Consider the following 144,179-nt stretch of genomic DNA (forward strand, 5'->3'; position numbering starts at 1 on the left):
AAGAGCTTGAGAGCTTCATGTGGCAGGTGGCTCCTGGTCTGGACATCTAAACCACGGGAATGCTCCCAGCTTCCAAGACAATCTGCTTCCTTTTCAACTTTATCCCACCAGAAAGGCCCTCAATGTAGCTAAGAGGAAAACATCATTAACTAGCTGACAATAATGTGTGAATAACCAAGAATTCCTTAATCCTTCCCAAGGGTTCTTTCCATGCATTTTAGCATGAAGATGCTTTTTTTCCATTATAGTTTGTTACGAGATATTGAATATAGTTCCCTGTGCTATACAGTAAATCATTGTTGTTTATTTTATATATGGTAGTATTCATATGTTAATCCCATACTCCCAATTTATCCCTCCACCTCCTTCCCCTCGGGTAACCATAAATTTGTTTTCTATGTCTGTAAGTCTGTTTCTGTTTTGTAAATAAGTCCATCTGTAGTATTTTTTAGATTCTACATATAAGTGATATCATATAATATTTGTCTTTCTCATGAAGATGCTTTTTGAGCCAAATCTCTACTTGGTATATGAAGACACCCAGTCTGGGGTAGAGAATTTTCTGGGGATAGATTTGAGGATGGGGAGGGTAACAAGTCCCAGAAACTCTTTTGGTACCTTTCAGCTTCTTTTCTTCAACCTTGAAACTACACAGTCTTCAAAAGCAGGAACAGTGCTCCAGTGGAGCTTACGTATAACAGGGGAAGAGATGAAGTGGGGAAGTGATCAGGTTATCTGTATATTTCTTTAGCAAACACTCACATGGCACTTACTCTTTCTAAGTGATTTACAAATATATACAGGTTACTTGTAGGTCTTCTGTGTTTACCTAAGTAACTGCATATACTTAAACTTCACCCTGTCTCAATATATTCAACTATTAAACGGAGGTAACTTTAATGTAACATGCAAGGCCATTTGCAAGGATTAGGAAAATCGTGAGAGTTATTTTGTTATTTTTTAAAGTAACTACTGTTATTTTAATAAACAAATAATATAGTTCTGAACTAATTAATGCAATTAATGCCGGGGGTAGCTCTCCAGGCCTAAGAGTCTGGGGAGAGGAACTAAGACTTAGAAGACAGTTAACAGAAATCAAATGCTAAAGACCATCTTTACACATGAAAACTCACTGTGAACTCTGCCTAGTGTTGGATGACCCCATACTTAGGAAGGAAAGGGAAAACAGTTCATGCTCCCCTACCTCCCTATTCAACATGGCTCCTGGCTCCCAGAGCCCAGAAATCAGCTACATTAGGATACACAGGCCTTCGAGTTATAGCTTAGGAACTCATCCACAGCTCTTAAAGAATTGTTTCCACATAAAAAAAAATTAATTCCAACTTCCAAACCACCCCACTTTAAAGGAACTTTTAGAGCCTACCACTCACAAGCTGGTCACTGCACGTAGTGAGATGTGAGACTAGAGAGAGAAGAGAAGATTAGAAGAAACTTGGGCACAGAATGTGAAGTAATTCACTTGGAACCTCACCAATGAGCAGGGAGCCATTCCAGGCTCTTGAGCAGAAGAGTCAAAATAGGAAATTTAAGCATGGGAAACTTAATCTGAAAGCTCACGTGGGGCTGATTGTAAGAGGAGAAAACAGAGGTGGGGGAACCAGTTAGCAGCTAACTGATTAGTTAAGACATCCGGCACTGAGTGCTGAAGAGCGGATTCAGCAACACAGGAAGGAAGTATATCAATCAGGAATATTTCAAAGAAAGAACCCGAAGACTTGGAGGCATACTGAATACAGGGGATAAAAGGGAGGAAGAAATTAAGACTCAATTCTGGATTTTCAATCTACGTGACAACAGAATCCCAGAAACATTAATAAGGCTGAGAAAATCAATACTACTTTGGGTGAGTTTAAAATAAATGCAATGTATCCAAGTAACTATATCCCAAAGACTCTCACAAAGGTGGGCCCCAACTGCTGGTTATTATGAGGCCAGGGATAAAACAAATACTCAAATGCAAGTTTCTGCTTACTAAGGGGCTTAGAATTTATTAGTTAAAATTGACTATGCCAATGTATCTCTAAAAGGCTCAACTCAGTGTTGAAAAACCTCACTCAGATGTTTTACTTTACCTAACTTAGATCAATGGAAAAGAAGTAAAATCAGAATGCTGAGATTACAATGAGAGACTATTTCCAAAACTGCTTTGGAAAACTTCATTTTTCCCCTGCAATATAAGTAATGTATTTTTTAAGAGTTCATGTTTCCGTAATAAATTAAGATCAAACCCCATGCAAAAATGAATTTGCAAAGTTGCATAAAAACTTTAACAATCAAGCCACTCTATCTTCAGCTAAAATTTGAGTTTATAACTACCTTATTCAATGCAATGTTCTCACATGGGAAAATGAGGGCTACTCCAACAACAAGGAACGACTGCTTCACATTTTCTACTGATATCTAAGAATTCTTCCCTTGTGTCCTGGTTTCATATCTATGCCTTCTGCAATAAGAAAGGCAAATTTTCTTCAGAATAGTATCTATGTTCTTCTGAAAAGCTTTAGTAGACAAATCTGATGGTAAGGGAAACTGATTAATACTCACCAAATTTATTAAAAAGAAAGTTAGTCCTTTAAAGCTCCTTAAACAATCCACCCACGGTGAGTCTCTGCTGAGGCTATATGTCCCATTCCCAAAGGACACAATTTAACACGATGTAGCACTCCTTTAAAAAAAAGAAAAAACCCTCCCACTTCTAATTATGATTAGGTTGGTACTAACCTGCTCTCTCAGGTAACAGACATCTGCTTAAATGACAACCAAAAACAAAATCACTTTTCCTCCAGAGGTCAAGAGAGATATAATTACTAAGCAAATTGCAAAATGCTTTAGTATACAATTTCATTTCCAAAAGCAGCAGATTTTGTTTAGAAGATACAGACAGAAGCAGATGACAAATACATTAAACAAGTGTTTTCATTTAAAATATTTTTGCTAAGGAGTCTGGAGGTGAAACCTCACCTGAAGGGCAAGTACTGAAAACATTCATTATGAAAAGATTTGTACAAAAGCGAGACAGAGGCATGGACATATATACACTACCAAACGTAAGGTAGATAGCTAGTGGGAAGCTGCCGCATAGCACAGGGATATCAGCTTGGTGCTTTGTGACCGCCTGGAGGGGTGGGATAGGGAGGGTGGGAGGGAGGGAGACGCAAGAGGGAAGAGATATGGGAACATATGTATGTGTATAACTGATTCACTTTGTTATAAAGCAGAAACTAACATACCATTGTAAAGCAATTATACTCCAATAAAGATGTTAAAAAAAAAAAAGAAAGAAATGCAAAATTGGAAATTAAAAAAAAAAAAAGATTTGTACAGACTGGAAATGCACCCTCATATTTTAATTTCCTAGATTGGACATTGAAAAATAAAACCAATAATAATAACTAACATCCTTGTTTAACCCTTCAAATTCCCAAAAAAACACCACATGCATACACACACACATGCACACACCTGTTCAACTACACTGTACTTCAAAGTCCATTTGTGTTTTACTATATAAATGAGGAAAGCAAAGGCGGGATTATATTTATGTCTAGAGACACTAAAGAAAACATAATATGTCTGCAATAAGCAGAGATGTGAGACCTCTGGGAAAAGAAAGCAGCGAGCCATCAGACCCCGCAAGCCAGCTGTCACCTGAGATGAATAAAGTTATCACCAAATTCTCAACTAAGACCCCTTCCCAGTGGCTTTTCACTGTGCCTTCTTGCTAAGAGAAAGCATACTCATTACTCACTGTTTATCATACATAGTCATAACCCAATGCTTAGCTTACTCGGCAATAGTGTGCTAGGAAAATGATTAAGATCAGAAAAATCCCTCCTATTCGACCTACCAATAAATGATTTCAGGGCATTCAACAGAGAGCCTGCAGTGACTGAAGTTGCCCCTCACTTCCTCTTTCCAGGTGGAAAAGTATCAGAAAAATGTAATTTTCCCTCCAGCCTGCTGCCCTTTAGGAAAAGGCTCTTCTCCCCACAATTTTCTCAAATGATATGTTATGATCCACAACATAATAATAGCCCACCTGTAAATTTTAAAAGGGATGGACACAGATAGAAAGAATTTTAAGTTTCAAAAGTTGTTAATTTTAAAGACTGAGTCCAACAAAGCTTTCAAGCTGTTGATTAGCTTGAATCATAATTGACTGAATATGCAGCCAGACAAATATGAGAAAATAATTAAGATTTGGTTTAACTCTTCTGAATTCTTTAAACGTGATAAGGCTTTCAATTCAATTACTTAATTAAACTTTTCTTTTGCAAATGTGAATAGATAATTCACAAAAGGAAAAATTTAAATCACTAATAATTATATGTTAAAAATTAAATCAAAACTTAGATATAATTTTCTATGCACCAAAATATCAACTCTGAAAAATAACAGTACTCAGAAGTGAAGGTGCAGTGAGACAGAAACTCATGCTGCTGACAGGATGGTTTTGCAAAGCTCGCTGGGCATGCCCTTGGAGAATAAAAGGCATCTAGACCAAAACTGAAGGCAGTGGAGGACAAGTGAGTCCTCAAAAGAAGCAAGTCAGTTGTTACTAGAAGAAGAGGAAATGAATGCTGGACAAACATAAAGGAAAAAGAAAAAATGGCAGACCGTTATACACGTAATTAGAGAAGAATTTAGGATAGAGAGTGTGGGAAGAATCAAGACAACATCTTTATCTCAACAGTCAAGGAGAGAATGGAATGGGCCCTCACTGGCATTGGCATAGATACCAATTTTTAAAAAATTGATCTACACTCTTAAAATGCTATTAAATTAAGAACAGCAAAACCATTTCAAGAATCATTTTTAAACATTATGCCAGATATGGAAATCAAAATTTCGTATATTTTCAATACCTGTTTAAAATTCCAACATATTTTTCAGTAAATACACATGAAGTTCCATGATCTGTCCAAGGATTGATAAAAAGAAACAAAAAACTCTTTTATATCGAGCATTCTTGGTGGTTTCCTTGCCTAGCAACAAATAGTGATGGTTTGTACATGAGAAGTAGAATCGATTCATTTTAGAGTAATCTCTTTTCAAAGATATTCAACTTTTACTCCCTGTACAGCCTTAGGGGAAAAGATGTCTTTTTTCTCTTGTGTGGAACACATCCCAAGACATTAACTTCCGCTAAAGCTGAAGATAATTACCAATTGTTGGTAAATGGAACTCGGACATTTAAGAACTCTGCATTACTTTGAGGTGGTTGGAGCACATTTGTGTGGAAAAGTCTTTCTTGCAAAGCAAACTGCATAAGCTTCTAGCTGTGGATTGTCAAAAGCTGCTAAAAAAGATGACTAACTGTATTTATATACAATTGCTTATTCCATAAAACACCAGAGGTTATAACTACAAACACTATTAATTGTGGCATGTACTCTATACCCCACAGAACACTCCCCTCTTTTCCATTCCCGTTGCCACAACGGCACTAAGTCAAATCCACGTCATATCGTATCTAGGCCATCACTTCTTTATTATTTATTTATTTATTTGGCTGCACCGGGTCTTAGCTGTGGCACACGGGATCTTTGTTGCGGACTGAGGGATCTTTAGTTGCAGCGTGCAGGATCTTTTTTTTTTTTTTTTTTAAGTTGCAGCATGCAGGATCTTTTAGTTGCAGCATGCGGGATCTAGTTCCCTGACCAGGGATCGAACCCGGACCCTGTGCACTGGGAGCGTGGAGTCTTAACCACTGGACCACCAGGGAAGTCCCAGGCCATCACTTCTTAAAAGGCCTCTCTGATCCTTGTGTTTTCCCCCAGACAACCCATCTACTCTCTTCCTATAGCACTGTTTCAATGACAACGCTCCCAATCAAGTAAAATACATAATTAAAGGGCCACGATGGTAGTGAACAAAGGGGCAGGGGTGGGACCTGGTTTAGGCAGGGTGAGTAGGCAGGCCTCTCACAGGTAGCGACATATAAATTGATTAAGTTGAGACCTGAAGTTAGCAGGCAGTTGCATAGTCCAGGTGAAAGGTGAAGATGGCCTGGATTTGCATGGTGGTTCCGGGGGTCAGGGTGGTTTTTTAGTGTATTTCTTTATACTTCCTTAAACAAACCCAAAGTTCTACACAAACTTTCTCAATAGAAGGCTATCTATCTGCTCCCCATGAAAATGCTTAGCGCGCCCAGCATTGCTCATGCCATCCTCTCTACTTCCTGCACCCACTCCACCTTCAAGGTCTAACGACCACTCTCTTCTTGAAGAACAGCCAGCCAGAGGCAACATTCCCATGACTGAATTCCAGTGGCCTTTTTGATATCATTCATATCACGTGTAATTCACAACGTTTTATAGTCTAATTATAAAGATTCGTGTCTTCTCTTGCCAGAGTATAAACTCTTTGAGAAAATTACTGTTTCTCTTATATGTTATATTCTCCATAAAATAGTACGTTTTCAGTAAATATTTTTCAAATAAATGAATGGATGGGGTTGACTCCTACTAATCAGAAAATAAGAATGTAAAAGGACTAAATCAACAGTATGAATACATGTTTCATTTTCTTTAGAATTAGCCACATTAGCCATCCAAAAAGATTTACTGAGTAAAGTACCTACTTTGTGCTGAAAAGCACAAGTCCCTTGTTATAGTATAGAAAGAAATATAAATCAACCTGCAAGAAAGAAATAGAGAACAATTGCCTTCTATACTATAAGGTGTAAGTGCAAAAGTCACTTACACCTTAAGTGCAAAGAGCTCACTGCCAGGAATGATCAGCAGGGGCTGGAGTGTTTAAGAAAAGCCTAATGAGGGGCTTCCCTGTTGGCGCAATGGTTGAGAGTCCGCCTGCCGATGCAGGAGACACGGGTTCGTGCCCCGGTCCGGGAGGATCCCACATGCCGCGGAGCGGCTGGGCCCATGAGCCATGGCCACTGGGCCTGCGCATCCGGAACCTCTGCTCCGCAACGGGAGAGGCCACAACAGTCAGAGGCCCGCGTACCACAAAAAAAAAAAAAAAAAAAAAAAAAAGCCTAATGAGAAAAACTGAGCTGGACCTTGAAAGATATGAGGAGGCCTTTGAAATACGGCATGAATTTTAGGCCAAAGAAAGAATGTAATTAAAAAGTAAGGAAAATAGAGAGAAAAAAAAGTAAGGAAAGATAGCAACTAGCTTCCACTACCTTCACTCTGGTCCAAGCCACTGTCATATGTCATCTGAATAAATAATCACCTACATCCCTGCTTCCATCCTTGATTTCTTACTGTCTATTCTCAGCATAGCAACCAGAGTGATTCTCTTCAAATGTAAGTCAGAACATGTTGCTCTCTACCCCAAACCCTACAGTGGCCCCCGTTTCAGTCAGAGTGAAAGCCAAAACCCTTACACTAGTCTGTAAGGCCCCACACAATCTGGTCTCCGGTGCTCTCTGACCTCATCTACCACTACAGCCACCCATGCTCATGTGACCCTAGTGCCACTGCTGCTCCTTGAGGGCACCAGCCACACTAGCACAGGAGCCTTTGCATCTGCTGTTTCTTCTGCCAAGGAAGCTCTTCAGGCAGAAGACCTGAACAGACATTTTCCAAATAAGACATACAGAGGCACATGAAAAGATGCTCAATACTGCTAATCATCAGGGAAACACAAATCAAAACCACAATGAGATATCACCTCACACCTGTCAGAACAGCTATCACCAAAAGCACCACAAATGACAAATGTTGGCAAAAGTGTGAAGAAAACAGAACCCTTGTACACTGTTGGTGGGAATGCAAATCGGTGCACCCACTATGGAAAATAGTATGGAGGTTCCTCAAAACACTAAAAACAGAACTACCATATGATCCAGCAATTCCACTGCTGAGTATATATCCAAAGAAAAAGAAAACACTAATTCAAAAAGATACATGCACCCCAATGTTCACACCAACATTACTTACAGTAGCCAAGATATGGAAGTAATCTAAGTGTCCAACAACAGATGAATGGATAAAGGAAACGTGATATATATACATAAATATATGTGTGTGTGTGTGTGTATATATATATATATATATATATGTATGTATGTGTGTGTGTGTATGGAATATTACTCAGCCATAAAAAAAGAATGAAATTTTGCCATTTGCAACAACATGGATGAACCTTGATGGTATTATGCTTAGTGAAATAAGTCAGACAGAAAAAGACAAATACTGTATGATATCACTTATAGGTGAAATCTAAAAAATGAGACAAATGAAAGATTATAACAAAACAGAAACAGACTCACAGATATAGAGAACAAACTAGTTGTTATCAGTGGAGTGAGGGAGAGGGAAGGGGCAATACAGGGGTAGGGGGTTCAGAGATACAAACTACTATGTATAAAATAAATAAGCTACAAGGATATACTGTACAGCATAGGGAAATATAGCCATTATATTGTAATAACTCTAAATGGAGTATAATCTATAAAGTATTGAAGCACCATGTTACACACCTGCAACTAATATTGTAAGTCATCTATACTTCAATTAAAAAATAAAATAATAATTAATAAATCACCAATACCCGAGGTTTCCATGGTATATAGAATGATCTGGAAGAACCAAAAAGTTAAATGAATATCAATATGCAGCATGTGGATAAGCAAACAGTTCTGTTCAGTATCATGACCCTGCTTATTGATACCAGGTTTAATCTTGATTCAAGTATTAGGATAAAAAACGTTTTGAAACCTTTCCCAAACAGACTGCCTGCATTTTCATAGCACACATAGTTTTCAAAATTTTCTGACAAAGAAAAAAATCCTTTTAACCTAGGTATTCTTTATCCAGCTGCTCTCTATTAAGGAACTGAAGAAAGCAAAACATACACAAAACAATGAACTGAAGATTTTTTATATGAGTCCTCATTCAACCATTCTTCCCATGCAATGACAGAGCTGATCCCTACCACACACATCTCTGTCTTTTAGTCAGTCACTCACTAACTTTCAGATGTTCCAACAATAAACTGATGCAAAGAGAAAATGTGTGAACTAATAAAAGACTCAGGATTTCATAAAAGTCAATGAAAGTGATTTTGAAAAACTACTTTGAACCACATGCTAAACCAATGATTAATAAGGGTCTGGCAAAGTTAGAATAGTTGACAACTGAAGGAGGAAAAATATTAAGTGCAATGTGAATGTCACAGGATTAAAAAGAATGTCACACGGGAAGGCTGACAGTGGCCTGGCACAGCTTTTGTAATACGACTTTCAAGGCTGGGGTAGAAAGACAAATACCATATTACGCTATTATACAATTTTTTGAAAAGATTAACTCCCCAACCCTCTAAAAATGTCAACTCTTCATTTGTTCTTTTTTTACTCTAATAATTAGGCCGTATTTGTGATTACAAACAAGATTAGACTGATTTCCATAATTTGAACTTTTGTTTGTCGAGATCCAACTCTTTTTTCCCATAATCACTATGAAATCCGGCTTCCCAGTGTAAATGGATGTGTTTTAAGAAGCTTGCTTTTCTGGCATCTCTTGTCTATGTCCTGCCCTCACACTCACCCCACGGTATCCCACAACCACCTTATGATGAAGCTGTAAATTCGAGATTGCCATTTCCAGATGAGAGCACCACACTAGTGGACGGCACAGCTGAGACCCACACTTAGGTCTTTAAAGCCTACTTCTCTTCCCATTTGTCACTGTTCCTTGTGGCAACTATACCAAGCCCACGTCATGGGGTACCTACAGTTACCCACAAAATTGCGTGGTGTGGGGGGCGGGTGAAATCATCCGTTTACAGGATTTAAAATCAGCGCCTTCCACAGAGGTGCCAAGCAGCTCCTGCTGCCAAAGCCGAGCTCCTGAGCTGACCTTCCATGCTTCCTCCCTGCCTTCTCACTCTCATTTCTGGTCCACCTACTGTAAGCTTTGCAGACATAGAAAGTCATTATTTCTTTATTTGTTATGAGCCACAGATCTATTGTAAGTCAACTTTATAAACCCACAATATTGTTGAGAAGCAGCAAGTTCCCTCTCTCAAAACAGTCTCCACGGACTCTGACAACTTTGTAGTGTGAAGGCACAGTGCAGAGGCCCCGAGGAGCGGCTTTGCCGATGGGGGCCATTCCAGAATAGGACTCATAACAATCACATCCTTTTTGCCCGTCTCCTCTCACCCACCCATTTTTGAAAAGGATGATGAATATGTAGTAGAGGGTTCCTTGAGCAAGCACATGAAAGTTTGTACACAGAACTGCTGCAGTAAGCAGAGAAGTAAAGTTCTGCCTCCCACGTCAATACTGGGGCTGGATTTCATGACATTTGAGTATGTGTTAAAAGGAAGACAGTGTTGGCTTCTTAGCCTAAAGATACTGGGAGGAGGGAGGAAATTTGTGATGTCAACTCTGGGAAGCTTGCCTGTCTAAACTACCAGCTTCTTCCTGCCCCAATGCACTGATGCCTACAACTAATCCTCAGGGACCCTAACAGCTCTCCAGCCGACTTCAGAATGACATGTCATAAGTCCCTAACAAAGCAACATGGTCTTCTCCACCTTCTTCCCTTCCCACTAGACATCACCAAGATGTCTAGTGCAGTAACAGTGACATGGAAACGATTCACTGAAAGTGGAAAAAATATGGAATGAAACAAGGTTGAAGTTGGTGGAATGATTTCTGCAGAATAGACAATTCTTATAAAATTATGTTAGAACCATTTTAATTGGGTTATATATCAGATAAAGTTCTATTTTAGGTAAAATTACCAATTTCTTTCTAAAAACGCTGAAAAAATTCTTTAGTTTCAATGAGTCAAATTATTTTAACTTATTAAATTTATAGAAATTGGAGGGACTTCCCTGGTGGAGCAGTGGTTAAGAATCCACCTGCCAATGCAGGGGACACAGGTTCGAGCCCTGGTCCAGGAAGATCCCACATGCCGCAGAGCAGCAAAGCCCGTGCGCCACAACTACTGAGCCCGCACTCTAGAGCCCACGAGACACAACTACTGAGCCCACACGCCACAACTACTGAAGCCCACGTGCCTAGAGCCTGTGCTCCGCAGCAAGATAAGCCACTGCAATGAGAAGCCCACGCACTGCAACAAAGAGTAGCCCCCGCTCGCTGCAACTAGAGGTAGCCCGTACTCGGCAGAGAAGACCCAAAGCAGCCAAAAATTAATTAGTTAATTAAAAAAAGAAATTGGGTTTCTTCTCCAAATTCAATAGACTACAAGAAGCTGCATTTTAATTAATAGATTAAAATCTATTCAAAGAAGGAAATCCATTCAGTTTATAAATATTTACTTTTGCTTAGAATGCTACACTATTAAATTTAGAAAAATACCACAGCCTTAATAGTTTCAAACAAATTAAAATCTTGTTAAAACCTAAATCAATTATAACTGGTTGTAACTGAGGGAAAAATCTCAAAACACTACGCACTTATCCATTACTTTATTAATCCAATTCTATTTTTAAAAGAAAGATCCCAGTGTAAACCAAAAAACCACTCTGCCATGGTCAGTCCTTCGCATGAGTAACTGGGATAAAGAAGAGATTTTGAATCACAAGTATTGGCACTTCTCCTCTCTCCCTCTCCTCCTCGAAGAGGAAAGTGTTCTCCTGCCTGCCTTCTGGAAGTAAGGAGACCTTGCTGGTCAGCCGGGCTGAGAACCAGAGAGACAGCTGTGTATGGTTCTCGCCTCAATCCAGCGTGTCTGACACAAGGCCCATCTCTAGCCTCGTCTGACACTTTTCTCTTTTTGGTTAGGCAAGTTGGGATGGGTTTCTGTCACAGACTTAAAGAATCCTAGATAATACAATGGACATGTCCCACTGTTTAGTTACAAAACCTAGGTAATGGGGGAAGCAGGGAGGGAAAAAAGGAAAAATCCAAAGAATCTGAGTTGACCTATAAAACACTGTGCTTTGCCAGAGAGAGGCAGGGAAAGAAAGACAAGAAAATGATGTGGTGGTGGGAGGGGCGATGTATATACAAATTTCCAGCTACAACATAAACAAGCATTTCTGGAAATCTAATGTACAGCATAGTGATTATGGTTAGTAACACTGTATTACATACTTGAAACTTGGTAAGAGAGTAGATCTTAAATGTATCACCACAAAAAAGAAATGGTAATTATATCACATGATGGAAGTGTTAGCTAACTATGACAGTAATCATTTTTCAATATATAAATGTACCAAATCGACATGTTGTACACCTTGAGCTTATACAATATTGTATGTCGATTATGTCTCAATAAAGCTGGGGCTGGTGAGGGCGGAACCAAAAGGAGAAGACTGTGGGGATTAAGTATGGGGAGCATTTGTTTCTGGGGTTTTAGTGAGGAAGAAGGAAGATGGGAGAAGTAGCTACCAGGAATATGACAACCACAGGATGTGTTAAACTACCATATTCTAGACCCCAACCCAAATCTACTGATCCTAACCCACCCACGGGACACAGCCCAGGCATCAGATTGTAAACATGTTCCCCAGCTGATGTTGATGAATGCTGAAATTTGAAAGCTTACTGATGTAAGAAATCACCAGCTAATCCCTATAGAGTCCCAAGTTAGACCAAATAATAACTTAGATGCTCTCTCCCCAAGTATATCCAAGTTTATTAAATTTTATTTTATTATTAAATATTTAAATAGTATATATTTTAATATTTATTTTATTAATTTTAAAAGAACCAAAAGTCGACTGAGAGACTTTGGTCTTTCTAAGATTTAATTCTATTTCCCATAAAATTTATAGCAACAATTACTTAAACAATAAAAACTTAACACAAAATCTTATTTATTCATCCCCATTCTTATTCCAAAAAAATTTTTCATGGCATATTGCAGTATGACACGCAACAAGCTGAAAGAAGTCAGTGAAGAAAAGCCAGGGGAAGCAAGCCAGGGGTCAAGTTTATGCTCAGAATTCTTGCCATTCAGCACTGCTCAGATACTAGAAATAGGCTATTGATTTGTCTCTGAACTTCCTAGCATCCCGACCAAAGACTCACAAGGATCACAGGCCTAATCCACATGTCTATAAGATAAACACAAATGGTTTCCTGGTGATAAACCCTGACTGTAAGTACAATTATATGACTTTAAGTAAAATAAGAGATTTCTGCTTATTAGTCTTTATGATATAGGAAGTATTAACCTGTATTCTTATATCTACAACAAGTATGACATTTGTAATTGTATTACCTTTTTTTTTTGACATCTTATTGGCTTAATACAAATAGTGCCAATTCGGGCACATTTGTACATAGCTCTATAGTGGTCTACAATGCGCTGTCCACTACAAGCTATCAGCCACATGTGGCTACTGGGCATCTGAAATGTGGCTGGTCCAAACTGAGATATGCTGTAAGTATAAAATACACCAGATTGTAAAGACTCAGTACCAAAAAAGGGAAATCTCTCGAGTTTTATATTGATTACACATTAAAATGATAAAGTTTTAGCTATATTGGGTTAAATAAAATAGATTATTAAAATTAACCTCACCTGTTCTTTTCACCTTTTTCAATGTGGCTACTGAAAAATGAATGTGTGGCACACATTATATTTCTACTGGTACAGTGCTGGTTTAGCAGCTACACTCCTGCTTAACTCAAGGGTCAAATTTAGACTTAAATCTTAGATCTTAAAGCAATGGATGGACTTCTTATTTTTTAAACAATTCTTTGTGAATATAACTTCTCATAAATAAGTTTCTCTTAAGAATCTGGTAACAGGAAGTTCAAGATAAAGTCCACTAACAGAAATCTGACCTTGAATATTTGACACAAGTGACTAAGGGCAAAACCACTGGGAAGGATCTCATCCTTTTGTGAACATGAAGGAAGCTGACCAGTACGTGTACCTACATAAAAGGCCACTCCTTTCCTGCATGGAGATTTGTTTGTTTGTTTGTTTATTTATTTATTTATGGCTGCATTGGGTCTTCGTTGCTGTGCAAGGGCTTTCTCTAGTTGCGACAAGCGGGGGTTACTCTTCGTTGCAGTGCACAGGCTTCTCATTGAGGTGGCTTCTCTTGTTGCGGAGCTCAGGCTCTAGGGACACAGGCTTCAGTAGTTGCAGCACGCAGGCTCAGTAGTCGTGGCTCGTGGGCTCTAGAGTGCAGGCTCAGTAGTTGTGGTGTATGGACTTAGTTGCTCTGTGGCATGTGGGATCTTCCTGGACCAGGGCTCGAATTCATGTCCCTGCATTGGCAGGTGGATTCTTAACCACTGCATCCCCAGGGAAGTCCTCTCCTGCATGGAGATTGGTGCAGAGATCATTTCTGGGCAAGATCTTCCTCAGAAAACAATTCTTGTCTATGTATGACCAAATGAATGATGACCCCAAAGCTCTAAGGAAAAAACATGGGCTAATAAACACATCCTGGTATATTTTCAGAGCAGGGCTTACCAGTGGGCCACAATCCAATGATGTAATCCTATGATTTCAGTAAATCGATTCCAGGACGGAAAGTATAAAAACAAAACTAAGCCCCATCCACAAAGACCAGTGAGAATCCATGATGAAATTGTGTCATCCAATGAAAACGAGCTTATTTTCTGCTAAATTTGCTTTTAACGGTAATTAGTTTTACTCTAAGCAGCATGCTTAGGGAAGTCAGCAAGACCTTTATACATATTCCCTCTGCCTACAGAAGCCATGTAAACAAATGAATCCACTCACACAAGAGAGGAGAGGGTAGACTCCGTTCTTCTTTAAGAAAAGAGACTCTCATGATTGAAAACACCTAATCACAAAGGGTTTGGGACCCCCTGCAAGAAACTAGTTATGAATTCTTTTTTCTATTACATCATAAAATTGTAGGGTATCCAGCTGGGAGGATGCTAAAATCTCTTGGCCAATGAATTACTTCGAAAGAAGACTTTGAAAGAGTACAGCCAACTAAATTAGTTTTAAGTACCTATACCCAAAGTCTAAGTAAAAAATAAACTTCCCCAAAGCACAGCACTACCAGCCGAGTCCAAACCCAGTGTGGAGTATGCTGTGGAACACAATCTTTGGGATGTTTTTATATCAAAGTAAGATGTAAGAAGAAAAGAACATTCTAATCAGGATCTGCATATACGATCATGAAAGAAAAATTTTGACTGTTTGACAAAAGATTCCTGATTATTAATGACATTTGCTGACTTTAAATGCAGCTTTAAGATATCATCCACTTTAATGTTCAGTGATAGTTTGTATTTAGTGTTTTTTTTTTAATTTTTTGTGGTACGCGGGCCTTTCACTGTTGTGGCCTCTCCTGTTGTGGAGCACAGGCTCCGGACGCGCAGGCTCAGCAGCTATGGCTCACGGGCCTAGCCGCTCCGTGGCATGTGGAATCTTCCCGGACCGGGGCACGAACCCGTGTCCCCTGCATCGGCAGGCGGACTCTCAACCACTGCGCCACCAGGGAAGCCCGTATTTAGTTATTTTAACAGAGTTCTATCTTTGTATAAATTATGTTATGGAAAAGTCAGGTTTAAATCTGGAAGCTCAAGCCAACTAGGTAGGCTCTTCAGTTCAGAGCGCATCCAGAGCTCATTAGCCCCACCTAATGACAGCACATCTAGACCTCTGGAGCAGCTTTAGGGTAAGGAATAAACAACCGTGGAAGTTGAAACTTCAAAAACAAAATTGTATAACAATAAGTGAATCAGCTATATGTATACATATATCTCTATATCCCCTCTCTCTTTACAGCAGAAACGAACACAACATTGTAAAGCAGTTATACTGCAATAAGGATGTTAAAAAAATTTTTTTAAAAAACCTGACATGGAGCTTCATGAAAAGCTCACATAAAATACTGCCTCACATTCAGAAAGCATGACACCAAAGAAAAACCTGCCAACCTAATTTTATCACAAAAAAATAAGAGTTGAGGGAATAAGGGAAAGAAACAGTTTTTAGGACTTTTTTCCAATTATAAAAATACCACATGCCCACTATAAAATTTCAAAAAAGATGACAAAAGATAAATAAGAAAATAAATATCATCCAAAATGCCAGCACCCAGAGATGCCAGCCCACTGCATTTTGGTCTATAAATACATGTATAGCTATTTAAACGTATAGATAAGATGAAATCATACAACAGAGTACAAGCTGTTTTGTAACCTGCTCTTTTCATGCAAACTGTAATGTGGACATGCATATTAATAAACATAGCACTATATCATCCTTTTTAATAGCAATATAACATTCTATCATATGATGTTCCAAAACAACTCCCTCGAGATGGTCGTTTCCATTATTGCTATAAACCATGTTTTAAACACACCCTCTCACATTCATGAATGCCCACGCAACTGATTATTTCCTTAGGATATATTCTTAAAAGTAGAATTTTTGGATCCTAAGGTGTTGAAGAGTGCTACCAGAATGCCTTTTCAAAAGAATGCTCAATAAACGTTCCTCACACCTGCAATGCAGGTGAGATGGCTATTTTCTTCTCAATACCTGCACCAACACTGAACGTTGTTAACCTTTGCAGGCAGTTCAGTGAGTAAGGGAATGGGTTCCAGAAGTAGAATTCTATAGCTGGGTTCAAATCCTAGCTTTGCCACGGACTAGCTCTATGACCTCTGGAAAGTTACTCAATGTTTCTGCAGATTTCTGTGAAACAGAGATTGTATCATTATACCTATATAAAGGGTTATTTTTAAGGATTAAATGAGTTACTACAACACCTGACATACAATAAGGACTCAATATTCACTCATTCTATTAGTAGTGCCCATCTGAAAATAAAAACAAAGCCCATTTTTGTTTAATTTGCATTTATTTGATTCTTGCTGGGATAAAACATAGACACTTTTATTTAACTTTAATAAACTATTTTCACTTTCTTGGCCTCTTTTTTTTAAGTGGTCAATCACATCATTTACAAGTAAGGTGATTTCTGTTATCTTCCTGTTTTATTTTTCTGGAATAATTGCTTTGATTAGAAGTTCTAAAGCAAAGTTAAGTAAGAGTTGTGGTTATATGTGTGTGTGTGTATAAAACCTTACATCATTCATGACTTTATGGTAACAAAAGCATTTTTAAAGTATTCCAAAATTCAAAATTATAAAAAAGTGATGGTACAGACAACTTTTAAAATACAGGATCTTATAAAATATCCTTTAAATACAAATTCTGCATTGTTTCTAAATTGTGGCATTTAATTGTGGCATTTTTGGGGGAAAAAAGTCTTCTTTGATATTTAAAAAATCTTTATTAACTAAGTTTGAATACATCTTTAACAAAGACCATAGTAACATTTAACACTAGAAATATGAAGTATAAAATTTAAAAATGTTATATTACTCAAATTATAGAAGCAAAGGAAATTCAAAAGACAATAATGTAGTTTGCCCAATGACCCCACGTCAATTATTTTTGTGTTAAAGAAATATATTATATAAATAACAGGAAAGTTTTAAACCACCATTTGTAACCAAAAATGTTGAGCCCTTTAACTTTAAACAGCTGCATTTGGACCTAGTATTTTTGACTCCTACTGTTTTTTCATCCTAAAACAGAATATAACTTTCAAAAGAAAGACTCCATTTCTCACAATTCGCACATACTCCCACATTTTGAGAAGGAGCCTGAATTATTTCCAGATATCAAAGTCTTCAGTACAAATTAAGCCCCTAATTGCTAATCCCCAATTTAGGGATACTAAAGTCACAGAACATGTTAGCTTCCTTTTCTTAAGTTAAACAATAGAAGAGCCACTGTACTAAAATTCTACACTAAATCAAATACTCTGGAGAATCCTCCCCAGGTCTTAACAAAATATACAGGCCTGCCTGCTGACTGCCTGAGAGCTACAAACCTAGAAGCACGATTACGAAACAGAATAAAAACATATCTGCTGAGCACTTAACATGTGCCAGACCCTATGCTGTGAGCTTATACTATAGTCATTATCTCCTTTACCCAACAAGGAAAATACTGCCACCCCACTGGCTTCACATTGCCTTTGGCAGAGTCTTTCCAAAGCACCCTGTAACCAGATTGCAAATGGTTCTTTGGGAGTCATGACTGACCAGCTGTCCTGTGAGGAAAGATGAGGAAATATCAGGGCCGCAGGCACTGCAGACATACTTGGAGCTTGGACTGGTGAAAGACTGATTACTCAAGATCATGACAATCAGCAAGTTAAGAGTGATCATATCCCAGGGTACAGGACAAGGTAAAATGACACTTAAGTATGACCAGATGACCTTCCTATTTACCCTCCTGGGACACTACCCTTGAATAAGAGTGAGCATAGCTAAGAAACACTGGATTTACTTTTCCACAGAATGTAAAATAAGTTAAGTTTATCAGGCAAAATACACTAATTCAACAAAGCTAAGCCCATGGATCAGTTACAGTGCTTTTCAATAAAAGATGCTTCAAATTTAAACAACCTAAGTTTTCTTTATTCTTTAACACAACACACCTACCACGTATATGGACTATTCACTTGGAAGAGCCAAAAGATTTCTAAATAATAAGTTTATTGGTTCATTTGTATCTATTCACAGTATTCCTATTCCTGCAACAAGCTCCAAGCAAAAAGAGAGATCAAATTAAGCCTCAGAAATAGGAATCATCTGAAAAGCTTCAATCGTACTGATGAACCTCGTTGCAGGGCAGGAATAAAGAGGCTGACATAGAGAATGGACTTGAGGACCTGGGGTGGGAGGGGGAAGCTGGGGCGAAGTGAGAGTAGCATCGACATATATACACTACCGAATGTAAAATAGTTGGCTGATGGGAAGCAGCAGCACAGCACAGGGAGATCGGCTCAGTGCTTTGCGATGACCTAGAGGGGTGGGATGGGGAGGATGGGAGGGAGGCTCAAGAGGGAGGGGATATGGGGACAGGTGTATGCATACGGCTGATCCGCTTCGCTGATCCGCTTCGCTGTGCAACAGAAACTAACACAGTATTGTGAAGCAATTATACCCAAATAAAGATCTATTTAAAAAAAAAAAAGGAAAGAAAGTCTAACACGTTTGGACTTTTCTGCTGCTGACACCTTTGGTCACACACTAGATATGTCTGTCTCTACTCTCATTTCATAAAGCTTTGATCATGTCAAGTGTTTTTGATCAAGTGTTTTGATCAAGTTCCAAGTGTTTACCATGGCTTCATTTTTACAAAGAATTTTAGAACTAAAAGGGCTCTCAAGAGAACCTCACCTAATTCTTTCATTTTTAAATAACACCAACAGATTTTCTGAGTGCTGTATGATTTTTGTTCCAAGGTCATACAGCTTGTAATTAATAGACCTGGATTAGGACCCAGATTTCTCAACTACATGCCCCCATGCATGGTATTTCCACCTCTCAACTATGTTCTATTTGAGGTCCCTTGCAGAGCAGTTCAATATATTAGCATATGAAAAGATCCTTTGAAACTTTTTTTTTAATTATACTTTTTAAGAATACGTGAGTTTCTCAGATATCTATCTCCAGAATAATACTCTATAAACTGGGTTGGAGAATCAGAAATAATATAAATTGATTATCTCAACCTACTCTGTCCTATGCTGACTTCTACTAACTGTAACCTTATCTAAGTCACTTAATCACACTGGCCCTTGATATTTTTCACCTACAAAAATGAAAGAGGGGGACTATATAATTTACAAGACATCTCCTAACTCTACAAATTTATGTCTGTGACTCATTTATAAATCAGAATAACCATGTCTCCCACTTCTGTTTTCCTTTCCCTCACAACAAACTTTTAATAAGCACTACTACCAAAAAACCTGAAAAGGATACTTAAGAAACATGCCAGAATATGCCAAAGTGTTTGTCAATAAAGCATATGGTATTTGACCCAAAGAATCAAAAGGGATAGTACCCACAATTCTTTAAAGCCTTAGCATACTAGGAACTGTTTCCCTTTTTTATGCCCTCTACCAGTTCTCTTATATGATATACTTGAGTTACCCAATTTCTGCAGTAAAAAAGGTCTTTTAATGCTAGTAATATCTGTTATACTTCACCCCACTACCAATGGATGAAAATCTGTGACTTATATCGCTAGGTACTGAAATAAATAATACAAGACTTTTAAAGCTCCAGAGTGAAAATTATGAAACCAGATGATGAAGAGGACAAGAATGTAAACACGTTGACCTAATAAACATATATCCAGATGACTAAGTACTAGGTGTTCACTGAGCGTTTATTTTATGTCCAGAGCACCATGTTAGGCACTGTAGAATATACAGGAAAAAAAAAAAAAAAAAAGACTTGGTTCATATTCTCTAGAAGCTTACAATCCACCTAGGGAGACAACATCAAATAAACAATAAACAGCACAGGACTACAGAAATTAAATGATAAATTCTGCACATAAGTGATAGAGGAATTATTGATAATTAGAAATGACACGAAAAATAAATTGGCCCAAAGAAAGAACAGAATTAGGAAGACCAGACTTTTTCATAAACTTTGCATTCTACTCAACCCACCATATTTTTCTTCAGTGCAATTTCTATTATATGATTCAAAATGACAGTAACATTTCTGGATCCATTAATAGTGCCTTCCAGATGGCCAATTCCTGGTTATGCTTTAATCAGGTCTTAGCTGAATAGAATCTTAAAACTTAAGATAATCACTACGTCCCAGAAATATACCCAAAATAGGTTCCTTTTTTATAAATTGGTCTTCCTTTAAGGCTATTTATTTATAAAATAAATGGTACTAAATTTTTTATTAAGTGATAAACTTATACATTTCCACCACCACCACACACACACAAAAAAAGGCACTGAACAAAATGAAATGGTCTTTCATCATGCTTAACAATCCTGAGCATTACTGAAAATAAGTCAGGTCAAAACTACTATACTCTTTATCTCAACAGCATTAGAAATGTACAATCTAAGAAGACCCATGCGTGAACGAATGGAAAGACTAGGAAATAAAATGTAAGGGAAAGCCTGAAGGGAGTGGCCCAAGCAGATGAAACAAACGGGTATGAGAGGCAGATGAGGGAAAGCAGCCCTCACCTGCTCTCTATCCCCTGTTCCAGCGAGACTTCCAAACAAGAGAGAGAGGTCCCCCGTTCACACCAGCAGGGAAGAAATTGCAAATTCTCCCACTCTCCACCTGTACTAATGCCAAGGCTTCTGAGTCCTGGTAGAAGTTTAACTTGGAAGTTCTATAGTCACAAAGTAACAATTAGTCATGGGGGTATGTAATAACTCAATTCTGTCTTCCCTGGTGATCACCAGCGATAGCACCAATAGCCCTGTGGGTGCAGAAGGGGTGTCTCACCTCTTTTGTGAGATTGGAACATAAGAAAAGCAGCAGTGATTATTGTAAAAGGTATGTGTTCTATCAATTGTAATTGTTAGCATGGCTTACTGAGTGAGAGATGAGTTCTCTGAAAAATAAGAGCGATGCCTTAGTGCCTGGAATGTTTGGCAATAGACTGAAATGAATCCAAAGTAGATTCGTCATGCAAGTCAGGCAGTACGACCCTCCCCCCACACCAGCCTGCCAAAAAAAAGAAATTGCAACTGCAAAGTAGGAATTTTAATAGAAATGAAAGTTCAAAACTATGAGGCTGGGCTTCTCCAGAATACTAATGTAGACTGGCATCAGTCTACCTTATAACAGTAATCATTGTAGAGAAATAGCTAATATTGTTTGCCATTGTTTTAAACTTGCTTATATAAGGTTCTATTTTATATTATAAAGTGAAACCATTTCCAAGGTGACTTAACTGAACTACCTGATCTCTTTGTTCTTTGAATTCTATTAGACAAAACCGTTCTTTGCAACAGTCCTCCTCACCATGAGACATACATTTTTTTTGGGGGGGGGCGGGGGGTACGCAGGCCTCTCACTGTTGTGGCCTCTCCCGTTGCGGAGCACAGGCTCTGGACACGCAGGCTCAGCGGCCATGGCTCACGGGCCCAGCCGCTCCGCGGCATGTGGGATATTCCCGGACCGGGGCATGAACCCGTGTCCCCTGCATCGGCAGGCGGACTCTCAACCACTGCGCCACCAGGGAAGCCCGAGACGTACATTTTATACTATTACAACCAGGAAGTAGTACTTGTCCAGTGACCCTCCTCCCCTGAAAATCCACAGAGGCAACTGAACCAACTAGCAACATTCATTACCTGCACTTCATTTTGACCCAAGAAATAAAATCAAACTGTGCTGGAAGTTTCATGTAAAGGAACTGAGAGTAAGTACTATTTTAAGCTACTTCCCCAACCTCCCTCCTCTACCTATGAGAAGTCAGGTCCTTTTATTTTATCTTGAAATCTCCTTCCTTCCCTTCCTTCCTTCCTCCCTCCCTTCCTCCCTCCCTCTCTTCCTTCCTCCCTCCCTGGCTTCCTTTTTCTTTTTTTCTTTTATTTTCTTTTCAGAAGCTCTTTTACCAGTACTTCAGAAGAGGGATACATTAAAATTGCCACCCACTTTAGGGGCCCTTATCACCTCTGTTGCTTCCAATTTCATTTTGGATCTTTCAACATGAAACATTAAGAAAATGGCACCCAAGAAAGCATATGCTGCCACGTTATCACCAGCTGTTATTGCCTCATTTTTAACTCTGCTTTTAAACATACTTCAGAACTCCCAACTGAAAACCTGCATACGTTATGTAGGAGGGAAAAAAATTTTAGTGTAGATCCAGGGCAAAATAGTATTGCTGGGAGTTAGAATTACAGCCTAAGTATCATCAGTGTTTTTGGTGTGTTGTGTTTGGTTTAAATAACCATGAAGGCTCCACCAAAACTAAAGCAGACCCTATTTCCTTTCGAGATATCAAATGACAGCTTACTGACAACTAAGCTCAGATGTGCAATCCTCTTTCCATTACAAAACTACCAAACAATAAAGAAAGAAGAAAAGTCAAAGGAAAACCTGAAGTATTATTCCCAAGATTTTGCGAACAAGAGGCAAACAGTCTGTAATAATCTCATTGGCCGTGTTCAAACCCATAACAATTCTAGGAGGGCAAAAGATTAGTGCCATGACAATTGTTTATGTGCAAGTTAGGCAAGAGGATGAGAAACCTCCAAATAAGATTACACACTTCTAAACCTTTGCTTAAAGGAGGGGATGGTAATGCACGTATTTGGGTGTAATCCTAACACCCTCCTGCAGAGGTGGTTCTATATACACCTCAGTGGAGAGTGAAAGAGTTCACAGCTTTAAGGGTGAACATGTTTTACTTCTTACTAACAAATTAAAGTATTTGGCAGTAATTTTTTTCTAAGCAGATGGATTGGAATATTTTGGGAAATGCTAAGGGGCTCATTTTCTATTGCCTTTTAGAATCTCAAGTTGTAAAATAAGATTTTGGCTAATCTAGTCTTCTTCCAAATTCAGCAGTATTTATTAAAGGCAACAAGCTTTAACTTTCTTATCTAGGTTATCTGTGAAGCAGTAATTAGCTTTAATTAGGAATTCAAATTCAAATTCACACAGTCAAAATAATGCTGGATTTGGTGCCTTTATTCTTCCCAAATAAGGAGAGATTAAAAAACAACCATGTGCCCAGGACAACATAAGTCCAACTATACCATGAGTTTTAAGGTGCTCTTAAATTCACTATTTCTTCTTCTGTTTTTAAACCTAATTTTACTTTAGAGAACCTGCCTTATCTTTTACTTTGTCCATGGTAAAGATTAGAACACTTTCTCTAAAAACACCTATACTTAGATTAAAATCAAACAAACTCATGTTTCCTGTGTCAGGCAATCCTTGGTTGACCACTGATCCAAGAGGACATTAAATAAAAATGAAGCTTTGCAATTTCTTGCTTTGTATTATTTTAGCCTTGTGCAATCCCACTGGATATACAAAGGAATTATTCCTCTTTCTTTGGCTCCTTCCTTAGATCAATCATCGGTCCAATATTTATTGAACCTCTGCTACGCACATAGTTCTTCAAAGAATTGCTTTCACAGGCTGTCCAAATAAACAGCTATAAATGTTGCTCAGATCCAATCCCATAACCTCTTAATTGGCTCTCTAACATAGAAGCCTGTAAAAATATTTTTTAGAAACTAGAAAATTAGTCTAAAGGCTAAGAATTCTCTTCACCACACCTACATACTAGAAGAATCCAGTGAACAAGAACAAATGACTCCCCCACCCCATCCATAAGTTGAACAGTGAGAGAAAGCATGTTATTCAAATCTGCTAATATCTGGCTCCTGAAATTTGGATAATGAGTTGGGAAGTCGGGGATTTAAGTTGTGTGCTGGATGGAGCTGGCTCTCGCTGGCTCGGGAGCGGACTGCGTGCATCTCGTCCCAACCTCCAGAGACCTCAAGTTGGCAGCCTGAGATAACCGAGAGGAAAATATTTACACCCCTGTGATTTTCCTCCAAATATTCCCCTCTCCAAAAAGTTACCCAAAACTATTCTGCTCCTGGGTTCAGATGGTAGGAGTTTAGCTAGCAAGGGTTACCTTTTACATTAAGAAACCATCACTTGTAAGAAACAAAGAACTGGTGAAAACAGAAAGTTATAAGATCCTCAGCCCTCAGGGAACCTGAGGATTCAGAAGGACAAGCCACAGGCAATGCAGGGAGAAGCTGGTGCACAAAATACTTTTGAAGCTGGCAAGAGGGATGAACAGGTATCCAAATCGTTTGAAACTGTCAGGAAGAGCTCAGAGAGGAAAGGAAAGTGGGATTTGAAGCAGAACGTAATCGATGGTTATGATTTTGGTCAGCTGGAGGGAGTGGAAACAGTCATCCCTGGTGGGATTACTTAATGGACAGAGGAAGGGAGGTAAAAGAGTAAGGTGAGCCAGAAATGGACTGTGGGGCTGCATACGGAGACCTGGAAAGCTAGAGGCAGGGGGAGCTAGTGAAGTTCTGCGAAGACAGTGATGAAGATGTATTTTAGGAATATTCTTTCCAATTTTGCTCAACTTCTTGTTTTTCTGATCTTTAACTTCTTTCTGATCTCTGATAACCCCAAATCTCTTGGTTTTCAGACTGGTTAGACTAGCACTCATACTGGTACTGAGCATAGCACACTAGTGTGTCAGCTGGTAACCCTGAGCCTCCTGCTGGGACACAACAAATAACAGCTGATGCCCGCTGCCCGCTTGCCCTCATAAAGCTCACATCAGGGGTTCCCAAGGAAATGGTTTAGGATAAATTTCACCTTAGCCTTTGTCTTCAGCTAGTTGCAAATTATTGGAATTTAAATGAAGGTGATTCTCATGTTCAACATTTAGAAAAACTATACGTAAGTATTCTTTAAGCCATTCACTCGGAGCCCCAAATGTCTCTTTCCATCAAAAATCACCTCCTCCTTATTTCTGCACCCTATTACACTCCTACCACAACTATTATCCTTAGTACTAACCTCTATAGACTCTGGAATCAAACTGCCTGGGATGAGATGAAAGGGAACGAGGGATGTGGGATGTGGCGGGGAGAGAAGGGGAAGAGCTACTATTTATTGAGACCTTCCTCTGTGCCTTTTTGCAGATCCCATTAAATCCTCACAGTAATCCTGTGAGACAGGAAGATACTGAGGCTCAGTTCAATACCTGTATTACTGCACTTCCTATGCTTGTTATAATTTTGGTTTCAAAATCTGACTCTCTTCCTAGGTGCTATGGGCTCTAAGCACAGGAATGGCTGCTGTGTGTGTGTAACTCCAGTCTGCTGTATGCCAATAGGGCTTCTCAATAGAAAACTGATGAGTAGAAACAATGTCAGAAATGGTAATTAACCTTCTGGGTTAAACCTGAAAAATTAAAAAAATAATGCTGGGTCCGGGCAATACAAATTATTGCAACATAGAAGCAAGAAGGGGTAAGGTCATTCCCATTTCTGAGCAAAATCCTTGATGCTCCCTTTATCCCACCTCCTATTTCCTCTTCTTACTAAATACACGTCATGCTTCCCTAGACTTCCCCTTACAGTCCCCTCCAATCCAGGCCTAGCCTATCCCCTTCTCTTCTCTTGCTAAAAAACTTCCATTTCCTTATAAAATAGCAGATAGCAACAAAGTCTAATAATTATCAACATTCAAATGACTAATAACCCCTTCACTCTCCTAGTTGTTTCTCTAAAGAAGTATGTTTGGATTAAGTAATGAACTAAAATGAACCTCACTGGTAGGGCCTCAAGTTGTACAGCGTACATATGGCTTTGTCAACACCTATCCACCCCCAGGCTTCAGTTACTCTGAAGAAAGACTGGGGGAGGAGGGGTCCCTTCTGAGACACGTCAACCTTGACCAGGACTCTGTTTTTGCAAGCAAAACTTCTCAAACTTCACTTGTCAAAACGCAGCGTCTGATTCAATAGGACCTGAGTGGAGCCAGAACCTGCATTTCTTTTTTTTTTTTTTACATCTTTATTGGAGTATAATTGCTTTACAATGGTGTGTTAGTTTCTGCCTTATAACAAAGTGAATCAGCCATACATATACATATATCCCCGTATCTCCTCCCTCTTGCATCTCCGTCCCTCCCACCCTCCCTATCCCACCCCTCTAGGTGGTCACAATGCACCGAGCTGATCTCCCTGTGCTATAAGGCTGCTTCCCACTAGCTATCTATTTTACATTTGGTAGTGTATATATGTCCATGCCACTCTCTCACTTTGTCACAGCTTACCCTTCCCCCTCCCCATATCCTCAAGTCCATTCTCTAGTAGGTCTGTGTCTTTCTTCCCATCTTACCCCTAGGTTCTTCATGACATTTTTTTTTTCTTAGATTCCATATATATGTGTTAGCATACGGTATTTGTCTTTCTCTTTCTGACTTACTTCACTCTGTATGACAGACTCTAGGTCCATCCACCTCACTACAAATAACTCAATTTCATTTCTTTTTATGGCTGAGTAATATTCCATTGTATATATGTGCCACATCTTGTTTATCCATTCATCTGTTGATGGACACTTAGGTTGCTTCCATGTCCTGGCTATTGTAAATAGGGCTGCAATGAACATTGTGGTACATGACTCTTTTTTTTTTTTTCTTTTTTTTTTTGTGGTATGCAGGCCTCTCACTGTTGTGGCCTCTCCCGTTGCAGAGCACAGGCTCCGGACGCACAGGCTCAGCAGCCATGGCTCACGGGCCCAGCCGCTCCATGGCATATGGGATCTTCCCGGACCGGGGCACGAACCCATGTCCCCTGCATCAGCAGGCGGACTCTCAACCACTGTGCCACCAGGGAAGCCCAAACTAGACAGTCTTTAGGTTGTCTAAAATGTCTTTTACAAATATCATATGATATCGCTTATATGTGGAATCTAGAAAAAGGGTACAAATGAACTTATCTGCAAAACAGAAATAGAGTCACAGATGTAGAAAACAAACTTACGGTTACCAGGGGGTAAGGGGGAGAGGGATAAATTGGGAGATTGGGATTGACATATACACACTACTATATATAAAATAGATAATTAATAAGGACCTACTGTATAGCACAGGGAACTCTACTCAATACTCTGTAATGGCCTATATGGGAAAAGAATCTACAAAAGAGTGTATATATATATATATATATATATATATATATATAGACTGATTCACTTTGCTGTACACCTGAAACTAACACAACATTGTAAATCAACTATACTCCAACAAAAATCTTTTTAATAAATGAAATAAAATGTCTTTTAGCAAGCTGATGACAGCTTACTTGCACTGTAATGTTACCATATAGAAGCAGCAATGACTTTTTTAAAGGGGAGGGGTCTGATTTGATACCAAACCAGGGCCAGATGTGAGAGGAAAAACAAAGAACTTTTATTTTCTACTGAAGCTCACTGAATGACTCTGTGTGTGTGTGTGTGTGTGTGTGTGTGTGTGTGTGTGTGTGTGTATAAATGTGAGACCAGCAGAGAAAACTCGGTAAGAAAAAAAAGGGAAAACTGGACAAAATGTATGAAGTAAAACAGTTTACAAAAATAAAACCTAAATAGCCAATAAACATATTGTGAAAAGACAAATATTATTTTACATCCATCAAACTGGCAAATTAAACCGTCTAATGATACTAAGTGTTAATAGGGTGAGGAACAAGGGGAATTCCCATACTCTGGTGGGGAGTATCATAAATATGAAGAGGTGCATATCCTGCAACATGGCAATTCCACTCCTAGGTACATCCTAGGAAAATCCTAATAGATTTTCATTTAAAAAATCCCTACCAGGATTACTTGTAATAGGAAAAAAAAAAAGGAAACAAACCTAATGTCATTTATAGAAGAACAGATAAACTGTGGCATTTTCAAACTTTAAAATATTATACAGCCGTGGGAATGAATGAACTGGTTACCCACAATCAACATGTATGGGGGGAGTTGTAGAGAAATACATGTTACATATTGTAAGTATGTACTGCATAAAATTTAAAACATGCAAAACAATAACTCATTGTTTGGAACCCAAACATAGGTCTACAGTTGCATGGGAATAAGAAACAATAAATTCAAAAGAGTGGATCCCTCTGCAGGAAGAAGGTAATGTTTTATTTTTCAAGGTACTCGATAAAAATATGGGCCTTGGTCATATTATATGTTATACTGTTTGTACGTCTTACATATCCTATAATAAAATTTTAAGATCTTGTCTTCATAAACTGGTAACCATATTCCCTTAAAAGAGAATTGACAGCAATCGACTGTAACCAGAAGTTGTATTCAAGTTACACTCATTCTGAAGTTTACTAAAATTCACATCCTTCAAAAATATCCTACTGAGATTAGTACTATGGCTCAAAAGGAGCCATGTGGGTGCACTGGATAATCTTCTGCTTTCTAAATCCGTGGTCTCCAAAGTGGGGGACATTGAGCTCAAGAAGAAAGCATTAGAACTTATATTTTTTTAAAAAAAATCCTTCTGAATTCTAGCTTTCGTCTGTTATATAATATACAAAATAGAAACAAGCATACATTAATTTATATAATATGTGCTTGCACAGTGGTAAGTGTATGCCATTTATAAAATTTTTACTGATCAGGGTACAAAATCAAAACAGTTCAGAAATCACTGTTTAAGATGAACATTGACTTTATTTGGTTGTTTTATTTAAATTAATTTTTATTGGAGTATAGTTGCTTTACTGTAGTATAGTAGTATATACAGTACTATACAGTAGTATAGTTTCTACTGTACAGCAAAGTGAATCACCTATACGTATAAATACATCCCCTCTTTTTTGGATTTCCTTCCCATTTAGGTCACCACAGAGCACTGAGTAGAGTTCCCTGTGCTATGCAGTAGTTTCTCATTAGTTATCTATTTTATACATAGTATCAATAGTGTATATATGTCAATCCCATCTCCCAATTCACCCCACACCCCCCTTTCCCCCCTTGGTGTCCATACATTTGTCCTCTACATCTGTGTCTCTATTTCTGCTTTGCAAATAAGATTATCTATAACACTTTTCTAGATTCCACAAATATGCGTTAATATACGATATTTGTTTTTCTCTTTCTGATTACTTCACTCTGTATCACAGTCTCTAGTTCCATCCACATCCCTACAAATGACCCAATTTTGTTCCTGTTTATGGCTGAGTAATATTCCATTGTATATATATACTACATCTTCTTTATCCATTCCTCTGTTGATGAACATTTAGGTTGCTTCCGTGTCCTGGCTTTTGTAAATAGTGCTTAAGTGAACATTGGGGTGCATGTGTCTTTTTGACCATTGACTTTAAAAACGACCCACCCAAGTAATCTATACCCAAACCCTGAAGTTTAAACATAGAAATTTTGGAAGAGGACTAGATTTTTAACAAAGAATTTATTCGTGAAAAATATCTTGAACCAGATGATTAAAACTGCAGCCTGAGAACTGACCATGTCTGCCAACTTTCTACAGATCAAATTTTATATCAGGCTTCAAGATAAAGGTTGATATCAATGCCAACCAGTACAGCATCGGGTCTGGATATATTAGTGTTGAATATTGTGTTTAAAAAAAAAAAAAAGAAGGGAAAAGAAAAAGAAAGAACAGAAATCATTTGGAAAACCCACACAGGAATAGGACACAATCTAGGAAACTGAGTGCCCCTTGTTAACACAAGAGCTAAATTAACATTCTCCAACTGCTTCCAGCTATTGATATTCATTTTGGAACAGGCAGGACACATTTAGAAAATGGCACATCACCAGAAAGTGTGGGTGAGGGTGTGCAATTTTGCCTACTACAATGCAGCCAGCATCTTTCCAGAACCAACTTCAGGAGCCAGAGAAGAAAATTTGTTGCATAAACCCTTTATATTGGAGTGTATTAATTAAGTTATTTATTTTTGCTGTGTTGGGTCTTCGTTTCTGTGCGAGGGCTTTCTCTAGTTGTGGCAAGCGGGGGCCACTCTTCATCGCGGTGCGCGGGCCTCTCACTATCGCGGCCTCTCTTGTTGCGGCTCACAGGCTTCAGACGCGCAGGCTCAGTAGCTGTAGCGCACGGGCTTAGTTGCTCCGCGGCATGTGGGATCCTCCCAGACCAGGAATGTAATCCTCCTACAAAATAAACTATATAAAATTGAGTAGTATCAGGACTTCCCGGGTGGCACAGTGGTTAAGAATCCGCCTGCCAATTCAGGGAACATGGGTTCAAGCCCTGGTCTGTGAGGATCCCACATGCCGCAGAGCAGCTAAGCCCCTTCACAGCTACTGAAGCCTGCACACCTAGAGCCCGTGCTCCACAACAAGAGAAGCCACTGCAACAAGAAGCCTGTGCACCACAGTGAAGAGTAGCCCCCGATCACCACAACTAGAGAAAGCCCACGCACAGCAACGAAGACCCAATGCAGCCAAAAATAAAATTAATTAATTAAAAAAATAATTGAATATCATCTTACTATAAATAGCCATTCAAAGAAGATGCATTTTAAAATAAACTTCTTGGCCTTTAAGCTAGTGATCTTGGTTACTGCCAACTGAATTCATAATTAAAGGGATATAGTTTCACTTAATGTATAATAATCTACATATACCTTTTAATGAAAATGAGATGGCTATTTGTTTATATGTATCATTTATCAATTTAACAATGAGCAGACAAACGTAAGCACAGGCACATCAGCCAGCTACCATAAAGGCTTGCCTTTGGGCAAAAGGAGAAATAGAGGTGGGTGGATACTAAAAATATCATTAAGCCATAAACTGAGGGAAATTAATAGATTTACTAGGATTAGTGTGCATTTTACTCTAATAATACTGTTCTCATACTAAGCCAAAGAAAGCCTTCTCAAAATATCCTTCAAAAACATTTATTTGGATACTAACTTGGAAAATCTCACTAAGGGTGCGAGGCCTTTAGTAGTGCCAACCTACACAGACATCTATTTTGTGACTTGTAAAGGAGCTACACATCTCTTTAAAAGGTACAAAGCTTATATAAGAAGCTATCTATCATGTCATATCTGAGAATGGAAAGATTTATCAAACAATTCCCACCCTGTCTCCACTCCTAACTACTTGTTTAGAATTGATTCCTACAAGGTACATTACAGGATGAAATAGGTCATTCCAGGATAGATAAGTCTTTGATGAAAGCATTTGCTAGGATTTCTCATTTCTTCCCTCAAGTCCATGAGACAAAGCAAAGCATTCACTCTAATATCCAGGCTTTCAAAGCAGAGGCCCTTTTATTAGAGTATGTTCAATATAGAAAACATGGTCTGTATCATGCTCCCACCCCCTTGCCTCAACCCCCTAGGCCTAGGGAAAGCAGACTTATCATTGATGGGTCTCCACAGCTTAACAAAGTTCTCTGATGCACAACAGTCCACTGTGGGTCCATGGTCCCGTGGCTCTGCCTCCCAGAGAGCCTCAAAGACCAAAGTCTCTTCTCAATGGTTTTCTCTGAGAGGCTCAGAAGACCCCAGGCAATATAGCCTCTATCCACCTAGTTTGGTACCCTTGATGCAGTTAAACAGTTCCTCCTTCATACCAGTGACAAAAATGAGGGGCTGTCCAGGTTGGAGAGTGCTTAAATCTATTTACCTTTTGTGCTGGAACTCTCTTAGCAGTAAATAATGGGAGGGTAAGGGAGGAGAAGAGAAGGAAGAGGAAAGGAGAGGGGAGATGGAGGGCAGGAAGAAAAAAGGAGGCTCACATAACTGAAAACTCTAGGGGCGGATGGTTCCTATGGCATATCTTCAGACATGGCTGGATCCAGGAGACAGCATCAGAGCGTGATCTCTTTTTCTCCACCTCTCACGTCTACTTTTCAATGATCCTCATTTTCTAGTAGGGTCTTACCTTAATGTCTGCTGGCTCCAGGCTTACATCTTCCAAGCCTTACTCTTTCTAAAGAGTGCCGATTAAATTTCCAGAATGAACACTTATCAGTTCTAATTGGCCTCAGGTGGGTTATCTGCCCATCTCTGAGCCAGTCACTGTGGGCTGTGAGGTGCAAGGACTTCCGTGATTGGCCCAGCCTGTGTCATACGCCCAGCCCGGCATCCTGGAGGAAGGGCAGTTTCAGAAAGCAAACCCAGGTGCTGCTACAGAAGAAGAGCATTTAGGTAAACCCACAGCTGATCTCAGAACCCTCGTCATTCTGCCCTTGGCTTCATACCCTGTCTCACATGTTCCCAACCTAGGAACCTTTGTCCTTCACCATGTCTGTCTAGCATAGGGCCGCTCAACACGTTTTCCTGACACAGGAAAACCCATGTGGTATAGTGACTCTACAGCCAAGCAACCTGGCTTCCAATTCTGGCTCTATCACTTTAGCACGTTGCACAATCTCTCTGTGCCTCAGTTTCCTCATCAGAAAAAAAAAAAAGGCAGGAGACAATAGCACATCTATCATTTATTTGTTGGGAAAAATAAGTAAGATGATACGGGCAAAACAGCTCCTGGCATAAAGTTATCTCTCAAACTATGTTAGGTGTTAATATTTGGTGATTGGTTAACATTTCACTAACATTGCCTCATTTCTGCTTATATTTGAGACATCTTATAAATGCAGTTTATAAAAAGATATCACTTAAGGACACATATAAGATAAGCAGGGGGCATATCTGAAGAGTGCTTTCTAAGATCATATTTCCTAAATTTTCTTCTCACCATCAATGTATAAATGGGTGTGTTTCACTGCATCCTTATACCAAACTGGGTATTATTTTCTAATCCTTCTTGCAGAGCCTTTATGAAAAAACTCAGTTAACAGCTATCAAGCAGATGTGTTTTTAATCCACAAGACACAATAAACACCTAAAAATCTAAAAAATACAATAATTAGTTTACATTTTATTCGAAGCTCTCACTGGTTTCATATTATCTAATTTGGTTACTGATAAACTCAGAAAAGAAGGAAGCATGCTTAAAATCTGAGTGCTTTAGGAAAGTGGAATTCTGAACTGAAAAAAGACTGAGTTTTTTCCCCCTGAAGGAAATATAAAAAAATCTCGTTAGAAATAATATCATGTCCTCAGCTCATTAAAAGCAAAAGCTAAATGGATATATGAAAAGGAGAAAATAGACCATTTTTAATGTGTGGAAGAAAGTTGTAATGAATATTTTTCCAGCAGTTCTCTAATAGCATTTTAGTCTATTTAACTCATCAAATTGCTACTACTGAAAAACATCAAACCGAATCTAAATTTCCTTATTCAAGTTAGACCATGTATAGGAAATCTTGTATGCCTTTTAAAACAAAGAAAACGCTTCTCTGCTTTCTCAGCTTTCAAGTGTTTCAGGAGGAAAATTCTAAATGGGATGAAGAATGTATTTATCCTCAAAAATCCCCTCAAATGTCCCAGGGGATTTCATTTTCAACAGTGCCATAATTGAAAACAAAGCCTATGTATGTTATTAATTGATTTTCCTTTAATTCTTTTCAAATGCTTGTTGCCAAAAAATCTGAATGAATGTTTCATACTCCTTTAAAGTGAAATCTGAATAAAACTGACAGGAAGATGCTAAGCTCCCACCGCAAGCCTGGTAGTTTGGAAGGGAGGGAGGGCTGGGACCACCCCTGTCTTGCAGGAGCTGAGCACTTCACAGAGCACGCAAGTTCCACTCATAAAGAAAGTCTCCAGTGATTCAGACACTGGTCTGTGAGAAACATAAAGAAATTTAAAGAGAGACATCAGAGTTTCCTTGGTGACAGAAGTGTTTCCAGACAAAGGGGAGACATGACCTAGGCTCTGAAGAGTAGTTAGATTTAGACAGGCTGAATGGGGAGGATAAAACATCCCACTACAGTCCCTGTGCAACTCACAATGGCTCCTGTGAAAATGGACACATTTCCAAAGACACGTCTCCTGGCTGGTGGTATGTAATGTCATAATATTTCCGACCGTTCAGTAATGTACAAAGATCGTATATGGCCCAGTAGCTTTGCAGTCATTGTGGTATGACTGTAAAGTTCTTTAAAGTAAGACCGAACATTCTGTTGCTTATACCCAATAACCAGAATGGGTAAAAAAGGTATGTCGAGGGGTAATAATTATTGTTGTTGTTATTATCACTATTCATTTTAACTTTACTCTCAACAGTTGCTTTTTACCTAATCCCCATAAACATCTTCATAAAGAATTGTATCAGAAAAAAAGTATGCCAGAAGTACCAGAGGGGATCCCAATTCATACCAGAAGAAGCAACCCAGCCCTGCGGTGAGAACAGGGCAGTCTAAGATACTAGAAAGTTGCCTTCACTGCCACATTCTCAATTCTTGGGAAATTCTGTACTGATTTGTATCGCCAAATAGAAACTTATTTACAGCATCCTGTAAGAACAGGTAGCAGCCAAAGCTAGGGCAAAGACGACCTCTCCACTGTAGTATATAGAAGAGGGGCCATCTTATAACAAACTTGATGGTTACTGGATTTCATTCCAAGAGAAAGGTGGGGTCAGGCAACACCCCACCTTAGAGCACCTGTTGGAACCCCATTTGGTAAGAGGCAACACAATGTCTGGGCCAAAAAGAAGGGTACATGATTCAGCCTCAAATAATTGAGAATTGGCCACAATATAGTACAGCATAAACGCATTCCACTAGATTATTACTCAAGTGCAAAGCCACCCTCTCCTTCTCTTATGTAATGAATAAAGAAGCAACAGTGCAGATAACTGACCACTGTGAGCACATATAAATTGGTGGTAGAATAAGGAAGTGAACCCAGGGCCTTTCATATCGCTTCCAGCTCCATCTCAGCCATATGTCTTCCTCGTCTCTCTCAAAAGGAAATTGGGAGTAAAATCCCCAAAGTCCTTGGCATACTATTCACCACTCCATTACAGACAGAAAAACATAAGGAGAAAGAATTCATGCTTGCCAACAGGATTGCATGCTCTTTGACTGCAACTGTCAGTAAGTTCTCAATCTTCTGAACAGGAAATGCAACTGACATCTGGGTGGAACAGCTCTTCCTTGTGCAGGATGTCTCGAGTGTCAATAGCACAATCAAAATCAAAACTGCCCCAACACACTTCCCAGACTACCTCTGATTAAGAGTCACTTGGTCAGGCTTCCCTGGTGGCGCAGTGGTTGAGAGTCCACCTGCCGATGCAGGGGACACGGGTTCGTGCCCTGGTCCGGGAAGATCCCACATGCCGCAGAGCGGCTGGGCCCATGAGCCATGGCCGCTGAGCCTGCGCGTCCAGAGCCTGTGCTCCGCAACGGGAGAGGCCACAACAGTGAGAGGCCCGCGTACCGCAAAAAAAAAAAAGTCACTTGGTCACTGAGCCATAGCTACTCACACTGTTCCATTGCCTGAGCCTCCATCCAACGCTTAACCAAGTACGTTACACTGTATTAACGCAGCACTCAATATTTCCAAGAGCAAACTCAGGATCTCCTCCTCCACCAGCTCCCTCTCCAAATGACCTTATTTCTATAAACAGAAACTGCCTCCAGAGCTCTGAGTTACCTCTGACTCTTCCTCCCCATCCATATTTTCTTCTCGATCTTGCCCTGCCTTTCCATCCCCGCTATCATCCTCTTTCCTGAAGGACTAATATTCATTCAAGTCATCTCCCTGCTCCTGTGCTACCTGATCTCCTTGTCTGTCTTAATCCCAGCTCTGTTTGTACATCACTCATGCTTAGAAATATTTCAAGGACTCCCTACTGTCTACTAAACTAAATACCTTGACCCAGCATTGAGACCTTTCATAACACGACCCCAAAGGTTTTTCCTGACATACCAACCACTACTCCCCACAAAATACCTATTCTCCAATCTGTGTATTCCTTCCCAACTCATTTCCCACCTCAGCCATATGCTTTCCCTGTTTCTCCCAATGAAAGAGATGGCTCTGCCTGAAATGTCTTTCCACATTTCTAGCCAAATCAGTTTGGAGGTCCTGCTCACAAAGCTTTTCCAACTACCCCAACATTAGATTTCCTTCTCCTTCCATCCTCCCTCCCCCACACAATACTTTGTATTTTACAATCCTAATATACTTATTCTTGTACTCAACCACGGTAGTGAGAAAAAAAAATGTTGTATTTGGATTATTGCACAGGTGACAAAAGCCTGATTTCTGTTGAGGGACCCACTGTCTCAATCCATCAGAACTGGATGAGGCCTCCTCCAAGGTCCCAAGGGTGGAGCAGAGGATTCCAGGCTCGGGCCGTCAGCACATCCCATCTGCCAGCCACAGTGAGGGGTTCCGGGATGTGCACATTATACAAGTCTAGGCAACAGTGCTCAGTCAGAATCCAGCCCCCGGCTTTTCTTCGGGAAAGGGGAAAAGCACTGAAAAGGGAGGATGGAAAGCTGGATGGGACAGAACTGAAAGGAGAGAGGTATTATCTGACACCTGCAGCACACCACACAGTGCCTAGTCCTATCCCTGAAGTTTTCAGTTACATAGGTAAAAAATATTCTTGTCTTGAGGTCCCTCACAACCATAAATTCTACCTAAATTATCCTTTCTACTGTCTGTTGGCTATGTAAGCAAAATGTCTGACCCTTAATCACGTTTCCCCTCCATGCTTAGCTCATCCGGGTCCCTGTACATTATACAGTTGTACAACGACAAATGTGCATGGCACTAATTCAATACTTTTACTCAAGAAGTGTTTTCTATATGGATTTGAGAGTAAATACTTTAATTAGAAGGAAATAAAGGATTTAATTTTAGCTCTTTGCAGTCTCTCCAGTCATCACCTTATCACCTGTAGTCAGTAGACGCTGAAAGGCTTTCATTAACAAGTTTCAGGAAGGTTTTGCATTCATAATCAAACTCTTCTGTAGAAACCCATCCCTGCTTTCAGGATTACTTAAGCACTAGTGGCATATGGTAAAGCAGGTGTTTGGCAGCAAATGTTTTTTAAAAGATCTTTTCAAGACCACAAACTGGTTTCCCACTCTAAAATTACGTAGAATACTACAATTTTAGCTTGGCTTCCCTGACCCTTTCAATAATATATTAATTTCATCCCACTGAGAGGCCACAAGCTTATTAGGTGCTGCCAAAAGAGGTGCAGTTGTGCTGGTTCTCTTCAAGGCCTAAGTAAGCTTCACAGTTGTTTTTATTTGTGCCCAAACATAAATGCTTTGGAAAAATAAACACATGTGTGCCCAGCCACACTGGGATGTTGCGGACTCACCTGCAGTGGAAATCAGGAGACCATCTCCTAACAGACATCCCAGGGTCTTGCTCCTTTCCAGGATTAACTAACTGACCCTCAGTTTCAAGTTTCAGCCCTCAGGCTTGCAAACTCAAAAACCTACATGTGGCACTCCACGGACTTGGATGCATCTTCAAAGGTGGACTTTCATAAAACAAGCTTATGGACCAATATAGAAAATCACAATGCCAATTAGTTTGGTTTACAATAAAAGGTAACTATCTTTATTAGGTATTAGAAAACTATTGAGTATTAGGTATCAAAAAATTTAAAGTTCACCTGATCACTCTACTCTCTCCCATAGCTAAGCTCATGGGAGACAAATCATAATCATAAGATTGCTTTGGTGAGTACTGAAATCAAAGAAAAGGGGACTTAGATGTCCTTACAAAATGTACCTCAGACAAGACAGCTAAGGAAACATCATTCCTATAAGAATCCAAGTCAATTGGCCACACTCCCTCCCCATGGAGAGAGCTAGCTGCACCATGACCAAGCTCCCCCTCATTCCATATGCCTTCTAACTACCTTTCCTTCAGGGCCAGCTTCATAATTTGCAGGGCTCAATCCAAAATAAAAATGTGGAGCTCCTTGTTCAAAAAGTGGGATAAAAGTGCCATTAAGATTCTAAAATACAGGGGCTTCCCTGGTGGCGCAGTGGTTGAGAGTCCACCTGCTGATGCAGGGGACACGGGTTCGTGCCCCGGTCCAGGAGGATCCCACGTGCCGCGGAGCGGCTGGGCCCGTGAGCCATGGCCGCTGAGCCTGTGCGTCCGAAGCCTGTGCTCCGCAACAGGAGAGGCCACAACAGTGAGAGGCCCGCATGCCACAAAATTCTAAAATATAAAATTTTTCCTTTCTTCCATCCTTTCTCTTTCTTCTCTCTCTCTCCCCCTACTCCCCTCAACCTGTCGAGGTGTTTTTCTTAATTTGGCACTTAATATCCACTCCCTGGAGTACAGAGATACTCACTGGGCCAGTACAGACCCTCACAGGCACCCAAGGGCCCTGTCCCATAACTTGGCATAAGTGTGCAAACCACCAGCTAGCAGGTTTCCTCTGCCACCAGCTCCCTCCCTGGCTGGACTGACAGGGTCTGGGGCAGGGGCAGTGAAGTCAAGCAGGCATCTCCCCTTGCAATGTGGCATGTGCCGAACCCACAGTGGACAGGGCATCCCAAAGATCTGCAACCCCCAAGTCAGGGCACACTCAGTACCTGAATTAGGAGTGGGCGAGGGGCTCACTCCACTGAGTGACCTGCTGAAAGCACTGTGGTGCTGTCAGCCCAGGGTGGGAATGACCACCACCGTGCCTCGTACCAAGACACCACAGGGTGTGCTTATTGGACCCTGACGCTCCCTGCACCCAGACTCCCAGGCCGGATAGTGGTTGTTTGATGGTTGAGACAGGAGCAGGCCAGGCCGGATAAGGGTACAGGAGGTGAGGGAGCAGCCTGCCAAGTATCTGTCCCAGGGAGGCTGGGCTCCATGCTCCTGGACATGCTCCACTGTCCCACTGGACTCACCTTCATAAACTACAAATTCAAAGGTAAAATTATCCAGAATTTCAAGAGAGCAACTACAAAGCACTTCACCTCAAGGATGGAGACCTTCTCGTGGGACCTCCCTTGTGTGACTGAACTAGCCGTACACCCATAAAGCCAGCCTGCTTCTCTTGCTTTTTGTTTTCTTCTAAATGTCACTGGGTATGCCACAGCTTCAACAAGCAACAGTCCCGTTTTCCCTATAGCTATAACTTAATAACTTACCTCAAGAAAATAAAGGTTCCTCTTTAATTAACCAATTATTTTTAGACTGGGATTCTAAAGGCTAAGCGACTTCCACAATGTGTATTGATTTCATAATCAAACTAAAAGAAGCATTCCTGTTTTCCTCATTTCCAAGCCCTACTACCCAAACACTGACAACATCGACAGTTGACCAAGCATAGCAATAACCACAGACTGAAACCTGCTTCAAGGACGCATTTATCTCCATTCATTTATTTATTCAATAGATTTAACAAATCTTATGTGCCTACATGCCAGGAGTTATGCTCTATGTTACAAAATTCAAGAATTACACAGTCCCCTGAAGAGTGTGCATTGAAACGGGGAAGATAGACACAGAAATGGAAAATTTAGTTTGGTAAGTGCTATGGAACCATTTGCCATGGAAGCACAAAAGAAAAGTATTCAACCCAGCCTAGTGGGGTGGGGTAAAGGTTTTCCAGACCTTTTCCATCAAGTAGTGGGAACATTTTCCCCAAGAAAACTGATAGTACCTTGGAGTTACATGTTCCTTTTCCTACAGACTTTCAGAATCTATCATATGAGAACACACCACCTCCTCTGAAAGTACCAAGTAGCCTTGCCAAAAAAAAAAAATCAACCTAGATCTATTCAAGCCTCCAGAACCAACTACCAATTTACAAGAAATACGGGGGACAGAGGGCCATATTAAACTAACCACGAGGAATGCAGTCAGCAAAATCCAGACTGTGAGAAACTCTAATAGGACAAATATCTTGATTCCTTCCAAAATTAAACTACAAGAAAAAAATAGGTGGAAGAGGGCTTCCCTGGTGGTGCAGTGGTTAAGAATCCACTTGCCAACACAGGGGACACGGGTTCGAGCCCTGGTCTGGGAAGATCCTGCATGCCGCGGAGCAACTAAGCCCATGCGCCACAACTACTGAGCCTGTGCTCTGAGCCACAACTACTGAGCCCACGTGCCACAACTACTGAGGCCATGCGCCACAACTACTGAAGCCCACACGCCTAGAGGCTGTGGTCCACAACAAGAGAAGCCACTGCAGTGAGAAGCCCATGCACTGCAACGAAAAGTGGCCCCTGCTCGCCCCAACTAGAGAAACACTGCGCACAGCAGCAAAGACCCAATGCAGCTATAAATAAATAAATAAATTTATTTATTTATTTAAAAAAAAATAGGTGGAAGAGCACTCATTAGATTAAAAGGGACTTAAAGGACATATCCACCAACTGCAATACGTGGGCCTTGTGTGGAAGTTTTTGGATCCTTATGGGGGAAAGATATTATAACATTTATGAGACCAAGATATTTAATGAAATTAAGGATCTATTCATTTTCTAGATGTGATCATAGCATTGTAGTTACAGTTAAAGAGGCATAAAAGCATAATGGTTAAGGGTCCAAGCTTTGGGATCATACTTCCTGGTTTCAGACATCTCTTCTGAGACTGGGCAACAAAACTTTGAGTAAGATCCAATGGCTGCATGTTCTCATCTCTAACACAGGAAATAATAATGGCAGTTGTTTCATTAAGTTGTTGGAGGATTATGAGATGTAACAATACCATGAAAAAGCATTTGATACAGTGCCTGGTTCACAGTAACCATCTATTCCATTTTTATTACTACTGAGGTGATGAGGAACCTTTTTAACACCTTGCTATTGACTGCACTCAGCTCAGTTACTCTGGACTAGATTACTCCTTTTGCCCAACCAGATGCCTGCAGGACATCACCTAATGGGAGCTCACCATTCCCATCCACCATCCTCCCTATTCTGTTCCTCTGCTCCCAGCTGCCAAATTCACAGATCCCGATTCCTTTCCTTTACCGCCCCATGAAAAGTATAGTCTCAAGAATCAAGGATTCTCCTAAAAAGGGTGCTGGTTCATCTCCTCAGCTAAATCTCTTTGAGTAAACCTTTTTCAATTCATACATTCGTGCCCTAATTTGCCCCAGCAGGACCCAGGCCCTGCCCTTCCAATCCTGGCCATGGCAAACCCATGCTTCTTCTTCCACTCCAGGCTTGTGTTGTATGTCCTGGGATCCAACAAACAATTTCACTGTTTGCCGCTTCTCACTGCCTTCAGGCTACAGAACCACGTTTCGAGTCTGAAATTTTTCACCGTCTGCTGTCATCTTGACCTTTTCTCCACTTCAGGGTAGGGAAGGGCAAGGCTCCTTGTAAATCCTTAAGATCAGTGCCGCCTTACTGATTTCACCAAGGCTACTTACTTGGTGCTTTGCACGTGTAGGCACTACAAAATCCCTCCTGATTTTTTTTATAATACTTAGAAGCAAGGAGTAAAGCTGGTTTACATGTCAGGGTCTGGAGAAAACAGTATACAAAGACTGACTTCAGGAAACTAGTGTAGAGAAAGTGATAGCATTCGTAAAATCTTCTCCCATCCCAAAAGGAAAAAAAAATTCTAATTATTCCTCCCTTCTTAAGAATAGACCTGGGCTGTCTGTCATAGTTCTGCTACTAATTAGATGTACAGGATTCCAGGTAGATGATTTAACCTCTCTAGGCCCCCAGCTTCTTCATCTGTAACATGAGGATGCTGGATTATAGGATCTCTGAAAACTCCTCCAGCTCTAAAGGTATGATTTTAAACATTAGAAATAAAACTCCCAGATGCAGATGTCCATCCTGTGTCTAAAGCAGGTGAACCCATAGTCACTGACACTATTTTCACAATAACCATTAACCAAAAATGCCTCATGACTACTAAACTGAATACTAAAATGACTGCTAATACCATTATAAATTTAATAATAGTATAATATGTATCAGTTGCCTTAAGTTGCATGTGCAAGAGTTATACGGTATTAGTCTAACATCTTGTGAAACAAGTCATAATGTTAATATTAAAAACTTACTGGCACAGAGTCCAGCATATTTTCAAATGCTACATGGTAAACAGTCCAATATCTGCTGAGTTCATTCATTTAATTAGGAATTCTGCCCTAGATGATGCTTTGTTCAGGCTTTAGAGACTGCATCACGCTAAAGTGAGATTGCCCTGGCTGAGCTAGAATAATTCTTCAGTTCCTTTTCCTTGCTCCCCTCTTTGTTCTCTGGAATTTAGGTATAAAATTGAGTTATCAACCACTTTTGTTCAAGGCTGACCCACCTTAAACGACCATCTTGGAATGCAGCCAAGGCTATAAAAATACATCTAGAGACAGAAGTGTTTCCAGGAAACTGAAAAAGACTGACATAAACGTTTGTAAATAAAATCACAGACTCACAGCTTGCACAAAAGTAGGACTTCAGCTCAGCATCCGGCAAGCTGGAACCTGTTTGGGCCTACATTTTTACCTGTCCTGGAAACTCCATTACAATGAATCTAATGGCCATGGTACATAAAGACAAGTGTTGGCTAGGCGCCCCAGCAAAAAGTTGCCCCAACTGTATTACAGGCAAAAGGGTGGTCTCAAAAGAAAATCAACCTAATCCTGTCCTCGGCCCACTTCACTGGCTATGGAAACACTGTATTAGAAAGAAGGGGACAGCTGTAACTTAGAGAAGTAGCATTTTAGGGATGGGGATCAAATCATCATTTCAGTCTTTCCTAAAGTTCTAGGCATTGTGCTGCTGAGTGACACATAGAGGAAAGGAGATCTAGACACTTGGGTTCAAGAGCCAGCTAAGCACTGAAAGGAGGGTCAAAGTTGATCAAGTCACTGCCCCTCTCTGGGCCTCAATTTCTTCATCACTGAAACAAGACTGGACCACCCAATCTCTAAGGTCCATTTGGAATTCAACATCTATGAATCAATGACATTTATTCAAATATCTGGGTTGTCATTTCAACCCATTTCACCCATCATACATAGAAAAAAAAATCCTCTTTTACCTTCACTCCAACCTCTATAATGTGGTTGAAACGCCAACACGTTTACAGTAGACTCTACACCACCTCTCTGTGGGGCTCAACCACCGCCCGACTCTCACTTCCCAAATGTCCCAGTTTTATCCTGTTTCAGGGCATGTTAACACATCTGACTTCTTTCAAAACCAGAACTCCTTCCTTCTTCAGGCATGTTTTCATGAACTGACACACTAGAAATAAAGCGTGTCAAGGACAATGGTCAATATCCAGATTCCCCACAGGCCTGTCCATTTTCAATCCAGTCCTGACAGTCAGGTTACCTCAGTTATCTCCTAGCCACCTGCTTTTGTAAATGATGCTTCACTGATACACAGCTGCACGCATTCGTATACATACCGTTTACAGCCGCTTTCTCACTACAACAGCAGAGTTAATTAATTGCAGAAGACACAATATGGCCAGCAAAGCCTAAAATATTTACTACCTAGCCCTTTACGGAAGCCTGCTGACCCCTGCCCTAAAGGGATGCATGGCAAGCCTGGCACTAATCTGCTCTTCCGAAGATCCTTTGGATAAAGGCAGTACTGAAGGAAGGATAACATTCACTGAGGGTCTCCTACATGCTGGGTACCACACTAGCTTTTTCCCTACTTTCTGCCTAAGCAGTGATACAGACTTGATACCACTAGACTGTACACTCCTCCAGGACAGAAAGCGAGATTCTCTTTATAACCTCAGCTCCTGAAAAACTGGCTGTACACAGAAGACACTCAATATATATCTGTTGAGCTGAATTACAGGTTATCTTATTTAAGGTCACACAATAACCTACAAGGAAACTGAAGGTCAGGTAAATGTCAGGACAAGGTATGAGCCCAGGTTGGTCTGACTCTCTCCAATATTCTATAAGACTTGAAACAAGTCAGCAGTCTTCCTGGGAACTGAGTTATTGTCACCACCACCTGATAACATGGAGCTGCTCTTGGCTTCCCAAATTTCTGTTCCACACCACAATTCTATCCCCAGCGGTCGCATGTAACTACCACTCTCTGAGCACCTACTATGCACCAAGCGCTATTCTACGTTTTTTGTATGTATTGATGCCTTAAATCTTTGCAGCCCCATGAGTGGTACCACTGATTGTCCCATTTTATAGATGGCAAAACTGAGGCCCAAAGGATTTAAGTAACACATCTAAGGTCACATAGCTAGTAGGGGGTAGAGCCAGGATTTAAATCCAAGGTATCAGACTCCAGAGCACCTACCCTTAACCACTACCCTAAACCATCTCACATTTACCATAAGATTTTTCGACAACTCAGCCCAAGACATACATCCTCCATAAAGACTTTAAAATGAGAACAAACATTTCATTCCATATCTCCCCTTTACCCACCATATCATTTATTTATACTAAATGTCATTATACTAAAATGAATTCATGTGCTTTTTTTATCTTCCCTTTTATGCCACAAGCTCCTTTAAGGTAAAGACCATTTCTAAGGAGTTATAAGCCCAAATGTTTAAATAATAACAAACAGGGACTTCCCTGGTGGCACAGTGGTTAAGAATCCGCCTGCCCATGCAGGGGACACGGGTTCAAGCCCTGGTCCAGGAAGATCCCACATGCCGCAGAGCAGCTAAGCCCATGCGCCACAACTACTGAGCCTGCACTCTAGAGCCTGCGAGTCACAACTACTGAGCCTGTATGCTACAACTACTGAAGTCTGCACGCCTAGAGCCTGTGCTCTGCAACAAGAGAAGCCACCGCAATGAGAAGCCTGTGCACCGCAACAAAGACTAGCCCTTGCTCACTGCAACTAGAGAAAGATCACTGCAACTAGAGAAAGACCACCAAGGCAGCAATGAAGACCCAATGCAGCCAAAAATAAAGATAAATAAATAAGTAAATAAGTTAAAAAAAATATAATGTTATAAAAAAAAATCCACCTGCCAATGCAGGGGACACAGATTCGAGCCCTGGTCCAGGAAGATCCCACATGCCGTGGAGCAACTGAGTTCGTGAGCCACAACTACTGAGACTGTGCTCTAGAGCCTGCAAGCCACAACTACTGAGCCCGTGTGCCACAACTATAGAAGCCCGTGCATCTAGAAACCCATGCTCTGCAACAAAAGAAGCCATCGCAATGAGAAGCCTGCCCGCTGCAACGAAGAGTAGCCCCAACTCACCGCAACTAGAGAAAGCCCGCGCACAGCAACAAAGACCCAACGCAGCCAAAAATAAAAAATATAAATGAATAAATTTATAATAATAAAAAACATCTTCCATTTGGCATTTCCACAAACTTTAGAACAAAAAACTTTTTTTTCTAGATAAAACAAAGGAATTTATTGACTCACAAAACAAGCACCCAGGGAAGCTTTGAGCTGCAGGTATGGCTGTATCTAGGGGCTCAGCAGAATGTGGTTTCTCTTTCTCCATCTCTCTTTTTTTTCTTCTGTTGGGTCAATCCCAAGATGATACACTTTTTAGTGAAGGCAATATGGGTTGCCTACAGCTCCAGGTTCACCTTCCTCCAGCTATATGTGTAATGGAAATGAAAGTTATTTTTCTTCCCTGTGCTGAAATATATCTTGGGTGAAGAAAGAGTCAGCCTTACAGTCCTGAGAGTGCTGTCCTTTGAAAGGTGAGTTTACAAGGTTGGCCCCTTGGCTGGTACATTGAAACTTGGATTTCAGGAGGTTCCCATCATTTCCTGATTAGAATGGCTCACTTTGTCAAAATTATTTGTGCAAACAATACTGTTTATGCTGACAACCTGCCTTCCTCCTGGGAGTCTGGGATTTCAGTATGTGCCAAGTAGAGGATGCCGACGTGACCAGTCCTGATAAAAACCCTGGGCAATGAGTCCCTAACGGGCTTTCCTGGTAGACAACATTTCAAATGTGTTGTTACACGTTGCTAGAGGAATTAAGTGCACCTTTTGTGACTCCACTGGGAGAGAATTCTGGAAGTTTGTACCAAGACAGAAAACTTTTTTTGGTGGCTTTCATTAGTTCAGTCTTCAGGTCTAATAAAGGACAACTGTGTGAACTAAGCTTTTTTGTTATTAAGCATCCAGGTTACATGGCAGTATTTAAGAAGTGCACAGGTTTTCACAGGTTGGTAGATCCTCTTGCACAAGACATTATAAAGTACATTTATTTTAATATAAAATAAATTAAAATCTCATTATTATACAAGTTATTATTTTCTCTAAGTTAAATCCTGTCTTGAAAATTTAGGAACTATTGGTGTTTGTTATAGTACTGAACACTAATATTAATGCAGAGATTACACGTATTTATAACTCCACTCAGATTAAACCTAGGAGCCATTTTCCTTATAAATATGCCATTTATTTTAGAAAGGTAGAACTGGTGGAAAGACCATGGAACTAAAAACAGAAATGGGAGTTCAGATTCCAGTTCTGTCAGTTACTAGCCAATGTACTCGAGCATATCATCATCTCAATGGGCATCAATTTCCCCATCTCTAAAGATAATATTCACTCTGCCTTCATTCTAGAGTTGTAAATTTAATATTTATGAATGATGTCCCATAAGTATGGCAATATTTTTACAAAACTGTGGTGTCTTACCTCCTAGCAATATCTTATATGGTATATATATTAGATCCCCAATACATAAGTTGAGGATATAATGAGAACACTAGGGATATCTGATTATCAGTTATATCAGCTGATTAAAGAAGGTTTTATTATTGTCTTTTAAGACTTGGCCAGAGCAAAATGTATCCGTAAATAAGCAATTTATATATTACAACAATGGCATCATTTTTGACTCACACTCTGTTTTCATATTATTTTGACAGCAAGCATGGCTGCTATTAGAGAGTATGAAAGATGAACTTATGAGCACTGAGTTAAATTTGTTTCATTTTTAAAATATTTAATTGTAAGTATAGCATTACCTTGCATGTTCTTCACAAATCTCAATCCAGGTAAGCTTGCAAGGTGTCTTTAGGTTGGTTGCCTAACCTTCCAAGTTTAAAGAACCTCATTTTTATCTTAACCTAAAATTATTCAGAGCATCTGTAATTGTATAACACTTCTAAACTATTTCAGGCAACTTGGCTACTATATAGAATCTTTAAGAAGCAATTTACGAAGTGACTCACTTAGGTGACCCAAAAGTATTTTCACATCTGCCAAGTGCCTCATTCGCTCATTCAAGTGCACAGCAAGCACCTATTACATGGAAGCCACTTGGTAGAGTCAAGGGAGATCTGCAATTCCAATAGGACAATATCCTCACCATCAAGGAGCCCACAGGCCAGTGTATCAGCTGCATGAGCACAATAGGTAAGTACCTAACATGGAGATGCTCCCTGGAGCAGAGGAGGACAGCACAGTCTCAGGGGCCAACACCAACTGGAAAGACATTCAGAACACACCGGAAACCTGAGGACATCACTCTCACCTCACTCTCATTTTTCAAGAAATTAAGAGATATAACAAATTCATAAGCAAAGTCAGGAAAAGAAATCAGTGCTTTCACATATTATTTTAAATGCCTGTCATTTCCTTTGTCTAGGTACCTATTTCACAGTTGCATTAATGTGTATTTTAAATGACCTAAGATGTAAGGCAATGCCTTTAGGAATAAAATTAATTCTTATTACACTTCAATTTAAGGTTTCCAAGTTGAAGCCACTGACCTTAGGAAAAACGATCCTTAAATACAAGCAGGCTAGTAGCCTGAAAAAATTCAGGGAGGAAAAGAAGTACAAACATATCAATGAAATGTATATTAAACTTGAACACAGGGGAGGGTCTTTGAAGCACAAAGTTCAGCAACCTAAAGCCTATGTAAAGGGCCTTCAGTGAGACAGCATCTGTTTCTCTACCGCTTCCTAATTAGATCCCCACTTGGAAAGTATATTTATACTTTTCTAGAATAAGCAAGGTCACTGCCTCACCATATCGAAAAGTTTTATCAAGAAAATGTCACAACCCAGTTAAAGTCATTCAGCAACCATTATAATTTTTAAGTCAGCAGAGGAATTCAAAAGACAATCGTTAATTCAACAAATGTTTGTGACATACTGTATTAGTTTGCTAGGCTGCCACAACAAAGTACCACAGACTAGGTGGCTTAAACAACAGAAATTTATTTTCTCACAATTCTGAAGGATAGAAATCTGAGATCAAGGTGCAGCAGCGTTCACTCTTTCGAGGCCAATTTCTTTGGCTTGTAGATGGCCACCTTCTACTTCGTCTTCACTTGGTCTTTCCGTTGTGTGTGACTGTGTCCTAATCTCTTATTATAAGGATAGTAGTCATATGGGTCAAGGCCCACCTTAATGACCTCATTTTAACAAAATTATCTCTTTAAAAACCCTATCTCCAAATACAGTCCACGCTAAGGTAATGGGGGTTAGGACTTCAACATGTGAATTTTGAAGGGGGCACAATTCAGCCCATAACACATACCTACTCTGTGCCAGGCTCTAGGCTAGGGTTTATACAAACCAGACCTGAACAACATCGATGCTTCATCCATCTTGACATCACTTAATTTTTCATCAGTATCTTTCATGTGTTCGTTACACATACGTAGTAATTTAAGGACAGAAAATGAATAAGCATCAAATCTAATGAACCACGGACTATAACTGATAAATTGTGCAACCATATTGAAAAAAAGAATAGGAAACAGGAATGAAAGGAGAGGTAAAGGGGAAGGAATGAGCTACTTTCCATGACTAGATCCTAGAGCTTCTGTACAGCACACAGCATGGGCAGCCTTCATTCCAGTCACAAAGCCTACAGGTTCCCAGCTGCCCAGGCAGGCTTTCCTGGGCAGTGCTGTTCAACGGCATTATTGTTGAAGGCAAGTCAGTTTCTGGGTGGGCAACTGGGAACCTGTTGGCTCAGTATTCTCCAACTTTAATGTGCATAAAAAGTTCTTCCCATGTAACACACAAAAAATCTCCTACACTCCCTTTTATGATTGATCCAAAGGATTTTTTATGGGTGCTTTGACATAACCTCCAGTGACTACTATATGTACATACATATGTATATATATTTCTTTTAAAATGTATATTTTATATACATACATGTAAATGTACATATATGTTCCTTAAATATATATTTTATATATCATATATATTTTAAACATAATATATATGTACATATTTCTGAAAATGTGTATTTTATATACATACATATAAAATGTACATATATATTCCCAAATACATATTATATAATATATATTTATTTACATGTTTACATATGTATGTGTATATATATTTAATGTATGTTATATACATACATATATTGCTTATATATTCCTAAAATATATTTTATATATTAAATATATTTTAATATGCATAATATATATCTATATACATATAATATACATATATCCTTTTAAATGTATATTTTATATACATACACATATATTATACGTGTGTGTGTATGTATATGTATGTGTGTATTCCTTAAAAAAGGACTGTCTGGATACATACCAGACAAGTGGTAGAGGGTAGGTTAATTTATTATCCTCTTGTGCTTTTCTATAACTAATAATTAATCTACAATCAGGAGAAAATATTACTATTTTAATAAGATAGCAGACAAGGCCTTTTTTCTTTTCCTTTCCTGTATACCTGACAACATTACAAGGAAATTAGACAAACCAATTCCTCTTTTACCTAGCATTTCCCAAGTTAACGGTCCAGAACCACTCTACCTAAAATGTGGTCCTTCAACTGCAGCATGTGTTAACACCTGTCTCTTCTAAGAGGCCTACTCAGAATTGCTTGTCCGTACATTAGATAACCTCAAACTATTTTGCTTCTGGAATTCCTGCACTTTTTATTTTTCTGTGTCTGCTGCCTCTGAGCCTGTTTTCAGACAGCCAACCATCCACTTCCTTTTCTAGGGTGCTGTTTTTGCTTTTCAGTGAGAAACTAGATAATTAGATATGTCATCACTGTTCCAAACTTAGAGGTGCCAATCGATCGAGTCTCATGTCACACCTATGGCCCTCACGCTCTTATGTGCTTTTATTTTAATGCATGAACTCTGGGACATATATTTGGCTTCACAAAGGCCTTCTCTGTCCTCCACATTCTCTAAAAGCTGAGTGTGCTGAGGGTGAACTGTGTGCCCAGCACTGCCTAGTGTTCTGCAAGTACTAACCCCTTAAATCCTTGCAAAAGCCCTAGGGGGTAGGTAAAAGAACCCCCATTTTACAGCTAGTGGAGGTGGATCCAGGGTATAAACCCAGGCATGCTTCTTGTCACAGATATGTTGTCAGATACTTGGCCTCAGGGTAAGTGAGGTACTTTTAAAGAAAATAATCTGCCCAAATTCTCTTATCGTTGTGCAAATAATAATCTTGTATATTCACTAGGTCTCAATTTTCATAAAATCCTAGCTATTTAAAAGACCTTCAAAGCTATCTTAATCAAAGGGTCAAAGCCTTTTTTTAATAATAGATTATTTCCACCTTTCACAGTATAAAAAATAATCCCTGCCTTCACAAAGGAAGAGACCCAATGAGTTTACAATTTTGTTCTCCATTCCCAAACTCAAGGCCTTCTTAACATATGAATATATGTTGAATTACAATCAATATAGTGGTTTAAAACATGTGTTTTGAAGACTGGCAGCCCTCGTTTGAGTCCCAGCTCTGCAATTTATAAGCTATGTGGCTCTAGGCAAAGCCCTCAACCTCTCTGGGCCTCGGCTTTTTCACTGGCCAGATAGTGGTAACCGTACCCACACCACTGGGTCTTTGTAAGGATGAAATAAAATAACACAAGTGAAGTACTTAAGCACAGTACATGCCACTTAGTAAATGCTAAATAGATGTTCTTTCCTTTTTTTTTTCTTGGCTGCATGGCAGTCAGAACCCACGCCCCCTGAATTGGAAGCGCGGAGTCTTAACCACTGGACCACCAGGGAAGTCCCTAGATGTTCTTGACACTTTTAAAGTTTCATGCCAGTTCAGCAGTCAGCCAGATGCTCATCTTCACAAAACAGGCCTTGTATGCAAATCAACAGATCATTACAAAAAGCCCTTCAGTTACAAACCCCTTCATTACCTGTTAGGGGACAAAATGGCAGAATGCTACTAATTACTCTTCTAAAATCAGTAAGTACTTAACTAGAAGATTTTTTTTTAAGCTAATTTTATTTTTTAATATTTTTTAACATCTTTATTGGAGTATAATTGCTTTACAATGGTGTGTTAGTTTCTGCTTTATAACAAAGTGAATCAGTTGTACGTATACATATGTTCCCATATCTCTTCCCTCTTGCGTCTCCCTCCCTCCCACCCTCCCTATCCCACGCCTCTAGGTGACAAACCACCGAGCTGATCTTCCCATGCTATGCAGCTGTTAAGCTAATTTTAGCCTCAAAAGATAACTCTTTCTTTGAAGCAAAAATGAGATATTAGGCCTATTGTTCTTGATAACCTAGTTTTCCAAAAAATGTATGCAAATTCTAACTTTCAAAAACCCTACCATTCCATTTTTTGACTCTACAGTGTCCTATCGCCATCATCCAACATTAGATAGCAGACACCTGTTGTGAGGGCTTGGCACTCAGCCTCTCAACTGTAAAATGAGGTAATAGCATCTAAGTCACAGGGTTTTGTGGGGATTAAATGAGATAGTGAGTGTAAGGTGCTTCATGTAATGGTTTTAAACAATACACAGGAAGCACTTGCTGGATGTAGCTAATATTCATTAATTTTGTAAATCTCTCCTTATAAATTGAACAGCAGAGACCAACTGTTTGCATCTGGTAGTCTATGCAGTTGTGGAAAGCACAGATCCTGAACTGGGTGATGATTATGAAGAATTATGGATATCACTGTTAAGCTATTTCTTAGTAACAAACCCACACTCCTTCTGGATTAAAATATCACAGGGATTCCAGCAAGAAGGCCAATCACATTACAACTCTGAAATGGCATTTGGAGCCTTTGCATTTCCCTAACAGACAGTTTTAGTCACTAATCTCCAAATTTTGAAGTGGTAATTATTTGATATTTGTTAGGTTCTGTGCTAGGATCAATGAGTCCAAAGAAGTATGAGACATTCCTTCCTGTACAAAGCACAGGATGTAAGGCAGGGTTCTCATCCTGGCTGCAAATAAAAATCAGCTGGGGTGATTTAGGAACAGATGATCCCAGGCTTTCCTCAGGCCAATTAAAACTGAAAGCCTCTGGGATGGGGCCTGGGCATCTGTAATGTTTTCTTTTGTTTTAAAGTTTCCCAGATGGTTCTAATACACAGTGAAGACTGAGAACCACATGTGTAAGGAGAAACAGGAGAAGCAGACAAGAAAATTCTGGAAAAAAAGATCAGGCCATTTTATCCCATTCTATAGACTGTCTTTTCACTGTTGTTTTCTTTGCTGTACAGAGCTTTCCAAGTTTGGTGTAGTCCCACTTGTCCATTTTTGCTTTTGTTGTCTGTGCTTTTAGTGTCATATCCAAAAAACCATTGCCAAATCCAATGTCATAAAGCTCCTCCTCTATGTTTTCTTCTAGGAGGTTTATATTAGGACTTCACATTTAAGTTGTTAATCCATTTTAAGTTAATTTTGATATATGGTGTAAGGTGAGGGTCCAACCTTATTCTTTTGCATGTGGATATCTAGTTTTCCCAACACAATTTGTAAAAAAAAAAGACTGTCCTTTCTCTACTGTGTAGCCTTGGCACTCCTGTTGAAGATCACTTGACTATACACTCGAGGGTTTATTACTAAGGCCCTCTTTTTCAACATACATAAAGCAAAACTGTGTTCTTCCTGTATATATTATTTTGTAACCTGCTTCTGTCATTTAAAATAGATAACTGATGATGACTTTCCCTTGTAATTTTAATTCTTTTTTATCATTTTAAAGGCTTTTGCCCTGATTGTGAATGTAACACATGCTCAATGCAAATAAGAAAGGTAAAGAAAAAAAGTGTAAATAACCAGTAATCCCACAAACTTAAGCACTGCTAACAGTTTGGCGCATTAATCCAGAACATTTTCTTTTCTGAAAATGAAAATGTTTTTCCAGATTGTAATCTGATATTTACTGATATCCTACTATTTTCCATTCACTACACTTTTGGTACATGGCCTAGAACTACAAATAAAGCAGCATCTAGACAAATGCCTCACACATAGAAGGCACTCAAATACTTGTTGAATGAGTGAATGAATGAAGAGATGTGTGACCTCAATTAATTTAGAGTTAGTCCAGTTAAGAAGCAAACAAGTACAAAAATCACTACAGGACAGAATGATAAATGTTACAACAGAGCTGTGATGGGAGCACCAAAGCACAGAATAACACTCAAAATGTTAGGTCACTTCCTCCAAAAGAGATGGTGCCTACTTTGAGTCTTAAAGGAGGACTACAAGGGCTTCCCTGGTGGTGCAGTGGTTGAGAGTCCGCCTGCTGATGCAGGGGACACGGGTTCGTGCCCCAGTCCAGGAAGATCCCACGTGCCACGGAGTGGCTGGGCCCGTGAGCCATGGCCGCTGAGCCTGCGTGTCCGGAGCCTGTGCTCCGCAACGGGAGAGGCCACAGCAGTGAGAGGCCCGCGTAGTGCAAAATAAAAACAAAAAAAAAGGAGGACCACAAGAAGACAAGCAGGTAAAGAAGCAAAGGAAGAGCAATCAGGAGGAGCAATGTGTCGCCAAAACCAAATCAACAAACAAAAAGAAAGGAATAAGACAACAGCATGTTCAGGGAATGGCAGAATTCATCTGCAAGGGAAGGTACAGTGTGAGTGTGGATTTGTGCATCTCCGTGTGTGCACATATGTGTGTGCATGTGTGAACATGTCTGGTGGATTGGAGAAGTGTGTGGCGGAACAGCAGCTCAGGAAGCTGATAAGGCATAAGGAAGGCAAAACATAGAGGGCTTTGAATGTACCCTCAAGAGTTTCAACTTCATTGTGAAAACGATGGGAGTGATTGAGGGATTCAAGCACGAAAGTTATATATTCAATGTGGTACACAGTCCTCTGGCTATTCTTTGGGTGGGCGACAAGACTGGAAGCTGTAAGGGGTTCTATTGCAGGATTCTAAGTCAAAGGTGATGCGGGTCTAACTCAAGCCAGCACGGGGTGTGGAGAGGGTAGAAGAGGAGAGAGGTCAGTTATCAGTTATTAAGGAGGAAGAGCCATTAGGGTGTGGTGAGTCACTGGGTGTGGTTACCCGGAGGAGAAAGAGTCCAGACAACTCCCAGGTTTCTGAAAAGCAGGATCACAAAAGTAAAAGCAGTTGAAAAAGAAAAAATGTTGAGTTCCACTGGGGACATGTGGAGTGAGAGGTACCTGTGAAGCATCGAAGGGGAGGGCTCCAGAAAGGGTGGCTTAGAGAAAAGAGATGAGGCCAAGGACAGAGCGCAGAGAACGTGAGCACGAAACGGGACAATGAGGACGATGCGTCGGGAAAAGAGACTGGGAAGGGAAGTGGCCAGAGAGATGATAATAAGGAAAGGAAGGAGACGGCTTACCACAATAAGAGCCAAGGTTTTAAAAACCAACTAAAAATTGAAAAACGGAGTTTTAAGAAGAAAAAAATGTGACAGAGGAAGATATTTCAAAAAATAAAGGAGAAAGTAAAAGGCTAGTAAAAGGAGTAAAAAGTAGAAACTCTCAAAACATAAGACAAATCCCTGAATCACTTCAGATCTAGCTGTCTTCTATCATACTGCTCTGTCCTATCGCGTACCAATACCAAACACAGCATCTATAATTTCTCCACCTATATCACATGGCAATTCTTGTAAATTTCTTTTCTTTTCTTTTCTTTTCTTTTTTATTTTTTGTGGTACGCGGGCCTCTCGCTGTTGTGGCCTCTCCCCTTGCGGAGCACAGGCTCCGGACGCACAGGCTCAGCGGCCATGGCTCACGGGCCCAGCCGCTCCCGGCATGTGGGATCTTCCCAGACCGGGGCACGAACCCACGTCCCCTGCATCAGCAGGCGGACTCTCAGCCACTGCGCCACCAGGGAAGCCCTCCTGTAAATTTTATAGAAGGTGTGATGGTATCCCAGATCCAGATTCTGGCACCACAGTCCTTGTGATGGTTGACTTCTTTGGGGGGCAGAATTCAACCCAAACCTCAATTACTGCAGCCTTTTGTTATTCTGTAAGGGTCGGGGGCACGGGGGGAGAGAAATAGGGAAGAAAGGAAAGGAAGGAAAGAAAGAGAAGGAAGGAAGAAAAAGAGAGAGAGAAAGGAAGGAAGGAAGGGAGAAAGAGAAAAATGAAAAGAGGAGGGAGGGAGGAAGGAAAGAAAGAAAGAGGAGAGAAAGAGAGAAAGAAACAAAAGAAGGGTGAAGAGAAATTCAGAAAGTGAGAAAATGCTCTCGAAGCTCTACCAGAGACCTCACATGAGGTCACACATTTCTGTATACAAACTAAATGGTATTTTCATAGCTCTCCAGAGCCTCCAGCTGAGCTGCTTGCCTGGTTCCCCACTTTAATGCTAGCCAGTGGGACCAAGCAGTCAGACACAGCTTCTCATTATGTCAGAGTACAGGGAGGGTGGCCAAGCTTCACATCGTCATATGCTGCAGATGCAATCCCCCTGGGCTCAGAGAAAAACTATGACTTTGGAAAAGCCACAAGCCCATGCACTCTGCCAGCATTACACACATGAGTGTTCCTCACAGAAAAATAAAATCAGCAGCAACACTGAGCAACCTCTGAGGGCTCAGGGTGTGGGTGGCAGCCTTCCCCTGGAAGGGACAGAAATGGGAAGAAGACACATAGGATGAAGCACCCTCAATTATTAGTGTACACTCTGCCCTATTTTTAGCAAGGCTTAATGAACGGAATGATATTTTAACCTGGTAACGAAGACTGGGACCCAGCATCCAAGGTAACTATTAAACAAGAATAGAAATGCTCAGTGTTAACCCCTTATCTATGTGATTTCAAATATAAGTTCAGAGAAATTACGCAGCTTCACCTCTACTCATTTCCTCACTAGAAAAGCAGGGCTAATATTAAATCCTCAAACAGAGGATTTAAATTAACTGCTATTATTGCCAAAGTGGTGCCATGAAAGATGGGTAAGTACCATTACATCACCGATCTCTGGTAATAACGCTCAGGCTAGCTCATGAAGAAAGGTCCCCTGTTTATTCCTGGAAAATTTTAATGCTATCCAGATTTTGCTTATTAATGTTGCAATATGCTGAGGGTGAGACCTTAGCCCTGAAGTAGAACTGCATGCCACTCTCCAGGGAAATAAATTGGCCTATTCCATCATAGCACCTGCAAAAGGGGTCTCCAGGTAACTGCCTTAAATTACAATCCCACGCCAAGTCAAATGTCACAGAATTTGACTCTGACACAGATGTCTTCTTCTAAGACAGGGGCCAAATACTGGATGAATTTAATCATCTCAAAACTGTACTATAACCATAAATGTATGGCTTAAATATTTTGATATTGTTATAAGGTAAAATTTTCACATACTACTACAAATCTATTATATCAGTGCATTTACCAGGTAGTATTCCCAAGGGTACAATATCAATGACATCCATCCAAAATGCACCAGCTTTAACAGAAGTCCTTGGGTCTTTCAGGACACTCATACTGTTATACTAGCTGCCTAGAAAAATGTGAACAAGCCTTAGTTTTTGTTTTTGTTTTTTTAAAGAAGGTATAGTCCTAGAACTACAAATTAACAAATGGGATCGTTTCAAACACCATGATGTTTGTGAAACCCCATTTACTATATTTTTGGTTTTAAACCGGGAAAGTGCACGTACACATTCTATGACTGGGAAATATTCAGTAAGACTACTGTTACCACACTGAGCAACAGAGGTACCTGCATGAAAGTTAAGTTTGCTCATATTCTCCAAGGGATCTCCTACTACCCCATTTCTCAAGGGCATATTATAAGGAACAGGATCAAATGCTTTCTTACATTCAAAACAACAAAATACCCAATTTCACTCTTAGAATAAACACCAGGAAGAGTTAAGGCATGTCAGATCATAATCCTGACAAGTATTTCCACCAACATGTAAAGAGCTCTTTTAAAGAAGATCAAGAATAGAAAAAAAGTCTCAAAGCATAGACACAAAACAGTGATTGTATTTCTTCTTTATAATTCTGAATTGATGGACTGAATGACAATGAGCTGTATTCCCTTTACATTAAACAGGGGAAATTATTAAAATGATATTATAGAAGAATATGTAATGGCATGGGGAAATGTTCATCCCACTATACACTGTTAAAATAATAAAAAGCACATTTCAAAACAACATATATTATACATTAAGATCCTAAGTTTATCGCAAAGAATACACACACATACGCACACCACATAAAACACACCTGCAACCATATAAACTGAGGCGGGGAAAGGAGTAAAGTTAACTTCTCCAAAATGTTATCCCTAAATGACTGGGCTGCTAATGAATTTTTCTCTCTTTACTTTTCAGGATTTTCCTATTTTTCTACAATGACCATGACATTTAAAATAAAAATAGCATCTAACCTCTTCTGGAAGTGGTGGAAATTAAATGAGACTGTTCTTGGGTATAGCACAAAACTCAGTGACTACATATAGTTAAGCGTTCAATAAATATTATTTTAAAAGTTCAGTGCATAAAAATGCATTCATACAAAAGTTTATTAAAAAGCAAAGGGTAAGATATTACCTACACAGATTACATTGTATTAAAAACTATATATTGACTAAAATAAATTTAAGAAATTTTTGACTAATACAAATAAAGTTCGTATCTTTTATTCTTGTAATCTTATTTAAGTTTCTTTTCCTTAAAGTGTACTCATACAGGGAGATGTTTTCAAGAAACATGGAATTTACAGAGACAGTGAGTCCCTGGTATTGTTTTGCTTTGTTAATCAGAATATAGTATAATATAAATTAGTAGGCTCATAGAAGGGTACACTGAACATACTTTTCAAAATGGTGCTTTGTTTTTATGCTTTGCTAGAGGCTGTGAGAAGGTTTTTCAAGGGCTCAAAGAGGGAAATAGAACCACCCTATCATACACAAAGCTATCATTTTCCATAACAAAACACTGCTTTTCTTCTATAGTCCTCAAAGCTATTTATTCTCAAAGACACTGTTATAATTCAGTGGTGTTGGAGGGATACAGCTAAATTCAATAGGGACTAATGAGTGACCAGGAGAGAGGTCAAAAGAATACACTTCATGGAATCACAAGGTAATAAAAGAATCAGCATCCTCAATCCATATCCTTTCTTTCAAACCATTAAACTAAAACATTCCAAAAGGAAACAGCCTTGGGATGTGAAGGAGGAGACCACAAGGACGGCGTCAAAGGCTAACTCCTCACACACTCAAGTTTGCCACTGCCATTTCAGCAATCCAGGAGGGCCCATCCACTTGGCCCCCAGCCTTGGGAAGTGGGTCTTGTTAACTAGGAAATAACCCAAAGAAACACTGGCGAGATGGCACAGCAAAAGGTAAAGAATAGAGATGCACTGTCCCTTACTTTCTTCTATTCACTGGATGATACTTTAAGCCCCATTATTATAACTGAGGCTCATCTGCAGAGAAGACTACAAAAAGGGAAGAGGTAGGCAGTCCAGGGGAATGAGGTAGCTGAAAATCAGGAGAGCCAAAGGACTTACGTGGTAAGGGCAAGGAAACATTTCACAGCCAAGGCTGACTCTACACGGGAGCTCTTTCTCCCATACCGTCCACTCCACTCTCCACTACAACCACGGCAGATCAAGAGGAGTTACTGGCAGCCCTACTTTCCCACACTCAGCCCACTGAGGGAGATGCCCGGGGAAAAAAAAAACAAAACAGGTGGATGATGGTGGTCGAAAGGTACAAACTTCCAGCTATAAGATAAATAAGTACCAGGGATGTAATGTCCAACATGATTAATGTAATTAACACTACTGTTAATTACACTGCTGTATGTTATACATGGAAGTTGTTAAGAGAATAAATCCTAAGAGTTCTCATCACAAGGAAAAAATATTTTTTTCTTTTTCTTTTATTTTGTATCTATATGAGATGATGGATGTTCACTAAACTTATTGAACTTATTGTGATAATCATTTCATGATGGATGGACATCAAACCATTATGCTATACATCTTAAACTTATACAGTGCTACAATATCTATTATATCTCAATAAAACTGGAAGAAAAAAAAACATACACACAAAAGACAGAGGTGCCCAATTGCCTGGGACATCCCATTCACTCTCTGGGCTAAGCACTCCTTGGAAAGGATTTGATTTAACTACTCTTGATAAGCACTAAAAAAACTACAGCCAGGGGCTTCCCTGGTGGCGCAGTGGTTGAGAGTCCGCCTGCCGATGCAGGGGACACGGGTTCGTGCCCTGGTCCGGGAGGATCCCACATGCCGCGGAGCGGCTGGGCCCGTGAGCCATGGCCGCTGAGCCTGTGCGTCTGGAGCCTGTGCTCCGCAACAGGGGAGGCCACAACGGTGAGAGGCCCGCGTACCGCAAAAAAACAAACAAACAAAAAAAACTACAGCCAAAACCAAATAAAACAAACAAAAAAATTAAACAGTGGTTGTTCAAAGACTGGAGGATGGGGACACCCCTCTTTCCCTTTATTTGCTCTTCCCTTCCTATTTCACACTCCCCCATCTGTTGCCCAGCAATGACAGGTGATATACTTGCCCACAAACTAAATTTATTCACAAATCTCCTCTCATTCAACACAGAGAATGCCTTCAAAGCACTTGAAAAAGATTTATTCCAACAAGAACCTTCAGATGCTGCTGGCAGGAATGAGAAATGGTGCACCTACTTTGACAAACAGACATTTTCTTAAAAATTTAAACATGCATTTACATACAACTCAGCAATTGTACACCTAGCTGTCTACCCAACAGAAATTAAAATATATGTCCACATAAAAGCTTGTACATGAATGTTCACAGCAGCATTATTCATTGTAGCCAAAAAGTGGAAAACAACTCAAATGTCCACCAACTGGTGAATGACTAAACAATATGATATCGCTGATTACAATTCAGCAATATAAGGAAATAAAGTATGGATTCATGCTGCAACATGACTGAACCTCAAAAATATGCCAAGGGAAAAAAGCCAAAACCAAAGCAACACATACTGTATGATTCCATTTAAATGAAATAGAAAACGCAAATCTAGAAATACAGAAAGTAGATTAGTCATTGCCTGGGGCTGAAGGTCAGGAAAAGGATTAACTATAAACGGGCATGAAGAATTTTATGGTGATGGAAATACTCTAAAACTGGATGTGGTGATGCCTGTAAAACTCTGTAAATTAACTCAAAACTGTTGAATTATCCAGATAAAATGATTGAGTTTTATGATAAACTATACCTCAACAAAGTTGTAAGAAAAAGAAGTGCATAGACTACCAAAAAAAGGTTTATTCCACTTTTACTGCACTCCAAGTCTAGCTAAGTGCTGTGACACAGCCCCTATACTTAATGAATTTAAAATACAATGGAATGTTAACATTTAAAATAAAAAGCAGAGAAGCTTTAGGGAATTTCCTGGACGTCCAGTGGTTAAGATTCGGCGCGTTCACTACTGGGGGCCTGGGTTCTATCCCTGGCTGGGGAACTAATATACCACAAGTCGTGCCACACGGCCAAAAAAAGAAAAAAAGACAAGCTTTAGCCTTCTGACTGACTTGTTTATTAACCAAGAACTCTGTGTCTATAATGCAAGAAAACCAACCACAATCAATCAAAACTAGTTTTCAAGATGTTATCAGATAGTTGATGTAACTGAAAATAGTAAATCATCTAAATATCATTTGCAAATGGTCTCAACACCAAACTCTTTAGTATTTAAACTGTCCATATATTGGTATAATAATTAAAACAAACTTACCCCAAGTGTACAACTGGCTTCTAAGGTAAAGATAATAATTACAAGGAATAAATGCACTATGATTCCAGATTAGTTCTAAGATTTCACTTAAAGTTAATGTTATACTAACAGATCTGAGAGACAATTTCATGAATTTTTTTCAAATAGATGGGTTAAGTCTCTGAATCTGGGTGGAAATTTTAACTTTCAAGCCTAAAATAAAATCCTGATTTAAAAATAATATACACTACCATTTAATGCTTAAAATAAAAACATACAATCTCTTAAGGAAAGCTAACATAGTCAAAAATGTTGCAAAGTAAATAGAGAAAAACAAATGCTTATGCTTGAGAGTAACAATCAGTACAAAATGTGCAGATTAGCACAGAATGTTCCAGAAACAACAGGTACACACTGGTCAGAAAGCCAGTGTCCCTTTGTTACCTGACAGACATCATATAGGCTGGCATCTTCCCAGACTACCTGTTTGCATGATGCCAGGCCACTAGACAGAATTATGGCAACTTTCCTACCCCACACTAAAAAGCTCCAGTGTAAGTAAGTTACTCCCACAAACCAGTGGGTACGATGTCTAGTGCCACAGCCAAACCTGCAAGCAGTTTACAGAAGACAGAATAGAAAATAAAATTACATAGTCCATAAGGTGTCAAGCCTGTTAAAGACTAGATTATCAAACTGAAATTATTAAACTCTCCAGCAAATTCATGCTCAGTCAGAAGACAAAGGATTGAGGGTAAAGGGTTGGGGGTGAGGGCATGGGGGGAACTCAGATAAAATACATTTTTCTTGCTGAGGTGCTAATTCAAGGGTGCCACTATTACTACCAAAGTATTCTCTTTCCTGAAATTTGAAAGAAAATTTGGGTGGAAAAATACATTCAAAAGTGATTAACATCAGTAGCAGCAATTAAGTGTTGCATACCTTTTATGTCCGCATCATCCTTCATCTTGCATTGCTTACTTTTGAAGCTGCCAAAGAAACTGCCCTTCCTGAAGAAAAATTTCAGTTAAAAAACTCAACAGAGGGCTTCCCTGGTGGCGCAGTGGTTGAGAGTCCGCCTGCCAATGCAGGGGACACGGGTCCGTGCCCCGGTCCGGGAGGATCCCACATGCCGCGCAGCGGCTGGGCCCGTGGGCCATGGCCGCTGAGCCTACGCGTCCGGAGCCTGTGCTCCGCAACGGGAGAGGCCACAGCAGTGAAAGGTCCGCGTACCACAAAAAAAAAAAAAAAAAAAAAAAAAACTCAACAGATGGATTTTATTGACGAAAACAACAAAGGCTTTTCAAATTTGTAATGATAGAAAACAGAGATGTAACCTTAAAGATGGTGACTCTTCAAAAAAAAAAAGACAGAACCTCTGCTGTAAAGTAGAGGGGGAAACAGAATACAGACCGCTGATTAAAATAAGCACATTCAGGGTATTTCAGAAAAATCTGCCTGAATGTTTCTAATAAGATCAGAATTAGGATAATAAACAAATTCAGTTATGTCTTTGCTACTAATGCAAATACTCTTCTTTTTAACACTGAGTATCTGAATTCTCAATCCAATTATCTTTCAAAGAGTAAATTAGGGAAGTCAGTGTATTAGGTATTGTCTATCCCTTTTTTAAAAACGTATGTTTCTTTTGTCTGTCACCAGCCCAAGAGGCTTGTCTGCTCACCTGCTGGGGAGGGTGACGGCTGGGAGCTAAGGCTCCGGCGTCGGAGGTCGGATCCCAGGGAGAGGACTAGGGTTGGCTGCATGAACACAGCCTGTAGGGGGCTAGTGCGCCACGGCTAGATGCAACAGAGTCCAGGAAAAAGTATGGAACTGCCGGAGAGGCAGGAGACCTTTGTTTTGGGGTGCACGAGGAGAGGGGATTCCTTCCCCATGTGCCCACAGAAGGCAGAGCACCGCCTAAGTGAGCTCCAGAGACAGGCATGAGCAGTGGCTATCAGCTCGCACCCCCAGGGACGGGCATGAAACACTAACGCTGCTGCCGCTGGCACCAAAAATCCTGTGTGCAAGCGCAGGTCACTATCCACACCCCATCAGGAGCCTCTGCAGCATGCCACTGCCAGGGTCCTGCGATCCAGGGACAATTTCCCCGAGAGAACACACGGTGCACCTCACCCTGTTGCCACATCATGCTGGCCTCTGTCACTGCAGGCTCACCCCACATTCCAATTATGACTACCGTAGCCCTCCCTCCCCCTGGCCTGAATGAGCAAGACAGCCCTAATCCGCCGCCTCTTTAACTCGCTACTGTCTGGGCGGGGAACAGATGCCTGAGGGTGACCTACACAAAGAGGTGGGGCCAAAACCAAAACTGAACCCCAGGAGTTGTGCGAACAAAGAAGAGAAAGGGGAATTTCTCAGTGCAGCCTCAGGAGTAGCAGATTAGATCTCCACAATCAACTTGATAAACCCTGCACCTGAAGAATACCTGAATAGACAACAAATGTTCCCGAAATTGAGGCACCAGACTTTGGGAGCAACTGTAGGCTTGAGGTTTGTCTTCTGCATCTAATTTGTTTTCGTTTTATGTTTATCTTAGTATAGTATTTAGTGCTTATTATCACTGGTGGGCTTGCTTATTGGTTCGGTTGCTCTCTTCCTTTCTATGTATGTGTATATATATATACACACACACACACATACTTTTTTTCCTTTTTCTCTTTTTGTGAGTGTGTCTGTGTACAATTCTTTGTGTGATTCTGTCTGTATAGGTTTGCTTTTACCATTAGTCCTAGGGTTCTGTCTGTTCGTTTCTTTGCTTTTGTTTTTTTTGGGGGGGAGGGTTTCTCTCCTCCTTTTCTTCTGAGCCATGTGGCTGACAGGGTCTTGGTGCTCTGGCCGGGTGTCAGGCCTGAGCCTCTGAGGTGGGAGGGTCAAGTGCAGGACACTGGACCACCAGAAACCTCCAGGCCCCACATAATATCAATCAGCAAGAGCTCTCCCAGAGATCTTCATCTCAACACTAAGACCCAGCTCCACCCAACAGCCAGCAAGCTCCGGTGCTGGATGCCCCATGCCAAACAACTGGCAAGACAGGAACACAACCCCACCCATTAGCAGAGAGGCTGCCTAAAGTCATACTAAGTTCACAGACACTCCAAAACACACCACCAGACATGGCCCTGCCCACCAGGACAAGATACAGCCCCACCCACCAGAACACAGGCACCACCACTCCCCTCCACCAGGAAGCCTACACAAGCCACTGAACCAACCTCACCCACTGAGAGCAGACACCAAAAATAACAGGAACTATGAAGCTGCAGCCTGCGAAAAGGAGACCCCAAACACAGTAAGTTAAACAAAATAAGAAAACAGAGAAATATGCAGCAGATGAAGGAGCGAGGTAAAAACCCACCAGACCAAACAAACGGAGAGAAAATAGGCAGTCTACGTGAAAAAGAATTCAGAGGAATGATAGTAAAGATGATCCAAAACCTTGGAAATAGAATGGAGAAAATACAAGAAACATTTAACAAGGACCTAGAAGAACTAAAGGGCAAACAAACAATGATGAACAACACAATAAATGAAGTTAAAAATACCCTAGGAGGAATCAATAGCAGAATAACTGAGGCAGAAGAACAGATAAGTGACCTGGAAGATAAAATAGTGGAAATAACTACTGCAGAGCAGAATAAAGAAAAAAGAATGAAAAGAATTGAGGACAGTCTCAGAGACCTCTGGGACATTAAACACACCAACATTCGAATTATAGGGGTTCCAGAAGAAGAAGAGAAAAAGAAAATGTCTGAGAAAATATTTGAAGAGATTAAAGTTGAAAACTTCCCTAACATGGGAAAGGAAATAGTCAATCAAGTCCAGGAAGCACAAAGAGTCCCATACAGGATAAATCTAAGGAGAAAAACACCAAGACACATATTAATCAAACTATCAAAAATTAAATTCAAAGAAAAAGTAGTAAAAGCAGCAAGGGAAAAGCAACAAATAACATACAAGGAAATGCCCATAAGGATAACAGCTGATCTTTCAGTAGAAACTCTGCAAGCCAGAAGGGAGCAGCAGGACATATTTAAAGTGATGAAAGGGAAAAACCCACGACCAAGATTACTCTACCCAGCAGCAATCTCATTCAGATTTGACAGAGAAATTAAAACCTTTACAGACAAGCAAAAGCTAAGAGAACTCAGCACCACCAAACCAGCTTTACAACAAATGCTAAAGGAACTGCTGTAGGCAGGAAACACAAGAGAAGGAAAAGACCTACAATAACAAACACAAAACAATTAAGAAAATGGTAATAGGAACATACATATCAATAATTACCTTAAATGTAAATGGATTAAATGCTCCAACCAAAAGACACAGACTGGCTAAATGGATAGAAAAACAAGACCCGTATATACACTGTCTACAAGAGACCCACTTCAGACATAGGGACACATACAGACTGAAAGTGAGGGGATGGAAAAAGATATTCCACGCAAATGGAAATCAAAAGAAAGCTGGAGCAGCAATTCTCATATCACACAAAATAGACTTTAAAACAAAGACTATTACAAGAGACAAAGAAGGACACGACATAATGATCAAGGGATCAATCCAAGAAGAAGATATAACAATTGTAAATATTTATGCACCCAACATAGGAGCACCTCAATACATAAGGCAAATGTTAACAGCCATAAAAGGGGAAATCGACAATAACACAATAATAGTAGGGGACCTTAACACCCCACTTTCACCAATGGACAGATCGTCCAAAATGACCATAAATAAGGAAACACAAGCTTCAAATGATACATTAAACAAGATGGACTTAACTGATATTTATAGGACATTCCATCCAGAAACAACAGAATACACTTTGTTCTCGAGTGCTCATGGAACATTCTCCAGGACAGATCATATCTTGGGTCACAAATCAAGCCTCAGTAAATTTAAGAAAATTGAAATCATATCAAGTATCATTTCCAACCACAACGCTATGAGACTAGATATCAATTACAGGGAAAAAATCGTAAAAAATACAAACACATGGAGGCTAAACAATATGCTACTATACAACCAAGAGATCACTGAAGAAATCAAAGAGGAAACACATGACAATGAAACATGATGACCCAAAATCTATGACCCAAAACCTGAAAGCAGTTCTAGGAGACAAGTTTATAGCAATACAATCCTACCTCAAGAAACAAAAATCTCAAATAAACAACCTAACCGTACACATAAAGCAATTAGAGAAGAGAAGAACAAAACAAAACAAAAAAACCAAGTTAGGAGAAGGAAAGAAATCATAAAGATCAGATCAGAAATAAATGAAAAAGAAATGAAGGAAACAATAGCAAAGATCAGTAACACTAAAAGCTGGTTCTTTGAGAAGATAAACAACATTGATAAACCATTAGCCAGACTCATCAAGAAGAAAAGGGAGAAGACTCAAATCAATAGAATTGGAAATGAAAAAGGAGTAACAACTGACACTGCAGAAACACAAAGGATCATGAGAGATTACTACAAGCAACTCTATGCCAATAAAATGGACAACTTGGAAGAAATGGACAAATTCTTAGAAATGCACAACCTTCTGAACCTGGAAGAAACAGAAAATATAAACAGACCAATCAGAAGCACTGAAATTGAAACTGTGATTAAAAATCTTCCAACAAACAAAAGCCCAGGACCAGATGGCTTCACAGGCAAATTCTATCAAACATTTAGAGAAGAGCTAACACCTATCCTTCTCAAACTCTTCCAAAATATAGCAGAGGGAGGAACACTCCCAGACTCATTCTACAAGGCCACCATCACCCTGATACCAAAACCAGATACAGATGTCACAAAAAAAGAAAACTACAGGCCAATATCACTGATGAACATAGATGCAAAAATCCTCAACAAAATACTAGCAAATAGAATCCAGCAGCACATTAAAAGGATCACACACCATGATCAAGTGGGATTTATCCCAGGAATGCAAGGATTCTTCAATATACACAAATCAGTCAATGTGATACGCCATGTTAACAAACTGAAGGATAAAAACCATATGATCATCTCAATAGATGCAGAAAAAGCTTTTGACAAAATTCAACACCCATTTATGATAAAAACTCTTCAAAAAGTGGGCAGAAACGGAAACTACCTCAACATAATAAAGGCCATATATGACAAACCCACAGCCAACATCGTTCTCAGTAGTGAAAAACTGAAACCATTTCCTCTAATATCAGGAACAAGACAAGGTTGCCCACTCTCACCACTATTATTCAACATAGTTTTGGAAGTTTTAGTCATAGCAATCAGAGAAGAAAAAGAAATAAAAGGAATCCAAATCGGAAAAGAAGAAGTAAAACTGTCACTGTTTGCAGATGACATGATACTATACATAGAGAATCTTAAAGACGGCACCAGAAAACTACGAGAGCTAATCAATGAATCTGGTAAAGTAGCAGGATACAAAATTAATGCACAGGGCTTCCCTGGTGGCGCAGTGGTTGAGAGTCCGCCTGCCGATGCAGGGGACGCGAGTTCGTGCCCCGGTCAAGGAAGATCCCACATGCCGCGGAGCGGCTGGGCCCGTGAGCCATGGCTGCTGGGCCTGCGCGTCCGGAGCCTGTGCTCTGCAACGGGAGAGGCCACAACAGTGAGAGGCCCGCGTACCACAAAAAATAAAAAAAATAAAAAAAAAATTAATGCACAGAAATCTGTTGCATTACTAGTACAGTTTTGAAACATAAGACTCAGAGAATATTTATTGATGTTTTCAACAATTTTTGTTTTTATCATTCACAACTGCAATATACTGGTGCTGATATGAGAAACACTGATTAACGTTTTCCATATATATATACATATATATACCTACATATATTTATAAATGCACATGTACCTATATAGTAATTCTCATGTGTTTATATTCTATCAGTATGACTAATCTCAAGCATTTTTTATAATTAGCACACTCATTCTTTTTACAGCATGTTTTCCTCCAAATCTTAAGCCCTTTTTCACTCTTCATTTGCCACTGAACTCCCACTGGAGTTAAAAATAATCAAATTTCCAATTCAGATATGCATAGCACTTTTCTTCCAAGGAGCTTATGTTGCTTTATAATTAGTTTCAAATTTAAGTTCTGGTGAGATATCAATAGTAGGTATGAAACACTATATAATCTCACTGGCCTGTAAAACAGAGTAGATATTCTTCCTACAAGTTCAGCCCTGAAGAGTGATGGCACTGAGGAGGCCATGTGTTTTGTATGTCACTCAAATGTTAACCTGGTTTTTCTTCATCCATCTATTCTGTATCACACTGGTTATTAACTGTACAGAAATTAGTAATTCATTTTTTCCAAGCATTTATTCAGTACCTACCATTTACCAGACATTGTGAAAGGCTGAAGGGAAGTAGACTAAAAGGTAAGTCTTGGTACCTGCCTTTTAGGGATTCTCCGTTAAGTGGGGAAGACAGACCCATCCCAGCTTGACAGCACAGACTAGTTCAAACCAGACCGGATGAAGGTCTTTAGGAGCCCAAAGGAGGGAGGAATGTGGACACGACATTAAAAAGCATATCGAATCTTACTCCCAAATCTTAATTCTAGGATCTATAGATTCCCCCCAAAATATGCATTCTGAAATTGTTCAGACCAAATGGCCCCCTTAAGATTTCCTAAGGTAAGTTGGATTTCCTAACCACTTTTAGACTGTGCTTTCGTTTGTCCCACCTTGATTCCTAAAGAAAACAAAGCCTTCCACCCGGGAAAGAAATCCAGGCAGCGAGATTTAACTAGAACTCCATACTAGTAAACACTTATGAGTGAACATCAGGTTTGCATTCAGATACTAGAGACTTTAGGCTTTTCATCTTTGTACCTCAGGGCCCAGCTTAATATCTGGCAGAGTGAATGGGAAATGAGTGGCTGCTGACTTGACTGAGTGAATCACAAAGCCACTATTCAGCAATGATAGTACATCAATTCGTCAGGAAGGTAAAGGCACACTGGAACGTCAAGAGCTGCTGTCACTCCCTAATAACTGGAAGTTGTATAAATCTTACATCCTGTTTTTTTCTCCTCTTAACATTCTAGCATAAGTGTTTTCTTTTCTCATTTAATTCAAACTTTTCAGCGTGTATCAGTTTAGAAGCTATATAAATACATTATTGCTTGACTATATAATTTTTCTAACTATTCCCACTTATTGGAAATAGCCCAAAAGTCCTATTTTTGTTCATTTTTATGAATAATATTACGGTGAACATCTTTGTGCATAAAGTTTGTATGTATTTCTGATTATTTCTTAGAATAGGAACCCAGAAGTGGAATTAAAAGGTCACATTTAAAGTTCTTATGCTGAACTGACAAACTGCTTTCAAAAAAAGCTTAAATTCATTCTGACTGCAGGATATAAAAGTACTAATTTCACTGGACCTTTGCCAGCATTAAGCATTCTTGATTTTTGAAATCAATGCTAGTTTGCTAACTTAAACACATTAGACAAATAAATGAAAATAATGCTATTTGGATTTAACAGTTTCAAAGCAAGAGACCCTGAAAAGACTTGGGAATGCAGAAGAAAATAAGCTATTTAGACAGGGCTTAACTTGGAAAATGATGCTGGATTTATTATTAGAATCCAAAGACAGTTTCAGACATCTTTTATCTTTACTGATAACCTTCTCAAAGGCAAATTTAGAGTCCTTCACTCTGCAACTTTTCATATTACATTGAATCCTAGGCCTTGCTTCTCACTCTTGGACTCAACAACATATTAAAATGCATGCATTCTTTTATTTTATTTTATTTTGTTATCATTATTGTTTTGACTTTTTTTTGTTGGCCTTGCCATGTGGCATGCGGGATCTTAGTTCCCCGGCCAGGGATCAAACCTGTGCCCTGTGCAGTGGAAGCTCATAGTCCAAACCACTGGACCACCAGCGAATTCCCCATGCATTCTTTTAAATGGACAAAAATTAAATTTTAAAAAGAACTTAATATACACTAAACATCAATGTTAACAAAATGCCCAACACCTCTCTAAAGAACTCAAGGAATTCCAGAAAGTTCTTTTCCTCAAAGGTTTTATTTCTTTTAACTACATTATTCTGAATTATTCTGAGTTAAGGATTAAAGTGCATGTCCTTTCAGAGAGACCTGATGTTGTTACAACAAAGTTCACCTGTGTATTACATTTCTACTCTTTTCTATAAAAGCATATGACAAGAGATGGGATAATGAGTCTGAGATTCCATTTCATTTCGAGTTCTAGTACATATTTTGTTCTAACCTTGAGCACCCTTAAAAATGTCCCTCCTCAAAAACAAAACAAAAAAAGGCACAGTAAACTCCTTGCTCATAACTGAAATTCTCAAATGAATAATGCTATCTCTATGACTCCAAGCAGTGAGAATTAAATGAGATAGTACATGTGAAAACACTCTAAAGAACTATAAAACTTCCTTTCCTCAAGTTTTTTCACTAAGACCCAGCACTTTAAATTATCAACTTTTAGAAAAAAGAAAGCACAACATATAACTTGATATAACTCAAGATAAAGCAAACTGAAAGCCCAATTCCCCATCCCCTGACCTAAAGACAACATAGGCATTAGCAGTAGGTTGATCTCCTTAATACATAGATACATAAAACACATATATACAAACATATATACACACATAAAATATTCTAAAATTAATTAAAAGATGTGAGCATTTCAAATAATTTTCATAGAAACAATTCCCACTGCTAGGAAAAAAGACCAAATGCTAACAAAGTAATTGTTGCTGCCACTAAAAGAATGAACGGTAGACTTTGGGTTTCACAGAACAATAAAATTCCAAAAACATTCTGCAGACTGGCATACAGTAGCTTTATATTTTGTCAAACAAAGGTATTTAAGAGGAAAAAAAAACTAGCACAATTAACACCATTTTACCACTTTACCATTTAATTCCTTAAGTTAAATAACCTGTTTTAATAAAAAGCTCAGTACATTGTCCATGTTTTTCTAAACCCACAAAAATGTCTCAGAACAGCACTGGGAATCACTTACCTAGACTATACTTAACTGAAGGACAACCACTGCCCCCTCCACATCACCATTTCTTATCCACATTCCCTGCTGCTACTTCTTTTTGTCCTCCACCCTTTCTCTGTCAACAAGGCAGTCACCTATCCCGGACTCAACACTTCAGAAACCAAGGTCAAGGCAGACTTGGCTTGAGGGACACAATGTCCACAGATGGAAGGCAAATTTCCAATGGCAAGGACATCCTTAATTTTCCTGCCCTAATTGGCTGGGTTAAACCATTTCCAAAAGTAAAGATTTTTCTCTTTGAAATATAAATGTAGATAAGGATAAGGAGGAAAGATAAAGTGAGTGCAGATAAAAACATAAAGAAACCACCTACTTATTTTGATATCCTTGTTCAGAAAGTGGTAATTAAAGTAATACTACACAGAATTTTCATGTAACAAAAAATAAGCTAGCAGCAGCAGAAACACATTTTCTTTATCTCTTTTAAGAAAACCCTAAAATATCAGAATAACTTTTTAAAATTATAAGTTATAAAAGGTGACAAATTTTTTTAATGTTTTCTTTACCGTGAAATTCTTTCAATTTTTGCGTGGTCTTAAAGAGATAGTGGGAAGGGATGCCACAATTAGGAACTAACTACCAATTCTCAAATTAGCACTAGTAGTCTAAGTCCTCCATGTGTTTTTCATTTACATTCATGAGGGCAGAGTTTCTCCTGCTTTAGATTTTTTAAATGCTCCTTTAAAATGTAAAAGATTCTCAATATCTAAGCCCATAAGTATGATCATAGATCAAAACATTAAGTGACTTAGGCTTACTTCTAATTAAATATAAAAGGAAAATGATATCTTCTGGTTTGGAAATATGAATGCTTACACTTCTCTTGAGCATCACACAGAAAGAGTTGTTGCATAATTTTCTGAAGCCGGAAACAAGATCAGTATATACTATTTTACTAAGTTTCAGTTACTGTACGTTCCTCAGAAAAGGACCATTACACAGGAGGAATCCCACTTCACGTTCTCTTCTGCACTTCCCCACCCCCGGTCCCCACAGATGATTTAGATTACAAGTGAACTTAATCACTCAAGTCACCTTGAGCTAAGTATTCTTCACTATGAAAACCCTGACTTTCCTTGAATCTAACTCCCATAGTTTTATTTATTTTGAAAATGCTTTCAAAATAGTGCTAGGACTTACATGAAAAGATAGTCATAAAATATAATATTCCCATTTTGCTTTCAAATTTAGTCTCAATGATCAAAAGCAAACACAATAGTTTTATAACATATTTCCTATTTATTTGTCTTCATTTAACCAACTCTGGTAGTCGGGGTGGGGGGGGTTGTTTATGTTTGTTTTCCTTCTTCTTTCCTTCCTTCCTTCCTTCCTTCCTTTCAACTTAGTTGAACTACATACCATCCTGTAATGGATATTTCTGGTGAAAATGTGAATCAGGACATTATTGTGAAGTTTCCTTCCCTCAGAGAGAAAACATGCTACAGGTACAAAGTCAAACAACAATATATTAACAAATTCACATAACTGTCCCTAAATGTTACATAACTTTTCAAACTTTGCATGATCCAAGAGGAAAATGGATACTGAAGAGCATCCTGGAACAGCTGACTCCGTCTGTTACACATAATCTCACCCCAGTGATGAAGGGAACTTCCCTTCTCTTCCCCTCCACTGGTGAATAATTCCCTCCCTTCCACTGCTGCTCAGATCTCATGACTATTCCTTCTTTCATTTAACAAGTATGTGCCAGGCTTTGTTCTAAGAAACAATGGAGAGCTGGAGCAGTGATGGTCCCTGCCCGATGGAGCTTACGGCTGGGTGGAGGGAACATGCTCTTTACCCAGCCTTGATCCTTCCAATACCAACAGGAGCTGGAGCCATGCTCTTATGCAGGTCCACTGCTACCAACTGAAGGTTCAGGGCAAAAGTACAAATGGAGGCTCACCTCCTCCCATATGTCTAAATACTGAAAGGCTATAAATTAACCTAACAAATATATTCTATTCTCCTACCTTGACTCTCAAAATGACTTGAAAGGCCAGGTCTGAATGGAGAATTCTAACCGGAATGTGACTTGCCAAAGGGGCCAGGTACCCTTCTCTTTCTACCCCCAGCTCTGTCCAAGACAAAGGGCCTCATTCGTGCATACTTGTGGACATGGAGCCAGCTCCTCAAGCCCTATTCACACCTTCTATAAAAAACTGCCTTCTAGACACCCCTTGGGCCTAAGGGTGTGCACACTGGCTTCCCTGTCTATCCTTAATAGGAACTCCCATGAAGAGGCCAAGAAGGCCCTAGAAGCAGGCTTGGGGCTTTGGGGCAGGGAAATCCAGTACCCAGAGTGCCTAGAGGGTGTTTCAGAAGGCAGGGCGAATCTAGGCACAGGCTCCAGGTGGATGCATTGCTTGACCCTGTGGACTCCTAGACCCGTGGGGAGGGAGGGCCTCTTGTCCAGTTCTAAGGGCACAAGTGTACCCTTGAGGTACAGAGGCAGGAGATTAGATTGTTCAGTGTCAGTCTTCAGTATCGTTTAAGAGCAGCAAGAGAGAAAGGGGAACAGAAAGGGGGCCAGGGGAAAAACCTACTATCCTGATGCCACCAAGTGATCCCACCACTCCCCACTATCGCGTTCCTCCACCCAGACGGCCAAGAGCAGTAGAAGGATGGGGAAGGGGAAAGGAGAGGGCCAGTACTCTGCTACTGCAGAAGGGTGTCTCCCAGTAACAGCAGAGTTCAGGGCACAGCCCAGAAGAATTGGGTGGGGAAAAAGGAAACAAGGTAGCTGAACCGGAACTGATATTTACCAAGCCTCTGCTCAAGGCCAGTTCCGCCCTCTCACAGGGACAGAAACACAAACACAAAAATTTACACCATAAGCAGTGTCTAATATGTTGTTTATTAAATTATACCCAAAAACTTAATTAAAGTACTTTTCCCACCACAGGCTTCGCTCTGCTCTTCATGAGTCTTCCACAGCAGAGCCAACCCAATGACTCCTGCTGTCAAATCAACCCCAGGTGCTTCTAATCTGGGAGTAGCCCATGCTTGCTTGATTCAAAAATGGCAGAGGCCATGCAATGCCTGGAGAAGCAGTGGTGCCTGGACTCTGGTACAGCCAACCCCCAATCTCAGAGATGCAGTCCATACTCTCCTGGGCTCACCTCCTGAATGCTTCTACCTGACTAATTCTCCACTCAGTCCCTCCAAGCCAGAGACACCTGGTAGCAAGGCTGTCTCATATGATCATCACAGCAGTTATCTCTCCTTCCTCTTCCTCTGTCTACCCACCAGGCAAATGGCATGGGCTTCAGGGGGATGCTTACAGATCCATGCCAGCCCACGGGTGCACAAACCTCTACATCATGTTACTTTCTGTTTTATGTTACCCTTCCATCTAGAGCACAATTCTCCCCTTCTTCCTCCACAGCAGCCCTCACCCTCATAAGAATTCAAGTTCACTCCCTTTTTCCCTGACATATCTCTTCTACTTGACTTGAATTATTTGTTTATTTGTGAGTTCTTTGGGATGGAGTGTATGATCAAACCTTATGTATCATGCACTCAAATACTGGAGAAGGAGGTTCTGAACATGCCTTCTACATTTAGGAACCATGCTTCCTACACATATTTTCTCACTCTTCACAAAATTTCACAACCATTATTACTCTCCACAGTTTTACCCACTGAAGTCAGAGAGATTAAGCAAGTTGCTCAAGATGACAAAGCTAGAATAAGTGTGAAGAACACAGCAGAGTTCTACCTGTGCCCGTGAAAGTCCAGTTACTCTCCTTCTACTGTGTTAGTTTCCTGCCTGATGCGCGGCTGCTGACTTACGTATGGGTGTTGGGCTACATTGTGCCTTAAGTAGCCTGTTAAAGGTTGATCCACAATAACAAGAATAAAATATTATATTAACAAGATTTTATAGTTTAAAAAGAACTTTTAAAATAATTTTTAAACATTGGGATAGCAGAAAGAAAAAGGATAAAACAGCAATTAATGAAAGAAAAAACAAAGAAATTAACTTGATTAATAAAGCAAAAGATGATACTTTTAAAAGACCAATAGAGCACACAAATCACAGGTTAGCCTGATTTTTAAAAAGAAGAAAAACAGAAAAAAGCAACACTAAAAATGAGAAAGAGGACACAACTGCTAATTCAGTATTTACAGAATACTTCAGATTTACACCAATAAATTTGAAACTCTAACCAAGTGGATAATTTTCTAAGAAAATATAAATATACTAATCATTCAACAAACATTTACGGAGGACCTTTCTATATGCCAAGCACGAGGTCTATCACAGTCAACAAAACAGATGAAGTCTCTCCCACTGTAGAGCTTCCCTGGGACAGAGGGAGCAGGGATGTTGAGGGACAGAGAGAAATAACCATGTAGCATGTCATGTGGTGATAAGTACCACAAAGAAAAATAAAGATGGTTAGTGGGGAGATACAAGGAAAGGGGTTCATCTTTTAATGAAGTGGTCAAGGAAGGACAGAGGCAAAAGGGAAAAAAGCTGGAACGACCTGACTTATTCAAGTTCTGTGAGAGAACAAAGAGGTAACATGATCTGATGTCACTTTAAAAGAAGCAGAGTGAAGTAAGTCAGAAAGAGAAAAACAAATATCGTATGCTAACACATATATATGGAACCTAAGAAAAAAAAAAAAAAAGGTCATGCAGAACCTAGGGGTAAGACGGGAATAAAGACACAGACCTACTAGAGAATGGACTTGAGGATATGGGGAGGGGAAGGGTGAGCTGTGACAAAGTGAGAGAGTGGCATGGACATATGTACACTACCAAACATAGAATAGATAGCTAGTGGGAAGCAGCCGCATAGCACAGGGAGATCAGCTCGGTGCTCTGTGACCACCTAGAGGGGTGGGATAGGGAGGGTGGGAGGGAGGGAGATGCAAGAGGGAAGAGATACAGGAACATATGTATGTGTATAACTGATTCACTTTGTTATAAAGCAGAAACTAACACACCATTGTAAAGCAATTATACTCCAATAAAGATATTAAAAAAAACAAAAAAGAAGAAGCATTCTAGGTCAAGAAGGACCTGGAAGAGGTGAAAATACTGCACAGACCAATAACTCTGGGAGGCATTAGAAAAGTCATTAAAAAAAAACACTACTTCTAAAAAAAGGGACACCCAGATGGCTTTATAAGTGAACTCCAACAAGCCTTTGAAGAACTGATAACCCCTATATGGAAAGCTTCTGAACATTTAAGAGGCTCACAGAACCTGCAAACCAAAGCCAACAAGGATACATATAGAGCTTTCCTCCCCACTCACACACACGCACACACACGCATACATACACATACATACACACACACTACTTTATAGGCCAATGTTTCCCAAACCTCAATCACTCCAGTACCATCTTCACAATTTTTAACAGATCCAGATACCACCTATAGTACATTTAAATATTATTTAATGTGCATTTAAACTGATTGGCTACTCTAAAAGATAAATTTCTACCACTATCATAAATAGAAAATCAGTATCCTCTGTCAAAATTAATTAAAGCAATTGTATGCCTATTACAATTTTTAAAATATTCACCTGCACACTACCAAAGAGTAGGTCACATTCCGTCAGTACCTGGTGCTGGCAAAGGGACCATATTTTGAGAAACACTGCTATAGGCCAAACTCTCTTATGACTCTTGGTATAAAACATTTTAAATATAATATTAGAAAATCTAATACAGAAATGGTCCTAAAGAACAATCATGATCAATAAGTATTACTCCAGAAATAAAAGAATGGCTCAACACTGGGAAATCTATTTAGGTGTGCATACACTAAATATATGTACGTATATACACACAGAGAGACATGCGTGGATAGACTACAAAGCACATTCAAAACCACTGCCTATCTCTCTTGAAATAAGTCATACCCAACTTAGAGAGAAAAACAGGCTAAGGGGTGTTATATAATCTGACCAAGCTCTAGCTCATATATTTAGAGCAGTGGTTTTCAACCAGGGATGATTTTTCCCTCCGGAGAACATTTGGCGATGTCTGGGAACATTTTTGATTGTCGTGACTGGGGGGGACTGATACTGACATCCAGTGGGTGAGGCCAGGGATGCTGTTAAACCTTCAACAATGAACACACAGGACAACCCCCAGGACAAATAATTAACCAGCCCAAAATGTCAACAGTGGTGAGGTTGAGAAACCCTGACTTCATCTAACTCCAAAATCTGACTGCAGGTCCAGGACTCTTTCCACTGCATTTCTATCACTGAATTAAAACGTTATTTCTATGGAAGAATACATTTTGAATTCTAAATAACCAACTCTAAAACTTACCTAAACATGATACATAACTGAGGAGTCACAGTTAAGAGAAAGGACAGCTCACTCCACACGGAGTCTTCTTCCCCCAGTGGAACTACAAGTGAGAAAAGTTAACGCATTCTTTCCACCACCAGGGCAGGGTCAGATGGTTTAAGAGCAGTCAACCAAAATGTTTGTCCAGCTACTTTTCTCCTGTGCCATTAACATTCCTCTTTGACTCCAACATGCTCTGCAAACCTGGGTCCATCATTTTAAACTGTCCTGGGAGATTTTATAATAGGCTAGTGTTGTTTAAATACTGTTTGCTTACACCATTTATACAATTTATGTATTACGGAGAAAAAAAATGGACTACTTTAAACAAGAAAGTATTTTTATCCCTCTGCAACTGTCTCTGAAAGAGTACTGCTTTCTGAAAAATGGAAGGAGACATAAACATATTACTTTACTTTTCTTCTGTTAAATCTCCTGACCTGCTTTTTCTAACCTGCTTTCAATTCTTTTACTACAAGGGCAGAGGGGAGAAAAGAACAGTTAATAAGCCACCTGTGTCAAATATAGAAGCTTGCATCCACCAGTCTCTCGGGATATTCAGGACAAACAAGCTAAATATTTCCACCCTTCCCTGTGGTGCAGCTAAAATACAAACTATAAAACAAAACCAGTAAACATTTTCTGCAAGATCACAACTGAATGGACTGCAAAAGAAAGCTACTGGGGCTCCGCTGGTGGCGCAGTGGTTGAGAGTCCGCCTGCCGATGCAGGGGACACGGGTTCGTGCCCCGGTCCGGGAAGATCCCACGTACCGCAGAACGGCTGGGCCCGTGAGCCATGGCCGCTGAGCCTGCGCGTCCGGAGCCCGTGCTCCGCAATGGGAGAGGCCACAACAGTGAGAGGCCCGTGTACCAAAAAAAAAAAAAAAAGAAATGCTACTGGATTCTCACTGCAGCTGATGAGCTTGAAGTATTTGACTTTCAAAATTCATGGATTATAAAAAGCATCAATATGTGTGCAGGGTTATGTGTAGGTTGAGTAGGTGGGGGTATAATAAGAAAGAACAGTATTTTGGTTCTTTAGCAGATTTAATTCCTTCACCCCAGCCTCCCACTGGTATTGCTGAGGATATGCAAATTACCCCAGAATGCACTTCTCCAGCTTTCCTCCTTCTTCCTCTTTGCCCTCCATCCCCCTCATCCCCCAAAGACATCTTATCACGGAATGAGCACTCTTGTTTCTTTCATTTCTCCTCCATTTTCTCCACCCCTGAAGAGAACCCCGTGATTTCCGAAAGGATTTCTTTTTACGAATATTTTCGTCTTGAGGTTTCAAATAACCACAATTATTACTCTGTATAAAAAAAATTTCTACCAAAAGCAGGACAAAAAGTAAATTATTAAATGTTTAAATAAGCTTCTGGTGCGAATGTAGAAAAATTTTAAGGGTTTAATAGAATCGTAATATTTTCTTTAGAAAGATTCCCTTTGTTATACTTCATAATATTTAAAACAAACAAACCAACAAACCTTCCAGCCATCAACACTAAAGACGTTCAAAGATTTTTTTAAGTGGGACTTTAGTAGTATTTTCCACAAATATGGGGATTGTTTTGGTTTTTTTTTTTTTTTTTTTTGCTTAGGCATCTATTTTTTTAATGCTATGATCAAAAACCCCAAAGAGTTTATGGACAAGCGGTTCTAGTTATTACGTAGCACTGAAGTTTTAATTAGTATGAAACTAATTTCATGGTGACTTATTTTTCCCCTCAGAACTGTAATCACAAGCAATTAGTAGTAAGGACTTCTCCCCTCTGGTAAATCTCCAAAAATCAGACTTTGCAATCTGTGATAATACAGGTACAATAAATAAATTACTTTTAGAATTTTAAAGTACTACATTCCCAAATGTGAAACCACAAGCACCAGAATTGTCATTAATAAATTTATCAAAACATCAATCAATATTTCCATTCATTTTCTGAGATAATTCAAATAGAAATGGGCTTTAAATCAGGACTGACTGCCACACTGCAGAGGTGCAAATTAATTCCACAACCCACCTTCAAGCCTACTGTGCCAATACCATCGTTTCATTCATCCAACAAATATGTGAGTGCCTGATGTATGCCACACACAATAGCAGGGGTTGAGAGTTCAGTGATGAACAAGCAGGGAGGGCCCATCATACAGCTTACAACTTGGTATTAAATAAGTAAGCACATAAATAAGTATATGATTACAAAGTATGATAGGTGTGATTAAAGGAACAAACAGGCCTGAACGAGGAAGACAAAGTATTGTAAGGTTAGCATTGTAAGGTCAGCACTGCATGTGAAAACTGTGTAATTCAAAGGAGAAAGCTGTAAGAGGCGAGCAGGGGATGATGCATGAAGGTTTCTAGAAAGGCCAGTAGGAGAGTAGGGACAGAGGAGGGTGCAAGGTGGGGTAAAGAGAACAGCAACTATTCCGAGCAGGCCCTGAGAATCAGGGTAACAGGAGTTGTGACATCACTAGTAGGGCAATCTGACAGATTCTCTTTCAGTAGGTGTACTTCACCACAGCCTGCTCACTGGACATTCTGTGATCCAAGAGGGATTTTGACGCATTACTCCGTACCAAGGGTCACAAACTCCAATGCCCCTGGGGGCCAGGCAGGTAAGGAAAATTAACAAAGCCAGCTATAAACACACCCCGTGTGAAAGATGGGGACTATGGGGACACAGGTGGGGACCTGGAAAACAGGCAGGGAGCAATTAATTGCCACTTTTATCCATGGGGCCAAACATTATAGAGTTTTTTTAAGAGATGCTAGAAATCTGGACTTTTTTCATGTGACATATTCCAATTTGGGGCCAAATAAAGCAAGTTTGAGGGCCACCATTTTGCAACCTTCCTGCAACATTTTACATCACTTACTTTGGATACAAAAGACTTTCCCTAAATCTTCAACTAGTTTTACTTTTAAATCTACCACTAACACAATATCTCTGACCAAGAAAAAAAAACCAAAACCTATAACACAATCCATTCCTCTATTATTGGCCTTTATTTTTTTTTAATTGAGGTATAATTGACATATAACATTATATTAGTTTCAGGTGTACAACATAATGATTCAAGATTTGTGTATACTGAAAAATGATCACAGTAAGTCTAGTTAACATCCATCACCATACACAGTTACACTTTTTTTTCTTGTGATGAGAACTTTTCAGGTCTACTCTCTTAGCAACTTCCAAACACACTACAGCATTATTAACTAGAGTCACCATGCTGTACATTATATCCCCAGGACTTATTTTACAACTGTAACCTTTTGTTCCCTTTCACCCATTTTACCTTTATTCTTTAAACCTAAACAATCCATAAATATATATATATATATATATATATATATATATATATTTTTTTTTTTTTGGTACACGGGGCCTCTCACTGTTGTGGCCTCTCCCGTTGCAGAGCACAGGCTCCGGACGCGCAGGCTCAGCGGCCATGGCTCACGGGCCCAGCCGCTCCGCGGCATGTGGGATCCTCCCAGACCGGGGCACAAACCCATGTCCCCTGCATCGGCAGGTGGACTCTCAACCACTGCGCCACCAGGGAAGCCCCATAAATATTTTAAGCATAGATAACATTGAAGATATAATAGCACATTCCATAATATTCTATACTTTACATGTAAAGTTTGCTATCTTTAAATGTAAATCTACCACAATGGTGGTTGTTGTTTTACCTGTTATACAATACACCTAAAGAGTATTCAATAAGCACTTTCAGGGCTTCCCTGGTGGTGCAGTGGTTGAGAGTCCGCCTGCCGATGCAGGGGACACGGGTTCGTGCCCCGGTCCGAGAAGATCCCACATGCCACGGAGCGGCTGGGCCCATGAGCCATGGCCGTTGAGCCACAACAGTGAGGGGCCCACGTACCGCAAAAAAAAAAAAAAAAAAAAAAAAAGCACTTTCAGCACCATGCTAAATCCTCATCCTCAGAGAGATTTTAATATTGTTGGTGAGAAAACAGTCATAAAAACAAATAGAAAACAATGAAAAATCAGTATATAATTAAATGTAATTGTACAGAACAAATGAACATAGTAAGAAGTCACAAAAAAAATAAATCATACATAGAGAGACAGAGTAAGTAAAAAGGATCATCTGCACTGGTGCTACTCAAAGAATGGTCCGCAGATCTGTGCCCATTGGCCAATGGTTTGCTACTGGTCCGTGAAATAAGTACAGAAATGGCAAGTCAAGCAGCTAGAAACTTTTCTAGCATTTTGACACTGCTCTGACATCCAAGCTTGTACTCAGGGACTTTGTTCATTGAACAAGTCATAGGCCAGTTAGGGTGCTATCAAACTCACGGGGTGGGACATGTGTGGCACAAGCTGCATGCCAGGAATGTACATTAAGTCCATGTCACAACATATAACACTTTCACATTCATTGTCAACTATAACCCAACAGTGTATAAAACCCAGAAATCATTTCTTTCTTCAAGAAGCAAGTTATTTACTACAAAATTGTTGAAACTGGTTACTGATAAAGGATGGAAGATTAATTTGAAAATAATAGCATTACTTGTTTCACTTTGAGTTTTTTTTATTTTAAAACTTCTCTAATCAATGAATTTGGTAAAGTAGCAGGATACAAAATTAATGCACAGAAATCTCTGGCATTCCTATACACTAATGATGAAAACCCTGAAAGAGAAATTAAGGAAACACTCCCATTTACCATTGCAACAAAAAGAATAAAGTACCTAGGAATAAACCTACCTAAGGAGACAAAAGACCTGTATGCAGAAAACTATAAGACACTGATGACAGAAATTAAAGAGGATACAAACAGATGGAGAGATATACCATGTTCTTGAATTGGAAGAATCAACATTGTGAAAATGACTATACTACCCAAAGCAATCTACACATTCAATGCAATCCCTATCAAACTACCACTGGCATTTATCACAGAACTAGAATAAAAAATTTCACAATTTGTATGGAAACACAAAAGACCCCGAATAACCAAAGCAATCTTGAGAAAGATAAACGGAGCTGGAGGAATCAGGCTCCCAGACTTCAGACTATACTACAAAGCTACAGTAATCAAGACAGTATGGTACTAACACAAAAACAGAAATATAGATCAGTGGAACAGGAATAGAAAGCCCAGAGATAAACCCATGCACATATGGTCACCTTATTTTTGATAAAGGAGGCAGGAATATACAATGGAGAAAAGACAGCCTCTTCAATAAGTGGTGCTGGGAAAACTGGAGAGCTACATGTAAAAGAATGAAATTAGAACACTCCCTAACGCCGTACACAAAAATAACCTCAAAATGGATTAAAGACCTAAATGTAAGGCCAGACACTATCAAACTCTTAGAGGAAAACATAGGCAGAACACTCTATGACATAAATCACAGCAAGATCCTTTTTGACCCACCTCCTAGAGAAATCGAAATAAAAACAAAAATAAACAAATGGAACCTAAAGAAACTTAAAAGCTTTTGCACAGCAAAGGAAACCATAAACAAGATGAAAAGACAACCCTGAAAATGGGAGAAAATATTCGCAAATGAAGCAACTGACAAGGGATTAATCTCCAAAATTTACAAGTAGCTCATGCAGCTCAATATCCAAAAAACAAACAACCCAATCCAAAAATGGGCAGAAAACCTAAATAGACATTTCTCCAAAGAAGATATACAGATTGCCAACAAACACAGGAAAGAATGCTCAACATCACTAATCATTAGAGAAATGCAAATCAAAACTACAATGAGGTATCACCTCACAACAGTCAGAATGGCCATCATGAAAAACTCTACAAACAATAAATGCTGGAGAGGGTGTGGAGAAAAGGGAACCCTCTTGCACTGTTGGTGGGAATGTAAATTGATACAGCCACTATGGAGAACAGTATGGAGGTTTCTTAAAAAACTAAAAATAGAACTACCATATGACCCAGCAATCCCACTACTGGGCATGTACCCTGAGAAAACCATACTTCAAAAAGAGCCATGTACCACAATGTTCATTGCAGCTCTATTTACAATAGCCAGGACATGGGAGCAACCTAAGCGTCCACTGACAAATGAATGGATAAAGAAGATGTGGCACATATATACAATGGAATATTACTCAGCCATAAAAAGAAACGAAATTGAGTTATTTGTAGTGAGGTGGATGGACCTAGAGTCTGTCATGCAGAGTGAAGTCAGAAAGAGAAAAACAAATACCATATGCTAACACATATATATGGAATCTAAAAAAAAAAAAAAAGGTTCTGAAGAACCTAGGGGAAGGACAGGAATTAAGATACAGACATAGAGAATGGACTTGAGGACACAGGAAGGGGGAAGGGTAAGCTGGGACAAACTGAGAGAGTGGCATGGACATATATACACTACCAAATATAAAATAGATAGCTAGTGGGAAGCAGTCGCATAGCACAGGGAGATCAGCTCAGTGCTCTCTGACCTCCTAGAGGGGTGGAAAAGGGAGGGTGGGAGGGAGATGCAAGAGGGAGGAGATATGGAGATATATGTATATGTATAGCTGATTCACTTTGTTTTAGAGCAGAAACTAATACACCATTGTAAAGCATTTATACTCCAATAAAGATGTTTAAAAAAACAAAAACTTCTCCATGCTTTTAGTTTTTATTTTCATTTTATTTATTTGTTGGTTTTTGGCCACACTGCGTGGCATGCAGGATCTTAGTTCCCTGACCAGGAATCGGACGCACATGCCTTACAGTGGAAGTGCAGAGTCTTAACCACTGGACCACCAGGGAAGTTCCTGCTTCACTTTGTATAAAAGTATTAAATGAATATCCTGACTTTGCTAAGATTGCTTTAAAAATCTATTCTTCCCTTCCTGTCAACATGGACTCTGCAAGAATTGTTTGTCTACTATGAGTGTTATCAAATCAAAACCTGAAACATTTTAGGTAGACATTATGCCTTGTGAGTAGCAGGTCATCAGCCCTATAAGTTCTGCAATTTCTTCTTTTTTCCTATGTTATGTTTGCTATTGTTTATTGGAATGCCATTTTGTTGGTTGAATCTAATAATAAAAACTTCGGGCTTATATTTTATATGTATGGTTTCTGTTTTATTTTTCTAGTAACTCACAGTATCAGCCCATAATGTATTGAAAATTAAAATTTTAAAAAAGAAAAACTGGCCCTTCTCCAAAGATAATTTGAAAAATACTGATCTAGCCTCAGACTGCTAGAAAACAAGCCAGAGTTATGCAAACATAGCTTTCCCAAGGGCTATCTTTTCCAAATTTCAGGATGTGCTGCTTGGTAATAGGCTAGGCATTAAGTCACATTGAATCAGAGAGTAAGAAAATTTCTGCAAGCTGACCTTTTTGGAAAAGGTCTGGGTCTTTTAATCGGTTAAGGTAGGTACAAGCTATATATCCCACTCCTCACGAGCTTGCTGCTGGGGAGTATGTTAAGTCATAGACTAAATTCAGCCAAAGGTACACTTACTGTTAAGCAGGCATCAAACCTGTTTTGTAACTGAAGGACGTCCCACTTTCTTCCTCTGGTACTTAGACAAGAGACACTCAGAAAAACACCAGGGTGTCTTGATGGCAGGACAAGCCACTGTCCCGGGACCCTGCCCCAGTAGTGACTCCCGGGCTTCCCACAGCTCATTCATACAAATGGCATCCATTTCATGGATGAAAAATTATTCCTAACATCCCTTAAGGTAATGAAATCCTCTGGTATAGATTTCTATAACAATACTGGAAGTTCTAAATATCCAGCACTGAGGTGTTCATTCCTTATGAGGGTACCTGAAATAATAGCCTCTAAGAAGAAAATTAGGCAGGGATCACGGCATTTATTCTGAGGCACTTTTGGACTAAATTGACACACATACAATACAAGGATTTTATTCCAGTAATTCTACTGAAATAAAGTCTCTCTTTGATGATAGGGTGCTGTGAATAAATCTTCAACACTTGCTAACCTCCCATTTTAACAGAACAGAAATTTGGCTTAGAGCCTTTGGCAAGTATCAGTATCAGACTAAAAGTTAATTACATTGTTTTGTTTTCACTGTAATGACTACTAGTTACCTTCTCTTGATCATGTAATAATGATATATGAGCTACCTTTTAAAATAAATTTCCTTAAGTTAAATTAAAAGTGAGTAAATAGAAAATACCAGGTAATCAATAGTAGAGGCACATAAGGTGAAAATCTGTGAAAACTGTTCCGTCCTAAGTTATGGACACGCCCAAGCACCCCCAATCCCACTTCCCCACACTTTTAGGATACAGCAGCTCACCAGTGACTGGGGAGGGAAACCATTGCTAAAAAGGTCTGGAGCTCATTAATTTCCCAAAATTCTACATCAAGCATCACTCAGGCAAATCCCATGGGGTAATCCATCCTTATTGCAACCCTTTTTCCTTCAACACCCCACAGAGAACGTATGGCTTACAATTCGGCCTCTCTAACATTTGTGTTAATCAAATTGTAGCAAGATAAAATAGGCAGGGGAGGAAGAGAGTTTTTATACACAACTGGGATAAGATGAAGAAAGACAGAAATGCACTGCACTAACATAGCTATGGAATGTGGACTGTTTTTTGTTTGTTTTCTTCTCCTCCTGTCTTTATCTATTTTTCCAAATTTTCTATAATGTTGTTATAGGTCTCTTATAAACCAAAAATGTGTTAAGAAAAAGTAAAATATAATGGAAAAAATATGCAGAGGCATCTGAGCCTAATGTGATGGGAAATGGGACACAAAACCAAATTTATAAGACCCACATGGTGATAGGTCACTTTACAAAAGGCTTCTGCGTATCATCTCAGAGAACTCCCTTAGCGAGTTCCCATTCAGAGGCTCGGTAGGATCCTTAACTCCTCTGTGCCATGCATTCGCAGTAATGACGTTTACTGTGCATTCCACTGCACATAAAAATGTTTATTAGCAAGTAGGTACAAAAGAATCATACTCTGAATGCCAGTACTCCGGCAGGCCAGTAATGCCAATAATGTCAAACCCAGCCTTAGCTTGGTGCCTGCTGCCTTCTTGTCCACCTGGTTGTCCTCTCTGTATCTCTGCCTCTCCCAGGCAGGCCTCTCCGGCTCCTTACCAGTCTCCCCACCATGCCTGTCCCACAGTGTCATATGGCATATGTCTCCACTACAGCGCCTTGAGAACCAGGACATGTCATTTCTCTGTGTCCCTAGCGCCATGCCCAGATCTTACGCCCACAGAGGGAGCCCAACAGATGTCTGCCTTGGTACTGGAACTGATTCAATTTACAACCAAGAAAAAGAAACAGAAAACATATTTAATATTAATAATAGCTACCACTGACATAGGTGCTTTACATACCTCATCTCAGTTAACGTAGCCTTCAGCCCTCTGAGGTACTTATCATTATCCCTGTGTGACAGGTGAGGAAACAAGGTGGGGAGAGGCTACGTAGCACATCCCTGTCCAATCTCAAACCCTTAGAAGGTAGTGGAGTCAGGATCGAAACTCCCGCCTCATGTGAAACTGACTTCCCTCTGCCACCCAGTTTCACTTTCCCAGGTTCACCAGTACAGCAGAACCGCTGTCAACAATCTCTCCCACAGCAACACATCAGTAACTCAACAACTGTTCCCCCAAAAAAGATCAATATAAACAGAAAATAAACAGAAAAGAGCAATGGCAGCTTGCCTCAGCTGTGACATCAGCACCTTAATCGGTATGTGTTCTGAGGAACATTTGCACACTTTCTTATTTCTTGAAAACACATAAGTGTAAAGTCCCATAATAAACTTTGCTTAAACAAAAGTAATAATTTATGCTAAGAAGCATTTTGTCTCATTGCTTCTAATTTTTTGAGATCAGTCCAGTCCACTCCTGATGGCAAAAAGGCAAAAGCTTCCCTGAAACACTTAGAGAAAGATGGATGCAGATTCAGACTGCACGTATTTCTGACATTTTCCTTGTTTCTAGGGGTCACAGGGGTAATTAGAGTTAAGAGAAAATTTAAAGTTTAAGCCAAGAAAATCAGAATGATGAGAACTATGTGAATTCGGCATAGTTACTTTTTTATGCTTATCTATGTTTTCTATACGTCTTACAAGTGAACGAAAGTACTACTTTTTACAATTAGGGTAGAAAATGTTATAATTTTTAAAAAGAACTAAAGATTTCCTCTCACCGATAATCTACAGCACATATTAACCTAAACTGAACTTGAACATAAGCTTAGTGTTATATTACCTGGAATTTACCTTAAAATACTACAGCAGAGCAATATGAAATGTATGCATGCATTAGTTTTAATCTCCATCCTAATTGGGACTGTACACTCCAAAGGCAGTCAACTGACACTGACTCAAAAGAACCACTCTACCTTTCTCTCCAATCAACACTGGTGGTTTTGATCATAGGTCTTATAGATGTTAGAGACAAGTTTTCACTGGTCAAATTTCAGTGACGTTGAAGATGTGGGAACTGATCTCTTCCATGAACCTGGTACAAAAATCTAATGATTAAATGCAATGTGGTATTCTGGATTGGATTTTAGATTTGAAAAAGAATATCAGTGGGGAAAAGTCTGGGGTTTAGTTAACATTAAAGTGCCAGTGTTTACTTCTCAGTTTTGACAGATAGACCATGGCAGTGTGGAAGGTTAACAAAAGGGGAAATTGGATAAGAGGAATAGGGAAACTCCGTATTATCTCTGCAATTTTCCTGTAAATGTCAAATTATTACCCTAAAATAAAAATCTATAAGCATGCAGACCATGACATTAAGAATAGCACCTTAGGTCTGATTCTTCAAAGCCCTCTGGGTAGTCTCCATTCCAATGGATTCCTGTCCACCCAACACTAGGTAGCTAACAAAGTGTTCCTGCTATAACATTGTTGCAGCTGCCCCAGGAAAACCTATCATGCAATGTACAACTAAAAAGCACCGAAAAGGACACATCGCTGGGAATTCATAGAGCTTACAGAACAGGTTGTATGAGTCTTTTGTACCTTCTTGCTAATCAACATTTTTATGTGCAATGAAATGAAGTCCGAAGCTTGCTTTCATTATTACCCAGTAAGAAAGCTACTCCTAAGTACTGGAGGTTAGTGATGTTTACCAAAACAAATAAGCCTAATACTTGTGCATAACCAGAATGGCTTAGATTGGTTTGTAATGCAATACTCAAAACAGTTTTTCAACTGTAGCTTTTAATGGTGGATGTGCATTAATGTCCCATGAGTAAGCAAAATAGAGACAAGGAGACAAGGCAGGTCTGAGGGAATCCAATCAGCTCTCACAGGAGGAAATACATGAGTAATTCACCAGAAATAAGAAAAAATTATGAGGTCAGAAAAAAATACACTGTGAACAGCAGAAAGCTAGCTGAAACATAGAACCGTGTGGTTTTAGGATCTACAGAAGCGAGTATGCAAACAAAGCACGTTTCCCATCCATTCCTTAACATCGCTCATATCCCTGCCAAAACCCAGTGGCTGTGGAGCACATATGAACACACCGGAAAGGGTAAGGTCAAGGAGAAAAGCACGATTTCATTTCGCATTCCCAACAATCTAATGTAAGTAGATACTATCATTCCATTTTACATGTGAAGACTCGACCTCCTCTTGTAGGTAAAGTATTAACTGGCCCAAGTCGTGGGCCCAGAATGAGACCCAAGCCTGTCACTTCTAAGCAGTTTCCCCAATCCTGCAGTCTCCCTTTTACGTCACCACTACTGTGAAAAGTGAGCACCAAAAAAGAAAAACCTACCATTAGTGGCCAACTCACAACTGCTTGTATGTAGAAAACGTCTAACAGAGATAATTATAAAATATTCTCTTCACAATAATGTTTCAGAAACTTATATATGAATATTAGTAAATCATTTTAACCCAGGCACCACCCACAACATGAAGCTGTACCTGCCAAACTTGGAAGCTCACAGTAAGGGTTTGAGGCAATGCTAAAAGCACTGCAAACGCCAGGAAAACCTTCTCAGAGTATCAAAGTTTACCTAATGTGGAATAATTTAAAACAGTATTTTTATGTTAAAACAAGAGATACGTATAAAATAGAATGCTACATCTGCACGAATATTATAAACAACGCATTTCAGAGAAACTTCAAACTTGCAGCACAACACTTTGAACTGTACGTCAAGCCCCTGGGGGGGTTACAGTTCTCCTAGAAGTATTTAAGTGAAAATTTTTAAGAAACATTAAATGATTTTTATGTCCTGGTTAAAATTTCACAAGCAGTCATGTAAATTAATGCCTAAAGAAAGCTCATGGACATGAAGACTCTCAGGCTTCCATTTTTTAGTATTTCAACATTTAAAAAATATAAAGATTCCTTAAATTTTTGTTTACAGAGATCATAAAGGTTGAGTGAGTTACTTTCCTCAAAGCTTCATTTTCCTCTTCTAGAAAATGAGTCCCCACAAGCAAGGGCTCAGTAGATGTTGATGATGAAAGTGATGGTGATTGTATTGATGATGGTATCTTTGATTAATGTTCACCTACATCTCCAGGAGATCATTTAAGCCATTACTTAATATGCCAAATTCTTCCCTCAATAAATATGACATAGACTTTTAAATAAATATCTTTAAATTATCCAATGCATTACCAAGCAATTAAATATTAAGGTAACATGGGTGCCTACAAGACTGGAAATTGACTAATTAATAGAAAACAAAGTCAAATGTAATTTTTTAAATTACATAAAAGCAACTACCACCATCCTGTCCTCTATATGGGAGGTAGAACACACTCAGCCTCCCCCATTTAAAAACAATTTGTTGCCTGAAGCAACCAAAAGCTAACAGATTTCCAAAGTCAGTGCTGAGAGTCAGTGGCAGAAACACCAGGACTAGAACCCTGGTATCCTGGCATTATAATCCCGGGCTCCACCAACCAGAACATGATGCTCCTTAAAAAAGCAAAACAAAACAAAACAAAAAAGAAGGCTGTTCTATTGTGCACATCCAAGGCATTGTCAACACATCACTGCTTCATTGTTCTGCCCATTCTTCATCAGAGCAGTCACAATTATGTGGTCAGGCCTGGTTCTTTTCCTAACTCTAATAAAAGCCAGAGGAGAGAGAATTCCACATCCCTACAACTTTTCATTCTCTAGAACTCCAAATTCACTATTTAAATATTTCACTCAATGACGTGAGTAAAAATGAAAGAGGGCAGTCAAGTATCTGGAAACTGTTGTTTTCTCTAACCTGTATTAGTGAAAGGCCCCAAAAACTGTGAAATGAGATTTCACTTATCTGTGCAGGGAGTTATGGTTACCCAGAACTAGAAGACTGATTTGACTAATGAAAGCAATTCTAGCCAAGACACTTTCTAAGGGTTTTCTCAGAAATAGAAAATTTTTAAAAAATCTTTATTGGAGTATAATTGCTTTACAATGGTGTGTTAGTTTCTGCTTTATAACAAAGTGAATCAGCTATACATATACATATATCCCCATATCTCTTCCCTCTTGCATCTCCCTCCCTCCCACCCTCCCTATCCCACCCCTCTAGGTGGTCACAAAGCACCGAGCTGATCTCCCTGTGCCATGCAGCTGCTTCCCACTAGCTATCTATTTTACATTTGGTAGTGTATAATATATATGTCCATGCCACTCTCTCACTTTGCATGTCTCTTTTTGAATTATGGTTTTCTCAGGGTATATGCCCAGTAATGGGATTGCTGGGTCGTATGGTAGTTCTATTTTTAGTTTTTTAAGGAACCTCCATACTGTTCTCCATAGTGGCTGTATCAATTTACATTCCCACCAACAGCGCAAGAGGGTTCCCTCTTCTCCACACCCTCTCCAGCATTTATTGTTTGTAGATTTTTTGATGATAGCCATCAGAAATAGATATTGAATGAGGGTGAAGGTTATAATCACCAGAAACCACACCACAAGGAATCAATGTTCCTGCACGTAATTAAACACTAACATTTAAGACAAAAGAATTTTCTGAGACTGCCAAAGCAAAACCATCCTACTAAGCACTCAAAGGTCTGTTGGCTTTTGTGGATTCCCCTCATCTGATGCCAGGAGTGATCAAGAACGATAATTTGCAAAGGAAATAGGATAACACAGCCAGGAGGAAAAATACATGTTGCCATCTCTCATCACACTTTGATAAGCGACTAAATTTTGTTTGGTAACAGGAACTCAAATAAGTTGAGTTTTATTTTAAATATTTATTATAAATACATTTAAAGGCATTTTATTATTATTAAAACTGAGCCAAGATACACTCTAGTCCTGCCACTAATTCTCTTTATGATATTGGGCAAGTCATAACCTACTTGAACCTCATTTTTATATCTGTCAAATGAAAATAATAACCCATCATGCCAGGCTCAAAAGGCTAAAAAGGATTAAAAAAATTAATAGGGAAGTATGCTGGGAAAACACATGTAGATACTAAGAGTTGTTATGAATACATAGCCAGAGCCTCAGCCATGCTCTCTTTCTCTCTTTATGAGGACTGGAATCCAGATTTGATGACCTAACTTTAACCATGCAGATGAAAAACACTACACTTGGGGATGGTGGAACAACAATCTGGGAAGAACCTGAATGACCATGAAGAGCAATGATGTCCGGCCACCTGTCCTTTCACACTGGAACCGTCAAATGAGAAACAAACATCTCTGCTCTTTTGGCCACTATATTATTGGATTTCTTTGTTACAGTAGCCTACCCTAACTAATACAGTTATTAGAGACCTAAGCACAAAAATGAATCTGTGCAAACCAAATCCCGCTTACAGAGCTGTTTCGCTTGGCCCTTACAATGTTCGTCTATACAGTACTTTGTATGTTTGTTTGATTTTTACTTAGATATCAACATTTAAAAATCAGACGATTTCATATAACAATCCAACAGTCTTTAGAAAAAGGGAAAAAATCAGAAGATCTGACAACAATGAATTTTTATTTACAAACGGCAACACTTGGAACTGAATAGACTTGTCCCCTTCAGAGAGGGCATGTGCTATCCAATTCCCCATGACCTCCCACCATTATAACAGGGCTGCTTCATTGAGGTAGTTTTCCTATTCTCAAGCCCTAATAAATATTTGACTTTGCAACCCCTCATTAAATAAACTTGTGGACACTTAAAATTCTTGGGATTCATATAACGCTATGAATTTCAGGCCTGGATAGCAACAGATTAAAACAGTTAATTTCTGCCAAACTCTGCTCCATGATGTCCTGCCTATTAACTATATTATGTCTAATAGATATCCATCCCTACAGAGTCCATATCACCTCATCCTTTCTCACCTGGAGTAGAGCAACAGCCTACTGGCCTCCCAGCCTTCCATCTTGCCTGCACATTCATTCAGAGCATTAAAACCAGAACCACCTTTTTAAATTGCAAACTTAACTCCTCTCCTTACGGTGGTTTCACAATTACTTTTGGTTAAATCCTAAACTGCTTAACATAGTTTGCGGAGCTGTCCTGTAATTTACTTTAAAATATAGTGAGACGGTGAAATAGACAGTTAATGGCTCCAGTTCTCTAAATCAAGAATTCACTCCTCTTAGCATTGCCAAGACCCTATTGAGGTGTCCACCCTCCTCCAGAAGCTGCTGTAGCAAATCCTGACTGTTCTACGGGAGGGATATAAACTTCAACCGTGCTTGAGCTATTATAATTTGTGGCCTCTTTATTGCAGCACCTGAAATTATAACACTAACACTCTAACCGGCGTTTTTCAGTTCTTTAAGTATACCACATTCCCTCTTCCCATGAGCTCTTTGCACATGTTCTTCCCTCTGCCTGGAACTTTCCCACCTTCTAACCTTCATCTGGCCAGTTCTCACTTCCTTTCAGAATATCCCTAACCTTAAGACCAGCTTCCATTCCCCCGACATGTATTCCAAAAGCAGACTCCTTTCTCACTTCCAGAAACTTTTTGCACAGTGGTTCACTAATTAGTAGAAGGGACACTAGAAACAGTTTTTCACTCATGAAGTGAGTGATCAAGAAAAAAAGAACCTGAGTTCCAGAATGACCTTTCAGAGCAGAGCTGCTTATTCACCCTGGCTTGTTGACCAATTCCAGACAATTTAATGGGAGAAATTAAGTTTCTGCCTTGTTTGAGCTGCCATAATTTGGGGTGGCTTTGTTACAGCAGCTTAGCTTGTACCTTAAAAATGCACTTACCATATTTAATGTTTTTCAGGTCTATGAAAGGAACACGTTCTCTCTCACTTCTGAGTCTTTACACATGCTACTCCTTATACCTGGAATACTCTACCAACTCCTAATGTTAACCAAGCTAACTATTAGTCTCCAGATAGCAGCTTAAAGATCATCTTTTCTGGAGAAATACTCCCTAACCTATGGGTCCATTAGATCCAACAGAAGACCCTGCAGCCCTCTTATCATCACTTCTTATTTACTGCCCTTCATTTTGTCATAGTCTCGTTCCTTAGATGCACTATATGCTCCTTGCGGAGGGGCCACTTCTGATGTGTTTACCGCTGCCCTGGCCGCACCTAGTACTGTGTCTGGCACCTAACATCATGATCCAGGGCACATCACTCCATCTTGGCCACAACGCCATCTGGAGAGATCTTGTCAATTACCTTGCTATAATCTAGACCTATCTCCATACTTTATTTTACTTACAGTAATACTAACAAAGAGAAGAAAGGGGAGGAGGAAGAAAAAAGGGAAGAACAAAGGAGGAGAGGGAGGAAGGAGAGAATAGTTTGGCATGGCTTTGTGAACCCTCCTGACTAGGCTACTCCCCAAAACAACTTGTTTAAAAAATACATTCAAAATACGTGGGGGTTGAAAAAAGTTAGATAACTTGTATTTTCTTTAGCTATAATTTTTTTCAGGCCCATAGCATTTAATTTATCCAGTGTGGAAACCAACTGTGTGCCCTCTTACTATCTTTTTACCTTGGATAGAACTTCAGTTGCATCTTACCCGTGTTAGTTTGAAGACTAAGACATGATGCTTTGCTAATATGTTTTAATTCTTCTTGGAAACCAGGAATCGGGAGGCTTATCAATCTTTTGGTAAACAAATAGCTATAATGTTATGGAAATGTCCAAACTGCGGTCACCTTATCACACACAGAGAAACTGAGAAAGATCCCTACGCTGATTGGGAATTAGCAATCAATGACCTCTATTTACTTCCAAAATGCTATGTTTCTAGCACACTAATGTCTATCATTGACACAGCCCTTCCGTAATATGAAGCAGCCTCAATCACCACAGATGAACCTTAGCTTTTAAATGACTTCTAATCACAGCAGCCAAGAGACAATATGTCTCTTTTTTTTTTTGGCTTACCTTGTATCTCACTTCCCTTTCCACCCTCCTGGCCTCTCCTTCAATTTGCAGGTTATGAGACAGAAAGGCTCCTATTTCCTACTCTCAGCAAAATCATGTGTATCCTTGTCCATGGCACCGGAAAAGGAATATATAGATGTAATTTCATTCTTGATTTTCCATTAGTAATGTATTTAATTAGGCACATAGCTCTGTTACTGTCACCTTAAACTAGGCTGCCTTGTTTCTGGCTCAACTTACCATACTATAAAACAGTATGAGACCAATACTAGATTCCATAATTTAATGAAATGCCTAAGATGAAAGCTTTACAATCTCTTCTATTCTTGCTTTGCGTCAAGAACAAGAAATCAAATTTTGCTTTGAGGCTAAAATATAATACTAGCCTTGTGGAAAATGATTATTGTACATAATTTATATCCTCATTCCCCTGAACTATCTAACCCAGTGCATCTGTTATTTTGATATTGTTCATGAGCTATCAGCTGGGCTGGGGATTTTTTTTTTTACTGTTGATTTACTGTTGCACCCTATTCCCAGAATTCTGATTTCATTTGTTTTCACTGATAACATGCATCTGCTAAAAAGTCCCAACTCTGTGTCCTACGCAAAATAAGATCAATTGGAAAGTAATATGCATAAATTTTAATATCCAGCTATTTATTGTCCTACTTCCCAGATGTATTTCCGGACCACAGGAAAGGTTCAGTCTGGCTATAAGTGCATCTTCAGTATGTGCCAGGGCCCCCTGTCCTTGTGCCGTAAAAAAATCTTTACTTTGTTTTGTTCTTAAATTATTCAGTTCTTCCCTGCCACACACACTAAACCGCTCATATGTCAGCATTAATAAACAGGAATAAATTATTAGTGGCAACAAGTTCTGAGATCTCAATTCAGTGAGAGTGAAACATCAAGAGGGAATTTGTTACTTTTCTCCTCTTTAAAGAATACACTCAAGGACCATGGAAGAATCTTTTCAGCCTTAGAAGTAAGAAGCTGTGTTGAAATGATGGCTAAATTCTCTTCTATTCTCTTATTCCTCACTCCACCTCCCATACATATCAGAAGAGAGGCTGCATATTCTGGGGAATGTAGGCCAGCTGCTGTGACGCGGGAGGGAGATTAGGGGCTCAGAGACATAAATTTTTCAAAGAGCTAAAAGTAGCTCCCAAGAGCCTGCTAACACAAACCCCTGCCTCAGCCTCAGACAGCATTTCCATCGTCAGTCTCTACTTTGAAACAAGATGGTGCTCATTTAGCTTCCTCCAGTGACTCCACCTGGCTGGGTAGGTTTAACTAGGATGAACAGGTCACTTCTTGTGCATTTCTTGCCTTGAATCATATTAGGGGAAAACCATCTTGCTACAAACCTGAGATACCAAAATCAAATTCTATTTCAACTGCCACAAAGCTCCTCACAATTAAACAGAGAAACTTCTGAAATGGCAAACCCTGAATTAACAAGGCCGCTAACTCCCCGAGGAATGTAGTCTCCTTCAGTCTGTAGGGATTTGTACAACGAAATGACTAATAGAAAATGAATTGTCAATATAACTAAAAAACACTCTTCTTCAACTGCTAAACGAGGTAGCCTCTAAAAAAGCCACATTTTAGGCTTCATTTTTTGCAGCACTCCCATAACGGGGAAAACAGACGTCCCAGTTTGTGAAAATCAGGGCGGCTTTCAGAATGCTGGTAAGGACTCCAATTGAAGAAACACGAAATAAGGATCAGTACTAAAATAAATGCGGGTTGGTACTTACCACCACTGTGAGAAACAGACGGTTTACCATGCTGGTTTTGTTATTTTCTAAGTGCCGCTTCCAACATAATGCATAGGAAAGGACGAGATTTCAAACATATCAATGTTTAGAAATTTTATACTGTTTGACATCAAATTTACCTGCCTCTCGGAGAGGTTAGCTGAGTTTGGTGTAATGTCATGTGTGACATGGTGTAATGCCAGATAAAGAGACTGGCTAAAGGCAAATTATAGGGCAATTTCATTAAAGTCTCAAGCACACAGCACTTACAGCTTATATGTGAGAACACTGAACATCCCCTTACCACATACTTTCTCGGTCTAATGTCTGTGGCAAAGTCAACCCTAAATGTAGCAATTCTGCCCCTCCCCAACCTCACCTATCCTTAATTAGTAGTCACTTTGGAAATGCAGAGATGGCATAAGTTCAAAAGTAGCAGAAGAAAAATTCAAGAAACAGCTTGGAAGAATAGATGTTAAGGACAAACTACCATAAATTATTTTACGTTGTCGTTTCACTTTTGTCCAGAATGTCTGAAATTGCTCATTTTATTATGATACACTGCCTCAGATGTCATCAGTAAGAGATCTGAGTTAACAAGCACTGCTTGTTAAAAACAAAAATCCAACTACCTTCAGGGGAATCACCAGACTATGAAGAATTTAATCAGATTGCTTTCCACTCTAACACCTATCAGAGAACAGTTTCAGAGGGAAAAAAATGGATGAGTGAGGCTTCATAATTTGGAAGCACTTTAGGACAATCTGGAAAGGTAAAGTGAGCCCTTAGGAAGTATATGACATCCTCAAAGCTCAAGCTCTATTTTTCTAAGTGGCCAAGGTTGGATACAGAGAACACATTAAATAAGTCAGCGGTCAACAGATCTCGTGGAAGAGTAACCTGATCTGACACCATTTTGATGCTCCTATAAAATGTATGCGAAGCCTCTGGCTTTGTCCAATTCTGAACTCATTAGTTTTCTTGGTTCACCTAGCTGCATGGTTTGTCACTCTGAACTGGGACAGCCGTGGCAGCTTTCTGAATAAGGGCCTACTCTTGGGGTCACAGGACCACATGAGAGAGCTAGACTAGGAAGATCAGAAACGTCACTGGGCACTTGCTTTCCGGAGAATGTGTCTAAACTCATAAATTTTAAAAGCTGGTATGCTCAGCCTCACAAAACCCCTACTACCTATGTATCTATGCCCCCATCGATTTCCAGAATTCTTCTGTTGATAAGCAAGAAGAGGAGCAATGAGAAAGAATAATTTCTTGATAACCATTAGAGTTTGCCATTTGATGCATACACTCCCACCCAGGACTCATCTCCAGCTTGAAGGGGAAAAGGAGATTATACACCTTGAAAAGTTAAATGGCAAATGATTTTCAGGAGGCGCAAAATCCAATTTCTGGACTAGGGGCTGGGAGCGACAAACCAGATACCTCCAGTCTGCCAACTGAGCATTGATCCAATCAAGTCAGAAGCCACTGCAACTCACTGGGTCTTTGACGGCTGCATCAGTGGTGGTGTGGGCGGAAGGCAGCAGCTGTAAATGAACAGGCCCAGAGCTCCCCACACATCACCCATCTCATGCGTGTGGGGCGGCCATCACCCATCTCATAGCTCCATCACCCAACTCCAAACACAGAAGCCAAGAAAGGTGGAACTAGTGAAAAGAAAGGAGAGGACAAAAACCAACTCCTATTTAATTTTGCCTAAAGTCATTCCAATCAAGGATGAAGCAAGAAAACTATTCCTCCCTCAATAGCATAGGCCTCCTGCTCCTAGGAAATGACAATTCCGTTACCATATACCATGAATCCGCTTCAGTGGAACAACCTGAACACCTCACCACTATAACAGAATTTCCAGGAAAATGTGCTCCTAGACATAAACAAAAACAAAGAAGGGTACTGGGAAAAGCTGTTGGGAATGTAAGAATGTGCTGTGTATTTATGGGGACAGGTTTAGAGGTGGGAATATTGAAAGGCTGTGGGTGGAAGGCAATAGATCCAAGAGAAATTCAAACATCCAACCTAGAGACAGCTAGCTCAATCCAAAGATTTAAAATTCGACTGAAGCTGAGATCGGGAGGTGGCAGAGTTCTTGGCCTACGAAGCAGACCAGACAGGACACAGATGATCGTAATTATGGAAAAGCTTCTCATAAAACCAGGGGCAGCCTGAACCAGGGCGGAGAACCAGGCTGAGATGTGGCTGAACAGCACTCAGTAGAAAGACTGACAGAGACGGTCAAGAGCTCCAGTTGTTCCTCTGCCTTATAAAGATCCTTTCCTGGCATCCTTCCCACCCCCTTCCACAAAGTGACCTGTCTGAGTGCATCTCAACTGCTCATGAGAACGACAAACAAGGGAGATGAGAAAGGAGAAAGTGGCCGTCAAATTTTAGAATATCTATGAATACTGGGGGAGCTTGTTAAAAATTAAGAATCCCAGGCCCCACCCTCAAGAGATTCTGATACAGGCACTTCTAAGCAGTTCTAGTTACAGGCAATAAAAAAGCAGCACAGCAGCCTCACATTCATTCCGGCAATGTAAAAGGTACCCACACACTCAACAATCCTTGGAAGGATTACTGCAAAGCTCTACAAAACGGCCCACCTTACCTTTAGGGGAGAGCCATGGCTCTAACTTGGTTCACTCCTCTACTAGGCAATCACCTTGTAGCTCAGTTAACCACAGAATTAGTCAGTGCCCCTCCACCCTCAACCTTGAGCAATAAAAAAAAAAGTTTCTGAAAACTTTGAGTTTGTAAAACTATATGAGGGTATCACGAGCTAACATGTTCTGACACTTTTGTTTTAACTTGTGTGAGTTTTACTCCCAGGTCCCTTCGTTTTTATATGAAGAACAGCCCTGGTAATATGAGAGAGAACAGAGGCCAGCTTGCCAGCCTCTCATCAAAGCTTACCAGAAGGAAAAGCTTAGTAACTTGCCTGGGTACCAGCTGTTGCCTCTATACCAAGTCAGCCCACTGCCACGGCAGTTTCCTTGGAGCTGAAATACTCTTTGAAAGTGAGAAAAATATCTCTGAACAAAGAAACCAAGTCCTCCCACAGTGAGAAGTAGTAGTCTGAAAAGGCAGACCCTATTCAATTTTATTAGTCCTAAAAGCAAGGAACTATTGCCCAAATGGCATGAATATTGACAGAAGTCCAAGAAGTACCCTAGAGTCTCAAGCTGAGACTAAATGGATTGTTAGAAAAACTCTGAACATTCCTAAGTTCTTGTCTGAGGAGCTCAACCACTGTAGGACCTCGGGTGAATCACTTAACCTCTGAGGCTCATTCTACAAACGTGTAAAGTGAGGTAACACTCCCTGCCATCCCTCCACATAGGAAGTGTTGTGGCTTGAATGACAGAAAACACGCAAGAGCTGTCTGTAAAATGTTAGTCAACAAACAAGTATTTTTAACATATTTTTATCACCATGATTGTTATTCAAGACTTTTAAAAATCGAAAAAGCAACTATTTGCTCTATCCATTAACTATCTGCCTTACTCATTAATCTTTTAAGTTACAACGCTAATCTGTAAGCGTCAATGAAATTGCTCAGTACATAGTAATCAAGTATAGGAGAGGAGGAATATTTGTGCCTAAGGTACCTAAATCTCAAATATCAACTTCTTTTATCATACATTCTCCTGAAACAAAGAATAAAAATAAATATGAGGAAATGCAATATTTTTAATCATTACACTTTCTCCACGGAATGATCACACAAAGAAACAACTGGTCACCCTAGTTATATGACAGAGGGTATCAGGAACCAGAAAGAAAAAAGAAAACTTGGAAATTTAGCATTGTAGCAAGAAACTACATAAAATTATCTTCAGCTCATCTGTGCCCTTCCATCCCTCAGTATCTTTATATTAAAAACTCTCTTAGCAACCTCCTCTAACCCAAACTTCACTTAACCAAGCACCTCAAACAGCCAAAGCTCCTCATTTCCTCCGTAAAACATACTGAGTGATGGATGCCCTTGGACCTCCTGGGGGACTGCCCTCCAGGGGGCCTGTGTGCCTCTGTTCTGACCAGTTGAGTTGTGCACCCCCAAAAGCCAAGTGTGTTTTTTCCTTACCCGTTTATGCCAGTTCTACTTGCCATTATAACTATATAATTTAATTAAATATTACATAAACCACAGAAATGCAAGACCAAAAAGAAAGACTGATTGTATCTATGGAAACCAAGTTAAATGCTTTAGAAAGATTTGGTAAAGGCAAGTAACTAAAAATATTTCTGTCAAATTAAGAATGAGCAAAGGATTGGGGGAAAATCTTAAAATTCTAGAATTCCTCACTCAGACTGCTTCACAAGAGTCTCTAAGTACGTTCTCCAGTGAAGAAACTGGAACAGGAAAGCATGGAGGAATCACTGTGGGCGCAGCTTATGCAAGAAAGCCTGTGAGGAACTGCAATACACTGGAAGGTGGCGTTTCAGTGATTTTTATTTTTTCTTTGTACCTTTCCATATTTTCCAAATTCTAGTAATCAAATATTCCTATAGTCAGAAACTATTTTAGACATTAATAGTTAAATACAAATTTACAAGTGAAGAGTGTTACAAATTAAGATGCACATAACTTCCCGGAATTTAAATTTAAGGTACATCTTAATAATCAACCCAAAAAGATAAGTCTAGAAACGTTGTGATACATTTTTCATGTATGTATAAATGTGCATAAAAAGAAGTTATATACCCAACATAAAATGCTCTACACAAAGGTGAACTATTAATATTACTGTTGACAGCGCAGGTGATGACAGAAATTGAACTTCTATGGTGCTCTCCTCCTCAGTATTTAATTCACCTTTGTGCGCTGCCCTTCATATTCTAAGACACTGTTAGTAATGTTTCTTCAGAAAGACAGGTATATTGGTCACAAAATATCTGGAAAGCCTTAGGCAGACCTTAACCATGGCATTCAACCCATCTACCACCCAGGCAGCCCCGTGCCCCCAGATTTCAGGACTCTGCTAGGCAAAGGAGAGCCAAAGATCAAGGGGGCAAAAACAGCTCTCAAAGCAGGCACCACAGACACTGCAGCCAGCCTGAAAGGAAGGAGACTGATTTTCCTCAAAAGAACTGGCACAGCTCCATCAAAGCAAGACCAGAAGAACAGCCTTGCTCCTTGCCCAAGCCCTAACACAGGCGAGGCCTCCAGCCCCATCCCCGGAAGGATGAATTACCCAACTAGAGTTGGCCACCCTCCAGAGCCTCATGGGACCTTGAAAAACCAGATGAAAATGTTTACCATCTGGGGCAGGCAAGAGTGGTTAGTGAAGAAGTTCCATTTGTCCCTGAGCTGAAGAACCTGAGTTCTTCACTGTTATAGGGACAGGAAGGGGAGAAACAGGGAGATGCTAGGCCTGAACAGCCACCACCCCCTTCTCTCCCGGCTTACACACCAACTCCCCCTCAGCCTCGCCCCTCCTCTCCCCTCTGACAACTCCAGCTAACAAACCCCCAGAAAGTCTCAGCCCACCGCTGCAAAATTACCTCATGATTCCACAGGTACCACTTCTGGAAATGATTTCCGTCCAGAGTCATATTTGCACAGCATGAAGTAGGAGCTGGAAAAATAATAGTGCTACTTCTCCAAGAGCAAGTCAAAGCAGAGGTCCCTAGAGAGTATTTATGTTACATACAAAGCGGCTGGATGACAGGTCTGATCTGGTGTGGCAATTCCAGTCTTCCTGCTGCCGTGCCCTTTTTTAAAATTGGCATGCCACACACACAGTGTGGTAAATGGTGTGGGAATTCAGAAGGAAAAAGCAAGGGAAAACAGCACGGGAAAGGAGACCTCCACAGGGTCTCACACTGGTCTCACAGCCTTTGCCCAAGTCCAGACTTTGCCTCTCAGTCTGGAAGCCTTCGGAGCCTGATTTCTTGGTTGCCACATTCAGAGCAGGCCCTTCTCTCAGGGGCAAATTCACCTTATTGTAACTCATAAGATCCACATGTGTGTGTGTGCGTGGGTGTATGTGTGTGAATACATACCCACAGAGAATGCCAGTGTATTAATTTACAGGGAAAACTCTGTCAAGGCGCCTGGAAACAATTAACATGGAGGCAAATGCATTTTCTTCCTTACAGACACATCACATGGAAATCAAATAATAGAACAACAGAGGAAGACTGCCATCTCTGCCTATCCAAATCCATTACCCTTTACTCTGAAAATTTTACTTCTGAGAATGACTCACCCTCCATTAAATCTATGGTTTAGATGGTTGGGTGGGCACATGTCCCAGGTCTGGCCAGTCATGGGGCTGAAACTGCCCCAGCAATTGTTAGGTTTGCTAAACCATGAGGATATGAGCTGGGAGATGCAGACAGCCACCCCAAGGACAGAGCACTGACTGAAGATGAACCCAACAGGTGAGCCAAACAAAGAGGTGCAAAGAGACATTGCCTGACAATATCGTTAAACGTCAGAGTCAACCAGGATCCTCCTTGAACTTCTCATTTATTGGAAACAGTGAATTCCCTCTTTTGCTTGAGCCACTTTGAGGTGGATTTCTATCTCTCACAAGCAACAAGAAGTCCTGATTAATACATAAGAGTTCTGACAGAGAAAATGGAATTGGACTAAGAAGAGTTTATCATATGACTTGAATACTCAATCAGCATTCATTTAAAGTAGTTTAATGCATTGTGTCTACACCAGGGCAGGCCAGGGCTCATCCTGGTCATCCGTCTGTCCTTTTGACACCTGACTAACCTCACTTGCACTGACACATTCTCTTTTAAACCATGCTCATATGGCTAATCCACCTGGCAGGTCTGCAGTCATTCTGTCTCTGCTCCATTTAACTCTCAGAGGGCAATCATATATCCCTAGTTCCCAAGTCCTTAAGGTGACGCATCACTGGATCCCAAGAACTGAGAGTAATAGAAAACCACTTAACAGATTGTTAACTTCTGTGGCACCCAAGAGAACTCATAAATCCTCCAGGTTAACTGGTATGGATTCCTTCCAGTGAGTTCTAGCATCAAAAAATCATTTACTGTAGCAAAACTACATAGTCAACGGTTTCCAATTATCAGGATACATCGATATTTTCAATTAAGGTGAACACATAGCTCTTATACTTTGATTAAGGTGGGTTCTTTAAATCCACATTGTTTTAGTTACAAGGAGTTGTTTATGCTTAATTCTATAAGAAGTTCACAGGACAAGACAGAAGTGTGTATCTTTGTAAGTTTAGCTCCTCTTATAGCTATTTTTATGCAAATAAAGGCTGCAGTGTATTACTTCCTCCACTCAGACACAAATCCTGTCTGTGGTTAGATTCTCTGAGGGCCTCCCCCTAGTGCCACTTCCCAGTTCCTTGTCCTAGTTAAGCAATGCCTTAGAGAGAAGCAAACAGTTGTTTTCTCCTCAAGCTGTTGTCATCATTTGTTTACGTGTCTCCTCCACTAAACTCAGCTCTTTGGATGACTTCATGACTAGTCTAGCGCTGTGTCTAGCAGATACTCTATAAACATTAGTTGAGCGGATTTTACACTTGTCAGATTTTTACCAGAATATCTGGTTTGTGACCTTTATGTCACTATTCAGTTTCAAGCATCAAGGAAAGTATTGGAGAGGAGTCTTAGAAGCTTGGTGTCTGCCCTCCCTTCAAGAACAGGGTCCAGATACAGTTTCTTGTGCGCAAGCATTCAACCTTTGTAAAATTTATCCTGCAACCCTGGCTACAACTATCTGGACCAGGGTTTGGTGCCTGACCTAAAGATGTCAGCTCCAGACCGGACATGAGAAAGACCCCTGGCCTACAAGGTGGCCAGCCATGAAAGCTCAACCCCAGGAGGGATAACATGTACTGAACAGTGATCGAGCAACTCAGTAAGATCCTTTCTCAGGGTATTTGAATGCAACTTGTACAGAGAAAGTTGTCATATAATAGAAAGGCACACACACACACACACCAAAAAAAAAAAAATCTAGAGAAAATAAAAACAAACTCTAAAACAGGAAACACCAGGAATAATCAAAAGCTCTGAGGACTCTAGGCAAAAGGAAGTATCTAGGACTGAAGAGAAAGAGAGAAGAAGACAACACAGCAAGAAGCTAAGTATCAGGAAAGTACTACAACTACTACTATGTGGTCTGAAATTTCCTTTACAATATAGTTGGAAGACCCAATTAATCAAAAGGCCACATTAAAAGACAGCTACTGTAAGTTTTCCAACCATCTTTACCTCCACTCAAGAGCTGAGGTTGTCTGCTATCAAAATAGACATTAGAGGGCTTCCCTGGTGGCGCAGTGGTTGAGAGTCCGCCTGCCGATGCAGGGGACACGGGTTCGTGCCCCGGTCCGGGAGGATCCCGCGTGCCGCGGAGCGGCTGGGCCTGTGGGCCATGGCCGCTGGGCCTGCGCGTCCGGAGCCTGTGCTCCGCAACGGGAGAGGCTGCGGCAGTGAGAGGCCCGCGTACCGCAAACAAACAAACAAAAAAATAGACATTAGAAATCGGTTTTTGTTGTTGAAATTTAAGATGTTCAAGACTTGCGAACTGGCTAGAAATACTTCAGGGGCACCCCACAATCCCATGAAGGGGTATAACCTAGCACACTCACAAGGCTGGACTCAGAAACCCGGCCCCGGCTGGATTCTGCACTGAAGCACAGTTTATCTGGAAGACTGTAGTTGCCCAATGCTAACCCTAAGTTTAACTGAATCCTGCCTCTACAATATTGTCATGTTTTCCTCAAGTGAACCTCTTAAGCAAAGGGAGGGACACCAAAAAAGGCAGAGACATAGACCTTATTAAAGCTACAAAATAGGCTGTAGATGTATTTTTATGCCCTCTCACAAATTAACATTTGCTTTCATATCTGGGAGCAGGGCCACCAGTGGGAGACCTATAGCCCTCACCTACCTCTACTGGAGTATATTAGTTGGGGGTATAGAGTCAGGTGCTATTACACTGAAACTGAAAAGAAAAGTGGCTTGAACAAGAGACATATTCATGTCTTCACATTTAACAGCCCAGAGGTAACCAGGCCAGGGAGGAATAGTGTCCACTTCTAATTCCAGATGGCTATTTCAAGTCTCAGCATATCCCAGTCAGCAAGAAGGAGAAAAAGAAATGGAGGGCACATCCTTACCCCATCGGCCAGAATTTGTCACATGATCATGCCTAGCTTCAAGGGCAGCAAAGAAACTAATCTCTACACCAGCAACTGGGTGGAATTGTACTGCTGTACATCATGTTGTACATCATTTGGGGGTCTCCTTCCCGTGCATCTCTCATCACCTGACGGAACTTGAGTGAGGTCTGTTCTTCATGGTAGGGATGACTTTAATACAGGAATTCAACTCATTGCTTAAATAACACCAAAAACAAATCCACTATGAAGTTATTACAGAAAACAGACAGATGTTTACAAAAAGAGAAAAGGCAAAAAATAGTCAATGCTCTGACAGATAATTAGATAACTGTTATATTAAACAAAAGCTGGATGACCTGAGACTAAAACACATCTGTCCCGAGCCTTCTTCAATCACTTTAATTAGAGATTCTGAGTCACGTGGGAAAAGTAGCTGTCCCTGCTCCACTTTGAAAGGCCCCAAAACAGGTCATTGTGATAAGTAAAGCCACCGATTAAAACATAGAGTCCTTATTAGTTTTCCAAACTGTATTTGTATTTGTTTGGACTGCTGTAATAAATACCACAAACTGGGTGTCTTAAGCCACAGAAATATAATGTCTCACAGTGCCGGAGGCCAAAAATCCACAGTCAAGGTAAGGGGTTGGCCGGATCAGTGCCTTCTGAGGGCCGTGAGGGAGAATCTGTTCCCGGCCTCTCTCCTTGACTTGTATTGTAGTTGGCCACCTTCCTCTTATGTCTCTTCACAACATCTTCCCTCCAAGTGTGTCTCTGTGTTGAAATTTCCTATTCTTACAAGGACACCATCCAAACTGGATTACGGTCCACCTTAATCACCTCATTTTAACTTGTGAAGACATATTTGCAAATAAGGTCACACTCCGAGGAACTGGGGGATTAGGACTTCAATATACGCATTTAAGGGGGGGACATGATTCAACCCATAACACAAACTTAGAAGCCCTTTAAATCTGAAACCATACTTTACTACAGTAGTCATTATATCCTTTTTAAAGGCTTTTTACTGGAAAATATAACAGATAACGAAAATGCATAAGACATAAATATGCAGTGTAACAAATAATTATAAAGCAAGCACCTGTGTAATTGCCATTTGGGTCAAAACAGAACACTGTCAGTAGCCAGGAGCCCCTTCCCGATCACAAATCCTTCCTTCCTCTAGCAGGTATCACTATCATTACTTTTAGGAAAATGACTTCCTCTTTCCTTCATAGTTTTACACTTCTGAATACATACCAAAAGAGTATAGCTCTGTTTTACACGTTTTTGAACTGGATCTGAGTGGAATTATGTTGTAAGATATTATTTGGAATCTTCTATCGCTTAACATGTTTGTAAGATTTAGCCATATATTTACATTTTAATGGTTCCAAAGAATACTTCATTAACCTAAATCCAATTTTGCCAGTCAAAACTATATTTTCTCCGATTTTTACCATTCTGCACTTTTAACATCTGCATATCCTTCAATGTCTACAGCAAAATCATATCTATAGAGGACTTCCCTGATGGCAGAGTGGTTAAGAATCCGCCTGCCAATGCAGGGGACTGCGGTTCGATCCCTAGTCCAGGAAGATCCCACATGCCGCGGAGCAACTACCAAAGCCCGTGTGCCACAACGACTGAGCCTGCGCTCTAGAGCTCATGAGCCACAACTACTGAAGTCTGTGCGCCTAGAGCTCATGCTCCACAGCAAGAGAAGCCACCGCAGGAGAAGCCCACACACCGCAAAGAAGAGTAGCCCCCGCTCGCCGCAACTCCCCCGCAACTAAAGAAAGCCCACGTGCAGCAACGAAGACCCAACGCAGCCAAAAATAAATTAATTAAATCGCATCTTTATTTCTTCAGCCTTAAAAAGCATTGTGGTAAAATATACATAAATCTAAAACATTTTAACCATTTTTATGTGTACCATCAGTGGCATTAAGTAAATCTGTGCAACCATCACCACTATCCATGACCAGAATGTTTTCATCACCCCAGACAGAAATTTTCTATCCTCTAAACAATAACCTCCCATCACCCTAACCCAAGGGGCCGCTCTGAAAAGGCTTGCTCTGGAGGGAAGCCCCTCCTCAGGGCCCTGCCTTTCCCCAGGACCCAGCACCCCACTCGGCTGTCACCCGTCAGACACAACACCAAAATGCAGGCCCCAGCAGCAGCCCCTTCCCTTTCACTCATTTAAAGCCAAGGACAAGTTAAGCAATTATGTGCTTCTTTAACCTCCTCTCTCAATACCGTACCTTCAAAATGAAAAAAAGGGATGTAGACAATTACATGTGATGTAGTATCCTTGATGGGACACTGACACAGAAGAAACACACTGGGAAAAAACTAAGAAAACCTGAACTATGGACTCTAGTTAACAATAATGTATCAATACCGTATTATCAATTGTTGCAAATGTACCACTAATGTAAGACGTTAATAATAAAGGAAGTAGCTTCAAGATGGCGGAAGAGTAAGACAGGGAGATCACCTTCCTCCCCACAAATACTTCAAAATACATCTACATGTGGAACAACTCCTACAGAACACCTACTGAACGCTGGTAGAAGACCTCAGACCTCCCAAAAGGCAAGAAACTCCCCCACGTACCTGGGTAGGGCAAAAGAAAAAAGAATAAACAGAGACAAAAGAATAGGGACGGGACCTGCACCAGTGGGAGGGAGCTGTGGAGGAGGAAAGGTTTCCACATACTAGGAAGCCCCTTCGCGGGCGGAGACTGCGGGTGGCGGAAGGGGGAAACTTCGGAGCCACGGAAGAGAGTCCAGCAACAGGGGTGCGGAGGGCAAAGCAGAGAGATTCCCGCACAGAGGGCCAGGGCCGACCGGCACTCACCAGCCCAAGAGGCTTGCCTGCTCACCCGCCGGGACGGGCGAGGGCTGGGAACTGAGGCTCGGGCTTCGGAGGTCGGACCCCAGGGAGAGGACTGGGGTTGGCGGCGTGAACACAGCCTGAAGGGGCTAGTGCGCCACAGCTAGCTGGAACAGAGTCCAGGAAAAAGTCTGGACCTGCCGGAGAGGCAAGAGACTTGTTCTTGCCTCTTTGCTTCCTGGTGCGCGAGGAGAGGGGATTCACAGCGCTGCTTAAAGGAGCTCCAGAGACTGGCGCGAGCCGCGGCTATCAGCGCAGAGATGGGCATGGGATGCTAAGGCTGCTGCTGCCACCACCAAGAAGCCTGTGTGCGAGCACAGGTCACTATCCACACCTCCCCTCCGGGGAGCCTGTGCAGCCCGCCACTGCCAGGGTCCCGTGATCCAGGGACAACTTCCCCGGGAGAACGTAAAGGGCAACTCAGGCTGGTGCAACGTCACGCTGGCCTCTGCCGCCGCAGGATTGCCCCGCCCTCCATGCCCCTCCCTCCCCCCCGGCATGAGTGAGCCAGAGCCCCCGAATCAGCGGCTCCTTTAACCCTGTCCTGTCTGAGCAAAAAACAGACGCCCTCCAGCGACCTACACGCAGAGGCAGGGCCAGATCCAAAGCTGAGCCCCGGGAGCTGTGAGAACAAAGAAGAAAAAGGGAAATCTCTCCCAGCAGCCTCAGGAGCAGCGGATTAAATCTCCATAATCAACTTGATGTACCCTGCATCGGTGGAATACCTGAATAGACAACGAATCATCCCAAATTGAGGAGGTGGACTTTGGGAGCAAAGATATATATATAAATATATATATACATATATATTTTTTTCCCTGTTTCTTTTTGTGAGTTGTGTATGTGTATGCTTCTGTGTGTGATTTTGTCTGTATAGCTTTGCTTTCACCATTTGTCCTAGGATTCTGTCTGTCCGGTTTTTTTTATTACTTTAAAAAAATTTTTCTTAATAATTATTTTTTATTTTAATAACTTTATTTTACTTTAGTTTAGTTTTTTTATATTATCTTCTTCCTTTCTTTATTTCTTTCATCTTCTCCCTTTTATTCTGAGCCATGTGGATGAAAGGCTCTTGGTGCTCCAGCCAGGCATCAGGGCTGTGCCTCTGATGTGGGAGAGCCAAGTTCAGGACCCTGGTCCACAAGAGACCTCCCAGCTGCAAGTAAAAGCAAACGGCAAAAATCTCCCAGAGGTCTCCATCTCAAAGCGACGACCCAGATTCACTCAATGCAGCAAGCTACAGTGCTGGAAACCCTGGGCCAAACAACTAGCAAGAGAGGAACACAACCCCATCCATTAGCACAGAGGCTGCCTAAAATCATAATAAGGCCACAGACACCACAAAACACACCACTAGAAGTGGACCTGGCCACCATAAAGACGAGATCCAGCCTCATCCACCAGAACACAGGCACTAGTCCCCTCCACCAGGAAGCCTACACAACCCACTGAACCAACCTTAGCCACTGGAGACAGGCACCAATAAACAACGGGAACTACGAACCTGCAGCCTGCGAAAAGGAGACCCCAAACAGTAAGTTAAGCAAAATGAGAAGACAGAAAAACACACAGCAGATGAAGGAGCAAGGCAAAAACGCACCAGACCTAACAAATGAAGAGGAAATAGGCAGTCTACCTGAAAATGAATTCAGAATAATGATAGTAAAGATGATGCAAAATCTTGGAAATAGAATAGAGAAAATACAAGAGATGTTTAACAAGGACCTAGAAGAACTAAAGAGCAAACAAACAATGATGAACAACACAATAAAAGAAATTAAAAATTCTCTAGAAGGGATCAATAGCAGAATAACTGAGGCAGAAGACCGGATAAGTGACCTGGAAGGTAAAATAGTGGAAAAAACTACTGCAGAGCAGAAGAAAGAAAAAAGAATGAAAAGAATTGAGGACAGTCTGAGAGACCTCTGAGACAACATTAAACACACCAACATTCAAATTATAGGGGTCCCAGAAGAAGAATAGAAAAAGAAAGGGACTGAGAAAATATTTGAAAAGATTATAGTTGAAAATTTCCCTAATATGGGAAAGGAAACAGTTAATCAAGTCCAGGAAGCACAGAGAGTCCCATACAGCATAAATCCAAGGAGAAATATGCCAAGACACATATTAATCAAACTATCAAAATTTACATACAAAGAAAAAAATATTAAAAGCAGCAAGGGAAAAACAACAAATAACACACAAGGGAATGCCCATAAGGTTAACAGCTGATCTTTCAGTAGAAACTCTGCAAGCCAGAAGGGAGTGGCAGGACATACTTAAAGTGATGAAGGAGAAAAGCCTACAACCAAGATTACTCTACCCAGCAAGGATCTCAGATTTGATGGAGAAATTAAAACCTTCACAAACAATCAAAAGCTAAGAGAATTCAGCACCACCAAACCAGCTTTACAACAAATGCTAAAGGAACTGCTGTAGGCAGGAAACACAAGAGAAGGAAAAGAGCTACAGTAACAAACTCAAAACAATTAAGAAAATGGTAATAGGAACATACATATTGATAATTACCTTAAATGTAAATGGATTAAATGCTCCAACCCAAAGACACAGATTGGATGAATGAATACAAAAACAAGACCCATATATATGCTGTCTACAAGAGACCCACTTCAGACCTAGGGGCACATACAGACTGAAAGTGAGGGGATGGAAAAAGATATTCCATACAAATGCAAATCAAAGGAAAGCTGGAGTAGCAATTCTCATATCAGACAAAATAGACTTTAAAATAAAGACTATTACAAGAGACAAGGAAGGACACTACATAATGATCAAGGGATTGATCCAAGAAGAAGATATAACAATTGTAAATATTTATGCACCCAACATAGGAGAACCTCAATACATAGGGCAAATACTAACAGCCATAAAAGGGGAAATCGACAGTAACACATTCATAGTAGGGGACTTTAACACACCATTTTCACCAATGGACAGATCATCCAAAATGAAAATAAATAAGGAAACACAAGCTTTAAATGATACATTAAACAAGATGGACTTAATTGATATTTATAGGACATTCCATCCAAAAAAAAACAGAATACACATTCTTCTCAAGTGCTCATGGAAAATTCTCCAGGATAGATCATATCTTGGGTCACAAATCAAGCCTTGGTAAATTTAAGAAAATTGAAATTGTATCAAGTATCTCTTCGGACCACAACACTATGAAATTAGATATCAACTACAGGAAAAAGTCTGTAAAAAATACAAACACATGGACGCTAAACAACACACTACTTAATAACCAAGAGATCACTGAAGAAATCAAAGAGGAAATCAAAAAATACCTAGAAATGAATGACAATGAAAACGCGACGACCCAAAACCTATGGGATGCAGCAAAAGCAGTTCTAAGAGGGAAGTTTATAGTAATACAATCCTACCTCAAGAAACAAGAAACATCTCAAATAAACAACCTAACCTTACACGTAAAGCAATTAGAAAATGAAGAACAAAAAAAACCCAAAGTTAGCAGAAGGAAAGAAATCATAAAGATCAGATCAGAAATAAATGAAAAGAAATGACGGAAACAATAGCAAAGATCAATAAAACTAAAAGCTGGTTCTTTGAGAAGATAAACAAAATTGATAAACCATTAGCCAGACTCATCAAGAAAAAAAGGGAGAAGACTCAAATCAATAGAATTAGAAATGAAAAAGAAGTAACAACTGACACGCAGAAATACAAAGGATCATGAGGGATTACTACAGGCAACTCTATGCCAATAAAATGGACAACCTGGAAGAAATGGACAAATTCTTAGAAATGCACAACCTTCTGAGACTGAACCAGGAAGAAATAGAAAATATGAACAGTGCAATGACAAGCACTGAAATTGAAACTGTGATTAAAGATCTTCCAACAGGGCTTCCCTGGTGGCGCAGTGGTTGAGAGTCCACCTGCCGATGAAGGGGACACGGGTTCGTGCCCCGGTCCAGGAAGATCCCACATGCCGCGGAGCGGCTAGGGTCGTGAGCCATGGCCACTGAGCCTGCGCGTCCGGAACCTGTGCTGCAGAACGGGAGAGGCCACAACAGTGAGAGGCCCGCGTACCGCAAAAAAAAAAAAAAAAAATCTTCCAACAAACAAAAGCACAGGACCAGATGGATTTACAGGTGAATTCTATTAAATATTTAGAGAAGAGCTAACACCTATCGTTCTCAAACTCTTCCAAAATATAGCAGATGGAGGAACACGCCCAAACTCATTCTATGAGGCCACCATCACCCTGATACCAATACCAGACAAAGATGTCACAAAGAAAGAAAACTACAGGCCAATATAGCTGATGAACATAGATGCAAAAATCCTCAACAAAATACTAGCAAACAGAATCCAATAGCATATCAAAAGGATCATACACCATGATCAAGTGGGGTTTATCCCAGGAATGCAAGGATTCTTCAATATACGCAAATCAATCAATGTGATACACCATATTAACAAATTGAAAGAGAAAAACCATATGACCATCTCAATAGATGCAGAGAAAGCTTTCAACAAAATTCAACACCCATTTATGATAAAAACCCTCCAGAAAATAGGCATAGAGGGAACTTGCCTCAACATAATAAAGGCCATATATGACAAACCCACAGCCAACATCATTCTCAATGGCGAAAAACTGAAACAATTTCCACTAAGATCAGGAACAAGACAAGGTTGCCCACTCTCACCACTATTATTCAACATAGTTTTGGAAGTTTTAGCCACAGCGATCAGAGAAGAAAAAGAAATAAAAGGAATGCAAATGGGAAAAGAAGAAGTAAAGCTGTCACTGTATGCAGATGACATGATACTATACACAGATAATCCTAAAGATGCTACCAGAAAACCACTAGAGCTAATCAATGAATTTGGTGAAGTAGCAGGATACAATATTAATGCACAGAAATCTCTTGCATTCCTATACACTAATAATGAAAAATCTGAACTGAAATTAGGGAAACACTCCCATTTACCATTGCAACAAAAAGAATAAAATATTTAGGAATAACCCTACCTAAGGAGACAAAAGACCTGTATGCAGAAAATTATAAGACACTGATAAAAGAAATTAAAGATGATACAAATAGATGGATAGATATACCATGTTCTTGGATTGGAAGAACCAACATTGTGCAAATGGCTATACTACCCAAAACAATCTACAGATTCTATGCAATCCCTACCAAACTACCACTGGCATTTTTCACAGAACTAGAACAAAAAATTTCACAATTTGTATGGAAACACAAAAGGCCCCAAATAGCCAAAGCAATCTTGAGAAAGATAAACGGAGCTAGAAAAATCAGGCTCCTGGACTTCAGACTATACTACAAAGCTACAGTCATCAAGACACTACGGTACTGGCACAAAAACAGAAATACAGATCAATGGAACAGAATAGAAATCCCAGAGGTAAACCCAAGCACATATGGTCACCTTATCTTTGATAAGGAGGGAAGAATATACAGTGCAGAAAAGATAGCCTCTTCAATAATTGGTGCGGTGAAAACTGGACAGCTACATGTAAAAGAATGAAATTATAACACTCCCTAACACCATACACAAAACTAAACTCAAAATGGATTAAAGGGCTTCCCTGGTGGTGCAGTGGTTGAGAGTCCACCTGCCGATGCAGGGGATACGGATTCATGCCCCAGTCTGGGAAGATTCCACATGCCGTGGAGCGGCTGGGCCCGTGAGCCATGGACGCTGAGCCTGCGCGTCCAGAGCCTGTGCTCCACAGCGGGAGAGGCCACAACAGTGAGAGGCCCACGTACTGCAAAAAAAAAAAAAAAAAAATGGATTAAAGACCTAAATTTAAGGCCAGACACTATCAATCTCGCAGAGGAAAACATAGGCAGAACACTCTATGACACAAATCACAACAAGATCCTTTTTGACCCACCTCCTAGAGAAATGGAAATAAAAACAAAAATAAACCAATGGGACCTAATGAAACTTAAAAGCTTTTGCACAGCAAAGGAAACCATAAACAAGATGAAAAGACAACCCTAGAATGGGAGAAAATATTTGCAAATGAAGGAACTGACAAAGGATTAATCTCCAATATTTACAAGCAGCTCATGCAGCTCAATATCCAAAAAACAAACAACCCAATCCAAAAATGGGCAGAAGACCTAAATAGACATTTCTCCAAAGAAGATATACAGATGGACAACAAACACATGAGAGAATGCTCAACATCACTAATCATTAAAGAGATGCAAGTCAAAACTACAATGAGATATCATCTCACACCAGTCAGAATGGCCATCATCAAAAAATCTACAAACAATAAATGCTGGAGAGGGTGTGGAGAAAAGGGAACCCTCTTGCACTGTTGGTGGGAATGTAAATTGATACAGCCACTATGGAGAACAGTATGGAGGTTCCTTAAAAAACTAAAAATAGAAGTAGCATACGACCCAGCAATCCCACTACTGGGCATATAACCTGAGAAAATCATAATTCAAAAAGAGTCATGGGGCTTCCCTGGTGGCACAGTGGTTGAGAGTCCACCTGCCGATGCAGGGGACATGGGTTCTTGCCCTGGTCACGGAAGATCCCACATGCCGCACAGCAGCTAGGCCCGTGAGCCATGGCCACTGAGCCTGTGCATCCGGAGCCTGTGCTCCACAGCAGGAGAGGCCACAACAGTGAGAGGCCCGTGTACCGCAAAAAAAAAAAAAAAAAGAGTCATGTACCACAATGTTCATTGCAGCTCTATTTACAATAGCCAGGACATGGAAGCAACCTAAGTGTCCATCGACAAATGAATGGATAAAGAAGATGTGGCACATATATACAATGGAATATCACTCAGCCATAAAAAGGAACGAAATTGAGTTATTTGTAGTGAGGTGGATGGACCTAGATTCTCTCAGAAAGAGTGAAGTAAGTCAGAAAGGAAAAAACAAATACCATACGCTAACACATATATATGGAATCTAAAAAAAAAACAATGGTCATGCAGGACCTAGGGGCAAGACGGGAATAAAGACACTGACCTACTGGAGAAGGGACCTGAGGATATGGGGAGGGGGAAGGGTAAGCTGTGACAAAGTGAGAGAGTGGCATGGACATATATACACTACCAAACGTAAAACAGATAGCTAGTGGGAAGCAGCGGCATAGTACAGGGAGATCAGCTCGGGCATTGCGACCACCTAGAGGGGTGGGATAGGGAGGGTGGGAGGGAGGGAGACACAAGAGGGAAGAGATATGGGAACATATGTATAACTGATTCACTTTGTTATAAAGTAGAAACTAACACACCATTGTAAAGCAATTATACTCCAATAAAGATGTTAAAAAATAAAAATTAAAAAAAAATAACTGTAATAATAAAGGAAATCGTGTGTGTATGTGGGGCAGGGGGGAGTGTAATAAGGGCACTCCGTACTCATAACTTTTCAGTAAATCTAAAACTCTTTCTTTTTTTTTAGGCCAATTTAAAAATAAAGTGAGGCAGGAGCTCTTGTGATGACCTCATGTGTCAGAGAGCCCCTCCTCTTGAGGACCAGACATCCTAACGGGGCAGTGAGTGGCTCTGGTTCTCGAGGAAAAGGGTCCTTACGTGGCCATGCTTAGTGAGCTCAGGGGCAGGCCCCTCCGTGTACCACAAAACCCAACTCTGTGCTGGTGGTTCCAGCAACCTAATTATGCTCCCAGAAGACCATGGGCCTGTTAAGGTCTTCCAGACAGTGGTGCTGATGATGGAAATAGAGAGGACACGAGTGACAGGTGGGTCTCACAGAGGAGGGCAGAGTTCCTTCTGGAGGTGCTGCACAGGCCCCCTTAGGGTGCAGGAACCACCTGGGGTAGGGCCTGCAGGTTGAGCAGGTTGACACCTGGGTCCAAGCCTGGCTCCTTCACTCCAGGCTGTGCGCCCTCAGCAGTCTCCCCGTCTATGACACTGACCCTTCACTGCCATTGGAAAGATCTAGTAAAACAACAAAAGTCACGTGGTTCGCGCCCAGAGGGTGCAGGCCCGCCATGTACCCACTCTCTATGACTGGTCCCTGAAGTCAGCCGAGGACAGGGACGCTGCTCTGCTCAACATGTGCTCTATGGTCAGTTTTCTGGGCAGATGGAACAGGGTGCCTGCTTCCCGGGGGCCGCTGCGTCCCACTAGGTCTTTGTCCTGTTTCTTACTCAGCAGTGCATTCCATGCACCGTGCCTCATCTAGGACTGGGGCAACCTTGTTCTCTCCACAACACTGTACCCATTTCACAGGCAAGCAAACTGAGGGCCAGATCACCTTTCAGGCGGGCTCTTTATTTTGCAAGTGTTCGAACCTGACTTGCCCACGGCAGCGTGCGGAACCCTGGTTTTGAGTCTAGGTCTCTCCGGCCCTTTGGCCCGGTAGATAAAAACCGCGGCTCCTACCAAAAAAAAAAAAAAAAACACTTTTTGGTTAAGGTTTCTATCTATGCAGGCAGATTATAACACAAGCAATTTTCATAAGTGTTGCTTCTACAGACATTTTCCCAGAAAAACCTACAAGAAATGGTAAGCAAAGTATATTTACCAAATGACCTACCTTGTTTCAGGCAATGCTATATAATATTCTAGGTTGAACTAGCCCATGGACCATTTCTCACGAGGTGTGTGAACCACCAGGTAAAGGTAAGAGAGGGCATGATTCAGCGGTTCCAGGGGACAGTCATTTGTCAGGGTCTAGTTGACAGGCTTCACTGATGAGCAAAGGACCTTAAAGGAAAGACGACAATGTAACCTGCTGGGCTACACTGACCTCTGAGGCTTGCCCAATTCTTGGGTTTTCAACGGTCAGAGAAGATTTGTTTCTTTGTCAGTTCTATTTGAGATGTGCAGTACTCTGACCCTGGCTCCCTGCTTACCTTTCTGAACTGCATCTCCGTCTGTAATCTCAGGCTGGAATCTGACACTAGTCTGATTAACTCATCTACTGGCTAGTGCCCTGGCCATGCAGAGGCAGACGGACTGGCTTAGATCCTAATTCTTCCTTAGTAGTCTCCACCCACACTTCATTTCCTGGTCCTGACAATCCATTTTATTGCAAATACAGTCAATAGAACGATGCAAAAGGAACCTTGTTTACACCCAAGAAGATTAACGACTAAAAAGAATTTCTAATGAAATCAATAAAGATTTTAAATCTTTCATGCCTTATTGCTTGCACGTTAAGCAAGACACTGCTAAACATTCAAACTTTCAATTAGGATAAAATCTAAGTATTTGTCTTTTTGCCCAGTAAAAAGTCCATAGCCTGCAAGGGCAACTAGGAAATTCAATAAAATCCAAATGTTCTTCTCATCTCCATCACAGCAAGCCAGGTAAACAGCTCTATCTGCTGAATAAGTTAAGAAGGAGCCACCAATGCAATACCATAGGGACCAAAAAACTAAGTCTCACAGTGAAAACAACCAAGAGACATACCCACTTCACTTTATTAGGAAGAAACACAATAACTCACATAGCCAAAGACAGGGGCAGGAATTTAAGTGAAAAGAAAAACAGTAACTAGGTGCTATTTTTCACAAACATTTATATGAGATCTTAAAAGATCAAAAAATTTCAAGCTATTGTCTAAAAGTGACAGACTATAGAAAACACAACTATTTTGAATCATTCCACTCTAGGAAATGGAAAGACTAATATCTGTAGACACCACATAACAGAAGTTGGCTTCTATTTGTTGCTCAAACTCAACTCCAGATGATGAATCAGAATATACAAATGCTTGAATTCAATATGCCTCTTTATATATGTGTAAATTTTCCCCACACTACATAAAGATTTACATCTCTGCAGTACTATATGGCTTCAAATCATCTAAATATAATATCCAGTCATTTTGTTTAAATGGTAAACACGATTATAAATTTCCTTTAAACTTAGATGTGTAATAATTACTCCGTGATTTGGAAGAGAATAAATAAGAATTGAAAATTACACTAAATCCTGAGGAAATATCATTTAATATAGTAATGCATTCCTTTCATAAACTTCTGCAATCCGACTTCAGGATTCAAATCTTGCCTGAAACTCTCCTCTCCATGGTCATCGGTGACCTCCTTCATTTTATAAAGCAATACCTCTCATTCTTGAATTTCTCTTCCTAGCATTTCTAACTGTTGACTATCACTCTTTCTTGACATTCTCTACTAATGAAATTAATTCGTATAATGGGACCCACAAAATGGAGACCACCCCAGTGGTCCAGACCACCTCATAAATCTAAACCTAAAACAGCCTGAACTTATGGGAAACATCTGTCAAAGTATCCTAGCATACATCAATCACAGTCCTTAAACTTAGCTTTAACCAGCTTCCCTTACCCTAGAAAATCGGATCTGCTAGCCAGGGATTCCCCAACCTCCTAGCCAATCACGCCTTCCTTCCCGCTGCCTCTTCTAACTCTCTACGAAACTCCCTCTTGGCCCAAATCCCTCAGGAACAGTGCCCCGCTGCTTGTGGAGCACTGAACTCCCCCAATCCATGGATTATTTCTCTTGAATAAAGGACATCAAGCTCATTACTAAACTGTATTATTTTTGTCATCTGGCATTTCTCTCCAGCTTTCATAACCAACCACCACCCTGAATCACTTCATACCCTTCTCTTCCTATCTCAGTTAACTCAAATATTATTATTGGAATACCTCAGGCCCTCAGCTGCCTGGAAATCCTTCTAAGTTTTCCCTATGCAGCTCTCTGGTCCACTTCCATGACAACTATTTTGTATTTTCTTCACTCTCCTCAAAATTTCCAGATAGCCTCTATCTGTCTCACTCACAGAAGACAATCTAACCTTCAACTTCAGAGAAAACAGAAATACAGCCCATTAGCAGAATAATCTTACTATTAAAAGATGAAGCACTGAGTACAGAGAATGGTACCAGGAGTTATTTCATTGTTTCCTAAATCACCACTTCCAGACATGACCCTTTTGAGAGGCACAGAGAAGTCCTTCCTGTCTTCTGCTTCCTTGTGGTTCCTTAAGTGTCTTCACTCCCTGGCCAGAGCCCTAGACTCTCTCTCACCTTCCTCTGCCGCCGCCCCAGAGTCTCCACCATTCGATTCCACTGGATTCTCCTTCAGTGGAAGAGGGTTGGAGGCCAGAATGGCAGTGAAGGGGAGGATCTTTCCACTTCAGAGAATCAAGAAAAAGGAATTCCCAGATCCAGCCTGAGACTGAAGTTTAAGACCGTAGACCCTGAAACACCTCCAGATTTCCATCCCACCTTACCAAAACTGTTCCCATTAACCTAGCTTGGTCAAGTACCCAGAAGGGAGATGGCTGTGCACCAAGCCCTAGGAAGGCTGAGAGTAGTGGGGCCCAACGGGAGGAAAATCCCGTCCTTTTTCATGGGCTCTTAGGTTTTACTACAGCTGCTTTCTAGGAATCAAATTTAGATAAGCTAGAAGCTAACAACTGTTTTTGCAAGACATTAGAAAATGTATTTCACATGCAAATAATGGTTCTTCTCCAGAAACACCATTTTGTTCAAATCCTGCTCAACAGTATGGATTGCACGCAGTAATTCTACTATACCCGAAAGAGTTTTGAAACCCAGTTAATTAAATTTGTGGGTTAGCCAACGAAAGTCAGAAACGTAAGTTTATAACTCCCCTATAACCTGAAGGTACTGGAACTCTTTCAAGTTCTTCAATCATTCATCAAATATGTATGAAGCGTCTGTCTCATGTCTGATACTACACTAGGCTCTGAGCACACAATGGAGAATAAAACAGATACGTCCACTGCTTAAAGACTATTGAGGAGATGGATTAAAAAACAAGTAAACAAGTAAGTTGAGCATTACAAACGGTAACAGATGTTTGAATTACACGCTGCAACAATATTATACTTCCAGGCACTAGCTAGTTGCCATCAGGCTCCTTAGCAGGATGAAACAATGGCCAAGAAAACACAGTAGAAAATTGCTCCAAATTGTTGGTCTAGAAGACATCTGCATTTAACTCTGATTTGTAAAACAACAGTCTGGAGAGGTCTACAGGTTGATGACTCACTGAACCAAAGGGGACTCTTACACAGCTTAATATTCAAATTGAAGCCCCACATACTACGTGAGTGTTTAACCAAAGGCACCATTAACTTGAGCCATCAACAATATCCAACCCACACAAGTCTCAGAACACATCTACATGACAGTTGTCATTTTCACATAACCAATAAAGTCTCTTCAGTCAGTAACCTCAGCCTCTCACTCAAATGACCCAACCCTAAGTGGACAGAAGCCACGGAGTTGTTCACCAGGAAAGGTACCTCACAGATATCTCAGAGGGAGGTGGGAGGGTTCTTTTTTGAAAGATTTCTTAATTACAATGGCAGAAAATAAGCAACTCCTGATTTACCCTCCCAGGCTCATTGCCTTTTCGGTGACATTTTCATGGTCCTGGAAGCTCCACAGATGGTTCAACGGCTTATCAAAAAACTGGAGAAACATCTCCTAACTAATCCCATTTCATCTGAGATCTAAATTGAAGAAGGAGAGAGGTAATCAGAATTTCATCCCAAAATATGTGTGCCCCCCAACCCCAGTCTGGGCTTTGCACAAAGAGGGAAGCAAACTACTCCCTCATACTGCTTTCTAAAGCAGCTGGGAGCTGCTCTCCTACGCCAATACTTTCCTTGTACTAATTCTACTTTAATGCCCACAAACCACACTTCCCAGCAGGCAGTGGGGCTGAGAGGTACTCTGATCCACAAAAATGAAGTCAATCATTGGATAAGTTCAGCCTAGAAGAACAATAAGTGGTAGGCTCTGTGGCGTACAAAACTGCTGGCTTGGAAATTACTTGCAGTGTTTTCAGATCATCCAAGAATAAATTCTCACCCTTATAAAAAGATAACAAAGACAAGAGATCAGAAAATCCCTGCTTTAGACAACAGATCCACAAACAATAAAGACCACAGTAACACAGTACACAGCACTTAGCCCTCTAGCTTAAAGGCCAAAAGGAGACTATAAAACCTAAAAGGGGGCTTCCCTGGTGGCGCAGTGGTTGAGAATCTGCCTGCCAATGCAGGGGACGCGGGTTCGAGCCCTGGTCTGGGAAGATCCCACATGCCGCGGAGCAACTAAGCCCGTGCGCCACAACTACTGAGCCTGCGCGTCTGGAGCCTGTGCTCCGCAACAAGAGAAGTTCGCGACAGTGAGAGGCCCACGCACCGCGATGAAGAGTGGCCCCCGCTCGCCGCAACCAGAGAAAGCCCACGCACAGAAACGAAGACCCAACACAGCAAAAATAAATAAATAAATTTATAAAAAAAAAAAAAAAAAAAAAACCTAAAAGGTAAACCCAGAATGACACCAAGAATAACGATAAATATGGCCTACATCAAGAATGAACAGATTTCTCCTCATGTAAGACTAAGTAAGGAAGAAAAATCAATATAGGTCCTATCAAAACATCTCACTTCATAAAAGGCACAAGTTATATACAAAATTTTATCAGAGGACAGAATACTTCAGATCTATGGGAAAAGGAAGAACTAGATAATAAAATAACAACCGCAATAATAATAATAAAAAGCACAGAGACTATGACTAACTACTTGGAAAGAAAATTCATAGGCCCCATAAAAATACAGGCATACCTTGCTTTATGGCACTTAGCAGGTCTTGCGTTTTTAACACATTGAAGGTTAGTGGCAACTCTGCATCAAGCAAGTCTATTGGAGCCATTTTTCCAACAGCATTTGCTCACTTTGTGTCTCTGTGTCACATTTTAGTAATTCTCACAATTTTTCAAAACTTTTTCTTTATTATTATATTTGTTACAGTGATCTGTCATCAGTGATCTTTGATGTTACTATTAAAATTGTTTGGTGGAGCCATGAAATACACCCATATAAGACGGTGAACTTAATCGATAAATGTGTGTGTTCTGACTGCTCCACTGACCAGCCATTCCTCTGTCTCACTCCCTCTCCTCAGGCCTCCCTCTTCCCTGAGACACAATAATATTGAAATTAGACCAGTTAACCACCCTTCAATGGTCTCTAAGTGTTCAAGTGAACGTAAGAGCCGGGTGTCTCTAACTTTAAATCAAAAACTAGAAATGATTAAACTTAGTGAGGAAGGCGTGTCGAAAGCTGAGATAGGCCAAAAGCTAGGCTTCTTGTGCCAGTCAGCCGTGCTGTGAATGAATGTAAAGGAAAAGTTCTTGAAGGAGATTACAAGTACTACTCCACTGAACACACAAACGATAAGAAAGTAAAACAACCTTATTGCTGATATAGAGAAAGTTTTAGTGGTCTGGATAGAAGATCAAACCAGCCACAACATTCCCTTAAGCCAAAGCCTAATCCAGAGCAAGGCCCTAGCTCTCTTCAATACTATGAAGACTAAGAGAGGTGAGGAACGTGCATTAGAAGAGTTGAAGCTAGCAGAGTTTGGTTCATAAGGTTTAAGGCATGAAGCCCTCCCCATAACATAAAAGTGCAAGGTGAAGCAGCAAGTGTAGTAGTTGCAGCAAGTTATCCAGAAGATCTAGCTAAGAGTATGAATGAAAGTGGCTACAATAAACAACAGATTTTCAATGTAGACAAAACAGCCTTACATTGGAAGAAGATGTCATCTAGGACTTTCATAGATAGAGAGGAGAAGTCAACGACTGCCTTCAAAGCTTCAGTGGACAGGCTGACTCTTTTGTTAGGGGCTAATGCAGCTGGTGATTTTAAGTTGAAGCCAATGCTCATTTACCATTCTGAAAATCCTAGTGTCCTTAAGAATTATGCTAAATCTACTCTGCCTGTGCTCTAAAAATGAAACAAGACAGTCTAGATGACAGTATATCTGTTCACAACATGGTTTACTGAATATTTTAAACCCACTGTTGAGACCTACTACTCAGAAGAAAAAAAAAGATTCCTTTCAAAATATTACTGCTTATTGACAATGAACCTGGTCACCCAAGAGCTCTGATGGATATGTACTGTGAAATCAAATGTTGTTTTCATGCTTGCTAATGCAACATCCATTCTGCAGCTGATGGATCAAGGAGTAATTTTGACTTTCAAGTCTTATTTCTGCTTAAAAATTACATTTCATAAGGCTATAGCTGCCACAGATAGTGCTATTACTCTGATAAGTCAAGGCAAAGTAAATGTAAAACCTCTAGAATGGATTCACCATTCCAGGTGCCATTAAGAACGTGTGTGATTCATGAGAAGAGGACAAAATATAAACATTAACAGGAGTTTGGAAGAAGTTGATTTCAACCCTTATGGATGACTTTGAGAGGTTCAAGACTTCAGGAGAGGAAGTAACTACAGATACAGTGGAATAGCAAGAGAACTAGAATTAGAAGTGGAGCTCCAAGATGTGACTGAATTGCTACAATCTCATGAAAAAAGTTGAATGAATGAGGAGTTGCTTCTCATGGATGAGAAAAGAGAGTAGTTTCTTGAGACGGAATCTACTCCTGGTGAAGATGCTATGAAGATTGTTGAAATGGCAACAAAAGATTTAGAATATTACAAAAACTTTGTTGATAAAGCAGCAGCAGGGTTTGAGAGGATTGACTCCAATTTTGAAAGAAGTTCTACTGTGGGTAAAATGCTGTCAGACAGCATTGCATGCTACAGAGAAATTGTTTGTGAAAGGAAAACTCAGTCAATGTGGCAGACTTCATTGCTGTCTTATTTTAAGAAATCGCCAAAGCCACCCCCAGCCTTCAGTGACCACCACCGTGATCAGTCAGCAGCCATCAACATCGAGGCAAGACCCTCCACCAGCAAAAGGATTATGGCGTGCTGAAGGCTCAGATGATGGTTAGCATCTTTAGCAATAAAGAATTTTTTATTATGGTATATACATTATTCTTTTAGACATAATACTATTTCACACTTAGTAGACTACAGTATAGTGCAAACATAACTTTCATATGCACTGGGAAACCAAAAAATTCATACTTGCTTTATTGCATTTTTGGATTTACTCTGGTGTTCGTTCTGTAAGCTAATATGCAGTATCGCCAAGGTATGCCTGTAAACTACAAAAGGATTCAAGAGTTACTTTTTTTAAAAAAAGAAATCATCATGTCATCTACTTTAAACATTCTGTTTAAATTGCATTAGTGGCTTTCCATTGCTCTTCCTATAAAAGACCAAAATCTACAACAGGACCTAGAAGTCCATACATGGTCTGGCTTCAAAATTCCTCTCCAGCCATAAACTTGGCACAATCACACTTCATCTTGATGTCTGTGCTTCAGCAACAATGGCCTCTGCCGGGGCCTGAAATGCCCTCCTCCACTACCTCCTTGCTGTGATTTAACGATGATCTTACTTCAGAGTTTATCTCAAGGTCACTTCCCGAGAAAAGCCATCCTGGGTCTCCCTGAGCAGGTCAGTTACCTCCATTTCTATATTACCACTTACCTCTCCTTCGTAAGTTAAGGGCTACTTTCCACTAGACCGAAACTCCAAAATGGTAAGGATTATTCCTTTTTTTCACACAATTGACTTAGCACCACCATGTAAGAGGCACTCAGTAAAGATCTGTGAAATCAGTGTGAATGAAGACTTGAACTAAAACATGGAAGATCATATAGTCTTGAGGTGGAGACAGACATTCTGAGCATAACACAGAGGCAGAAACCATAAAGAAAAAAACTGATCAATTTGACTAAAAAGAAAAAAAAGAAAATCTCTATCAAAAACATTTTGAACAAACTTAAAAGTCAAATTTAAAACTGGAGAAAATATTTGCAGTAACACTGATTAAAAGTTGATAGCCTTAAAAAACAAAAAGCTTTTTACAAATCAATAACCCCCCAAAAATGTGCAAAGGACACAGAGAAGCAGTTTCAGAATAATAGTTTCTAAACATAAAGAAATTCAGTATCAAAAGAAAAAATTTTTTAATTTTATGCAAAAATGATTTTTTATCTATCAAATTGACAATTTTTAAAAATTACAATATTCACTGTTAGAAGATATGAAAACCAAATTTCATATATTCTAAGTGGGAATAGAAGATTTGTAGAATTTCCCTGGGGGTCAGTTTTGTAATAGGTACAAAAGTGAATATAGCCTTTGATGTAGCAATTCCTCTTCCAAGGACTTAGCCCAAGGGGAAAAAAAAAAATCACTAGAGAATTATTTATAAATAATGAAAGACTACAATAATGAGATACCACTACACATCTATTAGAATGGCCAAAATCCAGAACACTGACAATACTGAATGCTGTGAGGATGTGGGGCAACAAAAACTCTCAGTCACTGCTGGTGGAAATGTAAAATGGTACAGTCACTTTAGAAACAGTTTGGTGGTTTCTTACAAAACTAAACAGCTCTTAACATATGACTGCGCAATCAATCTCCTTGGTATTTATTCAAAGGAGCTGGGAACTTGTGTCTACACAAAAACCTGCACACAGATGTTTATGGCAGCTTTATTCATGATTGCCCAAACTTGGAAGCAACCAAGATGTCCTTCAATGGATAAATTGTGACACATCCAGACAATGGAATATTATTTAGTGCTAAAAAGAAATGAGCTAGCAAGCCATGAAAAGTCATGGAGGAATCTTAAATGCATATTACAACATGAAAGGAACCAGTCTAAGAAAACCATGTGCTGAATAATTCCAACTGTATGACATGCTGGAAAAGGCACAACTATGGAGACAAAAAGATCAATGGTTGGGGAAGGGGGCAGATGAACAGGTGGGGCACAGAGGATTTTTAGGGTAGTGATATTATAATGATGGATATACATCATTATACATTTGTCCAAACACACTGCATGTACAACACCAAGAGTGACGTTGATAATGGACAAGGCTGAGTACATGTGAGAGCAGGGGCTATATAAGAAATCTCTGTACTTTCCTCTCAATTCTATTGTAGCTAAAAACTGCTCTAAAATAATTGTCTTAAAAAATGAAAAACTGAAAACAATAGAAGAAACAAATTTTAGGTCATAAAATGCCAATGAAATCATGTAATAGAAGAATATTCAATGACATGGGAAAATATTACTAATGCAATGAGTAAAAAAGGTGGGTTTTAAACAAAGTCCTACTATATAGCACAGGGAATTATATTCAATATCCTGTGAAAACCATAATGTAAAAGAAGGTGAAAAGAATGTATATATATGTATAACTGAATCACTTTGTTGTCCAGTAGAAATTAACACAACATTGTAAATCAACTATACTTCAGAAAAATAATTTTGTTTTTAAAAGGTGGGTTTAAAACCAATGTAATTTTGGTTTCCTTATGTAAAACATGTACATAGGGAAAAAGAAAGAAGATTGGGAAGATATACTAAAATGTCAACATTAGTTATCGTTAGGTGGAGAATTAGGTGACTTTCGTTTTGTTTTATTTTACATTTTCCACAGTGAACATTTCTGCTCTGTAATCAGAGAAAAATTAATAACAAAAATTAATAATAACACTATTATAAAATATGCTTACCATGTGCCAACTACTATTCTAAGCACTTTATATATATTACCTCATTTATCCTATGAGGAAGGTAGTAATCCTGTGAAGTAGGCACCATTCTTATCCCCATTTCACAGAAGAATAAATGTAATTTAAATGAAACAATTCTTCATTTGCTAATTGTCTTAAACCTGATCAAGAAAACTAACATTTTCCAAACAGCAACCACTTGAAAACAATAAAGGCACCACATCTGTATTAAAATCAGAGCCTCCAAGCTCAGACCTGGGCCATGGGCTCAGATTCAGGGAGAGAAAAGGGAGAGAAGAAAGAGGCTATAATCAGCCGCAGTGAGAACACAGATAAATTAGGAATTTTGTGCCACACTTGCTAGTTTCCCAACGTAAGCAGAGTTCTGAATTCAGCTATAGAACTTTATACTGAACCCTATATCCTTTCTGAACTGTAAAGAAAATCTTCCTTTCCAGGGGATTACATGAGCATACTTTTTTGAAACCAGTGTCTCATTTCATAGCGTTCCTCATGAAAAAGAACTCCACATACTGCAACCACTCGAACATGATTAATTCACCAAAGCCCTTTTCACCACAAGTCAACATTACACATACCCTCTCTTTTTCCTAACTCTGACTACATGCTGGCATATCCTCTGTGTAAGATGGAAGACTCTCAGCTTTCTGGACATTTAGTCACTGCAAGCTATGATCCAGCTGATAAACCTGCCAGGTTGAAGACACTGTGCCTTTCAAGGCCAACATCTGCCATGGTGGTAATAACAAAAGATGATGCTCACCCAGCAAAGAATCACTTGGAAATATATTCGATGGACAAAAATACCAGAAGCTACTCAGCTTAGCTGAGGCAGGCATGAAAAAACTGGTAAGCAATTATTTACTATACCAAATGGATAAAGTAATGCATACTTACCTTTCAACGGGCACCTACTCTACACCAGGCACAGTATTAGGCTCTTAATATATCATCTCATTAGGGCCTCACAACAACCTTGGGAGGTATGAATCAACCCTACTTTTACAATTATGGAACTCAAAAATCAGAGATTAAATAACTGGTCACAAAACTAATAAGCAGGAGAGCTGGGATTCAAATCCACATCCACCTAATTCCAACTCCAATGCTCTTTTCACTGCACCATATTGCAACACTCCACCTAGCAGCTCTCAGTGGACCTCCCACCTGAGGGAGCCAGTAAGATGTACCTGCCATCTGCCACTGGCTTAAGGTATTTGCTTCAACAGCACATATATTAGTCTATCAGAGTCACATCTGACTCTTCCATCCCTCAGAAATATCTAGGGATGTGTGGGAGTCTCATATGAGTGGAAGAGGGTCAATTCCTTCACCATCATCCCAGATACAGTAAACATCTGGAAAGCTAAGAAATGTTTATGAAAACATTTATATCAAGCTGTCGTGAACATTACTAAAGCTAATGCTGGGCTAGAGTGAGTTATCCACACCTAGAGTTCAGCTGATTACTTCTCACGGGGTTATGCAGTAAGTGGGTCCCTCTGCCCCAACCCTCCAGAGTCATGGAACAAACAGGCCATGCTACTGTGCTTAGGGAGCCCTGGCAGAGTTAGGATGCAAACAACCGAGGCATCCTAAAGCTTTTCTTCGTAGAGCTCTCCCTTCACGTTGAAGCATGACTTCAAAGATGTAACCACCTGGTATCACAGTACAAAGAATATAGGAAGCAGGAGAAGGGAGGAAAGTATTTGAGCACTCCAGCCCATGACTAAGAAAATGACAAAAAAAAAAAAAAAACCACTTTTTAAAAATAATTTTCTTGGTCTTCGGGAAACATCTCTTTCAGTCTTCCCGGAAGGAACAGTGTGGGGAAGGTTAATATCTAACAACTGTACTGACCCAAGAGTTTACAATAAATATCCGAAATGCTTTCACTCTAACAGGATTTGCCTAAATGTGCTATTTAGTATCTGCAAGCGCTTCACAACCTGATGAGTCTTTATCACCCAACCAGTTAACATGCAAGGACAGTCTCACAAAAATGATTTCCAGGGCTTCCCAAACCTAATTTATTTACGAACCACTTGAAGATAGTGCCGAATGCAGACTCTGAGTCAACAGGACCAGAACAGAGCCTAAGGTTCTGCAATTCTACCAAGCACCCAGGTGGTGCTGATGTGTAGGACCACTGTGTAGTAACACACGCCTCAGCCACAGTTTCTTCACTGAGATCCCCATATGCCTGTGCTTCCCACCACTGCCCCACGGATCTGAGCTTTACAGAAATTTATTGTGGGTTCATTTTCTTTATAACCTAAAAGATATATATTTTACTCACTCAACACCAAGGCTTCTCTTTTGAGGAAATAATTAACAGGTATTTCGAGAAAATTAGTTTTCTTAAGTCAGTTTTTCTCAACACGGAGTATAGAGACATGTTCTTGGTGGGTCCTCAAGAATAATTTTCCATAAAAGAGGTCCATGCAATGTCTTCTTCACCAGAGCTTTACCCTACTCAGCAGCACAGCCAAAATCCAGCTGCAGAAAAAGGACTGCCATCTGGGAACAGACAAAGGTTGGGAGGAAGGGTAATTCTGAAAGTCAGAGATTGACTTCCATCCCCGCAAACCTCTGAAATGGATTACTGAATAAGTGATCTGTGAGAAATCAGGGGCAATAAAACGAGGCATTCACTAGAAAACAGGATGGTTTTGCTAAGAATAAGTTACACCAAACACTTTCCTTTTTGACAGGCTTTCTAAGAATGGAGGCTATGACAATGCTTTAGACAGACTATCTAGATTTCAGCAAGGTATTTCAGTCTCTTAAAACAGTTTGTGGCCTAGAAGACAAAATGCAGCCTAAATAATAATGTGCTGCATAGATTCACAGGTGCTTAAACAGAACATGCAGACAACGGATTGATGGCACAATGGCAGCCCAGTAAGTGATCCCTTCACAGCTCCTTCCCGTCTCCCCTCCAATCCCAACTTCCAACCAAATCAGAAACAATATCACAAGTGACATGTACTGAAACTGAAATTCTTACGTGTACTTTAAATGTAGACAGAAGTAAAGTCACTAGTATCAGAACTTTACAAAAGAAGGATTCAATTTCACTATACTTTGAAGCAACCACCCTTGATGAAGCCCCAGTACTTAAAATTTAATGGCATCTTCCCTGTATGAGTTATTTATGTCAACTGTTTACAATGGCAATTTCAGTGGTCACGAGTAAAGAGAGGTTGGAAATAGAAAAAAGAGGTAAAGTGGATGCCACAGAAGCAGTAGAGATTTTTCCAATTAAAACTTGGGAAAGATAATGGAAAATGGGCAACAGCAAATACTGTATTTCCAAAGTGTACGGGGGTGGGGGGGGTTGGAACGTGAAAGAGCAAATATCTGCTGTCCCACCTTAAGTATCCACATTATTTTGCATCTACAGGACAACAAAGGGTCTCAGGAGGTAGCACTCAGGAGTTTTTATTCTGAATCATCAATCAGAAAAGGACCAGCTTTGCGAAACACACCAAAAACTTCCTTCTTGCTATGCTTATACTCTTCAGTAAATCAAAGTTATGCACACATCACTAAACTACAAGAAAGGAGAACCTTCCATCAGACAACTTATGATAGGAAGAAATTAACAATTTAAAATGTCTAGCAGACAGACCTTCAAGATGGTGGACGAGTAAGATGTGGAGATCAACTTCCTCTCCAAAAATACATCAGAAATATATCTACATGTGGAACAACTCCTACAGAACACCTACTGAGCGCTGGCAGAAGACCTCAGACCTCCCAAAAGGCAAGAAACTCCCCACATACCTGGGTAGGGCAAAAGAAAAAAGAAAAAACAGAGACAAAAGAATAGGAACGGGACCTGCACCAGTGGGAGGGAGCTGTGAAGGAGGAAAGGTTTCCACACACTAGGAAGCCCCTTCGAGGGCGGAGACTACGGGTAGCGGAGGGGGAAAGCTTCGGAGCCACCGAGGAGAGCACAGCAACAGGGGTGCGGAGGGCACAGCAGAGAGATTCCCGCACAGACGATCGGTGCCGACCAGCACTCACCAGCCCGAGAGTCTTGTCTGCTCACCCGCCGGGACGGGCGGCAGCTGGGAGCTCAGACTCTGGCTTCGGAGGTCAGATCCCAGGAAAGGACTGGGGTTGGCTGCGTGAACACAGCCTGAAGGGGGCTAATGCGCCATGGCTAGCCGGGAGGGAGTCTAGGAAAATGTCTGGAGCTGCCAAAGAGGCAAGAGACTTTTTATTCCCTCTGTTTCCTGGTGCGCGAGGAGAGGGGATTCAGAGCGCCGCTTAAAGGAGCTCCAGAGACGGGCGCGAGGCTTGGCTATCACCGCGGACCCCAGAGACGGGCATGAGACGCTAAGGCTTCTCCTGCAGCCACCAAGAAGCCTGTGTGCAAACACAGGTCACTATCCACACCTCCCCTCCAGAGATCCTGTGCAGCCCGCCACTGCCAGGGTCCCGTGATCCAGGGACAACTTCCCGAAGGGAACACACGGGGCGCCTCAGGCTGGTGCAACATCACGCCAGCCTCTGCCACCTGAAGGTTTGCCCCGCATTCTGTACACCTCTCTCCCCATGGCCTGAGTGCACCAGAGCCCCCGAATCAGCTACTCCTTTAACCCCGTCCTGCCTGAGCCAGGAAGAAAAGCCCTCAGGCGACCTACACGCAGAGGCAGGCCCAAATCCAAAGCTGAATCCCAGGAGCTGTGCGAACAAAGAAGAGAAAGAGAAATGTCTCCCAGCAGCCTCAGGAGTAGCGGATTAAATCTCCACAATCAACTTGATGTACCCTGTATCTGTGGAATACCTGAAGAGACAACAAATCATCCCAAAATTGAGACAGTGGAGTTTGGGAGCAACTGTAGACCTGGGGTTTGTTTCTGCATCTAATTTGTTTCTGGTTTTATGTTTATCTTAGTTTAGTAATTTAGAGATTATTATCATTGGTAGATTTCTTATGGATTTGGTTGCTCTCTTCCTTTTTGTATATATATATACTATTTTCCTTTTTCTCTTTTTGTGAGTGTGTATGTGTATGGTTATTTGTGTGATTTTATCTCTACAGCTTTGCTTTTACCATTTGTCCTAGGGTTCGGTCTGTCTATTTTGGTTTTTTTATTAGTATACTTTTTAGCACTTGTTATCATTGGTGGATTTGTTTTTGGTTTGGTTGCTCTCTTCTATCTTTCTTTTTTTTCTTTTTTTAAACTTTTTTACTTTTAATAATTTTCAATAACTATTTTATTTTTCTTTCTTTCTTTTTTTCTCCCTTTCCTTCTGAGCCGTGTGGTTGACAGGATATTGGTGCTCTGGCCAGGTGTCAGGCCTGTGCCTCGGAGGTGGGAGAGCCAAGTTCAGGACACTGGTCCATCAGAGACCTCCCGGCTCCACGTAATATCAAAAGGCGAAAGCAATCCCAGAGATCTTCATCTCAATGCTAAAACCCAGTACCACTCAACAACCAGCAAGCTACAGTGCCCAACACCTTATGCCAAACAACTAGCAAGAGAGGAACGCACTCCAGCCATTAGCAGAGAGGCTGACTAAAATCATAATAAGGTCACAGACACCCCAAAACACACCACTGGATGCAGTCCTGCCCACCAGAAAGACAAGATCCAGCCTCATCCACCAGAACACAGGCACCAGTCCCCTCCACCAGGAAGCCTACACAACCCAGTGAACCAACCTCAGCCACGGGGGGCAGACACCAAAAACAACAGGAACTACGCACCTGCAGCCTGTGAAAAGGGGACCCCAAACACAGTAAGTTAAGCAAAATGAGAAGACAGAGAAACACACAGCAGATGAAGGAGCAAGATAAAAACCCACCAGACCTAACAAATGAAGAGGAAATAGGCAGTCTACCTTAAGAAGAATTCAGAATAATGATAGTAAAGATGATCCAAAATCTCAGAAATAGAATGGACAAAATGCAAGAAACATTTAACAAGGACCTAGAAGAACTAAAGGACAAACAAACAATGATGAACAACACAATAAATGAAGTTAAAAATACCCTAGAAGGAATCAATAGCAAAATAACTGAGGCAAAAGAATGGATGAGTGACCTGGAAGATGAAATAGTGGAAAAAACTGCCACAGAGCACAAAAAAGAAAAAAGAATGAAAAAAATGAAGACAGTCTGAGAGACCTCTGAGACAACATTAAACACACCAACATTCGAATTATAGGGGTCCCAGAAGAAAAGGAGAAAAAGAAAGGGACTCAGAAAATATTTGAAGAAATTATACTTGAAAACTTCCCTAATATGGGAAAGGAAATAGTCAGTCAAGTCCATGAAGAGCAGAGAGTCCCATACAGGAAAAATCCAAGGAGAAACATGCCAAGACACATATTAATCAAACTATCAAAAATTAAATGCAAAGAAAAAAATACTAAAAGCAGCAAGGGAAAAACAACAAATAACATACAAGGGAATCCTCTTAAGGTTAACAGCTGATCTTTCATCAGAAACTCTGCAAGCCAGAAGGGAGTGGCAGGACATATTTAAACTGATGAAAGGGAAAAACCTACAACCAAGATTACCCTACCCAGCAAGTATCTCATTCAGATTTGAAAGAGAAATTAAAACCTTTACAGACAAGCAAAAGCTAAGAGAATTCACCACCACCAAACTAGCTTTGCACCAAATGCTAAAGGAACTTATCTAGGCAGGAAACACAAGAGAAGGAAAAGACCTATAATAATAAACCCAAAACAATTAAGAAAATGGTAATAGGAACATACATATCAAAATTCCCTTAAAGGTAAATGGATTAAATGCTCCAACCAACAGACATAGACTGGCTAAATGAATACAAAAACAAGACCCATATATATGCTGTCTACAAAAGACCCACTTCAGACCTAGGGACACATACAGAATGAAAGTGAGGGGATGGAAAAAGATATTCCATGCAAATGGAAATCAAAAGAAAGCTAGAGTAGCAATTCTCTTATCAGACAAAATAGACTTTAAAATCAAGACTATTACAAAAGAAAAAGAAGGGCACTACATAGTGTTCAAGAGATCAATCCAAGAAGAAGATATAACAATTGTAAATATTTGTGCACCCAACATAGGAGTACCTCAGTACATAAGGCAAATGCTAACAGCCATAAAAGGGGAAATCGACAGCAACACAATCACAGTAGGGGACTTTAACACCCCACTTTCACCAATGGACAGATCATCCAAAATGAAAATAAATAAGGAAACACAAGCTTCATGATACATTAAACAAGATAGACTTAACTGATATTTATAGAACATTCCATGCAGAAACAACAGAATACACTTTCTTCTCAAGTGCTCACGGAACATCCTCAGAATAGATCATATCTTGGGTCACAAATCAAACCCTGGTAAATTTAAGAAAATTGAAATCATATCAAGTATCTTTTCTGACCACAACGCTATAAGACTAGATATCAATTACAGGAAAAAATCTATAAGAAATACAAAGACATGGAGGCTAAACAATACACAACTAAATAACCAAGAGATAGCTAAAGAAATCAAAGAGGAAATCAAAGAACACCCAGAAACAAATGACAGAAAAGGACGACCCAAAATCTATTGAATGCAGCAAAAGCAGTTCTAAGAGGGAAGTTTATAGCAATACAATCCTACCTCAAGAAACAAGAAACATCTCAAATAGACAACCTAACCTTACACTGAAAGCAATTAGAGAAAGAAGAACAAAATAACCCCATAGTTAGCAGAAGGACAGAAATCATAAAGATCAGAAATAAATGAAAAAGAAAAGAAAGAAACAATAGCAAAGATCAATAAAACTAAAAGCTGGTTCTTTGAGAAGATAAACAAAATGGGTAAACCATTAGCCAGATTCATCAAGAAAAAAAGGGAGAAGACTCAAATCAATAGAATCAGAAATGAAAAAGAAGTAACAACCGACAAGGCAGAAATACAAAGGATCATGAGAGATTACTACAAGCAACTATATGCCACTAAAATAGACAACATGGGGGCTTCCCTGGTGGCGCAGTGGTTGAGAGTCCACCTGCCAACGCAGGGGACATGGGTTCGTGCCCCGGTCCGGGAAGATCCCACATGCTGCGGAGCAGCTGGGCCCGTGAGCCATGGCTGCTGAGCCTGTGCCTCCGGAGCCTGTGCTCCACAATGGGAGAGGCCACAACAGTGAGAGGCCTGCGTACCACAAAAGAAAAAAAAAATGGACAAAGTGGAAGAAATAGACAAATTATTGGAAAAGCACAACCTTCCGAGACTGAACCAGGAAGAAATAGAAAATATGAATAGACCAATAATATGCACTGAAATTGAGACTGTGATTAAAAATCTTCCAACAAACAAAAGCACAGGACCAGATGGCTTCACAGGCAAATTCTATCAAACATTTAGAGAAGAGCTAACACCTATCCTTCTCAAACTCTTCCAAAATATAGCAGAGGGAGGAACACTCCCAAACTCATTCTACGAGGCCACCATCACCCTGAAACCAAAATCAGACAAAGATGTCACAAAGAAAGAAAACTACAGGCCAATATCACTGATGAACATAGATGCAAAAATCCTCAACAAAATACTAGCAAACAGAATCCAACAACACATTAAAAGGACCATACACCATGATCAAGTGGGGTTTATCCCAGAAATGCAAGGATTCTTCAATATACACAAATCAATCAATGTGATAAAACATATTAACAAACTGAAGAAGAAAAACCATATGATCATCTCAATAGATGCAGAAAAAGCTTTCGACAAAATTCAACACCCATTTATGATAAAAACCGTCCAGAAAGAACGCATAGAGGGAACTTAACTCAACATAATAAAGACCATATATGACAAACCCAGAGCCAACATTGTTCTCAATGTTGAAAAACTGAAACTGTTTCCCTAAGATCAGGAAAAAGACAAGGTGTTCCACTCTCACCACTATTATTCAACACAGCTTTGGAAGTTTTAGCCACAGCAATCAGAGAAGAAAAAAGAAATAAAAGGAATCCAAATCGGATATAAAGAAGTAGAGCTGTCACTGTTTGCAGATGACATGATACTATACATAGAGAATCCTAAAGATGCTACCAGAAAATAGAGCTTATCAATGAATTTGGTAAAGTAGCAGGATACAAAATTAATGCACAGAAATCTCTTGCATTCCTATACACTAATGACAAAAAATCTGAAAGAGAAATTAAGGAAAGACTCCCATTTACCGTTGTGACAAAAAGAATAAAATATCTAGGAAGATACCTACCTAAGGATACAAAAGACCATATACAGAAAACTATAAGACACTGATGAAAGAAATTAAAGAGGATACAAACAGATGGAGAGATATACCATGTTCTTGGACTGGAAGAATCAACAATGTGAAAATGACTCTACTACCCAAAGCAATCTACAGATTCAATGCAATCCCTATCAAACTACCACTGGCATTTTTCACAGAACTAGAACAAAAAATTTCACAATTTGTATACAAATACAAAAGACCCCCAATAGCCAAAGCAATCTTGAGAAAGAAAAATGGAGCTGGAGGAATCAAGCTCCTGGACTTCAGACTATACTACAAATCTACAGTAATCAAGACAGTATGGTACTAGTACATAAACAGAAATATAGATCAATGGAACAGGATAGAAAGCCCAGAGATAAACCCACACACATATGGTCACCTTATCTTTGATAAAGGAAGCAAGAATAATCAATGGAGAAAAGATAGCGTTTTCAATAATTGGTGCTGGGTAAACTGGACAGCTACATGTAAAAGAATGAAATTAGAACACTCCCTAACACCATACACAAAAATAAACTCAAAATGGATTAAAGACCTAAATGTAAGGCCAGACACCATCAAACTTTAGAGGAAAACATAGGCAGAACACTCTATGACATAAATCACAGCAAGATCCTTTTTGACCCCCCTCCTAGAGAAATGGAAATAAAAACAAAAAGAAACAAATGGGACCTAATGAAACTTAAAAGCTTTTGCACAGCAAAGGAAACCATAAACAAGACGAAAAGACAACCCTCAGAATGCAGGAAAATATCTGCAAATGAAGCAGCAGACAAAAGGATTAATCTCCAAAATTTACAAGCAGCTCATGCAGCTCAATATCCAAAAAACAAAAACCCAATCCAAAACTGCACAGAAGACCTAAATAGATATTTCTCCAAAGAAGATATACAGACGGCCAACAGACACATGAAAAGATGCTCAAAATCACTAATCATTCGAGAAATGCAAATCAAAACTACAATGAAGTATCACCTCACATCAGTCAGAATGGCCATCATCAAAAAATCTACAAACAATAAATGCTGGAGAGGGTGTGGAGAAAAGGGAACCCTCTTGCACTGTTGGTGGGAATGTAAATTGATACAGCCAGTATGGAGAACAGTATGGAGGTTCCTTAAAAAACTAAAAATAGAACTACCATATGACCCAGCAATCCCACTACTGGGCATATACCCTGAGAAAACCATAATTCAAAACGAGTCATGTACCACAATGTTCAATGCAGCACTATTTAGAATAGCCAGGACATGGAAGCAACCTAAGTGTCCATCGACAGATGAATGGATAAAGAAGATGTGGCACATATATACAATGGAATATTACTCAACCATAAAAAGAAACAAAATTGAGTTACTTTTGGTGAGGTGGATGGACCTAGAGTCTGTCATACAGAGTGAGGTAAGTCAGAAAGAGAAAAATAAATACCGTATGCTAACACATATATATGGAATCTAAAAAAACATTTTTTTTTAATGTTTCTGATGAACCTAGGGGCAGGACAGGAATAAAGATGCCGACGTAGAGAATGGACTTGAGGACACGGGGAGGGGGAAGGGTAAGCTGGGACAAAGGGAGAGAGTAGCACTGACATATATACACTACCAAATGTAAAACAGATAGCTAGTGGGAAGCAGCCACATAGCACAAGGAGATCATCTCGGTGCTTTTTGACCATCTAGAGGGGTGGGATAGGGAGGGTGGGAGGGAGACGGAAGAGGTAGGGGATATGGGGACATATGTGTACGTATTGCTGATTCACTTTGTTATACAGCAGAAACTAACACAACATTGTAAAGCAATTATACTCCAATAAAGATGTTAAAAAAAAAGAAAGGGATATGACGATCAAATGTAATGCATGAAACTTTATTGTATCCTGGATTTTTTTTAAAGTTGTGCATTAATTTCAACATTAAATGTATATAAGATGATATTACTGGATTATGTTTAATTTTCTTAGGTAAAACGATAATAATAATAATATTAGAGGTGGTAGGACAATATCTGTATTCTTAGGAAACATGAAAGTATTTGGGGTGCTCTGTAATGTCATCTGCAACTTATTTTGTTTAATTTCAGAAAAATATATACAAATGTAGAGAGAGAACAGAATGTGATAGTATGTTAACAATTTATGATAAAGAGTATATGAGTGTCTCTGCTCAATATTATGAAACAACCTAAATGGGAAAAGAATTTGAAAAAGTATAGATACATGTATATGTATAACTGAATCACTTTGCTGTACACCTGAAACACACAACATTGTTAATCAACTATACTCCAATATAAAATAAAAAGTTTTTAAAAAAAGATAATGGAAAACAAAGAGTATACGAGTGTCTTGCTTTTTACTTCAACTTGTTTACAATTAGTAATTTCTGAAAAGTTAAAGGTTGAGGGAAAAAGACAATTTTTTTTAAATTTAAGCATTCATTAATATTTTTTATTCCCCCTAAGTCTTATTTTCTCCATAAAAGCTTATGTTCCTCAACTTTTTCATGCCCCTTACTGCAGAAATTTCCAGTATAAACGTCTCTTTGGAGACTGGTAGCAATTACAGTTATCTCTGAACTATGCAGTCAATATTCCAAATGTATACAGATCATAATAAAAGGTATATTTAAAAATAACATAAAGCATCAAAAGTTCAATGAACAGGGTTATCCAGTAGATAATACGTTAAAAGCTGAGTGCTAATTTCTGTTTCTGTGCTTTCAATTTTTTTCAAGGTAAGAACTTCAACTATTTCTTCACAGAAAGTTAGAGAAACCCTGTGGTAAAATTCAAAGCTGCCTTTAGCCCAATACTTCCCACCAAGTTAACAACAAAGTTCAACCTAAGTTATTACAAGACTGATAGCTGTGTTACCCCACACGTCTTACTACATGTAAAGATCATCTTAAGCTCACCCACAAGATAAGCCAGCGAGTCCAAAGATCAAGAAAGAAAGAGTACCAAAAGCTGCAGGTTAAATCAGTGAGAACTCAACCTAAATTGGGGGAACTGAATCCAAAATTGATGATGACAAAGCAGATGGCACACATATTTCTCATCTGGCACTCTGCCCAAGAAATAGCAAACCAAGAAGGAATTCTTATGCAACAAATGAACATATTTTAGAGATACTAACTCAAAAACAAAACGAAACAAAACTTAACATGTTCTTTGATTTTTTATTTCTTATGTCCTTATCATCAAAGAAAGTAGGGGATTAATGAGCAAATCGATTTAAAGGTCAGCTTTCTCAACTCTGAAACACACTTCCAATGGAAAGAGATGCTGCTTTAACCAAATTAACATATGATTTCACAAAACTAATGAAAATCCCTGAATAATAGGCTTGTCACATTTCATTTTCATTTTCTGACCAAAAACTGATTTTTACTAAGAACTGCTTCAAACACGTTAATGAATGATCCTTAACAATTGACAGGATAAAGTAAATAAGTAAGGAAGCCAAAATCCAAAATAAAGTTAACTTTCTATATTCCAAAATAATAACATTTGGCTGTGAACAATTAAAGATAATAATTTGTTATAGATTTAAATGTTTCTTTCGAGCTACAAAGGGCAAATAATATATAGTACATTCCAACAGTCACAATACTATTATACTATGAAATGTAGGGATTACATTCTCTACTTCCAAAATCAGACAGTTTAAAAACTATTTTTGTATATGTTTAAAAATATCAACAATAAAGAAGTTTTGTTTTTCTTTAAATTAGTAAGAGGTTTTATAGTTTATTCCCCCCAGCAAATATCAGGAAAACAAGTTTTTAAATTACAGATGCATTTTAGAATCCTCACTTCTGCAGCAAATCCATACACTAAGAATATCTTGCCAAATAAATGAACTGCTTCTAGCGATGACCTATTTCAAAAGAAAAATCTAACTAAAATTTGTGCGAATGAAACTAAATGGACTCTAATGGACTACTTACCTCAAAACCTACTTATGCATTATCTACATTAAAGCCATTATGAGAAATAGCATGAAATACTGTTCCATAAATAATACTTTTTTAAAAATCAAGCTAAAACAAAATGCTTAGAGGTTATATTTCTATAATACCTGTGGTCTTCACCTACTCAGCTCAGTATCTTTTATTGTTTCAAATAAAACAGTATAATTTCCTGAAGTAAAATAAGCATTGCTTAAGAGTTGTGTAAGCACTGAAAAACAAGAAAGCAATATTTACTCCTGTAAATAATTTATATGTATTACCTTACCTAACCCTTAAGACAACCCTCTAAGGTAGATACGATTACTATCATTTTAGAGATGAGAAAAGTAAAATTCAGAGAAGTAACTGTGGCAGATCACTAAGCGTTGCCTAAAATCTAATCTCTCCTTTCCTAGTAACAGAGGTATACCTGGGCACATGGCCATCCAGCCCCCATTCAGTTCGCTGTGGTCATGCACCAAGTTTTCAACAATGGTTCTCACTGGTGAACTAAGTTCCCTCGTGAGTGGAGGTGATGTATGCACCTTCCAGGTCATGTGCTTCTGTCCCTTCTCACAGTGGAACACAAATGTAGAACTGAGGCAACTTCAACCATTCAGATGATGACAGCACCCTAAGGAACGGCAGAGAACCAAAATAAAAGAAATAAGCAGTGCTCAAAGTGCCTATCTATCCTGGACGATCGTCCACCTGTGAAATAATGGAAAATATACATACCGTAGTCTCTGGTCCTGGTTCCTGACACAGAGCTCCTGAAACCCTTATAATTTCCAGGTGAAAGGAGCACCTCCTGGTCTAATGAGGTAACTCTGGGTGAGCTCCTGGATGAGGGCTGGTCACCAGAAAGAACAAGCCATGATTAGAAGCTTGGACTTTTCAGCCCCGCCTCCCATTCTCTTGAGAAGGGAGAAAGGCTGAAAATGGACTTAATGATCTGTCATGCCTACATGATAAAGCCTCCATAAAAATCCCAATTATATGGGGTTCAGAGAGCTTCCAGGTGGGTGTGCACATCCAAGTACTGGGAGCATGATGTACCCCAACCCACACGGAAAGAAGCTTCTGCACTCAGGGCCCTCCCAGACCCGAGAGGGTCCTTCATATTTCTCTTCATCTGACTGTTCATCTGTATCTTTTATCATAGCTTTTTTTTTGTGTGTGGTACGCGGGCCTCTCACTGTTGTGGCCTCTCCCATTGTGGAGCACAGGCTCCGGACGCGCAGGCTCAGGGGCCATGGCTCACGGGCCTAGCCGCTCCACGGCATGTGGGATCTTCCTGGACCGGTGCACGAACCCGTGTCCCCTGCATCGGCAGGCAGACTCTCAACCACTACGCCACCAGGGAAGCCCTATCATATCTTTTAATGAGCTGGTAAACAAAAGTAAATGTTTCCCTGAGTTCTGTGAGCTGTCCTAGCAAATTAATTTGATCCAAGGTGGGAGGAGGTCAAGAACCTCTGATTTGCAGCCAAGTTGGACAGAAGTTGTATGTAACCTGGGGACCTACTTGCCCTTGGCATGTGAATTGGAGGGGGCGGGGCAGAGTCATGGGACTGAGCCCTTAACCTGTGGGATCTGATGCTATCTCCAGGTAGATAGTATTAGAACTGACTTAAACTGTAGGACACCCAGGTGGTATCCCAGAGGATTGCTTCTTGGGGGAAAACCTCCAACCATTTGGCAACTAGAGGCATCAGAAGTGTTCTGTGTGAAAGAAAAGGAGACACACAGGGGGGAAGGAATGAAGTTTTTCAAAACACTCTTTCAGGTAAAAACAAGAGAAATATTAGAGAAAATGTCAGCAAGCAATGAGCTTCTATCTTTAGAGCCACTGTTTTGGGGAAGTGTCGATTATACCAGCTTAGCTCTTACTCAGAGAATCTTAGAAATTGGTAACAGAAATGGGGTGCTGATATTATATAAATATAAAATAGGAGGCACTGGCTGAGCAACTGGGTGCTAGGTAACAAGAAAGAAGCTACTGCTAACTGGAAAAGGTTATAAACTAGTGACCCTTGTTTGTCACAGTAAAGTAGTTGGTGAATCTGTCACCTGAGACAACCTGTAAGGCAGCTGAACAACATGCCTATAGAACCTACTGCTCTAAGAAAAGTAGATGGAAAGTGCAGGAATGGGTTATTTCTGTAATCTCCAGGTATTCAACCAGAATTAACTGTCTAACATTGATGGGGCTATTGTCACAAAGAACTCCTGGAACTAACTGCATACATTCTTTAGCAAAAGTCTAAGACTTTCTTACCTTATACAATAAAAATATCAGTGTTAAGATGCCTTAGTATGTCTATTTCTAAATTAGTTTCATCCTTCCCTCAATGACAATTGAACAGAAAGCACTAAATAAAACCTTCTCACATTTTGGAAATGGAGAAATGGAATATTTTATTTCCAAAAAACTTTCTTAGAGGAAAACAAATTTTTAATCTTATTACCACAGTCATCCAGTAAATCTTTTGTTTCACTTTAATATTACACACATCTAAAAATACAACAATTAGTAAGATATATTATTTCAAACACACTTCCTTTAGAAATGTTTATTTTAATTGGAGATTCTGTATATTTTGCTTCACTTGTTCTCTCTCTCTCTCTCTCTCTCTCTCTCTCTCTCTTATTATCTTTTCATTTCCAAATTTAGCTAAGAATTTGTTAGAATTTCATTCAAGGTCAAGTTGTGTGTTTCTTTAAAATACTGGGAAGTCATAATCCTCAAATATATATGTAAATAAAAAGTCAGTGTTATGTTAGTTATTATAAGAAACTTTGGTTCCTAAAAGTGCTGTCAATTTAAAGACTCACAGTACTTTCAACCACCCCCACCTACTACAAAATGGAGACTAGATGTATGAATAAAATTAAGTAAAAGAAAGAGCCTAAAAAAGCACTAGTCAAAAAACTAAGAAAAATTACAGAAATAAAACCTTGTCTCAAATGTCATCTTCTTGATAAACACCAAAATTTATCCAAGAAATGCCTGCTACTTTCTATCCCTAAATATATTTTCCCAATAGCCTACTTATTTAACAGTGAAATTTAGACCACGATGTTGTGTTGGTTGCTTATTCAGAAGAACTACAATGATTTTTATCCCTACATTCTCCTTTTTCTTTAGGCACATAACAAATAATAAAACACAGAAGTTTTAGGTTTCAACTAAAATGAGAAGTTGGATTCCATTTAAGTTTGTAATTTACTCATTTCCTAACCCCTGACATGGCTTCAAGTCTTTTAAAATTATTTAAACTTTAGCAGCTTAAAAATGGGAGAACAAGAGAGATAATGTCTATGTCTGAGCAGAATCAGGAAAGAATACTTAGTTGTGCCTAATGAAAATGTATTATATAGCAAAATTTGAGACAGTCAGTTAAAAAAAACTTTCAAGTTGGATATTTCTATAGATGCTTCCATTCAAAACAAAAAAAATAATTATATACTCAAAAGAATTGAAGCCAGGTCTCAAAGAGATATTTGTATACCTACATTCACAGCAATGAATTCAATAGCAATTCAATAGCAAAAAGGTGGAAACAACCCAACTGTTTATTGATGGATGAATGTACAAACAAAATATGATATATCCATGCAACAGAATATTACTCAGCCTTAGAAAGTAAGGAAATTCTGACACATGCTACAGCATGGATGAACCTTGAAGACATTATGCTAGATGAAATAAGCCAGTCACAAAAAGACAAATACTATATGACTACACTTATATGAGATACCTGGAATAGTCAAATTCATATAGACAGAAAATAGAATGGTGCTTGTCAGGGCATGGTGGGGGTGGGGGGAGGGAGAAATGGGAAGCTTTGTTTAATGGGTATAGACTTTCAGTTTTTCAAAATGAAAAGAGTTCTGGAGATTGTTTGCATAACA

Source organism: Phocoena phocoena, chromosome 7, assembly GCF_963924675.1.
Source record: "Phocoena phocoena chromosome 7, mPhoPho1.1, whole genome shotgun sequence".
NCBI lineage: Eukaryota > Metazoa > Chordata > Mammalia > Artiodactyla > Phocoenidae > Phocoena > Phocoena phocoena.